Source organism: Stomoxys calcitrans, chromosome 1, assembly GCF_963082655.1.
Source record: "Stomoxys calcitrans chromosome 1, idStoCalc2.1, whole genome shotgun sequence".
Lineage (NCBI taxonomy): Eukaryota > Metazoa > Arthropoda > Insecta > Diptera > Muscidae > Stomoxys > Stomoxys calcitrans.
The window spans coordinates 264,606,976-264,751,154 of record NC_081552.1 but is presented as its reverse complement, the minus strand read 5'-3'; the positions used below and the strand labels follow the sequence as shown (position 1 = coordinate 264,751,154).

The 144,179-nt window shown below is 38.6% G+C and overlaps 8 protein-coding genes across 15 annotated transcripts in view; 5 read left to right on the top strand and 3 right to left on the bottom strand.

The window, feature by feature from the left end:
* LOC106091891 (bestrophin-2) overlaps window positions 1-19,249 on the top strand; it is a 61,322-nt gene extending 42,073 nt beyond the window's left edge. For 2 of the 4 annotated variants that reach the window (XM_059360228.1, XM_059360229.1), the window contains exons 9-13: window positions 6,542-6,781; window positions 8,616-8,913; window positions 13,086-13,187; window positions 13,339-13,602; window positions 18,191-19,249. In XM_059360228.1, coding sequence (XP_059216211.1) covers window positions 6,542-6,781; window positions 8,616-8,913; window positions 13,086-13,187; window positions 13,339-13,602; window positions 18,191-18,744 — 1,458 coding nt within the window. In that variant the 3' untranslated portion in view covers window positions 18,745-19,249. The remainder of the gene's footprint in view (window positions 1-6,541; window positions 6,782-8,615; window positions 8,914-13,085; window positions 13,188-13,338; window positions 13,603-18,190) is intronic. The other 2 variants (XM_059360230.1, XM_059360231.1) reach the window with 2 other exon arrangements.
* A 5,700-nt stretch (window positions 19,250-24,949) lies between these two features.
* LOC106091889 (multidrug resistance protein homolog 65) lies at window positions 24,950-47,762 on the top strand. The gene is made up of 12 exons (XM_059360372.1): window positions 24,950-25,103; window positions 30,059-30,355; window positions 30,422-30,667; window positions 34,925-35,096; window positions 35,159-35,473; window positions 35,540-35,996; window positions 36,057-36,157; window positions 36,220-36,604; window positions 43,276-43,990; window positions 44,051-44,347; window positions 44,412-44,778; window positions 47,113-47,762. Exons 2-12 carry the CDS (start codon window positions 30,066-30,068, stop codon window positions 47,665-47,667), a joined length of 3,900 nt encoding a protein of 1,299 aa, XP_059216355.1. The 5' UTR covers window positions 24,950-25,103; window positions 30,059-30,065; the 3' UTR covers window positions 47,668-47,762.
* An 8,086-nt stretch (window positions 47,763-55,848) lies between these two features.
* LOC106091890 (multidrug resistance protein homolog 65) lies at window positions 55,849-79,096 on the top strand. Its single transcript, XM_013258580.2, has 11 exons — window positions 55,849-56,954; window positions 63,900-64,145; window positions 64,216-64,387; window positions 64,440-64,760; window positions 67,591-68,047; window positions 68,110-68,210; window positions 68,267-69,126; window positions 76,840-77,103; window positions 77,466-77,762; window positions 77,820-78,195; window positions 78,259-79,096. The coding sequence occupies exons 1-11, from the start codon at window positions 56,683-56,685 to the stop codon at window positions 78,814-78,816; spliced, it is 3,924 nt and encodes a 1,307-aa protein (XP_013114034.2). The 5' UTR covers window positions 55,849-56,682; the 3' UTR covers window positions 78,817-79,096.
* Window positions 79,097-82,115: 3,019 nt separating this feature from the next.
* Window positions 82,116-88,234, bottom strand: LOC106091892 (transmembrane 9 superfamily member 3). The gene is made up of 9 exons (XM_013258583.2): window positions 87,798-88,234; window positions 87,512-87,707; window positions 87,364-87,451; window positions 87,032-87,302; window positions 86,832-86,963; window positions 83,817-83,983; window positions 83,318-83,752; window positions 83,009-83,239; window positions 82,116-82,932 (listed from the first exon to the last, which is right to left on the bottom strand). Exons 1-9 carry the CDS (start codon window positions 87,870-87,872, stop codon window positions 82,788-82,790), a joined length of 1,740 nt encoding a protein of 579 aa, XP_013114037.1. The 5' UTR covers window positions 87,873-88,234; the 3' UTR covers window positions 82,116-82,787.
* A 922-nt stretch (window positions 88,235-89,156) lies between these two features.
* LOC106091885 (RING finger protein vilya-like) lies at window positions 89,157-90,086 on the top strand. 2 transcript variants are annotated; one of them, XM_013258574.2, is made up of 4 exons: window positions 89,157-89,238; window positions 89,408-89,644; window positions 89,706-89,851; window positions 89,909-90,086. In XM_013258574.2, exons 2-4 carry the CDS (start codon window positions 89,522-89,524, stop codon window positions 89,970-89,972), a joined length of 333 nt encoding a protein of 110 aa, XP_013114028.2. In that variant the 5' UTR covers window positions 89,157-89,238; window positions 89,408-89,521; the 3' UTR covers window positions 89,973-90,086. The 2 variants fall into 2 exon arrangements, with proteins under 2 accessions (XP_013114028.2, XP_013114027.2); XM_013258573.2 differs by lacking the exon at window positions 89,157-89,238 and having other exon boundaries at window positions 89,245-89,644.
* Window positions 90,087-91,012: 926 nt separating this feature from the next.
* LOC106091887 (RING finger protein vilya-like) lies at window positions 91,013-102,471 on the top strand. Of its 4 annotated transcripts, XM_059369793.1 has the most exons (4): window positions 91,013-91,260; window positions 91,306-91,409; window positions 91,480-91,646; window positions 95,079-95,983. In XM_059369793.1, the coding sequence occupies exons 1-4, from the start codon at window positions 91,053-91,055 to the stop codon at window positions 95,212-95,214; spliced, it is 615 nt and encodes a 204-aa protein (XP_059225776.1). In that variant the 5' UTR covers window positions 91,013-91,052; the 3' UTR covers window positions 95,215-95,983. The 4 variants fall into 4 exon arrangements, with proteins under 4 accessions (XP_059225776.1, XP_013114031.2, XP_013114030.2 ...); XM_013258577.2 differs by lacking the exon at window positions 95,079-95,983 and adding an exon at window positions 102,406-102,471 and having other exon boundaries at window positions 91,013-91,409; XM_013258576.2 differs by having other exon boundaries at window positions 91,013-91,409.
* LOC106091886 (serine/arginine repetitive matrix protein 2) lies at window positions 95,955-105,897 on the bottom strand. Its single transcript, XM_013258575.2, has 4 exons — window positions 104,964-105,897; window positions 104,322-104,877; window positions 97,146-102,284; window positions 95,955-97,078 (listed from the first exon to the last, which is right to left on the bottom strand). Exons 1-4 carry the CDS (start codon window positions 105,460-105,462, stop codon window positions 95,980-95,982), a joined length of 7,293 nt encoding a protein of 2,430 aa, XP_013114029.2. The 5' UTR covers window positions 105,463-105,897; the 3' UTR covers window positions 95,955-95,979.
* A 1,438-nt stretch (window positions 105,898-107,335) lies between these two features.
* On the bottom strand, window positions 107,336-112,591 carry LOC131997778 (uncharacterized). Its single transcript, XM_059369367.1, has 2 exons — window positions 110,404-112,591; window positions 107,336-107,400 (listed from the first exon to the last, which is right to left on the bottom strand). Exons 1-2 carry the CDS (start codon window positions 112,589-112,591, stop codon window positions 107,336-107,338), a joined length of 2,253 nt encoding a protein of 750 aa, XP_059225350.1.
* Between the last annotated feature and the right edge of the window lie 31,588 nt (window positions 112,592-144,179).

Sequence of the window (144,179 nt, the reverse complement as noted above, 5' to 3'; positions counted from 1 at the left end):
TAGAGCGGGCAATTCTCATCCGATTAGGCTGAAATTTTGCATGAGGTGTTTTGTTATGACTTCCAGAAACTGTGCCAAGTATGATTCAAATCGTTTCATAATCTGGTATAGCTGTCATATAAACCGATCTTGGGTCTTGTCTTCTTGAGCCTCTAGAGGGCGCAATTCTCGTCAGATTTGACTTAAATTTTGCACGTAGTGTTTTGGTATCACTTCCAACAACTGCGCTAAGTATGATTCAAATCGGTTCACGTTTTGATATAGCTGCAATATAAACCGATCCGGGATCTCGACTTCTTGAGCCTCTAGAGGGCGCAATTCTCATCCGATTAGACAGAAATTTTGTACAACGGCTTCTCTCATGACTTTCAACATACGTGTTTAATATGGTCTGATTTGATCAATAGCTTGATGCAGCTCCCATATAAACGATTATCCCGATTTTGCTTCTTGAGCCCTTACAAGGTGCAAATCTTATCGGAATGAACGGAAATATTACACAATAACTTCAACAATGTTCAGCATTCATTTATGGTCCGAATCGGACTATAACTTGATATAGCTCCATTAGCATAATAGTTCATATTCAATATTCTTTGTTTGTCTAAGAAGAGATATGGCGTATAGAACTCGACAAATGTGATCCATGGTGGAGGGCATATAAGATTCGGCCCGGCCGAACTTAGCGCGCTCTTACTTGTTTTCAAATCATCTCTTCCTGGTATGAGCATCTTGATCAACAATAGTGGTTAAACTTTTTATTCTTTTTGCAAACGAAACAAGGAGATTTGTGTACCCTCCATCACATGGCAGTGAGTACAAAAAACTTTCATACAGATTTCTTAAAAATACTTCAATAACTATGCTTGATGGGCAATTTAACTGTCATAACGAAGAACAGGCTGGAAATTCCCAAACTTCAGTTTGCCAGAAAAAACCGCTTCTACCATTTTCGTTGAACTATAGACTTGTTCACGTAGAGGTATACGTTTCAAGTACAATGCATCCTAAAAGCTCAAACCGGCTTGTCTTAAAATTGTAACAATTTAATTAAATGTGCACTTTAAGTGTGCTTCGTTTTATGCACTTCATTGTGTGGTCATTTGTTATGATTTTTTTTCCTTCTTTTTCTTCTTTGCTTTTTTTTTGCATTACGAGTTTATCGGTCAAAATTGTTTGCTTGGCTGAAATCACGATTAAGAAACCAGTTTGGTTGGTCACTGGGCTGGTGGATGGGGTTGTATTGCTGATTTTAAATGTTTGCCTGGGTTTGATTCGATTTTAGCCAATTTGTTGTCGTCCCAGAGAAGGAGAGAGAGAGAAAAAAAGACAGATTCTTTGTTGTTGCTGGTCTTCACCATCACCAATTTCTGTGGTCTTAAAAATCAAAGTTTATTTTTAGCACGTGCCACTTAAAGCCACCGTCAAGCGAGTTAGTAGTGTCCAATGGTCGATCCTCTTGGGCAATCTTGGCCACAGTGACAGCAGTAACAATTTACGCGAGTGAATGCCTGCCTCCAGTTTTGAATTGGGGCTGAAATGGAATGCTCCAACCGCCACTCACCACTTGTATGTCTTTCACTATTCGGCAACAAAAAAAAGTTGCTGATATTGTTGTGCCGCTTACATCGTAGATAATCTGCAGAAGATGGTCAAATAAATTGAATTGTAGATTTGATTCTAAGATTGATGAAATCAGTATCATCCAGTCAATACCAAATTCCATCAAAACAAAAAGCTTGAACATAATCAATAGCAACGAGAGAAGAAAACATTTAGAATTTCATTTCATTATAAATTCCCATATTTAAATGAGGAAATATTTCGCAAAGCTCAAAAACGTGCTTTTAAAGAGTTTATGGGGTAAATACTCGATGAACATGAATGAAGACATACAAATTAATATTTTTAAACCTTTTATCTGCTGTTGGTACAAAGTGCAATTATATATTCAGAGAAAAAGAAATAGTTCATATTGAATTAATTGAATAGGTAGACATTTAAAATTTTGGATTTGTTATACATTTGACAACTAAATTCCTTCACACTAGAAATTTAAAACAAGTAAAAGCGTGCTAAGTTCGGCCGGGCCGAATCTTATATACCCTCCACCATGGATCGGATTTGTCGAGTTCTTTGCGTGGTATCTCTTTTTCGTCAAACAAAAAATATTGAATAAGAACTGTTATGCTATTGGAGCTATATCAAGTTATAGTCAGATTCGGACCATTAATGAATTGAATGCTGAACATTGTAGAAGTCATTGTGTAATATTTCAGTTCACTCGGATAAGATTTGCACCTTGTAAGGGTTCAAGAAGCAAAATCGGGATAAAGGTTTATATGGGAGCTGTATCAAGCTATTGATCGATTCAGACCATAATAGACACGTATGTTGAAGGTCATTAAAGAAGCCGTTGTTCAAAATTTGTTCCAAATCGGATCAGAATTACGCCCTCTAGAGGCTCAAGAAGTCAAGATCCCAGATCGGTTTATATGGCAGCTATATCAGGTTATTTACCGATTTGCGACATACTTAGCACAGTTATAGGAAGTCATAACAAAACACCTCATGCAAAATTTCAGCCTAATCGGATGAGAATTGCGCCTCTAGTGGCTCAAGAAGTCAAGATCCAAGATCGGTTTATATATCATAACATGGACCGATTTCAACCATACTTAGCACAGTTGTCGAAAGTGGCACCAAAACACTACGTGCAAAATGTCAGTCAAATCGGACAAGAATTGTGTTTCTAGAGGCTCAAGAAGTCAAGACCCAAGATCGGTTTATATAGCAGCTATATCAGGTTATGAACCGATTTGAATCATACTTAGAAAAGTTGTTTAAAGTGACGCCAAAACACCACGTGCAAAATTTTAGTAAAATCGCACGAGAATTGCGCCCTCTAGAGGCGTAAGAAGTCAAGACCCAAGATCAGTTTATATGTCAGCTATATCAGGTTATGAACCGATTTAAATCATACTTAGAACAGTTGTTAAAAGTGACACCAAAACACTACGTGCAAAATGTCAGTCCAATCGGACGAGAATTGCGCCATCTAGAGACTCAAGAAGTCAAGACCCAAGATCGGTTTATATGGCAGCTATATCAAAACATTGGCCGATTTGCAATCCCAATCGACATACACTAATAAGAAGTATTTGTGCAAAATTTCAAGTGGCTAGCTTTACTCCTTCGAAAGTTAGCATGCTTTCGACAAACAGACGGACGGACATGGCTAGATCGACTTAAAATGACATGAAAATCAAAAATATATATACTTTATGGGGTCTAAGACGCATATTTCGAGATGTTACAAACAAAATGACGAAATTAGTATACCCCCATCCTATGATGGAGGGTATAATAGAACAACTAAAAAGGCTTTAAGTTCAGCCGGGCCGAACTTAGGATACCCACCACCTCGGGTATATATGTAAGCCACCTTTCGTCAAAATCCGGTAAAAAATGCACACCTTATGGGCCCTACAGCAGCTATATCGAAATATGTTCCGATTTGGACCAAATATTAATAAGTACAAGTCATTATTCATTTGTGTATAAAAAAATATTAGTCTTTTTAGTAGCTATATTTAAAAATAAACCGATCTGAACCATATACGACGCAGATGTCGAAAAGCCTAACATAAGCCAATTATCAAATTTCAGTAAAATCAAATTATAAATGCGCCTTTTAAGGGGGCAAGACTTTAAATCGAGATATCGGTCTATATGACAGCTATATCCAAATCTGGATGGATTTGGGCCAAATTGAAGAAGAATGTCGAAGGGCCCAACACTACTGACTGTCCCAAATATCGGCGAAATCAGGTAATAAATGTGCGGATCCGTCTATATGGCACCCATATCTAAATCTGGGCCGATCTAAGCCAAATTGCAGAAATATATCGAAGGGCTTAATTTAGATATAGCTGCCATATAGACTGATCTCTCGATATGAGGTTTTGGGCCCATAAAATGCGCATTTATTGTCCAATGTCGCCGAAATTTGGCACAGTAAGTTGTGTTAGACCAGTCGATATCGTTTTTCAATTTGGCTCAGATCTCGTTCACTCGATTTGAGGTTTTACGCCCATAAAAAGAGCATTTATTTTCCGACACCGCCGAAATTTGGCACAGTGAGTTGTGTAAGGCCCCTCGACATATTTCTGCAATATGGCACAGATCTGATCAGATTTGGAAATAGCTGCCATATAGACCGATCTTTCGATTTAAGGTTTTAGGAACATAAAAGACGCATTTACTGTCCAGTTTCGCCGAAATTTGGAATAGTGAGTTTTGTTAGGCCCCTCGATATCTTTCTGCAATATGGCACAGATCGGTCCAGATTTGGATATAGCTTCCATATAGACCAACCTCTCGATTTAAGGTTATGAGCCCATAAAATGCGCATTTATTGTCCAATGGCGCCGAAATTTGAGACAGTGAGTTGTGTTAGGCCCTTCAACATTCTTCTTCAATTTGGCTCAGATCGATTCAGATTTGGATATAGCTGCCATATAGACCGATCTCTCGATTTAATGTCTTGGGCCAATAAAAGGAGCATTTATTATCCGATTTTACTGAAACTTCGGACAGTAAGTTGTGTTATGCCAGTCGATATCCTTCTTCAATTTGGCCTAGATCGGTCCAGATTTGGATATAGCTGCCATATAGACCGATTTCTCGATTTAAGGTTTTAGGCCCATAAAAGGCGCATTTATTGTCTAATGTCGCCAAAATTTGGGACAGTGAGTTGTGTTAGGTTCTTTGACAACTTTCTGCAATATGGCACAGATTGGTGCAGATTTGAATATAACTGCCATTTAGATCGATCCTCCGATTTAGGATCTTAGGCCCATAAAAACCACATTTATTATGCGATTTTGTTGAAATTGTGGACAGTGAGTATTGTTAGGCCCTTTGAAATTCTTCTTCAATTTGGCTCAGATCGGTCCAAATTTGGATATAGCTGCCATATAGACCGATCTCTCGATTTAAGGTTTGGGGCCCATAAAAGGAGTATTTATTGGCCAATGTCGACGAAATTTGGGACAGTGAGTTGTGTTAGGACCCTCAACATCTTTCTGCAATATGGCACAGATCGGTTAAGATTTGGATTTAGCTGCCATATAAACCGATCTCTCGATTTAAAGTCTTGGCCTCATAAAAGGCACATTTATTATCCAATTTCGCTGAAATTTTAGGGCTTTTTAATGTTGGACTTTTCGACATCCATGTCGAATATGGTTCAGATCGGTCTATATTTGAATTTGCTTACCAATAGACTAATATTTGTTCTACAAAATTTAACATTGACTTGTACTTAATAGACCACTCAATAACCGTGTTGAATTTGGTCCTAATCGGACCATATTTCGATAAAGCTGTTATGGGGGTATAAGTTATGGATTTTTTACCGGATTATGAGGAAAGGTGATTAACATATATACCCGAGGTTGTGGGTATCCAAAGTTCGTCCAGGTCGACTTTAATGCGTACTTACTTGTTTTTTTTTTATTACTCCCCAATGACGTTGTTCATTGGAATTTTTATATTTTACCCACTTAAAATATTTCCTCGACACACAAGGACATGCCCCAAATATATCATCATAACCTTTCAAGTGTTTTTGGTTTTTTTATTGTTTTTTTGCTTTTAACAAATCACACCTCTATTTTACAACGAATTTCTAAAGGTTGCTTTATCTCCACGCATTAGCACTTAAAAAAAAAAAACAGCATTCATCCATCAATAGCAAGTAAGCAAGCAGGTGAGCAAGTGAGCAACCAACCCATCAGCAGGAACAAAAATTACTTAATGTCAACTTTAAATAAGTCGTAAAATATTAAATTATTGATTGTGTCGAGCAACAAGCTATCGCCGAGCAACAATTAACACAGTTTTATGCCTCTGAAGGACAACTTCAGGCGTTCGTTTGCCTGCGAATCGTTCTATCGCATTTTGTGTGAGTGATGAAACGGCAGAAATCTATTTGCGACGAGACTCAAAATTGCAGGTTGTACGTTGTACGAGTTTCGGCGTCAGCGCCATCATTGTTTCATTTAATATTAGGCAGTACCTTCTCGGTTGCTGTATGGGTTTTTATTAATAATTTTTTTGAAGGTTTTTGTGTATTTTGGAATTTGCAAAAAACAAAACAGAGTCAAAATGGTCGAATAACAAAACGACCACAGCAAAGGCGAATTACGCGAATAACAATGCAAAAAAAAAAACAAAAGCTTTGCCAAATATTATCGTTATTAAAGTGACAACAACATGTCACCGCCGATATCAGTACCGGTTCCATAGGGGCGGACACAGTCACAAAAGCGCTGTATGCGACGGCGTGCCCGCATCAATTACCAACGTCTGTAAAAACACACACAAACACACGCAAAATAAAATGAAACTCTTGTCATTGTGCAGCAAAGGCAAGGCTATATCCACCAGTTGTTTATAACAAACATTAATAACTGTCAGATATGGAAGAACAAACATTTTCGATGATGATATTTTTATGATTTTATTCTCTTTGCAGGCTGCCTACATGATTGTCGATGAGATGCACGAAGAGCATCCGGAATTGTTACGCGATCAATACTGGGAGTGTGTGGTGCCCAAGGATTTGCCATACACAGTGGCCTCTGAGCACTATCGCAAGGATGAGCCCAAAGGTTCGGCCGAAAATTACAAAGTCAAAAAGGAAGATGCCATGTATGCCAACATTGTACCCGGTGGAGGAAAACGTACCATGTCCGATGATGTTTATGCAGATTATGTGAGTCGGAAAATGATGCAAGGGGAAAAATGATGTACGATGATTTCAAAATATTTACAATTACGCTTTGTTTGACGATCGAGTTAATGAGCTCAGCGATGTTATAACAAGTTAGAGCGTGCTAAATTCGGCCGGGCCGAATCTTTTATACCCTCCACCATGGATAGCATTCGCCAAGTTTTTTGTGCGGTATCTCTTTTTTACGGAAACAAAGAAAAATGGAACACAATTGTTATGCTATTGGAGATATATCCGATTCGCACCATAAGTAAATTGGATATAGAAGACCATTGTAGTAGTAGTAGAAGTCATTGGATAATATCAAGGCTCAAGAAGCATATTTGGGAGATTATATGAGAGCTGTATCAGGCTATAGATCAATTAAGATCATATTGGACTCGTTTGTTGAAGGCCGTTGTAGAAAATGTTAGCCGAATCAGATAAGAATTGCGCCCTCTAGAGGCTTAATAAGTTAAGATTCCAGATCGGTTTATATGACAGTTATATCAGGTTATGCATCGATTTAAACCATATTCATCGCAGTTGTTGAAAGTCATAACAAAACATTTCATGCAAAATTTCAGCCAAATCCGACGAGAATTGCGCCCTCTAGTGGCTCAAGAAGTCAAGACCCAAGATCGGTTTGCATGGCAGCTATATCAGGTTATTAACCGATTTGCGCCATACTCAACACATATGTTGGAAGTGATATCAAAACACTGTATGCAAAATTTCAGCCAAATCGGATTAGAATTGCGCCCTCTAGAGGCTCAAGAAGGAAAGACTCAGGATCGGTTTATATGGCAGCTATATCAGGTTATGGATCGATTCGAACCATATTTAGCACAGTTGTTGAAAGTCATAAGAAAACACGTCATGCTAAATTTTAGGCAAATCGGACGATAATTGCGCCCTCTAGATGCTCAAGAAGTTAAGACCCAAGATCGGTTTATATGACAGCTATGTCAAGTTATGGACCGATTTGAACCATACTCAGCACAGTTGTTGAAAACCGTAACAAAACACGTCATGCTAAATTTTAGTCAAACTGGATAAGATTTGCGCCCTCTAGAGGCTCAAGAAGTCAAGACCCAAGATCGGTTTATATGGCAGCTATATCAGGTTATGGACCGATTTAAACCTTACTTGCAACAATTATTGAAAGTCCTAACAAACAACTTCATGGAAAATTTCAGCCAAATCCGATGAGAATTGCGCTCTCTAGTGGCTCAAGAAGTCAAGACCCCAAATCGGTTTATATGGCAGCTATATCAAGTTATGGACCGATTTCAACCATACTTAGCATATATGTTGGAAGTCTTAACAAAACATTTCAGGCAAAATTTCAGCCAAATCGGATAAGAATTGCGCCCTCTAGAGGCCCAAGAAGTCAAGACCCAAGATCGGTTTATATGACAGTTATATCAAAATATGGACCGATTTGGCCCATTTACAATCCATACCGACCTACACTAATAAAAAGTATTTCTGCAAAATTTGAAGCTCTAAGCTTTACTCCTTCGAAAGTTAGCGTGCTTTCGACAGACAGACGGACGGACAGACAGTCGGACGGACATGGCTAGATCGACATAAAATGTCATGGTGATCAAGAATATGTATACTTTATGGGGTCTCACCGAAATATTTTGAGTACTTACAAACAGAATGACGAAATTAGTATACCCCCATCCTATGGTGGAGGGTATAAAAAAACTTCCAACTCAAAGGTGATACCTTTGATAAGATTTCATTAAGTTTTGAACAATTTTAAGTCATTTTTCTTCTTGTACTACTTGCTTCTTAGAATTGTATTGAATTATTTCTTTAATTTCAGGAAAGCGTTGATACTCCCATGGTGGAGAGGCGTAAAAACAATAACTGGCTTGTGCGGCAACTATCACGAATGGGTTCCATGCGCAGCCAATCAACGGCATATTCTTCCGGTGGCATGGCATTTAATCGCAATCGCTTAAATTCCGTCTACTCAAGCCCCGAATCTGGTCTCCCAATGACCATTGTCCAACAACAACAGCAGCAACATATACAGCAGCAGATGCAATCCAAGCCCAGCCTGTATGATAAATTTGTGCATCGTAAGTCCCTGCGGGCTCAGAGACAGCTCATCAAACAAAGTGAGTTAAACTGTTATTTGTTGTCAGTATGGGTTTTGGAAGGTGGAGGCATAAAACGGAGATGTTTGCACACAGGGTGGTTGGAATTTTTGTTTTGCACTGTTTCCTATGAATTGACATTTATTTATATGTATTCAAATTAATATCCGACTAACGGGAATTTAGATTGAGTTTTAAAGCAAATTGATGCAAAAACTAATTAAATTGAGACGCATGAAGTTAAGGCTCTATTACACGGCATGTAGTTGTCTTGGGACATGTCAGATTTAGCACATGTGGAGTGGTACATACCGTGTGATACAGACAAAACTAACATATGAAAATCACTTTTCAAAATAGCACATGTAATTATTTTCGATTAGAGCGTGCTCTATACCTTCTGACAAAAACATTAAGAAATCAGCTGTTTTAGTTGTCAGTCGAATGAAAGTAACCCCAAATTATGGTTTTCACAAATTTATGATTTAAACAGCTTTCGCACAACTTTAACAATTTTTATGCATAAAAAAATCAGATTTTGCTCAAAATTTTAGGTTATGTCATACGAAAATAACATACAGGTGTGAAGGCAAAAATGATGAGGCGTATGTAAATTGACAATTTTGACAAACATTTTCAATTCCATGTCATAAGACATCTACATACTGTGTAATAGCACCTTTAATAATATTCGTTTAAAATATAAAATACTACAGAGGTACTTCTCATAGTTTGTTTGTTGTGAATCCTAAAACCACTTCATGACTACTCACTGAACATCGACCATAGGAAATTTTTCACTAAAAAAAATTAAATTTTTAAACAACTACTGGCCCAGCAAAGGAGGCCATATATAAAGGGTGATTTTTTTTGAGGTTAGGATTTTCATGCATTAGTATTTGACAGATCACGTGGGATTTCAGACATGGTGTCAAAGAGAAAGATGCTCAGTATGCTTTGACATTTCATCATGAATAGACTTACTAACGAGCAACGCTTGCAAATCATTGAATTTTATTACCAAAATCAGTGTTCGGTTCGAAATGTGTTCATTCACCGTAACGTTGCGTCCAACAGCATCTTTGAAAAAATACGGTCCAATGATTCCACCAGCGTACAAACCACACCAAACAGTGCATTTTTCGGGATGCATGGGCAGTTCTTGAACGGCTTCTGGTTGCTCTTCACTCCAAATGCGGCAATTTTGCTTATTTACGTAGCCATTCAACCAGAAATGAGCCTCATCGCTGAACAAAATTTGTCAAAATTTGAACACATTTCGAACCGAACACTGATTTTGGTAATAAAATTCAATGATTTGCAAGCGTTGCTCGTTAGTAAGTCTATTCATGATGAAATGTCAAAGCATACTGAGCATCTTTCTCTTTGACACCATGTCTGAAATCCCACGTGATCTGTCAAATACTAATGCATGAAAATCCTAACCTCAAAAAAATCACCCTTTATGTTCGTCCGATTTGCAGTAATAATGCAATAAAATGGTCATTTGTTAACCGATTCTCTTGAAATTTGTTAGGAAGGATTTTCTCTTAACTCTCGACATTGCTGGTTAATTTCATAGAAATCGTTTCAGATTAAGATATAGCTCCCACATATATACATATCGCCCGATTTTCACTCCTAATCCCACTGCATGCGCATTCATTGACTTATTTTCCCAAAATTTTGCACAATGCTTTCCTCGACGGTTTCCACAATATGTGCGAAGTTTACTCAAAATCGGTTCAGATTTAGCTATAGCTCCCATATATATGTTCGTCCGATTTTGAGAAATAATGCATTAAAGTGCTCATTTGTTAACCGATTCTCTCGAAATTTAGCAGGGAGGATTTTCTTATGACTCTCGACATTACAAATGAATTTCATGGAAATCGGTCTAGATTTAGATATAGCTGATATGTATGTATATCACCCGATTTTCACTACAAGAGCCACTGCAAGCTCATTTATTGACAAATGTTGCCAAAACTTTGCGCAACGCTTTTCTCGACGACTAAGACAATATCTGAGTTTGCCTCCAAATATGCCGTATATATCCAAATAAAATCCGTTCTGGACCACACGCGGTGCAGATGTCAAGGATCTTAACATAGCTCGCTGAGTTTCGGTCGAATCGGGAAATAAATTCGCCCTTTATGAGCATAAGATCTTAAATCGAGAGATCGTCTATATGGGACCTATATAAGTGTTGCAAATGGAATGATAAAATGAATATACCTCCGTCCTTAGGTGGCGGGCATAAAAAGCAAAAATAACAATTAAAAAGGCATTAAGTTCGGCCGGGCCGAACTTTGGATAGCCACCACCTCGGGTATCTATGTAAACCACCTTTCGTCATAATGCTTTGAAAATTGCATACCTTATATCTCATAGCAGTTATATCGAAATATGTTCCGATTTGAACCAAATACTTATAAGTACAAGTTAATGTTCAATTGTGTACAACAAAATATTGGTCTCTTTAGTTAAAAATAAACCGATCTGAACCATATACGACACGGATGTCGAAAAGCCTAACATAAGTCACTGTGTCAGATTTCAGTGACATTGGATAATAAATGCGCCTTTTATGGGGCCAAGACTTTAAATCGAGATATCGGTCTATATGGCAGCTATATCCAAATCTGAACCGATCTGAGCCAAATTGACGAAGGACGTTGAAAGGCCTAACACAACTCACTGTCCCAAATTTCAGCAAAATCGGATAATAAATGTGGCTTTTATGGACCTAAGACCCTAAATCGGCTGAACGGTCTATATGGCAGCTATATCCAAATCTGCACCGATCTGAGCCAAATTAAAGATGGACGTCGAAGGGCCTAACACAACTCACTGTCCCAAATTTCGGCGATATCAGGCAATAAATGCGCCTTTTATGGGCCCATTGGTCTTTTGGTTGTCATATCCAAATATAGACCGATCTGAACCATATACGACACGGATGTCGAAAAGCCTAATATAAGTCACGGTGCCAAATTTCAGTGAAATCGGATTATAAATGCGCATTTTATGGGGCCAAGACTTTAAATGGAGATATCGGTCTATATGGCAGCTATATCAAATCTGGACCGATCGGGACCAAATTGAAGAAGGATGTCGAAGGGCTTAACACAACTCACTGTCCCAAATTTTCGGCGATATCGGACAATAAATGCGCCTTTAATGGGCCCAAAACCTTAAATCGAGAGATCGGTCTATATGGCAGCTACATCCAAATCTGGACCGATCTGGACCAAATTGAAGAAGGTTGTTGGAAGGCCTGTCACAACTCACTGTCCCAAATTTCAGCCAAATCGGACAATGAATGTGGCTTTTATAGGCCTAAGATCCCAAATCGGCGGATCGGTCTATATGGCAGCTATATCCAAATCTGGACCGATCTAGGCCAAATTGACGAAGGATGTCGAAGGGCCTAACATAACTCACTGTCCTATATTTCAACAAAGTCGGATGATAAATGTGGCTTTTATGGGCCTAAGATCACAATCGGAGGATCGGTCTATATGGGCGCTATATCAATATATAGTCCGATATAGCCCATCTTTTAACTTAACCTACTTATGGAAAAAAAAGTACCGGTGCAAAGTTTCAGCACAATATCACAATTTTTATAGACAGTAGCGTGATTTCAACAGACAGACGGACGGACAAATGGACATGGCTAGATCGTCTCAGATTTTTACTCTGATCAAGAATATATATTGTTAATAGTGTCGGAAATGTATATTTCGATGTGTTGCAAACGGAATGACAAAATGAATATACCCCCATCCTTCGGTGGTGGGTATAAAAATATGTTATGTTGTGAAGATCCTTTCGATCTCTGCACTCTTATTAACTAAAAATAATAACAATTAGAGGGGCACCTGCTTTAAATATTTTAATATTAGAAAATAAGCACTACTCAAATAATAATACAATAACAGTGCGCACTCTATTGTTTCCCATAAGAAAACCCCCTTAAAACTTAACAAGACCTCTAAAAGATAAAATCAAAAAAAAAAAAGAAAGTAATAATCATGTTGCTCTTTGTGTGAAAATCAATTAATAGGCTTTCTTTCCGTATCCTCTATTTATCGTAAATCCTATCTCTTACTACGTTTGGCATTTGAATAAAAATTTACTTTCCCCTTTTATTTTGTTCCTCCGATCTTCCCTCCATGTCTATGTAGACTCTCGTTTGAATGGTTTGAATGTAAATGCTTCCAAATCTCGACCTCGTATACCCACTCCCGATGTTACCAAGGAACCAAATATTGACAAAGAAATTAATGGTAATTTTTTCCAAAATTAGCAAAAAAAACAAAAACAAAAGCAAAAAAAGGCAAACAAAAAACATAAGCAAAGCACTCATTATATTTTCTTATTTTATTTATGGTATATTTTTTTTCTTACATACATAAATTCAATTGCACCCTTTTGTAGCCCCCATCAATACCACCAACACTACTACCACCACAAACAATGCAAATACCGCAGTTCTTATGACACCGCAATTGAGCACTCAAACCACCATGTATCCCTATGCAAGCACCACCAACAATAATCTCGACGGGCAAGTGTTGGGCACTCTCCTATTGTCACCCATCAAGGAAATGGACAGTTCGTCATCGAATAACACCCTAATTCCAGGACACCCACAAACAACGGCACTGGCACAGGCAGTACTGCCAACAAATTTGGCATCTTGTGAGTAGATAAATGGATGCGCATGCAATTATATTAGAAAAACTTTAGATTAAGCACCTAAGCTAAAAATAAGCAACGATTTTTTGAATTAAATCCCCTAAGGAGTGTTTGAAAACGGTCGGTACTGACTTACAACTTACAGCCTGGTTATGCTCTCGTAAATGTAGTGTAAATGTAGAACAAATGTATCGTAAATGTAAAGAGGCAATTATGCTTATTACAAAACGTAGCATTTGACATTTCAAACAAAACAACTTTTTTAACAAAATACCGTAAAAAGATCGGCCGGGCCGAACTTTCGATACCCATCACCTCGGGTATATATGTAAACCACCTTTCGTCAAAATCGGGTGAATATTGCATACCTTATGTTCCATAGCTGTGATATTGAAATATGTTCCGATTTGGACCAAATAATAATAAGTACAAGTCATTGTGTAAAATTTCAGTGAAATCGGATAATAAATGGGGCCAAGTCTTTAAATCGAGAAATCGGTCTACAAGGCAGCTATATCCAAATCTGGACCGATTTAGACCAAGTTGCAGAAAAATGTCGAAAAGCCTAATACAAAGCACTGTCCCAAATTTCGGCGAATTCGGACAATAAATGCGCCTTTTACGGGCCCAAAATCTTAAATCGAGAGATCGGTCTACAAGGCAGCTATGTTCAAATCTCACTGTCTCAAATTTCTCACTGTCTCAACTAAACTCACTGTCTCAAATTTCAGCGATATCGACCAATAAATGCGCCTTTTATGGGCCCAAAGCCTAAAACCGAAAGATCGCTCTATATGGCACCTATATTCAAATCTAGACCGATCTGTGCCATATTGCAGAAGTATTTCAAAGGGCTTAACCTAACTCACTATCCCAAATTTCGGCAACATCGGACAAAAAATGCGCCTTTTATGGGCCCAAAACCTTAAATCGAGAAATCGGTCTATATGGCAGCTATATCCAAATCTGAACCGATCAAAGCCAAAGTAAAGAAGAATGTCGAAGGGCCTAAGACAACTCACTGCCCCAAATTTCAGCAAAATCGGATAATAAATGTGGCTTTTATGGGCCTAAGACCCTAAATCGTAGGATCGGTATATATGGCAGCTATATCTAAATCTGGACCTATCTGAGCCAAAGTGGCGAAGTATGTAGAGGGGCCTAACACAACTCACTGTCCTCAATTTTAGCAAAATCGGATAATAAATATCGCTTTTATGGGCCTAAGACCCTAAATCAGAGGATCGGTCTATGTGGCAGCTATATCCAAATCTGGACCGATCTGAGCCAAATTGACTAAGAAAGTCGAAGGGCCTAGCACAACTCACTGTCCCAAATTTCAGCAAAATCGGATAATAAATGTGGCTTTTATGGGCCTAAGGCCCTAAATCGGAGGATCGGTCCATATGCCAGCTATATCCAAATCTGGACCGATCTGAGCCAAATTGACTAAGGAAGTCGAAGGGCCTAGCACAACTCACTGTCCCAAATTTCAGCAAAATCGGATAATAAATGTGGCTTTTATGGGCCTAAGGCCCTAAATCGGAGGATTGATCTATATGGCAGCTATATCCAAATCTGGACCGATCTGAGCCAAATTGACTCAGGAAGTCGAAGGGCCTAGCACAACTCTCTGTCCCAAATTTCAGCAAAATCGGATAATAAATGTGGCTTTTATGGGCCTAAGGCCCAAAATCGGAGGATCGGTCTATATGGCAGCTATATCCAAATCTGGACCGATCTGAGCCAAATTGACGGAGGATGTCGAAGGGCCTAACACAACTCACTGTCCCAAATTTCGGCAAAATCAGATAATAAATATCGCTTTTAAGGGCCTAAGACCCTAAATCGGAGGATAGGTCTATATGGCAGCTATATCCAAATCTGACTAAGGAAGTCGAAGGGCCGAACACAACTCACTGTCCCAAATTTTGGCAAAATCGGAAAATAAATGTGGCTTTAATGGGCCTAAGACCCTAAATCGGAAGATCGGTCTATGTGGCAGCTATATCCAAATCTGGACCGATTTGGGCCAAATTGACGAAGGATGTCGAGGGGCCTAACACAACTTACTGTCCCAAATTTCAGCAAAATCGGATAATAAATGTGGTTTTTATGGGCCTAAGACCCTAAATCGGAGACCGATCCTCCGATATCGGTCTATATGGGGGCTATACCAAGATACCCTATCCTACGGTGGTGGGTATAAAAAGACCTGACGTTGAGAGACGTTTTGACGTCGAAGAACTTCAGGCATAACTGAAGGGCAGGTGGGAGAAGACGGCCCTCCACGCAGTGATGCAAGAAATTGAGACGTCTCTCCAACTAAAGTAGTACGCGATGGCCGCCTTCTCGAATGTTGAGAGGGTATTAAACAACGAGGAGATGGGTCGACAGTCACCGCTCTGAGCCGCACGGGGAGACAGAATACGGCCAAGCTTCCCTTCTGCACACGATGGGTGCGATGGGCGGACTGTGTACAGTTTCAGGAAACAGGGACTGGGTTGGGGCTTTACTACAACACACACAAAATTTCAAGGAGAGCTATATGCCACACCGATAGACGCAAAAGAAATTCTGGGAAGGGATTTACAGTTTTCGAAATCAGTTGTTAATGCTGATGCTGTAGCCAGATTTGTATGTGGAGGTAGCGATTCTCTTCAAGCTCGTTCAGGTCATCGATCGCCGCGGGAACGTTATGGCCATTGGTTATAAAAAGACGCCAATAGATCGATCGCCTGGTCACATCGAGTATTAGAGGCACTCAGTATTTAAGCAAGAACCGTTGCCGCCCGGTCTCCCTCTACCTTCGATACCGCTGATTGTCCGCGACTGCAATTGCAGCTGTGGACTCGCCCGTTAGCTCTCAGCTGAACTTCTCGTAACGACTATGAACACCAAACTAATTTTACCTCAGAGTTTCAACTGATGTGGTACTTATAATCATCGCGTGCCGGTTCGAAATCAGTATGTATATATGGCGGCCCTCAAGGCCATGGTACAGTGAGGTCGAAGTGCGTGGAGGAGTGTGTGGAATCCCTGAATATACCCCAGTTTCACGACATAGTGCTAATATGCATTAGCGGATACGACAGCGCCTATTGTAATTTCTTGTTATCACATATGTCTCACTTTTTATACCCACCACCGTAGGATAGGGGTTATATTCATTTAGTCAATTCTTTTCCAACACATCGAAATATCAATTTCCGGCCCTACAAAGTATATATATTTCGGATCGTCGTACAATTCTAAGACGATTTAACGATGGCCGTGTGTCTATCCGACTGTCCGTCTATCCGTCTGTCCGTCCGTCTGTTGTAATCCCTCTACAGCCTTCAAAAATTGAGATATTGGGCTGAAATTTTGCACAGATACGACTTTTTGATGCACGCTGGTTGAGTTCTTGAACGGGCCAAATCGGACCATATTTGGATATAGCTGCTATATAGACCGATTTTCCGATAAAGGGTCTAAAACCTTAATTTTTCATCCGAATTCACTAAAATTTTTAACTGTGAGTAGTTTGAGACCTCCCGACGTCTGACCCAAATATGGTTCAGATCGGACTATATTTAGATACAGCGGCCATATAAACCGATCTCCCGATAAAGTGTTTGAAGGCCATAAAAACTTTATTTTTTATCCGATTTCGCTGAAATTTAAAATGGTGAGTTATTTGAAGCCTCCCGACATCTGACCTAAATATGGTTCAGATCGGACTATATTTAGATATAGCTGTCATATAGACCGATCTCCCGATAAATGGTCTGAAGCCCATAAAAGCTTTATTTATTACCCGATATCGCTGAAATTTAAAACTGTGGGTTACTTTAAGCCTCCTGACATCCGATCTAAATGTGATACAAATCGGACTATATTTAGATATAGCTGCCGTATAGACCGATCTCCAGATAAAGGGTCGGAATCTCATAAAATCTTTATTTTTTAACCGATTTCGCTGAAATTTGAAACAGTGAGTGGTTTTATGCCTCCCAACATAGGACTCAAGTATGGTTCAGATCGGACTCTATTTAGATATAGCTGCCATATAGACCGATCTGCCGATAAAGGGTCTGAAGCCCATAAAAACTCTATTTATTACCCGATTTCGTTGAAATTTGAAACAGGGGGTAGTTTTAGGTCTCCCGACATCCCTCCCGAATAGGTTTTGTATCGGATAATATTTAGATATAGCTTTCATACAGAGCGATCTGCCGATGAAGGGTCTGAAGCCCATAAAAGCTTTATTTTTTAACCGATTTCGCTAAAATTTGAAATACAAAATTCAACAGTGACTTATAATTTTTAGACCACTCAATGCTAGTGCCGAATTTGGTTGCACAAGTTATCCAATTTTCACCAGATTGTGGCGAAAGGGAGTTTACATATACACCCGAGGTGGTGGGTATCCAAAGTTCGGCCCGGCTGAACTTAATGCTTTTTTACTTATTGTTAAGGGATATTTTGAAGAATTTAATGCGTTTATACTTTTATTTCTTTCCTTCCTTTTCTCGAGAAATTGAAGTTGTCTTTTTGTATTTTTTCCATTTCATTTCATCACTTTATTTCTTCTCCACTTCTCTTACAGCCATGCCGGTAACAACGAATATCACCACACTGTCGTTCCCTTTCACTGTCACCACAAGTGCCACCGATACAGCGGCTACTCTTAATATTCTACCGATTACCTCGAATCAAATACCAACTATAACCACTACTTCGTCGGCTTTTGATAAAAATGAAGTTATAACCACCATACCGGTGTCTCTCTCCATACAACGTTCTCCCTCGTCCTTGTCTATTAGTGAATTGAATTTTAACGACAAGATGGATAACAACAATGCCACTGGCACAGCCATACTCTCCGTGAAACCTCTCAACGGCGGCACCAATATTTCCCGCAACAATAGTTTCAATGCCAACCTCAATCTGAATATCAGTGATTCCTATCTGCTAGAGCGTCGAAACTCTGTTCGTTCCGAAGGCCATCCGGAAATCAAGGATATCACGGACAGTGCCACCATCTCACATCACAAGAGCAATGCCATGGCCAAAGAGAAGAGTTCCTCAGCGGCGACATCGGCTCCTTCGACTTTAGCCAAACGTCCGCCGGAGCAAAAAACCGGCGAAGTTTATGTGTGAAACGATGCACAAGACCAGAGCGATTGCCAGCCTCTGTCCGTCCTGAATATTTCTTTAGCTATGACGATTTATTCCCAAACAAAGGTTGTGAAAATGGAATCTTAACTTATTTTACTGACATGTGTTATACTATGTTTCTTACTTCTCCCTAATAATATTAGTCAAAATGATCCTTAAAAAGGATTTGCTATATGCATATATATAAACAAATAAATAAAAGTCTAATTTAAGCAAGCATTAAGTGCTAGCAAATGTCTTGCACAAAAAATTATTGCCTATACTTAGAGAACAATACGATGTAGTAGGGCTTTAAAAGCAAAACACACCTAGATGTTTATGGTAGGAATCTCGTTATGATTACTTAAGATGTTTATAAATTGTATATGATCTTTAAAGTTATTATATATTGTAAACTATAATCCATATATGTGTATGTATGTGTGTAGCTATCGAATAAGATGAATTTTATATTTAAGAATAAATTTTGTTTTGCCTTCTAAACTAAGACATATTAAAGGCGTTTTTATATTCCAAAATAAAACCAGTAAGGAAAGGCAAAAGTCGGGCGGAGCCGACTATATAATACCCTACACCACCTGGTGTACGTAGTACTTTTTATGTGTAGAACTTATCTCGAAATCTAGTCAGACTTTAATTTGGATACCTATTGAAATATCAAATAGAACCCTGTAAGATTTTCGATTTACGATAGGACAACAAACTTGGATTTCCATCAGATATAAGATAACATCTTGTTAAGATCGGACTAAAATAGGGGATTCTACAGTTTTAAAAGACCATTTCGGAAAACAGACTTATATGGGAGCTATGTCTTTTTCTAGACCAATTTATATGAAACTTTGCACTCGCGTTGGGACTTTAAATAAAACAACTTGAAATTTTGTAGAAATCGGACCAAAATTGTGCCTACTACAGCCTTTAAAGTCCAAATCGGATGAAAGATGTGTATGGGAGGTATATCTAAATCTGAACTGATTTTTATGAAATTTTGCACACATATGAAGACGTCAAATAAAGCACCCCATGCCAAATTTGGTAAAGATTGGACCAAAATTGTCCAAGTTGTTCTTTTTAGCAGGAGATACAAGTTACCACAGATGGCGCCTCCATTTGTACGATTTGTGGGAGATCTGCAGTTTGGAGGCATGTACTGAGAGAATGCCAGCAGGCTTTAGAGATTAATTCGCGATAGGGATGAGCAAAACGGTGCGGAATTTCAGTGGGGCCCTTAAAGAGGAGACGATTGTTGTAAGGTTGACCACCTTTTCTCGGGATGTACTTAGTAGGAGACGAATGCGACTTGTATCCATGTATAGCTGCATTGGCGCTACCGAGTGATTTCCAACATGGGCAATACAGGTGCGAGGTCATATCATATTGGCACCTGCCTTGCCCACGTTCATGCTGCGGTTTTTGCCCTTCGTTGTTTTCCACTGTCTTTGTGGTTGTGTTTGGTCATCCTTGCAGCTGATATACGTTGTTTAGCCCGTAAGGGCTTCCGTGTCCTGTATGTGTTTGTGTATGTCGTCCATGTGTTTGTTACTTAGTGCATTCCCCTAGAGTGCCCTACAGTGGCTCAAATGGGAGCTAGTCAGATTTTCTTTACCGATTCAAGCCATGCTTGGAACGCATATTAGAGGTCATAGAAAAAGTCACTGCGCCAAATTTCAGATTCCCAGATCGACTTAAAGTTATGGCGATCAAGCATATATATACCTTGTTGAGCCTAAGACCCATAGTTCCATGTGTTGATGGTATATCCTCCTATGGTGGAGGTCATAAAAATAAATGGTAACAAGTTAAGCCTGCTCGGCAGGGCCGAATCTTATATACCCTCCACCATGGATCGCATTTGTCGAGATCTTTTCCCGGTATATCTTTTTAGGCAAACAAAGGATAAAAGAAGATCGGGAGCTGTATCAGGCTATATATATTGAAAGTCATGGTAGAAGCCGTTTTAAAAAATTTCAGCCAAATTGGATAATTATTGCGCCCTCTAAGGCTCAAGAAGTCAAATGAAGCACACCATGCCAAATTTGGTAAAGATTGGACCAAAATTGTGGCCGCTACAGTCTTAAAACTCCATATCGGATAAAAGATATATATGGGTGTTATATCTAAATTTGCACCGATTTTTATGAAATTTTGCACTCATATTGAAGAAAACACTTCATGCAAAATTTTGTAAAGATCGGACAAAGATTGTGGCTTCTACAGCCTTAAAAGGCCATATCGGATGAATGATATATATGGAAGCTATATCATGATCTGAACCGATTTTTATGAAAATTTGCACACATATGAGGACGTTGAATAAAACACTCCATGCCAAATTTTGTATAGATCTGACGAAAGGTATATCCGGCCGGCTTTAACTTTATCGAAATATGCTCCCATTTGGACCAAATTCGACATGGACGACATGCGCTAATAGAATTTACTGTTCAAAATGGCAAACAAAATATTGGTCTATATCAAAGGCATGCATAAGATCATTCATTGGTGACTATTTTTGCTGAACTCGTGAACGCTGAATCGACATGATTTTATACCCACCACCGTAGGATAGCGGGTATATTCATTTAGTCCTTCCGTTTGCAACACATCGAAATATCAATTTCCGACCCTACAAAGTATTGGGTTGCCCAAAAAGTAATTGCGGATTTTTCATATAGTCGGCGTTGACAGATTTTTTCACAGCTTGTGACTCTGTAATTGCATTCTTTCTTCTTCTTTCTTGCATTCTTAGCTTGCTTTAGAAAAAAAATGTAAAAAAAGTATATTTGATGTAAGTTCATTCTAAGTTTTATTAAAAATGCATTTACTTTCTTTTAAAAAATCCGAAATTACTTTTTGGGCAACCCAATATATATATCTCGGATCGTCGTAAAATTCTAAGACGATTTAACGATGGCCGTGTGTCTGTCCGTCTATCCGTTTGTCCTTCCATCTATTGTAATCACTCTACAGCCTTCAAAAATTGAGATATTGAGCTGAAATTTGGCACAGACACGTATTTATGATGTACGCTGGTTAAGTCCTTGAACGGGCCAAATCGGACCATATTTGGATATAGCTGCTATATAGACCGATTTTCCGATATAGGGTCTAATGCCCATAAATGCTTAATTTTTTTATCCGATTTTGCTGAAATTTGAAATAGTGAGTAGTTTAAGGATTCTCTATAACTGACCCAAATATGGTTCAGATCGAACTATATTTAGATATAGCTGCCACATAGACCGATCCTCCAATTTAGGGTCTTAGGCCCATAAAAGCCACATTTATTATCCGATTTTGTTGAAAATTGAGACAGTGAGTTGTATTAGGCCACTTGACATCCTTCTTCAATTTGGTCCAGATTTGGAATAGCTGCCATATAGACCGAGCCGCAGATTTAGGGTCTTAGGCCCATAAGAGCCACATTTATTATCCGATTTTGCTGAAATTTGGGACAGTGAGTAGTGTTAGGCCCTCCGACATCGTTCTTTAATATGGCCCAAATTGGTCCAGATATGGATATATCTGCCGTATAGACCGATCTCTCGATTTAAGGCTTTGGGCCCATAAAAGGCGCATTTATTGTCGGATGTCACTGAAATTTGGGACAGTGAGTAGTGTTAGGCCCTTCGACATCTTTCTTCAATATGGCCCAAATTGGTCCAGATTTGGATATATCTGCCGTATAGACCGATCTCTTGATTTAAGGCTTTGGGCCCATAAAAGGCGCATTTATTGTCTGATGTCGCTGAAATTTGGGACAGTGAGTAGTGTTAGGCCCTTCGACGTTCATCTTTAATTTGGCTCAGATCGGTCTAGAATTGGATATAGCTGCCATATAGACCAATCTCTCGTTTTAAGGTTTTGGGCCCATAAAAGGCGCATTTATGTCCGATTAAGTCGCAATTTGAGACAGTAAGTTGTGTTAGGCCCTTCAACATTCGTCTTCAATATGGCCAAAATTGGTCCAGATTTGGATATATCTGCCATATAGACCGATCGCTCGGTTTATCGGATCGGTCCTGATTTGGATATAGCTGCCATACAGACCGATCGCTCGGTTTAAAGTTTTGGGCCCATAAAAGGCGTATTTATTGTCCGATTTACCCAAAATTTGGGACAGTGAGTTGTGTTATGCCCTTTGATATCTCTCTGCAATATGGCACAGATCGGTCCAGATTTGGAGATGGCTGCCATATAGACCGATCTCTATATTTAAGGTCTTGGGTCCATAAAAGGCGCTTTTATTGTCCGCTTTCGCTGAAATTTGGAACAGTGAGTTGAGTTAGGCTCTTCGACAACTTTCTGCAACTTGGCCTAGATGGGTCCAGATTTGGATATAGCTGTCATATAGGCCGATCTCTCGCTTTAAGGTCTTGGGCCCATAAAAGCCATATTTTTAATCCCATTTCGGTAAAATATGACACATCCGTGTCGTATATGGTTCATATCGGTCTATATTTGGATATGGCTACCAAAAAGACCAATATTTTGTTCTACAAAATAGAACAATGACTTGTACTTATTAAACCACTCAATGTCCGTGTCGAATCGGACCATTTTTCGGTATAGCTGGTATGGGGGTATAAATTATACATTTTTCACCGGATTAAGACGAAAGGTGGTTTACATATGTACCCGAGGTGGTGGGTATCCAAAGTTCAGCTCGGCCGAACATAACGCCTTTTTACTTGTTAGTTGGTAAATAGTTGAATCTGCCATAAAGATTCCAAAAATACTTAAAAAATTGGTATATTGCATACTGTTTTGTTCCAGTTTTCTACAATTTGATTATATTTTAATGATTTGATATAACAGCAGACAAAATACTTTTTAAAAGCGTATTTATGCTATTAAACATAAAATGACCAAAAATGAGTAGACCCATATAGAAAAAGCTTTTTTTATGGTATTAAAATTCAATTTATCAATTTCAATTTATGAGTAGATTTCATTCAACAGTGAAAAATTGTGTTTTAAAATCAGCAGACATTGTTTGCTGATCTCAGCAAATGTAATTCTCTGAGTGGAAATTGCAAATTTTGCCCATGAACATTCCACTAAGGAACAGGGGCAAACTTCTCACATATCAATGGGCCTCCTTTTTATAGCCGAGTCCGAACAGCGTGCCGCAGTGCGACACCTCTTTGGAGAGAAGTTTTACATGGCATAGTGCCTCACAAATGTTGCTAGCATTAGGAGGAGAAAACCACCGCTGAAAATTTTTTCTGATGAACTCGCCAGGATTCGAACCCAGGCGTTCAGCGTCATAGGCGGACATGCTAACCTCTGCGCTACGATGGCCTCAAAATTCTCTGCGTGTATGCTGTAATTTTTCGAATCACAACTAAGAACGGCTGATCATGTTTTTTGCTTCTTAATTTCTTCCATAATTGCTGAACAATATTCAATCCATTTTGTAAAGTTTCAGAATTTTGATAATGTTAAATGTCTTTACTTTAGTGATGAAACAAATATTTGATATAGCAAACTTAGTGACACCTAACCAAATCCAACATCTGATTTCAACCTGATTCCGTGCCCCAATTTATGCTCATTTGGCCCATTAGACCTTTGACTACCTTTCGAGATTTTAAATTAATTTCGAAGGAGAAAACTCAATTACATATTTGAGAAAATGCTAATGTAAATTCTCGCACAATGAATGTATGCTAAATTTATTCAAAGAATTTCTTCTAACGTCGAGAAAATATTTTCACATTTTTATTGATTGATTATTACAAAATTTGTACAGGACAGCGATGCCGTTGCCACGGCTGATTCCTATGGCCCAAAACATCAACGACCAGAGAAGCAAAGGGTCAATTCGTCACTTGAACTATAATGTGAAAAATCAAAGTTAATCGAATGACACTCTGCAGCGGCTTCAATAAACGAGACGTTATGATAGCATAACGCCAGTGAACAGAGACCAACAAGCAAGAGGTAAGCGAGCGAGCGATACCGAAATGGAGCTCTTGGAAATTCTCTTAGATGGCCAACCAATGTTCTCTTTGATGTGACTTGGGTTCTTTAATTTAGAAATGAAAGCAAATCAATTGATATCGTTTCATGTATGGTGATGATGACGATGATGAAGATAGCAATGAAAAAGTCCAATCGAATCGCAAGTCAATTTTTATGTGTCGTCATTTAAAATGTGATCACTTCGAGATCTGCTCTCAGTTGCTGTTCAAGTGTCGAGTCGTGAAAATCTTAAAGCGAAACTTACAAATCGAGCGGGAATTGTGAAAAAAAGTGTCAAACACCAAGGAAGCAAGGACATGCAAAAGGAATAATTCAAAATCAAGTTTGTCCAAGCAAAAGAAATCCTTGAAGTAAATATTCCAATATTTTTATCAGTAGATATACAATGTGATAAGCTATAAAATATTATTTAACAATCCAAACACAGTTCACATATAACAAACGGATATTTAACGATGTTAATATGATGAATGAGTCCTGCAAAGTGATGAATAGTTGTTGCTTAACGCAAAATGTTACTCAAAAAAAAAAAATAATAATAATTCTGATATGTGTTGAGATTTCAAATGTACATTGCAAGTTGTGTGTCAAAATTTAATGAAGACCAGATGAAAATATTTTTCTAACGTTAAAGAATTGTGCACCTGAAAACAAGATGTGACAAAGAACAAAAATTTATCATAAAAAGGGTGAAGAAATGAAATCGAAAATTTAATAATAATCACAGTTAAATCAATACTACTCTGTGCAACACCGAAAGAAACACTTCCTAACTTTCAATTCAATAATGGTTTTTAATAAAGGAACTCGATTTTCAATTGGAAAAGTGAAAACTGAACTTAATCTTTACCATTTATGTTTTTGTGTTTATTATCCTCTAATAATTCATTGAGCTTAATGACTTCTTGAAAGATATAAGGAAGGAGACATTTTTTCCATGAGTTGATGTCCACCATTGGAAAATGTTTTACATGTACAGGTTTACTTATATATAACGAAACTAATAATCAAATTTTTTTCTATCAAACCGGCAGTTTAAAATATATCTTCTTGTAAAAGATTTAGCAGCGAGGGTTTATGGTTTTGGAGGGTATAACCACCGCTGAAAATCTTTTCTGATGTTCTCGCCAGGATTCGAACCCATGCGTTCAGCGTTAGTTTAAAATATAACAGTTTGAAATATAACAGTTTAAAATATAACAGTTTAAAATATAACAGTTTGAAATATAACAGTTTAAAATATAACAGTTTAAAATATAACAGTTTAAAATATAACTGTTTGAAATATAACAGTTTAAAATATAACAGTTTAAAATATAACTTCTTGTAAAATATTTAGCAGTGAAGAGCACCCTGGTTCGGAACCTGTTTAGAATTCCAGGTTTTGGAGGGGATAACCACCGCTGAAAAGTGTTCCTGATGTTCTCACCAGGATTCAAATCCATGCGTTCAGCGTTAGTTTAAAATATGACAGTTTACAATATAACAGTTTGAAATATAACAGTTTAAAATATAACAGTTTAAAATATAACAGTTTAAAATATATCAGTTTAAAATATATCAGTTTAAAATATAACTTCTTGTAAAATATTTAGCAGTGAGGAGCACTCTTGGTACGGAGCCTGTTTAGAATTCCTGGTTTTGGAGGGTATAACCACCGCTGAAAAGTGTTTCTGATGTTCTCGCCAGGATTCAAACCAATGCTTTCAGCGTCAGTTTAAAATATAACAGTTTAAAATATAACTTCTTGTAAAATATTTAGCAGTGAAGGGCACTCTTGGAACGGAGCCTGTTTAGAATTCCTGGTTTTGGAGGGGATAACCACCGCTGAAAAGTGTTTCTGATGTTCTCGCCAGGATTCAAACCCATGCGTTCAGCGTCAGTTTGAAATATAACTTCTTGTAAAATATTTAGCAGTGAGAGGCACTCTTGATACGGAGCCTGTTAAGAATTCCTGGTTTTGGAGGGTATAACCACCGCTAAAAATCTTTTCTGATGTTCTCGCCAGGATTCGAACCCAGGCGTTCAGCGTCATAGGCAGCATGTTGAATGTCCTACATGCTACGCTACGGTGGCCGAATCGAAACATCACGTCAAAAATCTCTGTAAATCCAAAAAATAAATAAAAACCAGTAAGGAAGGGCAAAAGTCGGGCGGTGCCGACTGTATAATACCCTACATCTATCCTATAAGTACAATGTGGGACCTAAATCCAATGCTAAACCAATTTTGATAGACCTGAGCGGGCAAATATGTTCAAACTGTAAAAACTACGGTTGACAAACGACAACATTATGGCAAATTACCCAAAATCTGACGAACGTATACATGGGTGCTATATCTAAATCTGAACCGATTTCGAGCAAACTTCTCAGATAATGTAGTAGTCGTCGAGGAAAGCGTTGTAGAAAATGTTGGCAAGATTGGTCAAACAATGCGCTCTTGTGTTGGCTCTTGGGCGATATACATATATGACAGCTATATCTTAATCTGGGCCGATTTCTATGAAATTCACCAGTAATATTGAGAGTCATAATAAAATCCTTTCTGGAAAATTTCGACAGAATCGGATAATAAATGATCACTTTATTCCAATATTTCTCAAAATCGGACGAACATATATATGAGAGCTATATCTAAATCTGAACCGATTTCGAACAAACTCCTCAGATACTATGGCAGTCGGCGAGGAAAGCGTTTTGCAAAATTTTGGCAAGATGGATCAATAAATGCGCTTGCTGTGACTAGAAGTTAAAATCGGGCGATATATATATATGAGACCTATATCTAAATCTGAACCGATATCCATGAAATTCACCAGTAATATTGAGAGTCAAGAGAAAAACCCTCCTACCAAATTCCAAGAAAATCGGTTAACAAAAGACCATTTTATTGCTATTTTATTGCAAATCGGACGAACATATATATGGGGGCTATATCTAAATCTGGGGGCTGTATCTAAACTCTATGTATAATCTGGTAGTCATCGAGAAAAGCGTTGTGCAATATTTTGGCAAGATTGGTCAATAAATGTACTTGCAGTGGCTCTAGGAGTGAAAATCGGGCGATATATATATATGAGAGCTATATCTAAATGCAATATATGTTCTTGATCAGCGTAAAAATCGATCTAGACATGTCCGTCCGTCTGTCTGTTGAAATCACTCTACAGTCTTTAAAAATGGAGATATTGAGCTGAAATTTTGCACAGATTCTTTTCTTGTCCATAAGCAGGTTAATTTCGAAGATGGGCTGTATCGGACTATATCTTGATATAGTTCCCATATAGACCGATCGGCCGATTTAGGGTCTTAGGTCCATAAAAGCCACATTTATTTTCCGATTTTGGTGAAATTTGAGACAGTGAGTTGTGTTGGGCCTTTCGACATCCTTCGTTATTTTGGCCCAGATTTGGAAATAGCTGCCATATAGATCGATCCTCAGATTTAAGGTCTTAGGCCCATAAAAGCCACATTTATTTTCCGATTTTGGTAAAATTTGAGACAATGAGTTGTGTTTAGCACTTAGACAAACTAAAACAAAACAAATTTTGCCCATTTTTCCACTAAGGAACAGGGGCAAATTTTGTTAATTTGGCCCAGGTTGGACCAGATTTGGTTATAGATGCCATATACACCGATCCTCCGATTTAGGGTCTTAGACGCATAAAAGCCACATTTATTATCCGATTTAGCTGAAATTTGGGACAGTGAGTTGTGTTGGGCCTTTCGACATCCTTCGTTAATTTGGCAAAGATTGGTCCAGATTTGGATATAAAGGGTGATTTTTTTGAGGTTAGGATTTTCATGCATTAGTATTTGACAGATCACGTGGGATTTCAGACATGGTGTCAAAGAGAAAGATGCTCAGTATGCTTTGACATTTCATCATGAATAGACTTACTAACGAGCAACGCTTGCAAATCATTGAATTTTATTACCAAAATCAGTGTTCGGTTCGAAATGTGTTCATTCATCGTATCGTTGCGTCCAACAGCATCTTTGAAAAAATACGGTCCAATGATTCCACCAGCGTACAAACCACACCAAACAGTGCATTTTTCGGGATGCATGGGCAGTTCTTGAACGGCTTCTGGTTGCTCTTCACTCCAAATGCGGCAATTTTGCTTATTTACGTAGCCATTCAACCAGAAATGAGCCTCATCGCTGAACAAAATTTGTCAAAATTTGAACACATTTCGAACCGAACACTGATTTTGGTAATAAAATTCAATGATTTGCAAGCGTTGCTCGTTAGTAAGTCTATTCATGATGAAATGTCAAAGCATACTGAGCATCTTTCTCTTTGACACCATGTCTGAAATCCCACGTGATCTGTCAAATACTAATGCATGAAAATCCTAACCTCAAAAAAATCACCCTTTAGCTGCCATATAGACCGATCCTCAGATTTAGGTTTTGGGGCCATAAAATGCGCAGTTATTGTGCGATGTCACCGAAATTTGGGGCAGTGAGTTAAGTTAAGCCCCTTGACATACTTCTGTAATTTGGCCTAGATCGGTCCAAATTTGAATATAGCTGCCATATAGACCGATCTCTCGATTTAAGGTTTTGGGCCCATAAAAAGCGCATTTACTCTCCGATTTCGCTGAAATTTGGAACAGTGCTTTGTGTTAGGCTCTTCGAAATTTTTCTGCAACTTGGCCCAAATTTGGTACATATTTTGATATAACTGCAATGGGACATAAGGTATGCAATTTTTACCGGATTTTGATGAAAGTGGTTTACATATATACCCGAGGTGGTGGGTGGGAGGTGGAAGTTTTTCTCTCAGAACAAAATTTCCAAAATTTTATCTGAGATCAAGAAATCTATAAATTTTTTTTAACTGTAAAATTAAAAAAAAAAGATCTGTTTAAAGTCACAGGCATCATTAAAATTCTAGGTCCCAGTTTTCACTTTTATATTGTGCTAAAACTTTTCTTTCCAACCATATCATCAATATTTACAAAAATACCGAATGAACACAAAATGAAATTTGTGACGACAACTATTCCATTGAACTCAAAGGTCAAGCGTGTATGAAGCGCCTTTAACTACTGCAAAAACCATATGAGACGGCATTCTGAGATGTGGTACAAAAACAAACAGTGTACTTTTTATTATTCATTTCGATGCGAACGATAAATTTAAAGCAATAAAAGTTTAATTTAATTAACCCCCATAAGATAGTTGGCTTTGGAGTGAATGCATGTGTGGACATTGCAAACTAATAATGCCAGTGAAATAATTCAAATGTTTAAATGTCGTGTTTTCTTTTGCGTTTAATCATCTCATCGAAACAGTCGCATCATGGATCGCGAGGATTCTACCGTGTCCAAATCCTCTTTAGACATGCCCATGGCTGAGGGCTTGGAACCAACGAAACCTGTGGGCTTTTTTACTCTCTTTCGTTTTTCCACTAAGTGCGAAATATTTCTTTTGTTCATCGGCTTCGTTATGTCGGCCATTAAAGCCCTGACCCTGCCGGCAGTGGTGATCATCTATAGTGAATTTACAGCCATGTTGGTGGATCGTACATATCGCATTGGTACCAGTTCTAAGACTTATGCCTTGCCCATATTCGGTGGCGGAAAAACACTGTAAGTTTGTTTGTGAAATGTGGTTTATGAATGGCGGCTTCATTTGCCTTTTTTTTCTTTTTCCAGCACAAATGCCTCGATAGAAATCAACAATGAGGAGCTGTATTACGATTCCATATCGTATGGCATTCTACTTACATTGGCTTCGTTGGTAATGTTTATATCGGGCATATTCTCGGTGGATATCTTCAATTTAGTTGCCTTGCGCCAGGTGACTCGTATGCGCATGCGTCTTTTCCAATCGGTGATGTGTCAGGATATTGGATGGCATGATTTGGCCACTAAACAGAATTTTGCCCAAAACATGACCGAGTGAGTAATAAATGTGAAAATTTTTCTGGCTTCGACGGTTTAAAGGTTGGGATAGGCTCATCGCTTTTGGTGTTGAATATCATTAAATTTTTTAAGATACTAGGTTTTGAAGCAAAAAACCTTCATTCTATGTGGCAGCTATATCCAAATCTGGACCAATCTGTGCCATATTGCAGAAGTATGTCAAGGGACTCAACTTTACTCACTGTCCCAAATTTTGGCGAAATCGGACAATAAAGGCGCCTTTTATGGGCCCAAAACCTTAAAGAGAGAAATCGGTCTATATGGCAGCTATAACCAAATCTGGACCGATCTGGACCAAATTGACGAAGGATATCGAAGGGCCCAACACAACTCACTGTACCAAATTTCAACAAAATCGGATAATAAATGTGGCTTTTATGGGCCTAAGATGCTAAATCGGCGGATTGGTCTATATGGGGGCTATATGAAGATATAGTCCGATATAGTCCATCTTCGAAATTAACCTGCTTATGGACAAGAAAAGAATCTTTGCAAAGTTTCAGCTCAATATCTCTATTTTTAAAGACTGTAGCGTGATTTCAACAGACAGACGGACGGACGCTGATCAAGAATATATTGGGTTGCCCAAAAAGTAATTGCGGATTTTTTAAAAGAAAGTAAATGCATTTTTAATGAAACTTAGAATCAATTTTAATCAAATATACTTTTTTTACACTTTTTTTCGAAAGCAAGCTAAAAGTAACAGCTGATAACTGACAGAAGAAAGAATGCAATTACAGAGTCACAAGCTGTGAAAAAACTTGTCAACGCCGACTATAAGAAAAATCCGCAATTACTTTTTGGGCAATCCAATATATACTTTATAGTGTCGGAAATGGATATTTCGATATGTTGCAAACGAAATGACAACATTAACATACCCCCATCCTTCGGTGGTGGGTATAAAAAAAAATTATATTAAATTTGAAAGTCTCAAAATTCCCAAAAATCAATTTTTTTATGATTTTGAAGTTTATTTTTGATTTTTATAGCCACCACCGTAGGATAGGGGGTATATTCATTTAGTCATTCCGTTTGCAACACATCGAGATATCGATATCCGAACCCTATAAAGTATATATATCTCGGATCGTCGTAAAATTCTAAGACGATTTAACGATGTCCACGTGGCTGTCCGTCCGTATGTTGTAATCACTCTACTGCCTTGAAGAATTGAGATATTGAGCTGAAATTTGGCACAGATACGTTTTTTTGCTGCACGCTCGTTTAATTCTTGAACGGGCCAAATCGGACAATATTTGGATATAGCTGCTATATAGACCGATCTGCCGATAAATGGTCTAATGCCCATAAATGCTTTATTTTTCATCCGATTTCGCTGAAATTTCAAACAATGAGTAGTTTTAGGCCTCCCGCTATCTGACCCATATGATATGGTCCATATCGGACTTTATTTATATATAGCTGCCATATATACCGATCTGCCGATAAGGGGTCTGAAGACCATAAAAGATTTATTTATTACCCGATTTCGTTGAAATTTGCAACAGTGGATTTTTTTAAGCCTCCCGACATCAATCCATTATCCCATCGCCTTAAGTCTCATAGCCATAGTGGCTGCCTCACATTTAATCTGTATGTCAATGGGTCGGATATCTAGAATAGTCTCCAATGCCCTAGTGGGCGTGGTCTTCATCGCTCCGCCTATGCCAAGACAATATGATCTCTAAACCTGTTGTATTGTCCTTATGTTGCACTTTTTCTCCATAAGAGTCCACCAAACTACTGAGGCATAAGTAAGTATTGGTCTAATCACGCTCCTGTAGAGCCAGTGGACTATCCTAGGATTCAGGCCCCATTTCAAGCCTACGGCCCGTCTACATAGTGCCCAACATGTGTAAGCCTTCTTAGAACGCTCCTGAATGTAACACTTCCAATTCAGTTTCCTGTCCAAGATCACACCTAAGTATTTGACCTTGTCAGATATCGAAATCGTCTTATTGAGGAAACGTGGTGCGTTAAATGGACCCACTTCGTTTTCCTCGTGAACAGCCATATTTTAGACTTCTCTAGGTTAACTTTGAGATCTCTGGGTCTAGCCCAGTCATATGCCATATGCAATACCCTTTCGGCCCTTCTGCATAGCGGGCTCGGATCCTTAGCCCTTAGAAGTATTATAACATCGTCGGGTTCAAATCCCTGCTTAGTCAGCATCCATAATAGGTCTTTTATGGTAGTCACCCATAGGAGTAGCGATAAAATGACCCCCTGTGGCGTGCCCTGTGCCACTTTCTACCTTATATTTATGCCATTGGACACATAATTTATCCACCTGTTCCTTAGCATATGGTTTATCCAGTCTCTAAGGACTGGGTCCACCCGGTACTGGTCTAAGGATTGTACCAGTGTGTCGCTCCGCACATTGTTAAAAGCCCCCTCGATGTCAATGCATACCGACTATGTGTACGTTTTGGCATCGAAGGATTCTTCTATTTTATGCGCAACCTAGTGCATGGCAGTCTCCACCGACCTTGACATAGGCATGCTGTTTGTATTTGAGCAGTTCGCTGGATGTCATACTCTTTAGCATGGTGACCACAATACGTTCCATGGTTTTGAGTAGAAAGGACGTAAAGCTTATGGGTCTATAGGCCTTTGGTGTCGCATAACTTGCCTTGCCGGGCTTAGGAATAAACACCACCCTTGCCTCCTGCCAGGCTTTCGGAGTATTTGAAAGTTCTAGGCACGCTGTGAAAATTTTGGTCACACGAGGCGCCAGATAGTCTGCCTCTTTCTGCAGTAACGCCGGAAATATCCCATCAGGTTCGAATGACTTAATTGGCTTGAAACTCCTAAACCTTGTATCAACATCATTATTCCAAGATTCCGGTATTTCCGTGAGTCCCGTCGTATCCTGTGGAAATTGGGTTTTCATCAAAAGCCTCAACATGTTCTACGTTGTCTCTGCTCTCACTCCCATATTCAGTTTGGACATGGGTTTTTTAGAGAAACTTTTTTATCTTGGCGGCGTAATTAACGCTATCGACCTGTTCGCAGAAAAGCTTCCAGGAAGCCAGTTTTGCAGCTCTGGTAATCCTTGAGCCGTGTGTAATACACTTCCCAATAAACTTTCGCTTTTTACGACTTTCTCTGTTAAAAAGTCTGCCGACCTCTTTCCCAATATTGCGAATCTACCCGGTCATCCAGGGGTTTTCTTGGGCTGATTTCCTTTCCCTACGAGGACAACTATCTTCGAAGGATCCCACCAGTGGAGTCATAATCCTGTTGACATTCTTGTCAATCGCTTCTATGCTTGGACAATCTTAATTATTTTGCCCAAGTGTTTCTTCTGAGTAACCTTCCGAATTTTGGAAGCATATCGGATTCGGCGCTGGCCGTGCTTTTCTAAACCTAACGTAGCGATGGTCAGAGAAAGAGTGTTCCATGGAGACCTTCCATTCCTGAACCTCATCGATCAGATTTTCGAAACATATCGTCACATCTAATACCTTCTCCCTAATGCTATTAACAAAGGTAGCGGTGTTACCAATATGAAGTGTTATTAGTATTCAAGAACTCTGCCAGGACTTGGCCCCGCTAATGGGGTGCGATGCGAAAGAGAATAAATTAAAACGACGAAAGTTTTGAATTTTTTGTTAACACATTGTCACACGTTTGCCACCGGTAAACGTGTGAATAAGTGCTTACTTCCTAGGAAATCGCGCGGTAAAAGCAATTGGGAGGTATGCCAAAAAATAAGTATTTGCTACCAGATCATTTAGAATGACATTTTCTGCAGTATGCTCAAACTGTTAACTAGACACAACCTATATATTTTAAAGACATGTTGGTTTGGTGAGCAGAACATAAGAATAGGATCTTTTCGAACCCTAACATTTGCGTATTACAATATATTCATCATATGGTTGCGCAAAAAGTAATTGCGGATTTTTCATATAGTCGGCGTTGACAAATTTTCTCACAGCTTGTGACTCTGTAATTGCATTCTTTCTTCTGTCAGTTATCAGCTGTTACTTTTAGCTTGCTTTAGAAAAAAAGTGTAAAAAAAGTATATTTGATTAAAGTTCATTCTAAGTTTTATTAAAAATGCATTTGCTTTCTTTTAAAAAAATCCGCAATTACTTTTTGGGCAACCCAATATTTTAATTATATCAAAGGATGATTAAAAAATAATTGAAACTTTCAATTGAATTCCAAAACCCCATATATCCTTGCCAAATCTAAAAAAATATATTTGAAATTCTCTTTCAGCGATGTGGAAAAGATTCGAGATGGCATATCGGAGAAGGTTGGCCACTTCTTGTATTTGATGATTGGTTTTGTCATTACGGTGGCCATATCATTTGCCTATGGTTGGAAGTTGACTTTGGCTGTTAGTGTCTATATACCCATTGTGATTGTACTGAACTACTTTGTGGCCAAGGTAAGGGCAGCAGAAAAATATCACACCAAAAGCAAATTCCATTTTCAGACTTTCCATTTCAGTTCCAAAGCAAACTCACCACCAAGGAACAGGAGTCGTATGGCAATGCTGGTAATCTTGTAGAGGAAATCTTGAGTGCCATACGCACTGTGGTGTCTTTTGGGGGCGAGGCTAAGGAATCCCAAAGATTTGACAATTTTTTGATTCCCGCTCGTAAGGCCAGTCAACGCAAAGGAGCCTTTTCGGGCTTCAGTGATGGTGTTCTAAAGAGTTTGTTGTTCCTCTCTTGTGCCGGAGCTTTTTGGTATGGTGTTAATTTGATTATAGATGATCGTGACAAAGAGGATAAGGATTATACTCCAGCCATTTTGATGATTGTAAATTATTGGGGAACCCCAGAAGTCGACATATTTACTGAACCCTTTTTATTTCATTATGACTAGGCATTCTTTGGTATTATTATCGGTGCGGATAACATAGCCAGAACATCTCCCTTCTTGGAATCATTTGCCATGGCTAGAGGTTGTGCCGCTACCATCTTCAAAGTAATAGATTCCGAATCCAAAATTGATCCCATGTCAACAGATGGTAAACTCCTCAATTATGGTCTAAGGGGTGATGTGGAATTTGCCGATGTCTTCTTCCGCTATCCCTCGAGGCCGGATGTTATAGTACATCGTGGCTTAAATATAAAAATAAAATCTGGCACCACAGTTGCCTTGGTGGGCAGTTCGGGTTGTGGCAAATCCACGTGCATTCAATTGCTTCAGAGATTCTATGATCCTGTTTTTGGCTCAATTCTGCTGGATGATTTGGATATACGCAAATACAACATTAAATGGTTGCGTTCCAATATAGCTGTAGTGGGCCAAGAGCCTGTGCTTTTCATGGGAACCATAGGTAACAATTTAATCCAACTTAACATTTACTATAATTCCAATTAACTTTTATAAATTTTAGCCGAAAACATTGGGCATGGCAAAGCAAAGGCTACGCAGAAAGAAATTGAAAATGCAGCCAAAGCAGCTGGAATTCATGAATTCATATCCCGATTGCCAGAGGTAATGCGATAAAATATGGAGTGGAAAGGTATATAATCGTAAGGGCTTTTTTTCCCCCATAGAGTTACAAGACCATGATCGGTGAACGAGGCTCCCAGCTTTCCGGCGGCCAGAAGCAGAGAATAGCCATTGCCCGTGCTCTCATACAAAATCCGAAAATTTTACTTTTGGATGAAGCTACCTCCGCCCTGGATTATCAATCAGAGAAATTGGTTCAAGAAGCTTTGGACTTGGTCTCGAAAGGTCGCACCACCATTGTGGTATCTCATCGTCTTTCTGCCATACGTGGTGCCGATAAAATTGTCTTCATTCATGAGGGTAAAGTAATTGAGGAGGGTTCCCACGACGACCTTATGGCATTGGAGGGGGCCTACTACCATATGGTCAAGGCAGGGGAGATAAATGTTCCAGAACCCGAAAACATGGAAGATGTGGATGAAGCCAAACGTAAGTACCTAAGCATAGGAGAGAAATGAGGGAAAAATGGTTTTTAATTTTCCCACTATGCAACTTCGGTGATTCTTATATTGACTCAACGTCCCAAATTTGATTAAAACGCAAAATCGATTTTATCTAAAAGTCTAACTATGCTCGTGTGTACCTTACATGGCACAGGTTAAGATATTGATGTTCGGTTCCTCAAGAAGTATTAAAAGTACAGTACGCATTCCAAAGTTCAACCAAACCTTAGAAAGTATACTTGGTCCTCTCCCCCGATCCGTAATGTCTAATTAGGTTAAAGAAGAAAGTTGGAGATTTAACCTGAGTTGGTTCAAATCCGGTATAGCATTTGATGTAAATGGTCGCTGCTATAGGTTAAACCTTTCACCTACTTTATGTAGGTTTTATTCTTTTGGACCGGCGTTGAAGCAGAAGTTCGTACTGATCTTCTAATTTTTCAGAATTTTGTCCCTGATTGTGTAGAATGGACCTTAGGTTTATGTGGCAGTCTGCCGTCAGACTCACTTAGACGTTTTCGTCCATTGTGACACAATGGGAACACGAGAAGATGCCTTCTAGTTCCTACCGTTGAACTATCAAGATCCCTTTAAAAAGCCTTGCGAGTGCTCCCATCCGCTTAACCTGCCAAGTTCCGGAGAAATGATAACCTAAAGTGGAACTCCTTCTTCATCAGATGTTGTATGGCCTCTTCTTCCTCGAAGTCCTCACAGCTTATGCAAAAGTCGTCATTTGCAACCTTCAGTCTGTCATCATGTTTGCCGATCCGAGAGTGACCTGTCATGACCGGACGACAGCAGAGCAGTAGACCTCTTCAAGTCTAGATTAGGCCAATTGTTTTGGAGTTTTAACAACTCCTTCTTTGTGAAGATCGTGCATTCGTTGCCCTTCTGCCCTGATCCTAAAGACCTATCTTACATGTCGCTTGAGACTCACCCACAGATTCGACTTACCCTGGAATGTGTTAGGTAGTTCCTAGCTTTTAATTTTTAACTGTTCAGTCACCTCGTTGAGAGATCTACGACAGTCGAACAGGGCTGCCAGATTAATTTGAAAAAAAAAATAGCACGTTTCAAGAAAAAACTGCCCTTTTTTGCACTTCAATTTAAAAAATCGGCTAAAAATCGGGACACTTGATTAAGGAACAGGGGCAAACTTTTCACATATCACTGAGTGCTATCCGTTTGAAGTTTAAGCTCAATGTATTTATGGGAATTATTTGTTTGCCCAAAGAGTAATTGCGGATTTTATATAGTCGCCATTGACAAATTTGTTCACAGCTTGTGACTCTGTAATTGCATTCTTTCTTCTGTCAGTTATTAGCTGTTACTTTTAGCTTGCTTTAGAAAAAAAGTGTAAAAAAGTATATTTGATTAAAGTTCATTCTAAGTTTTATTAAAAATGCATTTACTTTCTTTTAAAAAATCCAAAGCAATTACTTTTTGGGCAACCCAATATATAAAAATATTCACTTATAACGTTCTGTACCCAATTTTAGTCCAATCTGGTAAACAATAAGCCTTTTGTGAACTTAAGAAGTTACATCTGAAGAATGGTTAATATCAAAATATGGCCTATCTTCAAACTTTATCTGCCCAACATATAAATACCTCCTTAAAAAATCCCTTTTCCAAATTATTTAAAAACCGGCATTTTTAAAGAAAAGTCGGAATATTGGCACTTTGATATTTTTGAAGCTAAAAATCAGCTCGGTGCTGCCAGAACCGAGTCGAGGGTAGTTTTCGAGTCCTAAAACACGTTCTCTAAGGATTTAATAGCTGCCTGGCTATATTAATGAACAAACAAGTCGTCCTCAGAATCCGACTTTTTGAAGCGTCATCCACCAGACCAAAATACTACGTAGCATTAAAGGTCTGAAAACTGCAGTATATTTCCTATGCATAACACGCGGTTTAAACTCCCAACAAGAGTTGTCTTTCTTGCCCTTTCCAAAAATGTTTGAATTAAAGTTCAATTTCCTGTTCATTAAATCTTTGCTGTCTGGTGTGCTGGTGCATACCTTGAGTTCAATCCAATTTTTCGTTGTCTGAGGAGGGGGGTAGACTTGCCCTCTTAACTAAATTTGGAGAAGAGAGAAGGGAAATCATAAACCTGTTGTCCCAAAAATCCCCAAGCACAATAGAGAGTTCAAAGGTATATGATAATAGAGGAAGAATCTGATATATTGGGTTGCCCAAAAAGTAATTGCGGATTTTTCATATAGTCGGCGTTGACAAATTTGTTCACAGCTTGTGACTCTGTAATTTCATTCTCTCTTCTTTCAGTTATCAGCTGCTACTTTTGGCTTGATTTAGAAAAAAAGTGTAAAAAAAGTATATTGGATTAAAGTTCATTCTAAGTTTTATTAAAAATGCATTTACTTTCTTTTAAAAAATCCGCAATTTCTTTTTGGGCAACCCATACATAACACCTCTAGGTCGTACATGTAGACCAAAGATGGCAATATAGAAATTATAGATAGGTTTTTCAGAGTAGAGTCTAAAGATGGCAATGTAAACCAAAGATGGCAATATAGAACTTATAGATCGGTTTTTCAGAGTAGAGAACGAATCCGACATACCAAGTGTCTGTGGGTAGTTCCATGCGCCAAAACGCCTCTTGCGGACTTGTATATCAAACATGACCAATGGAAGGGATATGAGAGTTCAGTGTACGGCTAACATCCACTCTTATCGAACAAGTGTCTCGTTGGCCGCATCCTCCGGACATCCTCCAAATTTATACGCCAATACAGGGTTCAAATGATTGTAGAAAAATAATTCATATATGACACCCAAAAACAAAAACATGTAGAAGGATAATAGTAATATGGGAATCTAGTTGAAGGTATTTGCTGATAAAATACCTATATTTTTTTTTTCTTTTTATACCCACCACCGTAGGATAGGGGGTATATTCATTTACTCATTCCATTTGCAACACATCGACAGATCAATTTCCGATCCTACAAAGTGTATATATTTCGGATCGTCGTAAAATTCTAAGATGATTTTACTATGTCCGTGTGTCTGTCCGTCCGTCTGTTGTAATCACTCTACAGTTATCAAAAATTGAGATATTAAGCTGAAATTTAGCACAGATACGTCTTTTTAATGCACGCTGGTTAAGTTCTTGAATGGACCAAACCGGACCATATTTGGATATAGTTGCCATACAGACCTATCTGCCGATAAAGGGTCTGCAGCCCATAAAAACTTAATTTTTTATCCGAATTTGCTGAAATTTTAAACACTGAGTAGTTTTACGCCTCCCAACATCTGACTCAAATATGGTTCAGATCGGACTATATTTAGAAATAGCTGCCATATAATCCGATCTGCCGATAAAGAGTATAAAACCCATAAAAGCTTTATTTATTGCCCAATTTCGCTGAAATTTCAAACAGTGGGTTTTTTTAAGCTTCCCGACTTCGGACCTAAGTATGGTTCAGATCGGACTATATTTAGATATAGCTGCCATACAGACCGATCTGCCGACAAAGTGTCTGAAGCCCATTAAAGCTTTATTTATGGCTCAATTTCACTGAATTTAAGCTTCCCTACATCAAATGTAAATAAAGTTTAAATCGAACCATATGTAGATATAGCTGCCATATAGACTGATCTCCCGATAAAGGGCCTGAAGCCCATAAAAGCCCTATTTATTACCAGATTTCGCTGAAATTTTAAAGAGTGAGTAGTTTTAGGCCTCCCGACATCTGACTGAAATATGGTTCAGATCGGATTATATTTAGATATAGCTGGCATATAGACCGTTCTCCCGATAAAGGGTTATTTTTGATCGAATTTCACTGAAATTTGAAACAGTGAGTAGATTTAGGCCACCCGCCATCCGACCCAAATATGGTAAAAATAGGACTGTATTTAGATATAGGTGTCATATAGACCGATATGCCGATTTTGTTGAAATTTTAAATACAAAATCCAACAGTGACTTATATTTATAAGACCACTCAATGCCCGTGCCGAATTTGGGTGCATAAGTTATCCAATTTTCATCGGATTGTGACGAAAGGGGGTTTATATATATACCCGAGGTGGTGTTTCGGCCCGGCCGAACTAATGACGACTGAGTAGTAATTATACCCTGCACCACCACTGTGGTACAAGGTATTATAGATTTGTGCATTTGTTTGCAACGCTAAGAAGGAGAAGAGCTAGACCCATCGATAAGTATTTACGTATACCCGGTGGTGTTGGGTATAATATAGTCGGCTCCGCCCGACTTTTGCCTTTCCTTACTGGTTTTAAAATAACATATAGATATATAATACAAACTAGAAAATTTTGCCTAGTTCGAATTTATGTTGTGGAAATAGTTCAGTAACTGCATCCTAGTTTCTTCTCGGATTTATGGCCACTTAAGAGACTAGATCCATTGATATTTGGAGTCTTCTGGTGACTGGATAGTTTCGAACAATATGGTTTAAGTCAGAGTTAACGTGACTCTGTAGTTTGTTCGCATGTTTCAGGGCGTGGATGGATATTTCTTCCGATATTGTCCTCACTCCTAAGTCTCTGTGTAGGTCGGTATTTCGTATGTACCAAGGTGCATTAGCTATGGTACTAAGTATTAAATTTTGAGTTTTTTTGATCTTTTCTACTTCATTCTTGGCAGCGCAACGCCAAATCTGTATTCCGTAGATCCATATTGGTTTAATCATTTAATTATACAAAAGGAGTTTATTTTGAATCGATAATCTTTTGTCAACTAGCATCCAATACAATTCGGAGAATTTTATTTTTATTTCCTAATTTTTTTTTCTTTACGTGCTCTTTCCATTTGGCTGTGTTTGCGAATGGTATTGCTTTACCATTCATATACAATGGTAAATAACGAGCCTCCTTGTTTGTGAACAGTATGTGGATTGACTTATTTTCGTTTAGATTGATTCTCCATTTGTTTATCCAAAATGATATATTTGATTTATTTGTAGCTTCAGTTTCAGTATTGGCAGTCGTAAGAATTGCAGTGTCATCGGCAAATGATGCAATTGTTACATCAGGGGGCTTTGGGATATCTCAGGTGTAAAGAAGGTATAAAACAGGGCCTAGGACACTCCCCTGAGGTACTCTAGCCTGTATTGGTTTCAATTTAGAATACTTACTTTCTATTTTTACTCAAAAGTACTGGTTCGTTATGTATGACTCCGAAATTTCTTGGTATTTCTTTGGAAGATCGTTGGTTAAAAGCACTTGATGCCAAACTTTGTCCAATGCTTGTCCCACGTCTAAAAACACGGCAGAGCAGATGGTTTTATTTTCAATGGCTCTTTCGGCTACATGAACTATTCGGTGAACTTGTTGTATTGTTGAATGATTATTTCGGAATCCAAACTGGTGGTCTGGTATGAGAAGCCTGCTTGTTAATAAAGGACGCAGACTTTTGTAATAGCAATTTTTCAAAAATCTTTGACTTAACCGTTAGTAGCGATATCGGACGGTATGATGTTATTTCATGGTCAGGTTTTCCAAGTTTCTTGATTACGATAACTTCTGCAACTTTCCATTCTAATGGGACATGTCGTAGACGAAAACATGCATTTATTATAAACAAAAGTTTTTTTACAAATATAGTTGGAAGTTTTTTAAATATTGTGCCGGTTATTAAGTCATAACCTGGAGATTTCTTAGCACTCAGATCTCTGGCGATGAGATTTTGTAGGTCTTTAAATGTCGCTGGCTTGATGACATTTTTTTGTAATTTTTTTCTAATTTATAAATTTCGTCATTGTCAGAACTGGAGTCATATGTTTTAAATATGTTTCCGAAATGATTTGCAAACAATTTTACTTTTACTGGGCTTTTTTTATCCATGATCCATCTTCATTTTTAAGCGGTGGAATTATTGGGGTAGCCTGATTTAATTGCCGCGTGGCCTTCCATAGGTTGTAGTTGGTTTCTTTGGTTGCTGTTAGGTTTTCTAAGTATCTAGACATAGCCTTATTTTTTTGACTGTTGTTTGATATGTTTAAGTTCGTCAACCTATATGACATTCAAATGTAAGAGCAAGAGTCGTATATTGTAAAAGAAGATACAGTAAAACTAAGCAAACTTGGATTTGGCCCTGAATATAGACCGTTCTTTCGATAGAATAGTTAGAAGCTCTTAAAAGGCGTATTCTTTACCCGATGTCGCTGAAATATTGAGTTCTATTAAACGCCTTATACAATATATGTGCGATGAATATCGTTCAAACTGGGGATTATAATTTGCGACGGTAGTATAGAACTTCTTAACGGAGTGGGTTCGTTAAGCGGACTCAGACTCGCTATTTGGACTTGGCAAAAAAGGAGGCACTCATTGATTTTAGAAAGTGTTTCCCGGTTTCTGAATGGAATATTAATGGGATCGATCTCATTAATGAACTTCTCAACCTTATCTGCTACATAGATGTTTCTTATTATACAGCTTTATAGACTCCTAGATGACAAATTTTTGTATCAAACCGGTTGATGTGGATAAAGTAGAAATAACTGTATACAATTAGAATTATAGCCAAAGTGTTGAAGATATTTCTTGTCTGCTGAACCTAAAGCGTTTCGCTTATCTGCTTTGTATTATGTTTCTGCTATCACTTTATACTCGGCCATATACATTTTAAAAATTCATCTTCAATTTTCTTTTTTCTTTTCCTAGGAAAAAGCTTAGCCATCTATGAGAAATCTTTCGAGACGAACCCCGTCAATTTAGAGAAAAATCATAAAAATAGTTTTCAACTAGAGGAAATCGATTTAAAAGGTAATGCACCCATAACTGCCCCAAAAAGCAACGCTGATCCAGAGCCGGAAGTGAGGCCCAATTTCTTTCAAACATTTGGCCGCATTCTAAAGATTGCACGTCCCGAATGGTGCTACTTGGTTATGGGCAGTATATGTGCCATTGGTTTTGGTTTCACCTATCCAGGTTTCTCAATAGCATTCGGTGAATTCTATGCCGCCTTGGCCGAGGAAGATCCGCAAAAAGCCCTAGACCGAACAGCCATTTTGTCTATTTGCTGTCTAGTCATAGGTATTTTAACTGGGCTGGCTTGTTTCCTGCAAACTTATCTCTTCAACTATGCTGGCGTTTGGTTAACCACTCGCGTGCGTTCTATGACGTTCAAGTCAATTATGCGCCAAGAAATGGCCTGGTTTGATAATGAGTCGAATTCGGTGGGAGCTTTATCAGCTCGTCTCTCAGGTGATGCTGCCGGAGTTCAAGGAGCCATTGGATATCCCTTGAGTGGTTTGATTCAAGCATTCTCAAATTTCGTGGTAAGTTTGTCCGTATCCTTCTTTTACTCCTGGAAATTGGCCTTGGTGTGTGTATGTGCCTGTCCCGTAATAGTGGGATCTGTGATATTTGAAGCCAAGTGAGTAGGCCTTAATTCGTTTTCGAATTAAACACTCAAGTTTTCGATTTGTCATTTCAGGTTTATGACCACATCCATGATACGAGAAAAAATGGTGCTGGAAGAGGCCTGTCGCATTGCTACTGAGGCCATAACCAACATCAGAACCGTAGCTGGACTGCGAAGGGAGCAGCAAGTCATTGATAAATACAACAAGGAAATAAAGAATGTGGAAAAACTTATACGGCATAAACTTAAATATAGAGGTCTTATAAATTCCTCGGGACAGGCGTTCTTATTCTTTGCCTATGCTGCAGCCCTGTGCTATGGTGGTGTTTTGGTATCCCGAAGTGATGTGGAATTCCAGGACATTATCAAGTATGGTCATTCACTTTTTTTTTTTTTGCGGAATTATATTTTTCAATATTTTTCTTACCTCTAGAGTTTCAGAAACATTGTTGTATGGTTCCATGATGTTGGCCCAATCATTGGCCTTTGCTCCGGCCTTCACTGCTGCCTTAGTGGCTAGCTATAGAATATTCCAGATACTTGATCGAAAGCCCAAGATCACCAACTCAGTTATGCCGGCTAAGAATACCTTCGCAAAACAGTTGAATCTATTCGAAGGCGTTCGTTATAGAGATATTGAATTCAGATATCCCTCACGTCTGGATGTTAAGGTTTTAAATGGCTTGAATTTAGAGGTGCTATTTGGAAAAACTGTGGCCTTAGTGGGTAATTCGGGATGTGGCAAATCGACGTGCATCCAACTACTGCAACGATTTTATGATCCTGACAACGGTTCAATTGTGAGTATTATTTGTTTCTTTCAGCCGGGCGGAATCTTAATAACCCACCACCATGAATTCTTCTAAAAATTTACACAAAATGAACTTAGTTGAAGAGCATAGTTGTACCTTATGTACCAAATTTCTACCAAACCAGACAAAAATTGTAGCTTCTAGAGACTGTAAAAGGCTATTTGAGACCCAAATATATATTCATTTACAGCCAGGGGCAGTTGCCCAACGGCAAAAAATTGAATGCACTATCTGTCAAAATCAGTAACTAGTACAACTCTAATTTTAAGTATGTTACTAGTTTGCGCCATTTTTCTTTGTTTATGTGTGTTATGGTTCTTAACTATAATGCACACACACACAACACAAAATCGTTGACAGATTGTTCGCGAGAAAAAATTTTACTCAGCTGTTTGCTGTACACTACCTGTGTTAATATGTCTTGTGTAGACCGATTTGGACAATACTTACCATGAATGTTGGTCATAACAAAGCACTAAAACCCCGATTTGTCATCTTCATCCTTAGAAGCCGCAATTGTAATACGATTTGGTTGAAATTTTGCACTTAAACCTCGTTTATACTGCTCTTTAAATCCGGATTTAATGGCTCGATCATCTATTTTCCATTCAACAATTAGCTGACGATAGCCTTAAATTCGAATTTAAAGAGCGGTATAACGAAGTTTAAGTGCAAATTTTCAACCAAATCGGATTACGATTGCGGCTTCTTAGGCTAAAAATGACTAAACGGGTGACCGGCTCATATGTCAGCTACAACTGGTTATGCACCGATATAGACCATACTTGGCATGTTTGTTGGAAATCATAACAGAAACTACTTGCTGAATTTCAGCACATTCGGATAATAAATGCGGATTCTAGGGGCTCAAGAAGTCAATTCGAAGAATCACTTTATATGGGAGCTATATATAAATCTGAACCGATATGGGCCATTCGCAATCCCCAAACGCCTTACATTAATAAGAAGTAGCTGTGCATTCAACCTTGCGGGAGTTTTTCCGCCTCGTTGTAAGGTTGCGAACGTTCAGCCAAAAAATGTGGGACGAGCACCCCTCCGAATTACGGGCCAAATTCGATATGCTCCACGCTCTCCAAAGTTATGGAGAGTATGGTTAACCATCATCTTGTCAGATACTTAGAGTCCAATGCCCTTCTTAGCGACAGACAGTATGAGTTTCGCTGAAATCGCTCTTAGGGAGACCTAATAATCTGTGTCATTCATATTCATTCGACCATAGGCCCAGTCCTCAAGAAATTGTGGACAGGAGGCGCATTGTGGTTGAGACGCTCTCCCAGGATTTCTTGGCCATTTCCGAGTGGGGTTAAATGAACAGTGTAGACTTTAACGCACAGAAGACGCAGTGCTGTTTCTTGTGTCACACGCGATTCACTGACCCACTACAATCGTCGATATCTATCGATGGTATAGATATTGAACAGTCAATTGTTCTTGATGTTCTGGGCATGAAGATACAATGTGATGTTCGTGGGTCAAAACACGTATTCGAAGTGTCGAAAGAAGCATTCAAGTGTTTGGGCTTTCTTAAGCGGTGCAAGAAATAGTTCACCTCTTCTGATCTTCTCAATATCCATACTACCTACATCAGGTTGAGGATGGAATATAACTCTCTTATACGGGCTGGAGATCCAAAATCATCCTTGGAGCTACTTGACCGGGTTACACGGAGAGCGATAGTGTTAATTGGGGACAGTAGGGTATCCAACTCTATTGCTTCTCTTGAACATCGTTGGAATGTGGGTAGCGTTGTATTGCTCTATCGTCATTTTCATGGCGTGTGTTCCAGGGATATTCGTCTTCTTATCCCTGACGTTAGGATGTTCACCAGGAATACAAGACTTGCCAGGAACTCACACCCGTTTGTTATTGATGGGCCAGTCGACCGAACCATGCATTACGGAGAAAATTTATTTTTCGCCCGAACCATTCGTATGTGGAATCGACTTCCGGCTAATGTCTTTCCCAGCGACATTGACATTCAGAAATTTAAGACGAATATCAATAAACACTACTCCCCCTTTCCCTCCTCCAACCCTTAACTTTCCTAATTGCCAACGCAATGCACTGCATATATAGAGTCAATATGGTCATATAGGCCCCCCTTACTACTGATATCCCGATATGAGTTCTTTAGACCAAAATAATTCAAATACAAACTCAGTAAACAAGGGTACATTTTAAGCGGTATCCAATGGTGGTGGGTACCCAAGATGCGGCCCGGCCGAACTTAGCACGCTTTTACTTATATTCCTTAGAGTTTCCAATAAACTAACTAATATCTCCTCTACCTTTTCGTTGCAGCACATTAACAACGATGACATTCAAGCCGATCTTAGTCTGGATAATCTACGCAGCAAAATAGGTACTGTGTCACAGGAACCTTCGTTATTCGAACGTAGCATAGCGGAAAATATCGCCTATGGCGACAATTCTAGAGATGTAACAATGTCCGAAATTATTGCTGCCGCTAAAAGTGCCAACGCCCACTCATTTATTATGGGACTCCCCAATGGTTATGATACAAAAATGGGTGGTCGCGGCACACAACTGTCGGGTGGACAGAAGCAAAGAATTGCCATTGCCCGAGCACTGGTGCGCAATCCCAAAGTGTTGCTACTCGACGAAGCTACCTCAGCCTTGGACTTACAAAGCGAACAACTAGTGCAACAAGCTCTGGATGTGGCATGCGCTGGCCGAACTTGCATAATCATCGCCCATAGATTGTCCACCGTACAAAATGCCGATTTAATATGCGTGGTCCAAAACGGGCGCATTATTGAGCACGGCACACATCATCAGTTGATGGCCAAGGATGGTCATTATGCCAAATTGCACAAGACTCAGAAGGATCATTAGAATATTGTTGCATTGATATCTCTTGTTTCCTCTCCATACTAATTTACCTTTTTATTATCATTATTATATAAGAACAGCCATATTCTACTACTGAAGACTAAGTCGTTTTAATAAATTATGCACTTTCCTTGGATATAAGAACAAAAAAAAATTATATATTTGCTATTTTATTTCTGTTTGAAGAAAGGGGGAAAACATTTTCTCAGTCCCGCATTATGGTTGCAGCAATGCAAATGCAAATTTCCCTATTAACATTCCACTGAGGAACTGGGGTAAAACTTCTTCTACCAAATTTGTCTGAAATTTTACATGATGACATCTATTAAGAGTCTCAAAAACTACAAATCGGTCTATAAGCTGATAAAGCTCCCATAATAACTGATCTCCCGATTTAACATCTGGAGGCTCCAGAGGGTGCAATCATTATCCGATTTTGCTGAAAATGAAATGAACAATGACTTCTGCTACTGCTCTCAAAAACTCCGCCTAGTATGGTCAAAATTGGTTTATAACCTGACATAGCTCCCATACAGAAGCCTTTAACTAACGACTTTACTTTAACTAACGGAATTGTGTTTTCCGTTTTACTGGTTTCCGATGTTTATATTAAGATTTGGTGTATTAAGGGACTTAGTAGAATTTTCCGGCAAACATTTTTGTAGAATATTTTTACATGCTAGAATCCCAATTTGAAGGAGTTTTTAACCATAGTTCCAAAAACGGCCAAAAAGTCATTTATTACAAAAAATCCAAACCAGATTGAATTTGTTTTTGCTGTAGCAGTTTGTTGTGTTCTATCTTTCCTCCGCTTGATTCTCGCCAGAAATCTGCAACTAAGTTGGGATGCGTCCACAGGGATCTGGGTCTGAGTCGAGTGGGTCTTGCTGGCAGTTAAACAGGTGACGTGTATCGTGTGGTCCCTGCTTATAATCGGGACATACATCTTGCACGTCGGCATCAATCCTTGCTCTGTAGGAGTTGAGGCGGCTGCATCTGCCTGAAAGTAATTGAGCCAGAACTACTCTGGTTTGCCGGGGAAGGTCGATTTCTTTATGTACGGTGGTCGTTCTCCAAGGACTACATTCACCCGGTAGATATTTACCGCATCTGCTACCGTGGCTGCTTGAATTTTGCCTGGACCTGCTTGATATGACGCTTGATCTAGAGGTTCTCTCTTGTAGCGCTGGACCTCACGCTCTAGATCGTGTAGATCTACCTTAAGGCATCTGGGCGCTGGATATCTATCCACAAGATGATGATTTGGATGGTCTCTGCGATAACAGCCCAAAAGGTATTGCTTAGACAGCAATTGAATTGGCGCAAGTGGAGTGAAGTGAAACTAAGCTTTTTGATTCAGGACACTTCAATGAAGAACACTGAAAAAAAATTATGGCGGCCCAAGTCGGCGGCTAATTTGTCGTTGACAAATTAAACGTGCGACTATCACCAAATCCAAAATTTCATGGTTGTAGCTTTGGCCGTTTGGGCTGGGCGATGATCAGTCATTCAGGCAGCAACATTGATAAATTATATATAAATAATGAATTTGAAGTTTAAATGGGAGAACATGCCGCAAGCAGAATTCTTCTGTCAATGGCGTGCAGTTTGCGTCGATTAAATTTGCTAAATATCCATTATTGCCTTTCCCGTGAAGAAAACTATGGCGTAATGCAAGTACATGGGGTTTCGGCAGTCGCAGCTTCCAATATGTAAGATACACATACTCATTTTTTTATTTTTACTGTACAAATAATTTTTTTAATTTTTTCGGCAGAGCTGCTTGCTTTGTATTTTTATTAATTTCCGACACCTATAAGCTTGACATTTGTTGTAAAATTTTGAGAGCACAAAAATTTCTCTGTTATTTCAATCCCCATTGTCAGCAATCAGTCAGTCACGCAACTCTTTTGTAAATCGTATCTTCGTTTTCACTTAGACGGATTGTCACCACCAGGCAGTCTGGAGTGTAGGAAATTTTCAAGTCAGAGTGTTGCAATTAGGTCGGTAGAACAAACCCCCAAAAGGGTTTATAATTCGCTGGCCAAACTTTTTTCTGGGGCCTTTTTAGTATGGCCTAAGACAAATAAGTCCAACCGGTCCGAATCTTGGGAACCCACCACCATAGATTTCGCAAAAAAGTTATACAAAATAAATTTAGTTGAAGGGCATAATTTTATTCTACATACCAAACTTCATTCAAACCAGAGACCGCTTAACATGGGTGCTATATCAGGTTATAGACTGATTTGGACCGTATTTTGCAGAGTATTTGGAAGTCAAAACAGAACATTTCGTGTAAAATTTCAGTCAAATCAGAAAAAATTGCGGCTTTTTAGGGCTTAAGAAGTCAAATCGGGAGATCGGTTTATATGGGAGCTACATCTAAATCTGAACCGATATGGCCCGTTTGCAATCCCCAACGCTCTACATCAATATTAAGTAGCTGTGCAAACTTTCAAGCGGCTAGCTTTACGCGTTTAATCGCTATCGTGATTTCGACAGACTGACAGTCGGACCGACATGGCTAGATCAACCCAGAGCGTCGAGACGATCAAGAATATGTATACGTTATGGGCGAATATTTGGAGATGTTACAAACGGAATGATTACATTAGTATACCCCCATCCTATGGTGGTGGGTATAGTAAAGCGCCCCCGTATTTTGCGACATATCCGACATATCTCAGGAATGGGTTTATGCTTTAACACAAATCACATACTTAAATATGGTGTTGAGTATCTAGGGGACAAGCCCCTTACCAAAATCCCCCTTAACGGGCATAAAGACCAACCGTTTCAATATGGGACTTAAAGGAAAGCTGGTAAAGAGTAGAGTACGAATCTGATATAAAAATTTAGGTTTAAATGTCAGGAGGGCCGCCCCATCACCAAAACCCCCCGAAACGGAAATACAGACCGATAACACAGTGGGACGACATTGAAAAGAGGTAGTAAACAAGTTAAAAGGCGTAAAGTTAGGCCGGGCCGAACTTGGATACCCAGCACCTCAGATATATATGTAAACCACCTTTCTGATTATACATTCGCCTTTTATGGGGCCAAGACCTTAAATCGAGATATCGGTCTATATGGCAGCTATATCCAAAACTGGACCGATTTGGACCAAAATGTAGAAAAATTTCAAAGAGCCTTACACAACTCACTGTCCCAAATTTCGGCGCCATCGGACAATAAATGCTCCTTTTATGGGCGCAAAACCTTAAATCGAGAGATCGGTCAATATAGCAGCTATGTCCAAATCTGGACCGATCTGGGCCATGTTGTGACGAAGGCCCTAACACAATTCACTCTCCCAAATTTTGGCAAAATCCGACAACAAATGCTCCTGTTATGGGCGCAAAACCTTAAATCGAGAGATCGATATATATGGCAGCTATATCCAAACCTGGACCGATGTCGACCGATGAAGAATGTCGAAGGGCCTAACACAACTCACTGTCCCAAATTTCAGCAAAATCGGGTGATAAATGTGGCTTTTATGGGCCTAAGACACTAAATCGGCGGATCGGTCTACATTGGGGCTATATCAAGATATAGTCCGATATAGCCCATCTTCGAACTTAACCTGCTTGTGGCCAAACAAGTAAAAGCGTGCTAAGTTCGGGCGGGCCGAATCTTATATACCCTCTAGCATTGATCGCATTTGTCGAGTTCTTTCCCGGTATCTCAAAGGATAAAAGAAATGAATTGCTATGCTAATTGAATTGAGTGTTGTGACCACAGTGGAATTTCAGCGAAATCGAATAAGAATTGGGCCTTTTGGAGGCTCAAAAAGTAAAATCGGGAGATCGGTTTATGGGGGAGCTGTATCTGGCTGAAGACCGATTCAGACCATATTTGACACGTATATTGGAGGTCATAGGAGAAGCCGTTGTACAAAATTTCAGCCAAATCGGATAGGAATTGCGCCCTCTATGAAGAATTTCAAGGCCCTAGGTGGTCCGGGGCCTATTGGTAACTATACACCCTCACCCCCGAATTTTGAAGTCATTTCTTGGCTTTCATTGTATACAGCAATTTAATTATTCTGCTGCAATACATGTGTTTTGACCAATAGATCTCGCTCAATTGTAGTTCTTCAGAAGCCTACGAGATATTGCATTGAACCATGTACCCATATTTGCACCTTACTGTATGAGAATTTCAAAAATTTTAGCAGTTCCTCGGCAAAGCATGACCCCACACTTTTTAAATTATCGCATTTTTCTAATCTTTTGCTCATAAATTTTTATGATCTTACCTGTGCCATTGACAATTACTGTTATCAAAATCGTTAATAGGTATAGACAAGCTATTTCACCCACATACTTGGATTGCTCTCCTAATCGCACTGTGGGCACAATAATAGCAAAATTTTAAGTTTATTCCACATATCGTATGAAGATAAATCACAAGTTGCCCTATCACCCTTAAATATGAGTTCATGTATTCCGATGCGTTGCCAACCGAATATGCGTTACCAACCGAATTCTGTTAAAACGAATTTTCTTCGCTTGCTGCATATGCGATGTAATGCCTCTTTTGCCGATCATTGGACCCATGGTGCATCGTTGCTAACTTTGCGTTTCTCAGTTTAACCGATAACAGTTTGAATTTGAACCTTTTATTGGTTTATGAAGACATTTATGTTATCAAGCAGGCGATACATATTCAACGAAATGATTTGTTTTATTAAATTAGAGCAGCTAAGGTGTTGAATTCCAAATGCCTTCTTTCTTAGTTGTGTGTGATCAAGGTCGTTCATTTGTTACTTTTTTTCTTTTCTTTGTAATGCCAAATCTAAAATCGTTTATTTGCTTCAATTGTGCAAAAGAATAATTTTTGCTGTGTCATGAGAAAACTTGCCTCAAATGGGGGCCATAATGTCAATATGAATACATTTTTGAACATTTCTAAGGTCATTTTTAAGTTGCCTCAAGCAAAGAAATATTTCAAATGAAAATGTCTTCCTTGTTTCTCTTTACGGACTTTCTATTGCAAATTCAAATACCTAAATCGAAATCAATTAATGGTATTAAAATCAATTCAGTATTCATGGTTGGACTCCTTATCACACTGAGAGAAATTTCAGTGAAAATATTAAAACAATTTATGAATTGAAAACAAGTAAGAATGCATTAAGTTCGGCCGGGCCGAACTTTGGATACCCACCACCTCGGGTACATATGAAAGCCCCCTTTCGTCACAATCCGGTGAAAATTGGATAACTTATGCACCCAAATTCGACACTGACGTTGAGTGGTCTTATAAATATAAGTCACTGTTGAATTTTGTATTTCAAATTTCAACAAAATCGGGTAATAAATAAAGCTTTTATGAGCTGCAGAACTATAGAGCACATCGGTCTATATGACAGCTATATCTAAATACAGTCCAATCTTTACCATATTAGGGTCAGAAACGGGTGGCTTAAAACTACATACTGTGCAAACCGAACCATATTTCGGACGGATGTCGGGAAAACTAAGACTACCCACTGTTTCAAATTTCCGGGAAATCAGGTAATAAATAGAGCTTTATGAGCTTCAGACCCTTTATCGTCCGATCGGTCTATATTGCAGCTATATCTAAATATAGTCCGATATGAACCACATTTGAATCCTATGTTTGGAAGCATAAAACTACTCAACTTTTCAAATTTCAGCGAAATTGGTTAAAAAATAAAGCTTTTTTGGGTTTTAGACCCTTTATCTGGAGATCGGTCTATATGGCAGCTTACCTAAATATAATCCGATTTGATCCGTATTTAGGTCAGATATCAGGAGGCTTAAGATAACCCTCTGTTCCAAATTTCAGCAAAATCGGATAATAAATAAAGCTTTTATGGGCTTCAGACCCTCAATCGGGAGATCGGTTTATATGACAGCTATATCTAAATACAGTCCAATCTCAACCATATTTGGGTCCTATATAAGGAGGCGTAAAACTACTCAATGTTTCAAATTTCAGCGAAATTGGTAAAAAAAATAAAGCTTTTATGTGCTTTAGACCCCTTATCTGGAGATCGGTCTATATGGCAGCTATACATAAATTAAGTCCGATTTGACATATTTGAGTCAGATATCAGGAGGCATAAGATAACCTTCTGTTTCAAATTTCAGCGAAATCGGGTAATAAATAAAGCTTTTATGGGCTTCAGACCCTTTATCAGCAGATCGGTATATGTGACAGCTATATATAAATATAGTCCGATATAGACCATATTAGGGTCAGATATCGGGAGGCCTAAAACTACTCACTGCTTAAAATTTTAGCGAAATCGGATGAAAAATAAAGCATTTATGGGCATTAGACCCTTTATCGCAAAATCGGTCTATATAGCAGCTATATCCAAATATGGTGTGATTGGGCCCGTTCAAAAACTTAACCAGCGTGCATAAAAAAGACGTATCTGTGCCAAATTTCAGCTTAATATCTCAATTTTTGAAGGCTCTAGAGTGATTACAACAGACGATGTCGCCAAAATTTGGGAAAGTGCGTTAAGTTAAGCCTCTCGACATACTTCCGCAATATGGCACAGATAAGTCCAGATTTCGATATAGCTGCCATATAGACCGATCCGCCGATTGAGGGTCTTAGGTGCATAAAAGCCACATTTATTATCCGATTCTGCCAAAATTTGGGACAGCGAGTTGTGTTAGGCCCTTCAACATCTTTCTTCAATTTGGCCCAGATCGGTCCAGATTTGGATATAGCTACCTTATAGACCGATCCCTCGATTTAAGGCTTTGGACCCATAAAAGGCGCATTTATTGTCCGATGTGGCCGAAATTTGGGAGAGAGAGTTAAGTTAAGCCTCTCGACATACTTCCGCAATATGGCACAGATAAGTCCAGATTTGGATATAGCTGCCATATAGACCGATCTCTCGATTTTAGGTTTTGAGCCAGTAAAAGGCGCATTTATTGTCCGATGTCGACGAAATTTGGAATGTGAGTTGTGTTGGGCCATTCGACATTCTTTTTCAATTTGGATCTGATCGGTCCAGATTTGGATATGGTTGCCACATAGACAGATCACTCGATTAAAGGCTTTGGGGCCACAAAAGGCGCATTTATTGTCCGATGTCGCCAAAATTTGGGACAATGAGTTTTGTTAGGACCTTAGGCATCCTTCTTCAATTTGGCCCAGATCGGTCCAGATTTAAATACAGCTGCCATATAGACCGATTTCTCGATTATAGGTCTTGGGCCATAAAAGACGCACTTATTGTCCGAAGTCGCCAAAATTTGGGACTGTGAGTTGTGTTGGGCCCCTCGACATTCTTCTTCAATTTGGCTTAGATCGGCCCACATCTGGATATAGTTGCTATAAAGAACGATCTCTCGATTTAAGGTTTTGGGGCCATAAAAGGCGTATTTATTGTCCGATTTCGCCGAAATGTTGGACAGTGAATTGTGTTAGGCTCTTCGATATTTTTCTGCAACATGGCTCAAATTGGTTCAGATTTGGATATAGTTGCCATATAGACCGATATCTCGATTTAAGGTCTTGGCACTAATAAAGGCATATTTATTGTCCGAATTTGCTGAAATTTGGGACAGTGAGTTGTGTTGGGCCCTTCGACATTCTTATTCAATTTGGCTCAGATCGGTCTAGATTTGGATATAGTTACCATAAAGACCGATCTCTCGATTTAAGGTTCTGGAGCTATAAAAGCCGCATTTATTGTCCGATTTCGCCGAAATTTGGGACAGTGAATTATGTTAGGCTCTTCGATATTTTTCTGCAACATGGCTCAAATTGGTTCAGATTTGGATATAGTTGCCATATAGACCGATATCTTCATTTAAAGTCTTGGCACCATAAAAGACGCATTTGTAATCCGATTTCACTTACTTATGTTAGGCTTTTCGACATCCGTGTCGTATATTGCTCAGATCGGTTCAGATTTCGATATAGCTGCTATGGGGCATAAGGTATGCATTGTTCACCGGATTTTGACGAAAGGTGGTTTACATATATACCCGAGGTGGAGGGTATCCAAAGTTCGGCCCGGCCGAACTGAACTCCTTTTTACTTGAGTAAATAGAAATTTTCAAATTTGTTCTCAGAGTCACCGCATTTTTTTCCAGTGTATGAAAACAGCCACAACTAATGTTCATTGAAATTTTAATGCAAGATAGTTAAGTGCACCATGCATAGCAAACAACTACAGGCCACGGTGATGTCGAGCTGTCGTGAGAAAATTGCATTTCGCACCATCATAACTGACTTTTTACCACTTGGCCGGAATATCCTTTGAAATGTGAATACCGAGTATTATGCAGTAAAGATGTAACATGTTATTACATGTCTGGTCTAGTTAATCAGTAAAAATAAATATTTAAAAAAAAAACCGTTACAGATAGTCGACTATGTTTACCACCCACGAAGACTTTTGCAATAAACATTCTTTTATTGATGGCCCATTAAATACTTAACTGATAAGAGAAAAATTAGGCGTGAAAAAAAGAGACCGCGAACAAACAAAAAATTACAATAATTGTGAAAATAGCTGAGAACCTACACAACGATATTTGGCTAATAAAGGTTCTAGATAGGGAAAGAAAGAAACCAAACAAATTCAAGTGATTTAGCTGCGATAATGGCACACTGAAAGTCTATCACTTGCGGATATAAATTTGGCAGAAAAACCTACAACTCATTCCATTATCGCCATCCCAAACGAACGTTAAACAAATCGTCTGTCCCGGGACAATTACTCTAACCAAATTGCCTTCAATTGACCTATAACCGTGAAATGAATCGGCATAGATCGTCCAAGTCATTAGAAGAACATTGCGTTTGAATTAACCAAGACGAGAGTGAGAGCGCGCACAAAAGAAGAAAAGTCTATGTTTGAGTGCTGGGGTCTACCAAAAAAAAAAAAAAAATCGCGAAATCAATTACTTTCTTTGGCCTCGAATCACAATTTTAATTGATTGATTCCATCAAACGGTTTGAGAAACTATTTCGCCGTAGTCTGAATCGGGTTTTCGTTAAGCGAACAACATGGGTGCAGAGCCACGGAAAAAAACTGAAAAGCCCAAAAATCCTGGTGAACAACAAAGAAATGTGGGATTTTTTGAACTCTTCTCCTTTGCCACCAAATGGGAATATGTGCTGCTGGTGATTGCATTTATTGCGGCATTTCTAAAATCCTTGGTGTTCCCCATTATCATTGTGGTCTACAGTGAACTGGTGGCCATGTTTGTGGATAGAAATTTGTGTCTGCCAACAACAAAAACTTATTTTTTACCTCTATTTGGCGGTGGAAATTATTTGTAAGTTAAAAATCAAAGCAATGGACTATGAATTTTGTGGAACAAAAAACAATAAAAGTGACCAAAAATCTTAATAGGATAACAGTGCAACATCAAATTAAATCGTTTATAATCGAAATTAATGTGATGTAAAAGTGTGCTCGGCCGGGCCGAATCTTATATACTCTCCAGCATGGATCGCATTTGTCAAGCTCTTTGAATGATTTTTTCAATATACATATATGAGCTACATCAAGTTATTGACCGATATGGACCGTACTTGTCATGGTGTTAAATTAGGTTGAAAAGAGGGTGCAGATATTAATCCGCCCCATGCCACTATGCACATACACCTAATACCAGAATTCGGCTTGTTGTGAGCTCTAAAAACTATAAAGTAGCCGCTAAAAGGAAAATTTTAAGTTAGGAATTCCGTGCTACTTACAATATCCTTATATGTTTTCAATACCACTCCCCTAAGTTGGTTCATGTCTGATGTTGTGTCTCCACCTAAGTGCCGGTATCTTTTAAACGCGAAAGCCGGGCAAGCCGCATGCCCTACACATGCTATCACTTGCCGCGCCGATTTTACATAAGTGAGCTCGTAGTTCTATGTGTCCCGTTATGATACCAATAGCTATACCGACCTCCTTCTTGCTTCCTTTCAGTAATAGCCTCGTCTTCTCACGATCTGGATCACCTCCCATAGGATTTTCGCCGTTCTTCCGACCGTTTCGCTGTTCCACAATGTTGCATGCGCATTCTTCGCCCACTCCCTTAACTCTGACTGCGTCAACCCGAATGGCTTCGGGTTACCAAGTTTATTGACGGCAGTCCTCTGGCCTTCATCGCCAAATCGTCTGCCCTTTCTTTTCCCCTTACTCCATTATCGGATTTTCCCATCCTCAGAGAAGGCATTAATCTCCTTTTTACACTGCAAGACTGTTCGTCACATTACCGTCCTGGTTGTTATTGCCCTTATGGCGATTTTATTGTCGGTAAAGTTGTTCACACTCGACGTCCTTGCGTTAGCACCACACCATTTCACGCATTCTGTGATCGCCCGGATTTCCGCCTGCAGGATCGTATTCTGATCAGGCAGTCTAAAGCAGATCTAGGTTATGAACTGATAGACCATACTTAAAAGTCATTCCTCAACGATTTGTGCAAATTTTCAGCCAAATCGGATAAGAATTGCGCCTTCTAGAAGCTCAAGAAGTCTAATCGGGAGATCGGTTTATACCAAGTAAAGTGATACCGAAACACCACGCACTAAATTTCAGTCAAATTGGATAAATATTGCGCCCTCTAGAAGCTCGAGAAGTCAAGACCCAATATCGGTTTATAAGGCAGCTATATCAAAACCTGGACTGATGTGGCCTATATACGATACCTACCGACCTGCACTAATAAGAAGTATTTGTGCAAAATTTCAAGCACCTAGCCTTACTCCTTCCAAAGTTAGCATGCCTTCGACGGACAAACGAACAGACATGGCTTAATTGAATTAAAATGTCACGACGATCAATAGTATATATACACTATGGGTTCTTAGACACATATTTCAAGATGTTACAAACGGAATGACGAAATTGGTACATCCCCATCCTATGGTGGAGGGTATAAGAAGAGTAGTCTAATCGACATGTTAGTGCTTATTGACATTTGTCTTAAATCTTTGGATGTCAAAGTGGGTCGGAAAAACATTAGCCGGAAGTCGACACCACATACGAACGGTTCGTGCGAAATAAGAATTCTCTCTATAATGCATTGCGCGGTCCGCTGGCCAATCTATTACAAACGAGTGTGAGTTCCTGGAATGTCTAGTATCCCTGACATACATCGTTACATCAGGAATAAGAAGACGAACACACACCATGAAAGTACCGATAGAACAGCGTCAAACAACCCACATTTCGACGATGATGATCCAATATAGTTGGATACCCCACTGTCCCCAATCAACGCAATCGCTCTCCTCTGTACACAGTCCAGTAGCTCCAGGGATGATTTTGAAGCTCCAGCCGATACATGTCAGTTGTACTCAATTTCTGGCCTTAAGAAAGTGTTATGTTAAGAAGATCAGATGGATTGAAGTAATTCTTACACCGTTTAAGGAAGCCTAAACACTTGAATACTTCTTTCGACACTTCAAATACATGTTTAGCCCAACGGACATCACTTTGTATTTTCATGCCCAGAACATCATTATTTTCATGCCCAAAACATCAAGAGCTTCTGATTGTTCAGCACCTACACCGGTGATAGACAAAGATGATCGTAATGGGTCAGCAAATCGTTTGTGTGACAACAAGCAGCACTGAGTCTTCCGTGCATTAAAGTCTACTCGATTCAATCGGCCCCATTCAGAAATGGCCAACAAATCCTGGCAGAGTGTATCATCCATAACCCGCCTCTTGTTCTCAATCTCTCGAAGACTTGGCCTATGGTCGAATGAGTACGAATGACAGAGATTACTGTCATCCGTAAATGAGTAGATCGGATTCGATGTCTGACCCAACAGATCGTTGATGAAAATTCGAAAAAGAGAAGGAGAAAGAACAGGGCCCTGGGGTACACTTGCGGTCAATTTGCGCTCATTGGCTGAGAACCCATCTATAACGACTCGAATAGTGCGATCTCTGAGAAAGCTCGAAATAAATCGAACGAAGCCGTTACCGACACCAAATGCTGCAAGCTTTGATAGTAGTGCACCGAGCCAGACCCTATCAAATGCCTTGGAGATATCCAGTACCACAACCTTACCCTCACCAAACTGGTGGATTGAGCGACTTCAACGTTCCGACAGAAGTGCCATGAGGTCAGCCGTGGAGCAATTTCTGCGGAACAGAGCCCTGGGGTACACCTGCGATCAATTTGCACTCATTGGCTGAGAACCCATCTATAACGACTCGAATAGTGCGATCTCTGAGAAAGCTCGATATAAATCTAACGAAGCCATTACCGACACCAAATGCGACAAGCTTTGATAGTAGTGCACCGTGCCAGACTCTAACAAATGCTTTGGAGATATCCAGAGCCACAACTTTACTCTCATCAAACTGATGGATTGAGCGACTCCAACGTTCCGACAGAAGTGCCATCAGGTCAGCCGTAGACCGATTTCTGCGGAACCCATACTGTTGGTCGCTAAGAAGGCCATTAGACTGTAAATACCTCACAAGATGGTCATTAACCATGCTCTCCATGACCTTGGAGAGAGCGGAGCATATCGCAATTGGCCGATAATTCTCAGGATTGTTTGCCTCACACTTCTTGGGTATTGGCTGAACGTTCGCAATCTTCCAACGCGCCGGGAAGACTCCCGCACGGTAGGCAAGGTTGTAAAGGTTCCATAATGGACTAGCAAGCCTCGAAGAACACATGAGTAAGACAAGTGTTTATATGCCATCCGCGCCCTGGGATTTATTTATGTCTAGATTCTCAAGAACCCTTTTAACTCCGCGAGTTTGAAAAAATATTTGGGGCATGGCGCCAGATACAGGGAAGAGTTCACTGCAAATATATCAGCCAACAGGTTAGCCTTATCAACCGTTTGATCATCCTTAACAAGAGTTAGAATAGATGAAGAACTACCCTTTACCCTATTCACGAACGACCAAAAGCTCTTACTTTCTCGTGTAGAAGCAAGAACCTTAGTACACAGACGCTGTTCATAAAGAAATTTTTCGCGCCTAAGCACATTGGCACACGAAAATCTTGCCTGTTTGCGCAGTAGTTCAGTATCGGCATTTTATCCAAGCGCCAGTTCCGGAATGCCACCTCTTTCGATCTAACAGCATCTCTGCATGCCTGGTTAAACCAACTTTTGTCGTCCGATTTTGCCATTATAGTCTTAACTGGAATAAATGTCCTCCATTCTATTAAAATTATCTTCTCAATCATTTCAGCAATAGCATTTATATCGTCATCTAGAAAACATAGTTTCCAATTGAAATGCTGAAAGAATCCATTGAGCAATGTGTACGTAATAAGCAAAATTGTCGATTTTGTAGTGAAGATCAGCCAGATCAACATTGCAAGAGCTACCAATCCATCCAGAAAAGGTCACAGTTTGGTGCGGTTTATGGGCTGATGGCATCATTGGGCCGTACTTCTTCAAAAATGATGCGAATCGTAACGTAAATGTGAATGGTGAGCGCTATCGTGAGATGATATCCAACTTTTTTTTCGCCCAAAATGCAAGAGTTTGACTTGCATGACATGTGGTTTCAACAGCACGGTGCCCATGCCCCACACGCGTAACAATGGGCTTATTGAGAGGCGAGTTCCGTGAACATTTTGTTTCACGTTAGGAACTGGTCAATTGGTCGCGATTTAACGCCTTTGTTTTTGAAAAACTTTCCTATAGCTCTTAAGAAATCACTCAAATGCGAAATATTATGACGATCGGTTAACGATAACACTTATCGCCACGGCGTCCAAAATGAGAAAAGTGCATTTTTGGGATCCATTGAAGGATTTTACGTCCTTAAATTTAATTTGGCATAAAGCTGACATTTATTGTTAATTAAACACAAGTTACACCTAGAACCACTACTTTGGCAGTTAATAGTGTACCAATCGACTCAGAATTACTCCCTAGTTCGATCTATCCAATTTTGGACGCCTGTGGCGGCACGAATTATCGTTAACCAATCGACATAATATTTCACAATTCGCTTATTGGGATCAAAAGATGAAAAATGGAGGGAATGCCTTAAAAAAAACAGGTAAGAGCGTGCTGAGTTCTTGGGAACCCACAACCATGGATTCTGCTAAAATATGGGGGCTATATCTAGTTATAGACCGAATTGGACCGTACTTGACGCAGTTGCTGAGAGTCATGACAGAACACTATATGCAAAATTTCAGTCAAATCGGATAAACTTGGTGACTTGTAAGGGGTCAAGAAGTCATATCGGGAGATCCGTTTATATGGGAGCTATATCGTATTCTTGGACGATTTGAACCTTTCTTAGCACAGTTGTTGGGAGTCATAACAGAAAACCATGTACCAAATTTCAGCCAAATCGGACAAAAATTGCGGCTTCCAAGGGCTCAGGAAATCAAATCGATAGATCGGTTAATATGGGAGCTATATCAGGTTATAGACCGATTTGGACCGTACTTGGCTCCATTATTGGGAGTCATAATAGAATACTATGTGCAAAATTTCAGCCAAATCGGAAGAACATTGAGGCTTCCAGGGGCTCAAGCAGTCAAATCGGGAGATCGGTTTATATGGGAGCTATAACGAGTTCTTGACCGATTTGAGCCACACTTAAGAAAGTTGTTGGGAGTCATAACAGAACACCATGTACAAAATTTCAGCCAAATCGGATGAAAATTGTGGCTTTCATGGGCTCAAGAAGTCTAATCGGGAGATCCATTTATATGGGAGCTATATCAGGTTATAGACCGATTTGAACCGTACTTGGCTCCATTGTTGGTAGTCATAATAGAATACTATATGCAAAATTTCAGCCAAATCGGATGAAAATTGAGGCTTCCAGGGGCTCAAGTAGTCAAATCCGGAGATCGGTTTATATGGGAGCTATATCAGGTTCTTGACCGATTTGGACCGTACTTGACACAGTTGTTGAAAGTTTTAACAGAACATTTATGTGACAAATTTAAACCGTATTTGGCGCAGTTGTTGAAAGTTATAACAGAACACTATGTGTAAAATTTCAGCCAAATCGGACAAAAATTTTTACTTCCATGGGCTCAATAAGTAAAATCGGGAGATTGGTTTATATGGGAGCTATATCAGGTTCTTGACAGATTTGTACCATACTTAGTACAGTTGTTGGAGGTCAAATACGGAACACTATGTGCAAAATTTCAGCCAAATCGGACAAAAATTGTGGCTTCCAGGGGCTCAAAAATTCAAATCGGGAGATCGGTTTATATAGGAGCTATATCGAAATCTGAACCGATATGGTCCATTTGCAATCCCCAATGACCTACATCGATATTAAGTATTTGTGCAAAATTTCAAGCGGTAGCGTTAGACCGATGTCGTGATTTCGACAGACGGACGGACAAGACTGGATCGCATCAGAATGTCGGATCAATAAGGATCAATAAGATATATATTTTATGGGATCTTAGACGAATATTTCGAGATGTTGCAGACGTAATGACTAGATTAGTATACTCCCATCCCATGGTGGTGGGTATAAAAACACATTTTCAGGAGACTCTAGTGAACATTGGCTAAGCTATGACGATCTTCTATTGTATAAATGCCCAACCATAAAGCCATATTGCACAAAAAGCTTTAATGCTGTCGGCCATATCCAATGCATCTGCCTAGACGATAGACTCTTATCTACAACCTATCAGCAAAGCTTTTCTATTTCCCAACACCACGAAATTAATTTGTAGAAATGCTTTATTACTAAAGCTTATAGAATTAGGAAAAAAAATTTCGTCATGTTGAAACAGAACCACCACAGCTTTCTCACACACTACGTCTACAGTTCAATGCCCTAGAAACACTTTAACAGAGTTCAAAAATAAATTATCATTTGCCAAAAATATCGTCCCTGTTAATGCAAATATTGGCGCTTATTGCCTTTAAATAGATCAGAATGTAGCACCTTCTTAAACACTGAGCCACAACTTTTGCAGAGAAATCTTTGTAGATACACAACCAAGAATGGACCTGATTTCTGACTTCTCTACTCAATGAACTTTAAATTAAATCATTCTCTACAGAAGTTCATAATTTCGGTTTTAGTACACTGTAAAAATTTTCGTTCTAACTGTAAAACACAAAAATGAAATATGCGTTGCACTTTTTAAGAAAAAACTTCCTTCTGTGAATTATTTTTACTTGCTATCAAGGATTTTTTTCTTAAACGATAGTATAATAGTTCTTTAGCGTTGCTTCATTTGTATAGAGGCTCAATTTGAATTGTTATAAGGTTCTTCAACCCCCCCATTTCACTTTTTCAGAATCAATGGAACATTCGAAGAGAATATGGAAGAGCTGAAAAATGACTCCATGTCATTCGGTATAATTTGTGCGCTCGATTCACTACTCATGTTCATTTCGGGCATAATTTATGTGGATCTCTTCAATCATGTCGCTCTAAATATTGTGGTACGAATGCGACGCGATTTCTTTGAGGCCACAATACGTCAAGACATTGGTTGGCATGATATAGCCAAAAATCAAAACTTTGCCGTTAGAATAACAGAGTGAGTTGGTCATTGGCATTACCAAAAAGAAGAAAAAAATAAAATAAAATAATTCAAATCATTTAATTAGCAACATGGAAAAAATACGAAATGGTATTTCGGAAACTATTGGGCACTTTGTAATGATGTTCTTTGATATTGTGATTAGCATTCTAATCTCGTTCATATATGGGTGGCGTTTGACCTTGGCCATTTGTGCCTATATACCACTAACCATGGTCATCAATTACATTGTGTCAAAGGTAAGAGTGGATGTTTCTTTTTATTGATTTAATCTAAGCTCTAGTATTTCAGTACCAAAGTAAACTCACCACAAAGGAACAAAATGTCTATGCCAAGGCTGGCTCCATTGTTGAAGAGATCATTAGTTCAATACGCACTGTAGTGGCTTTCGGCGGTGAAAAGTCGGAAAGAGATCGTTATGATAGTCTTTTGAAACCTGGTGTGAATGCAGGCAAAATTAGAGGCATATTCACCGGTTTGGGTGATTCTGTTTTAAAATCCATGTTATTCATTAGCAGTGCCGGTGCTTTTTGGTATGGAGCTCACTTGATTCTAGACGATCGTTATAAGGATCCCGAGGATCAGGAATATACACCGGCCATATTGATGATTGTAAGTACACATGAAAACCCTTTATGATATACAACATACACAATTAAGGAAGGAAAGAGTTTTCGTTCAAAAAAAAAAAAACAAAAAATCTAAGTGACTTTTTAAAAGTGAAAGAAACTTTTAGGACAACAAATTAAGAGATGCCGCAGGTGAAATCATATCCCGTATAGCTGGTTTGGAATTCTATGTATAGTCGATCAAACAGTCTTTGTTTAGATATAGATCCCATATAAACCACGTCTGTCAATTTGGATGTCTTGAGCTCCTTGAGGGTGCAATTTTTATTCGACTTGACTCAAATTATTGTATTGGGTTGCCCAAAAAGTAATTGCGGATTTTTCATATAGTCGGCGTTGACAAATTTTTTCACAGCTTGTGACTCTGTAATTGCATTCTTTCTTCTGTCAGTTATCAGCTGTTACTTTTAGCTTGCTTTAGAAAAAAAGTGTAAAAAAAGTATATTTGATTAAAGTTCATTCTAAGTTCTATTAAAAATGCATTTACTTTCTTTTAAAAAATCCGCAATTACTTTTTGGGCAACCCAATATGATGACTTCTATGATAACTACCAACTATATAACTTTCACTTTAATCGAACCCCCAAAAATCTGAGTTCATGTCAAAGTCAAGTTGTTTATTCGATGTTTCAAGCCAAAGAGCTTTGCATCCGAAGAGGTTTCCGATTGGATACCTGAGATGAACGAGGCACTGCTGCTTTTTGCTGAAGATCATGTTACACTGATGGATCAAAGCTAGAGAAGAGAATGGGCCTAGGGGTATACATTGAGAACCCAGGGACTGAGATCTGTTTTAGACTGCCTGACCATAATGCGATACTGCAGGCGGAGTTGAATTTCACACTGATTGCCAACACAGTGCAAAAATCTCTTGGAAGTTGAATAGTGACTTCAAAAGAAAAAATTTCTCAAAATTCTTTGAAGTAAGTTTTCTAGAATCCGTTTTAATGTCTTGCTGCATTCAGGTTTCTATAAAAAAAAAATAAATTTATGGCAATAATCGTACTTCTTTTGACAGCAGGTTCTATTTTATGCCAAAATCATTCAATCCCGCTTTCTTCGCTAAATTGTCATAAAAATTTTAAGAAAATGATTTTTTTTTTGTTGTAGGGGATTACGAAATAAAAAGATTTTTTTCAAAAATTTTTAAAATTCATTATATTACAAAAAATTGCTACGTCAATACAAATTCTCTAAATTATGAATATACTAGCATATGCCCGGTCGCTTCGATGCCCACGATTGAAGACCCAATATCAAGATGTAACTGCATCGCAATTTTATTAGATTTACAATTATCCGTAAAAAAAAGAACATTTTGAAAGTTTTAGTGTTTAAATGTACGAATTAAAAAAAAAAAAACTCTAGTCGGCCTTATCGGCCGTCGCAATGTACCGCAATTTTGAGATCTTTAGCCCAATCCCTAAATGAAGTACCATTTTGTATGTTTTAGTACCTAAACAATCTTCTAGTCATCCGTTACATACTGCCTAAATGTATCTGTATCTCTAATGTCACATATGTAGCTTAGTCTTTAAATAAAGTTCCACTTTGTACGTTTTAGTACCAAAAAATTAACGAATATCTACAAAATCTTCTAGTCGCTCGCTACATAATGCCTAGATGCAACTGCATTCAAAATGTCAAAGCTGTAACTCAATCTATAAAGAAAGTACTAAATAGTACCAATTACAGCACTTAGATAATTTTTTTATTCTACTCCTTGTACGATTGCAACAATTCATCTGGGGTACAATTTATCGTATATTTGTCAAGACATCGGTCATTTTTAGCAATTTTTCTAATTTTACCCTTTTTGGTTCACTGCAAAAGTAAATTAGCTATTTCGTACTTTTTGGTACTAAAACGTAAAAGTATGAAATTGTACCAAATACGGTACGATACTTCTTCCCTTTTCATTACTATTTTTCATATTTTTTACATCTACCGCCTTTATTTCGCAACAACAATCCTTTAAGCCAAATTTCGAAGTTCTATCCCTACCCGTTCGCCCTATGCAAAGTTCGCCTAATTCGTACCATTTTTGGTACTTTTTTGTTTCTTAATGTTAAAAAACTCTTTTGGCATACCAATATAGGTTGTCATAGTGTACCTAAATTCCAAAATTCAAAGCTCTAGCTTAATAAACAAACATGGTACCAATTGTGGTACTAAACGTACCATTTTTCCCACTTCTGGTACTATTTTGGGAAATTTTTGTCACCAAATCCTTATTTTTTTTTTATGAAAATGTTGTCTGGGACATATAAGCATAATAAAAAGTTTTTAAAAATTTTTGTGCAAAATTTAAATTTTGGTTTTAAAAAATAAGTTCGAGCTTAGATTGTCTTTACTGAAAGTTTTGGACTGAAAGTTAGTCTTTAAGCTCGGGCCCAAGGCCCTACCTATCTGTCATATATACTGATCTTCCGTTTTATATTATTGGGCCCATAAAAGGTTCATTTATTAACCAAATTCAATGAAATGAGAATGAGTTCTTTTAAACCCTTTCATATACTTCCCGAGTGTGGTCAAGATCGGGCTATATTTGGATATAGCTGGCATATGCAACGGTTTCCCATTTAAGTCCTTGGCGTATTTATTAACAAATTTTGTCCATGTCAATTTGTGTACAAAGCAGGGCTGTGTTTTATAATCCATCTGAAAACCCCCACAGAGGTCCCTCAAATTCGATTCAGAACTAGATACAGTTCTCAATTTCCACTTACAGGTTAGGTGTAGGTTATTATTTAGTCGGCACCGTCCGTCTTTTCCTTTCCTTACTTTTTTTATTTTGTTTCAATACTCGTCAGGTCATTTGCGGCATTGTGGTGGGAGCCGATCACATAGCACGTACCTCCCCATTTCTAGAAGCTTTTGCAAATGCTCGTGGTTCAGCTGTGGCCATTTATGAAGTTCTGGAAAATGAGTCAAAAATCGATCCCTTATCCAAGGAGGGCAAAGTTGTCAACTATGGTCTCAAGTGCAACATAGAATTTCAGGACATTTTCTTTTCATACCCCTCTCGCCCAGATACCATTGTCTTAAGTGGTTTCAATCTGCAAATTAAAGAAGGCGAAACAGTGGCCTTAGTTGGCTATTCGGGATCAGGAAAGTCCACTTGCGTTCAATTGTTACAAAGATTCTATGATCCACTTTTTGGAAAAATTATGCTCGACAATAAAGATATACGCGAGTTCAATGTCAACTGGCTGAGATCGAATATGGCTGTGGTGGGTCAGGAGCCGGTATTGTTCTATGGAACCATAGGTAAGGGTAACAAAGCTTCAACTAGTTTGCCAGTATTCACTAATGAAACTATTTTTTGACAGAGGAAAATATACGTCACGGCAAAATGGATGCCACACAAAAGGAAATTGAAGATGCCGCAAAAGCTGGAGGCGCTCATGATTTTATCATAGGCCTACCGGATGTAATTATCCTTTGTAATCCTTAATAGTCCTTAGTCCTCATCTTTTAAATTTACAGGGCTACAGTACTTTGATCAGCGAGAAGGGAGTCCAATTATCAGGAGGTCAACGTCAACGTATAGCCATAGCTCGAGCACTTATACAAAACCCAAAGATTCTACTACTGGACGAAGCAACGTCCGCTTTAGATTATCATTCCGAGAAATTGGTGCAAGCCGCCTTAGATGGTGCCAGCAAAGGACGCACGACTCTAGTCGTATCCCATCGTTTATCGGCCATTTGTCATGCAGATCGTATCGTTTACCTGGACAAGGGCAAATTGATTGAGGAGGGCAACCATGAGAGTCTAATGAAACTAAAGGGACGTTATTATGACATGGTCACAGCGCATGAATATGAAAGTCTGCTGAGTGCCAATCTCGAAACGGAAGACCTCGCTCAAGAGAAGGAAATAGAAAAAGAAAAGGAGGCAATTGTTATCAGTGAAAAGAATGCCAATGCCAATGGAGTAGTAAATGTTCCCCGTTTCTCTGAGGCTTCTTTGGATAAGAACATGATCCAAGCTTTTGCAGGTCGCTGCTCTCTAACAGACCCCTCCCTAAACGAATTCACCTCGATAGAAAAGACTCAATATATAAAAACCTTCAAGCGGGTAATTCAATGCGCCAAACCAGAGTGGGGCTTTTTGATAATTGCTGCAGTGTGTGCCCTCTTGTATGGATGTGCCCAACCTGCCTTTGCATTTGTGTTTGCCGATCTCTTTGGTTCACTAAATGAAATCGAAGAGGATGATGTTCTTAGAAAAACCGGAAGATCAGCAATTATAGCAACTGTTGTGGGTATTTTGGCGGGAGTGACATGCTTCACCCAAACCTATTTCTTCAATTTAGCTGGTCTTTGGTTCACATCGAGACTGAGGTAATTTGTGGTCAAACTATTTGTAACTCGAAACTTCTTACCATAATCATTAAAAATTCGATAAATCGGAGATCGTCGGATCCATCTACGCAAATTTTTGTTTGTACGAATACTATGTGCAAACTTGGGTTCAAGTAACTGAGGGAAATGGGCCAAACGTACACATAAACCGACCGAATTTGTTATAAAAATGTAGTGTTTTGTGTGTCCACGAAATTTTCTCCAAAGTCAAAAACTCAAATAGATTTCTCTCTGGTTTGCGATCTGTTTCACTCTCACAAGAAAACAAAAATTACTCATGGCTGACTTTTTTTAATGTCTACTCACGTTAACGCACGCTTACGAGACTAAAATTTTACTCACCCACGACTCAAGAGAAAAATCACATTTTTCCATGAAACGAAAAAAAAATCGATATATTTAAACTGTTAGTCGTGATTTTCTCGAGAGTCGTGAGCGTCTCGTGAGACGTGAGTGTCTCATGAGTCGTGAGTGTCTCATGAGTCGTGAGTGTCTCATGAGTCGTGAGTGTCTCATGAGTCGTAAGTGTCCAATGAGTCGTGAGTGTCTCATGAGTCGGGAGTATCTCATGAGTTGTGAGTGTCTCGTGATTCATGAGTGTCTCGTGAGTCATGAGTGTCTCGTGAGTCATGAGTGTCTCGTGAGTCATGAGTGTCTCGTGAGTGTCTCATGAGTCGTGAGTGCCTTGTGACTCGTGATTTTCTCGTGAGTTCGATTTCACACACTCACGCTGACGCACGAAGAATTTTAACTCAATCACGGTTACGCACGATCACTTCATTGGATTTAGATCCCACTCACGAATCGCGTGACACGACAATTCACGTGCGCACCTATACTTCTACCTCCTTTCCAAGCACACCGCACAGTGGGCCAAATGGCAAAAAAATTGGAAATAAGTCTACAACTTTTTATCTGTTGATTTTAGCCATACAAAATGTTCTAGACATTTGTAGAGGAGGACATAGGCTTTCAGAAAAGTGCTGTTGTTGGTCCATATCTTTAATACAGGGTGAGCTACAGGGTGTCAAAGTTGACCACTTTTGACTTCTCCAAGCTTCTGGGGGCCATAACTTTTGATCTACTCAACCGATTTACATGATTTAGGACTCTAGAGAAAGAGCTTGACAAGATCTAAAAAACTTATGCATAAAGTACCATGCCATCGTGTACTGTTAAGGAGTTATGAATTGTTTAATTTTAAAATATGAAAATTTGGCCTTGGTTTTTTTCAGTGTTTTTTTAATAACTCCGTCAATTTTAAAGCTATAAACTTCATACTTCACACAAATTATGCCAGCATATGTGTGCATAAAATACAAAAGGAATCACGTGAATATCTTTAGCGGTTTAAAAATGGCATCGTTTTCAATATGAAAAATATTTTTTTTGTCAAAAAATTGCAAAATTTTTCAAAAAAGATACTCCCATTTCCTTTAAGTTTTCGCAAACTTTGGCCATCAAAGCATTATCATTTCTTTCCATTTTCACAAAGTCGAGGTATTAAGAAAAGTTTTAAGTGCTAATTTGGCTAATTTCGATATCAAACAACACCGTTATCTTAAGACCAAAATGGCCAATTTTTTTACTAAACTTCAAAAGTTTCTCACTGGAAAAAAAGTTCCACGGGGATTTTTTCGCTTTTTTTGAACTTAAATGAAAGCTTAAAATGTTCCCAACATTTTAAGGTATGTCTCGCCATATCCTAGCCATAAATGAGATCGTAGCGATCAAAATACTGAAAAAAGTCAATTTTCAAGTAGTGCTATATTCATTGCTAAAAAACAAGTATTACGTCACATTTTATTGCAAAGATGTTAAATAAACTTTTATTTGGTAACACTTCTTCTACAAAACACAAAAAGAATCATGGAAATATCTCTATTCTATTCCATTTTATGGAACCGGCAATAAAAAAGTCAATTTTTCAAAAAAGTCGAATTTCCCAAATTTTGTTTTTGTTGTCCTAATTGCACATGACACACTATAGCCATATTTACGCAACATACCTTATCGTAAAGGAAATTTTCATACCTTTCCAACGATGTATAAAACATTTCTCAACTCGGATTCTATCTACTCTAAAATTCATTTACACTTCATTAAACTCTATATAAAAATGTCTATTTGTGAAATGGAACCTTATATGGGGCCTACACTAAAACATTGATAGATTTGCCCAGGGTTTACAATACAAATGTGTTCGAATAAAAAAAGGTCTCCTGCCAAAGTTTAAAAAAATTGGAATAAAAATATGTGTTTTAGAGCGAAAACACTTCGCATCGGCGTGCGTTTGTATAGTACCTACATCTATTTTTAATGTAAGCTGATGATTTTTGAATAAAAAGTAACCTAGAAATATACCTGCATATATATATATATTTGTGTTAAGATTTGATGCAGACAAATGTTACCTGTTTCGCTATGTCGAATTCCCAGGAAATCCACCGTATCAATGAATGTGAAAAAACCTACCCATAAAAAATTCATTGTCATTTTTTTTAACCAAATTCGAGTCCAGGTAAATAATTATAGAAGAGTAAGTAAAAAGAGGCACTTTGGACCCCTTTTTACGATTGCGTCTGATACCTGAAATGGGTCATTAATTGTGAATATATTGCATAAATATTTGAACAAAATCCAAATTTTCTTCATTATATTTTGTAGAGGCGTAAAGGACATTTATAAGTTATGGAAGTCATACTGAAGTATTCCACTCTTTCGAAAATTGTATGGGACATCAAAAATGATTCCAAATCATACACGGAGTCATTTAAGGAACTTGTTTACACTTTGGACCACATATATGGAATAAGGCTAAATAAAGACGCTTTAGACAAACTTGAAAAATTCTACAAATCATTTGAGAGAAGGTTGCCAGAATGTTCATTCGCAAAAATCAAGTTTTTCAAAATGTATGAGAAGTGGCTGAAATCGGATCTACTTATTGAAATTAAACCGCTGATTCCCGGCCGGCCTAGCAAAGCATACGACGAAGTTACGGAGAAAACCAAAAAGAAAAAACAAGAGGAACTATTGGCGGCACATCCGCCAAATTTAATAAAAGATACGTTCAAAACAGCATTGTTAAAAACACAACCAAAAAATGTTGGACGAATTGTCGATGTTTTACCATTAGCATCTCCGAAAAGGGTAAAGAGAATGGTAGAAAGTATTCCAACTCCAAAATCGACTACAGAATTCACGGAGGAAGATGCACTGGCCCTGATTTTGAACCTAGGCCTCTCAAGAAACAAATACTCAACAATGAGGAAGGCTCTTCGTGAAAAAGGATGGGGTTGTTTACCCTCAAAACATAAATTGTACAACACCAGGACGAAAATGGTGCCATCAAATATATACGTGGACGAATTAAAAGCAAGAGTGAAACTTGCTGATCTTGTTGAAAATACAGCTGTTAGAATTATTTCTAATTTTACTGAAGAACAGTTGAACACATGTAATAATTCCGAAGTGGTTTTGATCAGCAAATGGGGTTGTGATGGATCATCTGGATTTTCCGAATATAAGCAACAAACAGAAATAGATACCAACTTCGCATCAATTTTCATGGCATCATTAGTACCATTGAGAATGAGATTGTACAAGGACCAATCTTCATCATCGAAAGAAAATGCATTTCAAGATATATGGATAAATAGAACACCTGGGTCAAAATATTTATGTCGCCCAATTCGGTTTGAGTATACAAAGGAAGACCGGAACACAACACGATCTTTGGTGAACGAAATAAAGGAAGAAATTGCTGCATTACCCATGATTGTTATAAACCAATTGGGAAGAAATATAAAAGTTTCGTTTCAACTACAACTCACTATGATCGATGGAAAGGTGGCAAACGCATTAACTGGCGTTATGTCCAATTGGAGATGCAATATTTGTGGCAAGAAGAATGGGCAATTCGAGGACAAGTCTGATGAAAATTTAGTAAACGAAAATGCGCTCAATTTCGGTATTTCGCCCCTGCACTGTAGAATTCGATTCATGGAGTATTGTTTGCATTTATCGTATGACCTTAAATATCGGACTAGCCCTGGAAACCGCGATGTCTCTGCTAGAAACAACCAAGATCTTCACAAAATGAGGCAGGAAGAGAAGAATCGAATCCAGTTGGAGTTTAAACAAAAGGGACTTATAATAGATAAACCTCTTTACGGATACGGAAGCACAAATGATGGCAACTCGGCAAGGCGGTTTTTTGAGGACCCCGTATCGACATCTAAAATAACCGGTCTTGATGAACACTTGCTAAGACGATTCAAAGTGATTTTGGCTGTAATCAATAGCAAAAAGATGATAAATTCAACCAAATTTGAAGCTTATAGTAATGACACAAAAAACATTTTATCTGATTTATATTCGTGGAAAGCTTTAACACCGACAGTACATAAAGTCTTACATCATGGCAAGGAAATTGTGGAATACAACATACTTCCGTTAGGAGAACTTACAGAAGAAGCTCAGGAATCCCGTAATAGAGATGTTAAACAGTTCCGGCTTTTCAATACCCGAAAGAGCACCAAATTTAACCAAAATTATGATTTACTTCAATATTTATTGTTATCGTCTGATCCGGTACTATACAGCATCAGAACTAAATGGCTACCAAAAATATGTGACGATATAGATAAGGACGATCCCGATGCCATTCAAATTAAAGAGCTTTTAAATTTTGATACCTTAGATTATTTGGTAGAGAATAAAATCAAATAATACAAAACTAAAATGCTTTTTTATTTTGGGAGTAGCTAATATACATATAAACGCACGCCGATGCGAAGTGTTTTCGCTCTAAAACACATATTTTTATTCCAATTTTTTTAAACTTTGGCAGGAGACCTTTTTTTATTCTAACACATTTGTATTGTAAACCCTGGGCAAATCTATCAATGTTTTAGTGTAGGCCCCATATAAGGTTCCATTTCACAAATAGACATTTTTATATAGAGTTTAATGAAGTGTAAATGAATTTTAGAGTAGATAGAATCCGAGTTGAGAAATGTTTTATACATTGTTGGAAAGGTATGAAAATTTCCTTTACGATAAGGTATGTTGCGTAAATATGGCTATAGTGTGTCATGTGCAATTAGGACAACAAAAACAAAATTTGGGAAATTCGACTTTTTTGAAAAATTGACTTTTTTATTGCCGGTTCCATAAAATGGAATAGAATAGAGATATTTCCATGATTCTTTTTGTGTTTTGTAGAAGAAGTGTTACCAAATAAAAGTTTATTTAACATCTTTGCAATAAAATGTGACGTAATACTTGTTTTTTAGCAATGAATATAGCACTACTTGAAAATTGACTTTTTTCAGTATTTTGATCGCTACGATCTCATTTATGGCTAGGATATGGCGAGACATACCTTAAAATGTTGGGAACATTTTAAGCTTTCATTTAAGTTCAAAAAAAGCGAAAAAATCCCCGTGGAACTTTTTTTCCAGTGAGAAACTTTTGAAGTTTAGTAAAAAAATTGGCCATTTTGGTCTTAAGATAACGGTGTTGTTTGATATCGAAATTAGCCAAATTAGCACTTAAAACTTTTCTTAATACCTCGACTTTGTGAAAATGGAAAGAAATGATAATGCTTTGATGGCCAAAGTTTGCGAAAACTTAAAGGAAATGGGAGTATCTTTTTTGAAAAATTTTGCAATTTTTTGACAAAAAAAATATTTTTCATATTGAAAACGATGCCATTTTTAAACCGCTAAAGATATTCACGTGATTCCTTTTGTATTTTATGCACACATATGCTGGCATAATTTGTGTGAAGTATGAAGTTTATAGCTTTAAAATTGACGGAGTTATTAAAAAAACACTGAAAAAAACCAAGGCCAAATTTTCATATTTTAAAATTAAACAATTCATAACTCCTTAACAGTACACGATGGCATGGTACTTTATGCATAAGTTTTTTAGATCTTGTCAAGCTCTTTCTCTAGAGTCCTAAATCATGTAAATCGGTTGAGTAGATCAAAAGTTATGGCCCCCAGAAGCTTGGAGAAGTCAAAAGTGGTCAACTTTGACACCCTGTAGCTCACCCTGTATTAAAGATATGGACCAACAACAGCACTTTTCTGAAAGCCTATGTCCTCCTCTACAAATGTCTAGAACATTTTGTATGGCTAAAATCAACAGATAAAAAGTTGTAGACTTATTTCCAATTTTTTTGCCATTTGGCCCACTGTGCACCGTTTAATTCTTAAAAAAAAAAAAACAAGTAAGAGAGTGTTAAGTTCGGCTGGACCGAATCTTATATACCCTCCACCATGGATCGCATTTGTCGAGTTCTTTGCGCGGTATCTCTTTTTAAGCAAACAAAGAATATTAAATAAGAACTATTATGCTATTGGAGCTACATCAAGTTATAGTTCGATTCTACCCATAAATGAATGTTAAACATTGTAGAATTGTGTAATATTTCAGTTCATTAGGATAAGAAGTGCGCCTTGTAGGGGCTTAAGAATCAAAATCGGGAGATAGGTTTATATGGGAGCTGCATCAAGCTATTGATCGATTCAGACCATATTAGACAAGTATGTTGATGGTCATGAGAGAAGCCGTTGTACAAAATTTCTGCAAAATCGGATGAGAATTGCGCCCTCTAGAGGCTCAAGAAGTCAGGGTCCCAGACCGTTTTATATGGCAGATATATCAGGTTATGTACCGATTTGCGCCATACTTAGCACAGTTATTGGAGGTGATAACAAAACACCTCATGCAAAATTTCAGCCAAATCGTATGAGAATTACGCCCCCAAGCAGCTCAAGAAGTCAAGATCCAAGATCGGTTTATATGACAGATATACTTGATTATGAACCAATTTGAATCATACTTAGTAGAGTTTAGTTGAAAGTGATACCAAAACACTATGTGCAAAATGTTAGTCAAATCGGATGAGAATTGCGCCCTCTAGAGGCTCAAGAAGTCAAGATCCTAGATCGATTTATATGACAGCTATATCAGGTTATATACCGTTTTGCGCCGTATTTAGCACAGATATTGAAAGTCATAACAAAACACCTCATGCAACATTTCAGTCAAATCGGACGAAAATTGCGCCCTCTAGAGGCTCAAGAAGTCAAAACCCAAGATCGGTTTATATGGCAGCTATATCAAAACATGGGCCGATTTCAACTATACTTAACGCATTTGTTGCAAGTGATACAAAAACAACATGTGTAAAATTTCAGTCAAATCGGATGAGAATTGCGCCCTCTAGAGGCTCAAGAAGTCAAGACCCAAGATCGGTTTATATGGCAGCTATATCAAAACATAGACCGATTTCAATCATACTTAGCGCAGTTGTTGGAAGTGATACAAGAACACCATATGCAAAATTTCAGCCAAATCCAAGCAAATTTGGCCCATTTACAATCCCAACCGACCTACACTTATAAAAAGTATTTGTGCAAAATTTGAAGCGCCTAGCTTTACTCCTTCGAAAGTTAGCGTGCTTTCGACAAACAGACGGACAGACGCACGGACGGTCATGGCTAGATCGAGTTAAAATGCGTCATGTCATTTTAAGTCGATCTAGCATATATATACTTTATGGGGTCTGAGAAGCATATTTCGAGGTGTTACAAACGGAATGACGAAATTAGCGTACCCCCATCCTATAGTGGAGAGTATAAAAACAAACTTCCAATCTTAATTTTTTTTTAGATCAATAACAATCGGCAGTATGCTTCGACAAGAAATGGCCTGGTTTGATCACAAGGAAAACAGTGTGGGCGCATTATCTGCTCGTCTAGCCGGAGATGCCGCAGGAGTTCAGGGAGCTATTGGATTTCCCCTAAGCAACATGTTGCAGGCTTTCTCTAATTTTATTTGCAGTTTTTCCATAGCATTTTCCTATTCCTGGGAATTGGCCTTGATATGTTTGACAACAGCGCCATTTATGGTGGCATCTGTGGTCTTTGAAGCCAGGTAAATGTACACATACAGAAATAGGTCAGTTCGCGTACTTTTCCAGTCAAAATTTGCAGGAGAGTAGAGAGAGCGAGAGCGGCCGTTAAAATTTTTTTCTATTTGAATTTTGAACTAAGCAGCTGGTTTTCATAAAACAGCTGTTCAATGCTGGGAAAATACCTCCAGTAGAAATTTGCAAGCTCTCAATTACCAAACTCTCAAAATTTCGCTCCCTCTCACACTCGCACTCTCCCGCCCTCTTCTGCTGGCAAAAAAAGTACGCGAACGACAGTTACAATTTGTGCAAACTTGCACAAATTTTTGAGTTCCCGAACACAATGTATTCTAGGTTTCGAAATTAATCACCCTGTTATTTCCAGATACACCAATAAAAGTGCGGTCAAGGAAAAGGAAATATTGGAGGAGACCAGCCGCATAGCTACCGAAACCATAGCTCAAATACGTACAGTGGCTGCTCTGCGCAGAGAGGCGGATCTAATAAAAATCTACGATCTGGAAGTCGAGCGATATCGCCAAGAGATCAGAAGGAAACTTCGTTATAGAGGTATTATCAATTCATTGGGCATGGCGATTATGTTTTTGGGTTATGCCATTACCCTGACCTATGGTGGTTACATGTGTGCCGATGGAAAAATTCAGTTCGAAAACATAATGAAGTAGGTGACATTAGGTTATAAGGTTTCCACTGGCGCTTAACACCTACCTATTTATAGAATCTCCAATTCAATGCTTTATGGTCTGTTTATTTTGGCACAATCTCTGGCATTTACTCCCATGTTCAATGCCGCCTTGGTTTCGGCGGATCGTATATTTGCCATAGTGGATCGAGAACCGGAAATACAATCACCGGATCTTAGCTTGTCAAGGCCTTTCTCACAATTTCCTTTGAAAAATAATGTGGTACAAGGTGTCAATTTCCGAGACCTGCACTTCCGTTACCCCACACGAAGAGATCAAAAAGTTTTGAATGGGCTCAATCTGGATGTGATGCAGGGCAAAACTGTAGCATTGGTGGGTGCCTCGGGATGCGGCAAATCAACATGTGTCCAATTACTTCTGCGGTATTACGATCCAGATATGGGTAAAATTGTAAGTAACACTGCTCTGCTTTAAAGTCAGCTTAGAATTATTGTTTCGATTTTTCTTGTGCAGTTCATCGACCAGGAGGATATACATCACGATATGACATTGACAGGTCTGCGCAGGCGTATTGGTATTGTCTCACAGGAACCCTCACTTTTTGAGAAGACAATAGCAGAGAATATAGCATATGGTGATACCACGCGCACCATTCCCATGGGGGAGATAATAGCTGCAGCGAAAATGGCCAATGCCCACGATTTCATATCGGCTCTACCCTCGGGTTATGAGACGTGTCTTGGCGCACGTGGCACCCAGTTGTCCGGTGGCCAGAAACAACGCATCGCAATTGCCCGAGCATTGGTGAGGAATCCCAATATCCTACTACTCGACGAGGCTACCTCAGCTTTAGATTTACAGAGCGAACGTATCGTTCAAACAGCCCTGGACGAGGCTTGTTCGGGTCGCACTTGCCTGGTGATAGCCCATCGTTTGGCCACCGTACAAAATGCAGATGTGATATGTGTTATACAGGGTGGCCGTGTAATCGAGCAAGGCAATCACCCCACCTTGTTGGCCAAGAATGGCATTTATGCCAAATTGTATCTCAGTCAGCCAAATACACGCTAGAAATGCTAAGAATATTTGTAAGTTTAGATTATGTAAGGCAATATTTATGTGGGATTTTTTAGCTCACAATGACTAAAGCCATAGAATATGGAGTAAGATAATTGTTTCTAAGAAAGTCCTGAAAAACAAATGCGAAAATTAAGCATATACCCCTCGAACATAGACAAATATGAATGACCCATCTCACAACTGAAAAGTTTTATAAATGTAAATGATATTCAGAAAATAAATTTTCCCCCCAACAGCAAACATTGTTTGCTAGATTTTTTTGTAATAATAAGACTCTATGAACCTTCATTGTAAAAAAATATTTTTAGACCCTCCACCATTGGATGGGGGTATACTAATTTCGTCATTCTGTTTGTAACACCTCGAAATATGCGTCTGAGACCTCATAAAGCATATATAAGTCGATCTAGCCATGGCCGTCTGTCCGCCTGTCTGTCGAAAGCAGGAGTAAGCTAGGCGCTTGAAATTTTGCACAAATACTTTTTATTAGTGTAGGTCGGTTGGGATTGTAAATGGGCCAAATCGGTCGATGTTTTGATATAGCTTCCATATAAACCGATCTTGGGTCTTGACTTCTTGAGCCTCTAGAGGGCGCAATTCTCGACCGATTGGACTGAAATTTTGCACGTAGTGTTTTGGTGTCACTTCCAACAACTGTGCTAAGTATGGTCAAATCGGTCCATGTTTTGATATACCTGTCATATAAACCGATCTTGAGTCTTGACTTCTTGAGCTTCTAGAGGGCGCAATTCTCGACCGATTTGACTGAAATTTTGCACGTAGTATTTTGGTATAACTTCCAAGAACCGTATTAACTACGATTCAAATCGGTTTATAATCTGGTATAGCTGTTATATAAACCGATCTTGGATCTTGACTTCTTGAGCTGCTGGAGAGCGCAATTCTCATGCGATTTGACTGAAATTTTGCACGTAGAGTTTTGGTATCACTTCCAACAACTGTGTTTAGTATGATTCAAATGGGTTTATAATCTGATACAGCTGCCATATAAACCGATCTGGGATCTTGATTTCTTGAACCGCTAGAGGACGCAACTCTCATCCGATTTGGAAAAAATTTTGTACAACGGCTTCTCTCATGCCCTTCAACATACGTGTCTAATATGGTCTGAATCGATCAATAGCTTGATACTGCTCTCATATAAACTGATCTCCCGATTTTGCTTCTTGAGCCCCTACAAGCCGCAATTCTTATCCGAATGAACTGAAATATTACACAATGACTTCTACAATGTTCAGCATTCATTTATGGTCCGAATCGGACTATAACTTGATATAGCTCCAAAAGCATAGCAGTTCTTATTCAATATTCTTTGTTTGCCTAAAAAGAGATACCGCGCAAAGAATTCGACAAATGCGATCCATGGTGGAAGGTATATAAGATTCGGCCCGGCCAAACTAAGCACTCTCTTTCTTATTTGTCCATAAGCAGGTTAAGTTCGAAGATGGGCTATATCGGAATATATCTTGATATAGCCCCCATATAACCCGATCCGCCGCTTAAGGGTCTTAGACTCATAAATCCAAATTTATTATCCGATTTTGCTAAAATTTGGGACAGTGAGTTGTGTAAGGCCAGTCGACATCCCACTTTAATTTGGCCCAGATCGGTATAGATTTGGATATAGCTGTCATATAGACCGATCCGCCGATTCAGGGTCTTAGGCCCATAAATCCAAAATTTTTTATCCGATTTTGCTGAAATTTGGGACAGTGAGTTGTTTTAGGCCCTTTGACCCTGATCGGTTCAGATTTGGATATAGCTGCCACATAGACCGATCCTCCGATTTAGGCACTTTGGCCCATAAAAGCCACATTTATTGTCCGATTTCGCCGAAATTTGGGACAGTGCGTTGTGTTAGGCCCTTCGACTTCCTTAGTCAGATTTGGATATAGCTGCCATATAGACCTATCCTCCGATTTAGGGTCTTAGGCCCATAAAAGCCACATTTATTATCTGATTTTGCTGAAATTTGGGACAGTGAGTTGTCTTAGGCCCTTTGACATCTTTTTTCAATTTGGCCCAGATCGGTATAGATTTGGATATAGCTGTCATATAGACCGATCCGCCGATTTAGGGTCTTAGGCCCATAAAACCTAAATTTTTTATCCGATTTTGCTGAAATTTGGGACAGTGAGTTGTCTTAGGCCCGTTGACATATTTTTTCAATTTGGCCCTGATCGGTTCAGATTTGGATATAGCTGGCATATAGACCGATCTCTCGATTTAAGGTTTTGGGCTCATAAAAGGCGCATTTATTGTCCGATTTCGCCGAAATTTGGGACAGTGAGTTGTCTTAGGCCCTTTGACCCTGATCGGTTCAGATTTGGATATAGCTGCCCATAGACCGATCCTCCGATTTAGGCACTTTGGCCCATAAAAGCCACATTTATTGTCCGATTTCGCCGAAATTTGGGACAGTGCGTTGTGTTAGGCTCTTCGACATTTTTCTGCATATTGGCCCAGATTTGGATATAGCTGCCATGTAGACCGATATCTCGATTTAAAGTCTTGGCCCCATAAAAGGCGCATTTATAATCCGATTTCACTGAAATTTGACACATTGACTTATGTTAGGCTTTTCGACATCCGTGTCGTATATGGTTTAGTTCGGTTTATTTTTAGATATAGCTACTAAAAAGGCCAATATTTTGTTATACACAATTGAACAATGTCATGTACTTATTAGTATTTGGTCCTAATCGGAACATATTTCGACATAACTGCTATGACACATAAGGTATATCAAGCCGGTCTAAACAACATTCATGCAGACACGGTAGCAGATGGGGTAATTGGCTACCGGGTGATTATAGTCCTTGGAGAATGAACGCCTCCCATTGCACCTGAAGTAATCGACCTCCCCCGGCAAACCAGAGTAGTTCTGGCTCAATTACGTTCCGGCAGATGCAGCCGCCTCAATTCCTACAGAGCTAAGATTGATGCCGACGTGCAAAATGTATGTCCCGATTGTATCCAGGGACCGCACGATACACGTCAGCTGTTTAAGTGCCCGGCCAGACCCAGTGCCCGACTCAGACCCAGATCCCTGTGGACGCACCCCATCTTAGTCGCAAAGATCAAGTGGTGGGAGACACCTCGAAACTTGGTGTCAGAGAATTTAGAATGAGCGCAGAAGATCGAGGCGCTTGGAACACTGTTCTACGTTCATAGCCAATTAAAGTAAAGTAAGAGGGAACCTTAAACATTTATTTCCATTGGTATTACAGTTTAAAACCTATCTTTACAGATCAACAAACACAATCACATTTAAAAGTGTATAGCAGAGATTTATTTAATAAACTTGTTTGTTCTATTTTTTACATCATTTTGTTTTTCTCGTTTTTTTTTTTTAAATTAGTATAGAATAATTTTGTTTTTTTAAATAAGTGTAGAATTTGGAAAGCGAAAATACTGAGACCACACAAGGGTAAGAACTAAATTAAAAGTTTTATTCCTTTTTACAAAGTCAGAAGAAGTGGTGGGTGTTAAGGCAAATGGAAGAAAAGAAATTACAACAATAATTAGGATTTTCACGACGTGAGCACAAACGTCGTGGTGAACATGATCCTGAATACCCCTAAGTCCTAGTTACACACAAATAAAAATAGTGTTGCTGTTCAAATAAAACAAGCATAAATAAATGTACATAAACTAACATTAAGATTACGGCATGTTTAATGAATGGTTTATCTTCGTTTTTTGTTTGTTAATAACTTTACATACTAATTATTATTATTTTTATAATTAATTTTGGATGAGAGACAGAGATAAATTATAATTATAAAAAAGGGACATCATTAGACTATATATATATAGGAGTCTGTGTTTTGTAGAGCAGCAAGAACGTTGTGTTGTTTGGTTTTTGTTTTTGTTTATTTTTCGGTTGTGGGGGGAAAAGACAGTACTAGTTGCAGTTGGGAATAGCTAATAAAACGTGTCTAGTCTATTTTAACATTCGAATATATTTTCCGTACAAAAACACTTGTGCCAATATAGCCCACTGTTCCACATATTATACCTAAAGCACCACTAAATAAGGCCATGTATCCAAAATAGAATGAGGTTTGGAAAAGGCCATACATTCTGGAAAGTAAACAAATTGTATAGGTTAGAGCAAACACTGTCCCAAAATATGCGCCATCAATGACCATCGACTTACTTTGTTTTAAAGAAAAAGTAATAAAATGAATATGCATACACATATATGGAGGTTGAGGCAGCAGACATGAAACTGGTCCACTGCCATCGGTAGTCTTCCGCATTCAGCAGGAAATAGGTGCAAACTATAGTCACACACACAGTGACAATGGTCAGAATGGTAAAGACCAGCAGCATAAAGCCATACACATAATAGATTTTATAGGCCCAAAATGAGGTGAATATGAAATACCTAAAATGCAAAAAAAATATATTTAAATAAATGTGTTTAACTACAGCGCCACTGCAATCAAAAAGTGTGCCCACTTACATTTCGATGAATATTGAACCAAATGGTAATATACCACCCAGCAGAATTATAATCGCCGGCTCCATGAACCACTTCTTTTCGGGAATGGGTCTGGGCACAGCATTCACGCGGCAAGGATAATCTGGTTGACCATCCAAATTTCGTCCCACCACCGTGCCCACCAACGTCAGCGGCAAGATCACAAAGAAGCATATGCAGGTGACAGCGACCATGGTGCCAAATGGTATGGCTCTCGACGCATGATAGCCAATGGCAATAAAGTTGATGAAGAAAGCAGTGCCGCAAACAAATACGGGAACCATGAAGGCAGAAACCAGCATCTGACGAATCCACATGCGACCACCTAAGCGGGAATATAAGGATCCGCCAAAGTAACCATTGATAGGAGATGTGGCAGCATAAACGAATATGGCGGTTGAAAGCATCGAACCACGCCTGCAAGTGACACGTTTACAACAAAAATCAAGCCATACGATTTCACTGCAATGCAACAACTCACTCTGTGTAAAGCTCCCCAACAATAGCGAAAATTATCACACAAAAGACAACGGAAATCAATTGATAGCCAGCACCAATCATAGCCGAGAATAATAAAGTGTGAGGGGGTGAACGGAATACATCGCCATGTACTTGTTTCCAGCCATATTCATCTCCTAGATCACGCTCCTGGATAGACAAAAAAGGACAATGAACAAAAAATTAATGCATTTTCAAAACTAACCCAACACATAATTAAAGGAGAAAATGTGCCAACACGTATTTTATAAAAATTAAGAAGGCGTTAAGTTCGGCCGGGCCGAACTTTGGATACCCACCACCTGGGGTATATAAGTAAACCACCTTTCGTCGAAATCCGGTGAAAAATGTATACCCTATGCCCCATGCTAGAGATGGACAATGGCTAAATACCCGGGTTTTCCCATTCCTGTCAAATGTGGTCCAGATCGGACCATATTTGAATATAGCTGCCATATAGACCGATCTCCCGATATAGTGTAATGGGCCTATAAAAGGAGCATTTTTCATTCGATTTTGATGAAATTTGGCACAGCGAGTTCTGGTACCCCTCTTAACCTTTTTGTTAAATATCGTCAAGTTCAGACCATATTTGGATATAACTGCTATATAGACCAATCTCCCGATATAGAGTATTGAGGCTATAAAAGGAGCATTTTTCATCCGATTTCAATGAAATTTGGCACAGCGAGTTCTGGTACCCCTCTTAACTTTTTTGTTAAATATCGTCAAGTTCAGACCATATTTGGATATAACTGCCATATAGACCGATCTCCCGATATGGAGTATTGAGCTCATGAAAGGAGCATTTTTCATTCGATTTTGATGAAATTTGAAACAGTGCGTTTTGATAGCCTTCTTAACCTTTTAGTTGCATATCAAAACTCACTGTTTCAAAATTCATCCAAATCCGATGAAAAATGCTGCTTTTATAGGCTCAATACTCAGAACACCAAATTTCATCGAATTCGGTTAAAAAATTGATCTTTTATTGCCTCAATACCATATATTAAGGGAGGCCACCGTAGCGCAAAGGTTAGCTTGTCCGCCTATTACGCTGAACGCCTGGGTTCAAATCCTGGCGAGACCATCAGAAAAAATTTTCAGTGGTGGTTTTCCCCTCCTAATGCTGGCAACTTTGTGAGGTACTATGCCATGTAAAACTTCTCTCCAAAGAGGTGTCGCACACCGGCACGCCATTCGGACTCGGCTATAAAAAGGACTCCCCTTATCATTGAGTTTAAACTTGAATCGGACTGCACTCATTGATATGTGAGAAGTTTGCCCCAGTTCCTTAGTGGAATGTTCATGGGCGGTCGGTCTAAGGGCAACTATATATTAATATAGTTCGATCTCAACCGCACTTCACAGAAATGGGTAGGGGTTAACAAGAACACACTGTGCTTCGACGAAATCGGACAATAAATTCGCCTTTTATGGGCCCAAAACCTTAAATCGAGAGATCAGTCTATATGACAGCTATATCGAAATCTGGACCGATCTGGGCCAAATTGAAGAAAGATGTCAAGTGGCCTAACACAACTCACTGTCCCAAAGTTCAGCAAAATCGGATAATAAATGTGGCTTTTATGGGCCTAAGACCCTAAAACGGCGGATCGGTCTATATGGGGGCTAGATCAAGATATAGTACGATATAGCCCATCTTCGAACTTAATCTGTTTATGGATAAAAAAGGATTCTGTGCAAAGTTTCAGATAAATATCTCTATTTTTAAAGACTTTAGCGTGAGTTCAACAGACAGTCGGACGGACATGGCTAGATCGTCTTAGATTTTTACGCTGATCAAGAATGTGTATACTTTATAGGGTCGGAAATGGATATTTCGATGTGTTGCAATCGGAATGAATATACCGGTGGTGGGTATAAAAAATGCATGTTTATATTCTTTCACAAAGGATTTCGAAGGCCATCATTAATGCTGCAGCCGCTCGCTTTATACCAGTCGGTCGCCGGTCCAGGCGCAGACAGCGGTACTCGCAGACGAGTGTGTTGGGATTCGTTACGCGGACCATACTAGCCCCAAAATCTTGGTTTAGTTTACTTAATTGACTATGACAGAATATTTGTTTCACTAGCGGAACGTAGAATAGCGTTCCAAGAGCCTCGATCTTCTGCGCTCATTATAAAATCTCTGACACCAAGTTTCGAGGTGTCTCTCACCACTTGATCTTTCCATCGGGCTTTTGGTCTTTGTTGGAGCTTCTTCATCCACTCTGACACACACGGACAGACAGAGAGGCGAATTCGCAATAACACACTGTGTGGCCTTTTCACCCTCCATAATATCGGATAAGAAAATTGAATTTAAGGCATACACCAAGTCATCATTGCTTCAATATATGGATATATAAACTTAGTATCTTATCTTTTGCCAATAACTTCTTCGAACTGTTTGCTTGTGTGATATCTTTTGCCAGTTCCTATTCCATATTAATTATATGATAACAAAAACGGAGTAAGTAATCAAAATCAAAGACACATTTCGATAAAACAGACATAACAATGAAATACTGCCAGTGATGTTAGTAGTTCAGCCTAGTAAATACTTGGCAACTTCAACAAAATCTGATTTATGGCCAGATTAATAAATACAAAGTGATTAAGTACGGAAATTGCTTTAGTTTTAATTGTCGTGGCCATGTTCGACGATGGCCTAAAAGAGGCCCTGACAATTATTAGTTGCAAAAATTGAGGGGAATTATATTCCATGTTGTTGTTGTAGCAGTGTGTTATACACTGAGGCGGCAGCCCTCCATCGGGTCAAACCGGTACGTACAACCGGCTGCCATGGGATCGTTTTGTTCTTTTTCGGTATGTAAATCCGTAAGCCCAAAGATGGAGTTATAACTAAATGCGTTAATTTGACATTAAATATGTAAAGGCACTATTCCTTAAAACGAGGTCAACATAAATATTCCAACCTTGGATAAAAAAATACCAAATTTTGGTTACACAAGGTATTGCAAGCAAAGCTTACCATATCATCCATTTCTTCATCTTTGCTATAGCGAGCATAATCTTTGCGTAGGGTTCGCATAAGAATCATTGAGACCAATCCCACCAGGAAAATGACCATCATAAAACTATTGAATATACTAAACCAATGGATCTGAAAGCAGAGAGCAATATTTAAACAATGCAATAATACTTCGCAACAAACATGGAGTTTCTACTTACTCTATGCTGGAAGAAATTTGGGTCCAAATATTTATCAAAACGATTTTTGAATTCCACTACGCTTGGTTTCCAGTTCACTTCATATGAAAACTTGATTTTGGCTCCTTCAATCAGTAGCTCCCTTTTTTCTGTATTCAAACTTATGTCAACTATCTGTTGGCCATTACGACCAATGTCGAACTTCTTATGTGTGTAGATGAAGAATCTTCCTTGTTCATCCTTCTCACCTACTTTTCCCCAAATGGGGAGACCATCAATATACATTTGATACCTGAATGTAGAGTAGAAGATGTGAAATTTTCTCCACCACAGTGGGTTTTAATTGCACCTACCAGTATTCATTCATAACAGCATAGGTAAAGGCTTTCACCTTCTCCTCGGTCAAGTCAACCATGCAAATAACGGTGGATGGAACATCTCCTGCAAAGAAAACAAAATCATTTTGTCTATCCCACGTTGGAGTTTTGTCCATCTACTTACTATTGAATTCAATCTCATAACCACTGAATTCCAATTCCACACCCTGCAAAGCTTCGCTCAGGGTTTCATGGTAATGGGATATGCTGGACTTGGACCCACTACAAAATGGAAGGCTAAAATAGGCATATGTCTCCTGACGGTTGTGATAGGGGCCCACAGTGTTCATCCATAAAACTACCTCTTCTCCATCGTTGTACTAAAAATGCAACGAGTATTATAGCAAGCAAAAAAAATCCAGCGAAACGATGAGATAAGCATAACAAAACTAATCTAACGACAATCATACTTTATGGTTGTGTTCATCACCCCGGGCTAGGAGCAACATCAGCGCAAAAACATATATTCTAGCCGCCAGACCCATTGCGCGGCTCTTTGCCCTTCACCGTTTCTTGTTGGTGTGCTTGCTGCTTATTTGTTTAGTGCAGATGTAAAATCTTGTTTATCTCTAACCAATTTCCCAGATAATTATTACTTCTACGTGGCTTTTGTTGGAAATGATCTAAATGTATGTTTAGAATGTCGGCCGGTACGAAGAAGTATTGAATATGGAAAAATAAATAGAAGCGACCAAACGATGTGTCGTTTTCCTTATTGATAAGTTAAATGATTTGCAACATGGTATACTCTTTAAATACAATTTAATTAATTTATTCCTTTTTTTTGCGAAATGTTCTGAAAAATACAGAATGGAAAATCTGACTCGTATATATGCTTGTTCTTGTTTACTATGTTGCCATACTGCGCATTGAACAATTTGTTTGAACAGCTGATGCGTTCTAACGGCTGGTGGCAATAGTGATGGGCAACCTAGCATACAGTTTGACCTTTATTGTAAAGCTGGCGACATTTCTGAGGTACTTTGCCATGTAAAAACTTCTACCCAAAGAGGTGCCGCTCTGCGGAACGCCGTTCGGACTCGGCTATTAAAAGGAGGTCGCTTATCACTGAGCCTAGAATTGAATCGGACAGCACTCATTGATTTGTATGAAGTTCGCCACAGTTCCTTAATGGAATGTCCATGGGCAAATTTGCATTTGCTTTTACTAGTTCGCGCTATTTTTCATTGTTTGTGTTTTATGTTTCTTATCTATAATATAATACTATAATACACACATATGCACACAAAACTCGTTGAAAGATAGTGCATTTCATGAGAAAAAATTGTATTCAGCTGTTTACGGTACACTACCTGGTAATTATGTCATGCATTGCAACCAAGATATATTCATTTACAAGTAGTGGCAGTTGCTCAACAACAAAATATTGTGTGCACTATCTGTCAAAATTAATGATTGATACAACTATGATTTTGTGTATGTAACTAGTTCGCGCCACTTTTCGATGCCTGTGTGTTTTGTGGTTCTAAACTATAACACACACACACAACCAAAACTCGTTGACAGATAGTGCACTTCGTGAGAAAAAATTGTACTCAGCTGTTTACGGTACACTACCTGATAATTATGTCATGCGCACATTGCAACAGTCGGCGGCGGAGGCATGGCCAAACTCTTGTTCGGCGACGGCTCGTCGGCTGAGTCAATTCAAATCGGCGGCTGTATATATTGGCATTTTGTGATGATTTATCGTTAACTTTTGTTGGACGAAAAATATTGAAAGAAGCAATCGAGTAGGCTTTGTTCACTGAGTATGTTTGCGACGTTCACAACAAGTTTATCCATTCACAATAAAAATGCCATGCCATTGCTTTCTCAAGAAATATAACGGTAAAGTTCATATTATTACTTTCTTCATCAATGATAGCAGCACAATAAATTTGAGCAATAATAAATAATTATGAATTCAACCGAACCCTATGTTCACTGGATTCACTGCAATAAGTGTTACCAATTGTATATTAAAAAAGAAGTTTCTTTCTATTTACTTGCCTGCAAGCATGTCATTTGTAGTTTATGCGCAATTGAGCTGCCTCAATCGATTAATGGTCCACGAGCTTATAAATGTCCAGTGTGCAGTCAGACAACTAGGGCATGCGTAATTGGAAATACAATGCCAAAAAATCTAAAAGATCTATTTCATCCCCAGCCATATTTAGATGGTTTGGATAACTACAAAATTATGAGTTTTCAACAGGAACAACGTAAAAAATTTTTCGAACACATGTATAAATTGGTAAGTATCCTAGCAAAACATTCTTTCGTGGTCGTCAATCGATTTTCGCTACATATTTCAGGAAACGCGAAGAACAAACCTCCTTCAGGAAATAGAACTTGCAAAACAAAAAACGCGTCAATTATTCCAAAACTTTGAGGAAACAAAGGCTGAGCGTAGACAACTGCAATATGTTTGTCAAGGACTACGTTTAAACAAAGATTCCTGGTAAGATAATCAAGAAAAAATATTTTAAAATCAATGCATAATTTTTTTTTCTTTTAGTGCCTCTTCGACTTCCTCAGGATATTCATCTGCAGCGAACGATAGAAATCTAAATGAGTTATAGATTAGTATTTACTTTTTTCCCTTGAATTTATGTTTTATTTGTCAATAATGTTGTTACATCTTAGTTTAACTATGAACAATTAAATTTTTGATCTTCTTGTTTTTTAAAATCGAAGCCAAAAAGTTGCCATTCGAGAATCAGCTATGACATGGCTAATTTCAACAAGTAAAAGCGTGCTCACTTCGTCCGGGCCGAATTTTGGAAACCCACCACCATGGATTCTGGTAAAAGTTTATACATAATAAATTTTGTTGAAGGGCATAATTTTATTCTACATACCAAACTTCTGTCACACCAGCAAAAATTAAAGCTTCTAGGAACCGAACAAGTATATCGAGGGACTTGTTTATATGGGAGCTATATAAGATTCAAGACCGATTTGGATGGTACTTGGCGCAGTTGTTGGAAGACGTGAGAGAACTTCACGTGTAAAATTTTAGCTAAATCGGACAAAAATTTTGGTATCCAGGGGATCCAGACGTGAAATCGAGAGATCGGTTTATATGGGAGCAATATCAGGTTATAGGCATAGTTATTGAAAGTCCTAACAGAACACTACATGCAAAATTTCAGCCCTATACGATAACCATCGCGGCTTCTTGACTCTATATATATTAAATCGGGAGATCGGTTTATATGGGTGCTATATCCAAACTGAACCGATATGGCCCATATGCGATGGGCTGTATCTGTGCAAAATTTCAAGAGGCTAGCTTTATGCGTTCGACCGCTATCGTGATTTCGACAGACGGGCATGGTTAGATCGATTCAAAATGTCCAGACGATCCAGAATATATGTACTTTATGTGGTCGCAGATCAATATTTCGAGGTGTTACAAATGGAATGATAATTTAATATATTACATTGAAAATAAATAAAGTTATGAAAATCATGCAATAAATTCGCATCATGCGTTCCCTGCTGGTCTCTAAAATTCATAATAGCATGTTGTTTATTTTCTTCAATTTTACCGTTACATTTCATGAAAAAACTGTCATTGGCTATTGTGAATGAACATCTGTTTATAAATAAGGTTATTTTGTGGCCAGGCAATTTTTTCAATTCTAATTTAAATAAAAATGGCTTCCAATCAAGTGGCTAAAAAGACTGAACAACAAATTCATTGGATACATTGTAATGTTTGTTTCATAATGTATATGAGAAAGGAACGCAGTTTATATCTACTGGCCTGTCATCACATTGTCTGTGAAAATTGTAAACAAGATTACGTTCCAAAATCTTCCCCCAAACTTCAAATTTGCACATGCCCCCTCTGTTTTAAGCTAAGTAAGTTCAGTGAAATAAACAATTCAATGCCAAAAATCCTTAAAGATCTCTTCCATCCCGAGCCGTGGAAAGATGGTTTAAATAATTTCCAAATAATGATGTTTCAAAGCAAACATCGCCAACGATATTTGGACTATCTTGATGCAAAAGTGAGTGAATCATTGAAGGAAAAACATTTAGCTCTTATCTTTGAATCATCCGTTTTCCATTTATTTTAAGTTTGCGAAAATACAAGAGCATCGGAAGCATATTACAAAACTGAAAAGACAAGCCGAAGCAACAGGCCGCTTGGCGGAAGAAATCAAGGACGAGCGTCGGCATTTAGAGAATCGTGTTAGGCTGATACAGGAGCAGAGACGAATGAGTGATGATAATAATAAAAATTGGTATGCAATAAATATTTCACACTTAGGTACTTCTATGATTTATGGTATTACCGACATTACCGATCGGTTCAAATTTATATATATGTAGCTCCCATATATAAGTATATATCAGCTGATTTTTATCTATAGAGTTCGTCCTATCAGACGCGTTTATGAACTGGTCATCCCATACTTTTCCTCGTGTCGTTTGGAGCATCTAAAATGGGCTGATATAACGTTTATATATCTTTATATATATCCCACCCGAATGAATTTTTGGAGCCATAAAACCAAAATGCACTAAGCGATCTCATCATTTTCTATTATTTTTTCTCAGAGTTATTGATTAGTGTTCCGGGTGGGGCTTAAGGGCTCAGCACCCAACCTCATGGGTTATCCCTTGATATCGCCGCTTGCTTCAAGTTCCGACGCCGGCTTTCAGCCACTCCTAGCCAGGGAACAGACGCCGATGTTGGCCATTGATGTCAGCGATTAGAAAAGGAGCGCAGAAGATCGAGGGGCTTGGAAATCTATTCTGAGTTCGGCTAATGGGACATATGTTCTGTCATAGCCAATTAAAGTAAAGCAAAACACACAATCGGCCTATTAATTTGGGGCTTATGAACGGGTTTGGGCAACCAGACCTTATTATAGCGTTCGATTTGTCTTTTTAACATTTTCGAACCTGTGTTTGGACATTCTAACATTATTTGGGTATTAACAAATTAGTTGTGCTCGGCCAAATGAAATTTGTGTTTACTTATTGATACATGTTTCGCCTGCTTTTGTATAATAGACTTACTGAACCGGGCCCGCTTCGCAACGCCTTCTTTTACTTTATATGGAACAAAATTATCCCTTGAATATTTATTTTTGACAATAAAAGTGCTTTTAATGAAATACCCTGCTACGAAAATAGTATGTGTATATCGCTCGAGCAACAGTAGAACAATATAAATGCCTTATCTGAATCCCATATGATCTATACTGGTGTCTGAATTCACTCAGAGGGTTTAAGGTCAGTTTGGATGTTAGATGTACCCCATTCTTAAAAGACTTCTATATGGGTACTGAGAAGGGCGCCAAGGTGGTGGTTGGTGGGTTAAGGGGTAGGGGCCCTAAAAACTATGAATATCGAGCTCCACTGTCTTGAAGACCCAAATTGTCTTGGTGAGCAAATGCGTCTTATTTGGGGGTTTGGTGGGATGTCTCCTAGACAGTTGGTCCCTAATGTTGATATTAGACTCTACTCCCAAACACCTTTCTTTTGAGTCCCATTTTTCCATAGTCGGCAAAATTGACCGGTGGGGAAGGTCTCTCAGACACCAAGGAAAAAAGTTTTATGTCAGATTTGTAATCTACTTTTAAATACCTTTCCTACCCAAAGTGGTTGTTGTTGTAGCTGTTTATTGTGTTCTATCTTTCGTCTGCTTGATTCTATTGAGTGTCAAGACCCAGGAACTCTGCGACTAAGATGGGGATCCACAGGGATCTGGGTCTGGCCGGGCAGTTAAACGGGTGACGTGTATCGTGCGGTCCCTGGTTACACGCTCTAGATCGTGTAGATCTACCTTAAGGCTTCTGGGCGGTGGGTATCTATCCACAAGATGATGATTTGGATGATTTCTGCGATAACAACCCAAAAGGTATTGCTTAGACAGCATGTAGTTATGTCTTCGCACTGGTAGGATCTTTGTCTCCTGATGAAGGTGGTCCACATGAGAACTGAGGAGACAGCCCGTCGCAGTTCGGAGGGCGGCATTCTGACAGATCTGAATATTATTCCACTGCGTGTCACAAAGTTGACGAGACCACACTGGCGCTGCATAACTTACCACAGACCAGCCAATTGCAATTTTCAACAAGGTTTTCGTTGTCTGCACCCCAAGTACTGCCAGCAAGTGACTTGAGAACCTTGTTTCTACTTTTGACTTTATCGCAGATTGCTGTGGCATGTAGGGAGAATGTGTAAGAGCTGTCAAATGTCACCCAAAGTGGTGAAAGAGTCCTGTTGTGGTGTTTTTTTGGGGGTGGGGGACCCACGAAAGCTGTTGGCGAAATTTGTATATCTAGTTCGTACTCTACTCTTAAATACCTTTCGTTTGGGTATCCATTATGTCCCAATCGGTAAACATGTCCGTTCGGGGAGGGTTTTGGGGGTGAGGCGTCAGACCAGGTTATATGACCCAAAAATTTTATAAAAATTTCGTGTTTTTGGGAGGTACCATGCAAAATTTCGCTTAAATCGGGGCACGCATCGCGGATTGGTATTCTACTTTTAAATACCTTTTATTTGTCACCCATATTGTCCAAAGCGATGGAAGAGTCCAGTTGGGGGGTTTTTGTGGGGTGGGGGACCCCGCCGAACACTTTGGGCGAAATTTGTATATAAAATTCGTACTCTACTCTTAAATACCTTTCATTTGATACCCATATTGTCCCAATCGGTAACGGGTGGGACAAAACCCTCCCCGTTCGGGGAGGGTTTTGGGGGTGAGGCGTCAGACCAGGTTATTGGACCCAAAAATTTTATAAAAATTTCGTGTTTTTGGGAGGTACCATGCAAAATTTCGCTTAAATCGGGGCACGCATCGCGGATTGGTATTCTACTTTTAAATACCTTTTATTTGTCACCCATATTGTCCAAAGCGATGGAAGAGTCCAGTTGGGGGGTTTTTGTGGGGTGGGGGACCCCGCCGAACACTTTGGGCGAAATTTGTATATAAAATTCGTACTCTACTCTTAAATACGTTTCATTTGATACCCATATTGTGCCAATCGGTAACGGGCGGGACAAAACCCTCCCCGTTCGGGGAGGGTTTTGGGGGTGAGGCGTCAGACCAGGTTATTGGACCCAAAAATTTTATAAAAATTTCGTGTTTTTGGGAGGTAGCATACAAAATTTCGCTTAAATCGGGGCACGCATCGCGGGTTGGTATTCTACTTTTAAATACCTTTTATTTGTCACCCATAATGTCCAAAGCGATGGAAGAGTCCAGTTGGGGGGTTTTTGTGGGGTGGGGGACCCCGCCGAACACTTTGGGCGAAATTTGTATATCAAATTCGTACTCTACTCTTAAATACCTTTCATTTGATACCCATATTGTCCCAATTGGTAACGGGTGGGTTTTGGGATGGGGAGTCCCCCCAGGTTATTAGACCCCAACATTTTATAAAAATTTGGTGTTTTTGGGAGGTAGCATACAAAATTTCGCTTAATCGGTGCACGCATCTCCGAGACACCGGCGTTTTTGAAAATTGGTGTATGGGGGAGGGTCCGTCCCCCTTCGGAAATTTTCTAACATCTGTGAAAATTTCATGAAAATCGCCCGTTTTTTGAGTCTATACGGACCAGACAAACAATTTCATTTTTATATAATAGAAGATAATACCACATAAACTCATACACTATCAATCACAAATGATTAACGCACACCTTCTTATCTTCGACAGCTTGAGCAATTCAATTTCATCATCATCCTCGGATCGGTCATCACATTTAGGACGTAGAGTAAGACCGACACCAACTAGAGAAGTCACTATTACCTCATTCACAAATTTAACGCCGACCCACTCGTTTGAGCTATAAAACCACTTTTCATTTTTTACAATGTACTTTTTTTTATTATTAAATACATTTTGTTTCTGTTTTTTGTTTCATTTAAATTTCATTACATTGTTTTTTTTTGTGTTGTTTGATTTTTAAACTACTTAAAACTTTTTGAAAGTATTTATAATATTATTTTAATAATATAGATTTAGACGTTAATAGTAGGTAGTTGTAAATAGTACTTTAGTTAAAGAAATGAACAAAGTATGTGGATGAAGTGCCGACTTAGATTAATACAAAAAAAAGAAGAGGAAAACTAAACAACCACTATGTAAAAGAAGATTTAAATTCAGTGAACACTCGTGTTTTTTGGGAGTTTTTTCTTTTTGTTTCACAAAAATTTAACTAAATAAGGACTAATTCAGTGGATATCCAAAAAACAAACTCATGGGGATAAAATGATGAAACTTAAAAGAAAATGAGCAATGGAAAAATTCAATGAGCAGAAAAAAATGTTGTAGTCACTTTGAAATAACGATAGCAAAAAAAAAGGAAAAACTTGTTTGTAGTTGTAAAAGATAAATGTCAAAGATTATTCATGAGTCTGAACACTTGTACCGGTTTGCTTTATCTTAGTAGTAATTAAGATAATGAATTCTATATATATATATCGAATATTGCGTGCATGTTATAAAAGAATATCTATTTCTTAGTTTGTTTGTTTGTATTTTCTGCTGTGAAACTACATATATGGCTGCTTAAAATAAACGAAATCCATGACTGGTGTTGCTCTTTACCTTAATTTCAATTAACAGTCTTTTTTACATTATACGGCGCAATCATGGCCTGCGGACTTACAACTCTTGCATGCGAATTATTGTCCATGTCTGTGTGTGGCAGCGGGGGAGGCGGATGATGCATTGAAGGGGATCCCATAAAGTATCCCGGATTAGGAGGAGGTCGCTGCTGCATATTCATGAAGCCTGGTGGCGGAGGTTTTGGCGAGGGAGGAAATGTGTGTGGAATTTGAAAGTTGGTGTCGGGCGGCATGGCCGGTGGCGGCATATTGAATTGCGGATGCCTTGCACCCATGCCATGCATTACCGGCATATTCGATGGAATGAACGGGGGCATCGAACCACGCGCTAAAGGCGACGGCGGTAGTCGCGTAAAATTATTAATTCGCATGCCACCGAAACCCATGGGTGGCGATGCATGACGAATTGGCTGGGGGATTTGCATCTGTGGAGATCCTGGTGGCCCAGCTTGAAAATGAGTGTTATTCTTGCTTAAATGGCGCTCAGGTGCACCGTGGCCTGGACTGTCTCGTTTTTGTTCGTTTGCTGCCAACTTGGGCGAGTGTATATTTTGGCCTTCATGGCGATTGGTTCTGTTCAGAATTGCCATTGAATTCAAATCTTTTTTGACGGTCATGGGGTTGTTGTTGTTGGTGGGTGAGTTTACACTGGGCGATCTTTGGGAAGGTGGCGGCGGTGGTGGTCCCGGCGGTGGCACACACTTTGGATTCAACAGTCGTGGTGGTATTGGTTTTTCCAGTTGCGATACATACATTGAGTGCACCATTGAATCAAAGTGGAAATAGACGAGTGGAACTGGCGTCGGTGGCCTCAAGTATATCGGTTGTTCTAGATTTGCAGGTAACGGTGTCGTGGGTGGTGGTGGCGGGGGCAATTTCTCCATTTCAGGATCAATTTTAATTTCATGCTTCGTCTGCATTTCGCCCAAAACTTCACGCGATGCAGCCACATCAATGCCGCGTTTCTTGCGCAGCCTTTTCACCTTGCGCCGTATCTTATCTTCGATCAATTTGCGATCCTCGTCGTCACTATCCCGGCTTGGATAAATACCATCTTCAAAGTAGACCTTCTTCTTTTCAATTTTTCTGAAAATAATCGAAAGACAAACATAAATCGCAGCACATTTATTTACAAGGATATACAATTACTTACAGAGTTTTGGCGGATTCCAAGGAAGGTTTGAGAATGCTTCGCATGCTGTTTTCACTTTCTCGATTAAGACGCATAACGGCAGCCTTAACATGTCGACTGTTTACCTCGTCCTTCCATGAAATTACCGGAGATTTTGACTTTTTGGCCACCGCTGTGTCCGGTTCAGGGATAACCGTTTTAACTGCCACTGGCGTCGCTAAGCAGGGCGACGACGACACAGTAGGCATATTGTGAACATTCGACGGCACTATCTCCAACACATTGCCTTTTTGCACGGCCACAGATGCAACTTTTGGTAGTTCTTTCAGTACTGGATTTGCTGGCTGTTGGCTCATATTAAAGTCATTGTAGTAGTAGGGGTGCGGTGGTCCTGAAGGGTGACCACTGGTGTTGATGGTGGGTATGGCGGAATATGTTGGATGATGTGCAGCCGAATGATGTTGATGATGAGGTGGCATCGGCGTATGGTGGGAAGCTTGCATATGGGGCGGAGGTGGCTGCAACGGTAATTGGTGACCTTCTGCATTGGTTTGGTGAGGCAGCATTGAAACGTATGGATTTGGATAATAGCCACCGGCGGACATGTTCGGCTCTGCCATCGATTGTGGTGGTATTGTCATGTAAGCTGCACCTCCATATTGTGCGTAATTTGAGTAATCCTCATAGCCCGTTGGTGGCGTTTCGTGACCAGGACCATTTAGAACAATATTAATACGGGCATCCAAGGATATACGGTTTGGAGACATATTGTACGAATAGTACGACGGATTGTTTGAAGCAGCATTGCCGCCGCTTGCTATTGACTCTCCACCTCCATAGTATTGCCCTTGTGGAGAAACTGATGAGTGTCTTTCGAAGCTAGACCCTCGTCGACGCATGTGATCGTCATAGCGGCTACCATGGGGTGGTGAAACTGGCGACCTTGGTGATCTGGGCGACCTAGGAGATCTTGGCGAGCGGGGAGACCTCGGTCTTCGGGGAGGCGAATGGGGTGAACGGGACCTTCTTGATTGCGAGTGTGGAGAACTCAATGGTGACATGCTTCGACGCATAGGCGGTGATGGTGGTTTGAATGGCAAAGGAGAATAGCGATCTGCACTAAACGACCGTCTTCTCGGAGGAGGAGGAGTTCGTGGAGATCTGGGCCTTTGAGGAGAACGCGGTGATCTGGAGCGTGAGCCTCTTATCCTACTGAATTTTTTGTAATGTAGCTGATTGCCGCCCTGATCTCTTTTCCGGACTCTCAATGGACTAATGTCTTTGCCACGTCTACTTGCAAACTGTCGTATTGGACTGCGACTACGAGATCTCGAACGAGATCTTCTGCTCGAAAGACGGAATCTTGGGCCAGTTCCTCCACCTCTTCTTGGTGGTGTTATGTGTCGTGCATTTCTTCGAGGCGGACTTATGGATAATGACCTGCCTCTGGCAACTCTACGTTGTGGACTAAATCTTGTGCGAGAGGTTGATCTTCGATTGCGATCCCTGTAGTTCGACGGGGACCTTGGTCGATCTCGGCTGCCCGTGTAAGCCGGTGAACGATGGTGTCTATGTGATTCTCTAGTTCGTGACTCCTGCGATTCTTTGGTCTCCATCATAGGCTTAACGATAGCCACTTCTTTGATGGGCTTCACTAGTTTCTCGGTGAAGTCTACTTCTTCTTTTTCATCTCCAGCTTTCTTTTCTGAGTCATCAGCCAACGATGATTGGAATATGGCTGGCTTTGAAGGCAGTTTCATTGGCGAAATAGTCAGTTTGATGGCCTCTCGATTTGCATCAAAGATTTTGTTAGGTTCCAACTTTATTTCCGGCTCAGCCGGCGGAGGCAGTGGGGGTGGCTGTGAATCATTGCTCAAGGCTGAAATATCTGTTGGCGGATTGGGAACAAAACATTGGCCAGAAGATTCATCTCTCACATTCTGTTTATCTGCTTGCACATTTTTCGCATATTTCTGTAAAATCAATTTCTTCTCCTGCAAGAAGAGCATCTCCATTTTATGCAGTTCCTCACTGATCTCATCTTTAGAATCGTAGTTGGCTCGCATCAGTTGAATACGCAAAAGATTTGCTTCGAGGCTCTTTAATTTTTTAAAATCTTTGGCCACCTCGGTCTTGGCAGTTTTCAAATTTTGAGTTCCAGATGTTGGTGTGGTTTGGCTAAGAATCATTGACTTCTGTAGAGGCGTAGGAGAAGGAGTACGCGGTTCTCTTTCCACCGCCACCACTTTTTCCGGGCTTCCTTTTGAAGACTGTTGTTCAAAGAGAAGCGCCTGCCCTTTGTCTTCTATTGGCAAAGTCTTCTCTGCACATGGGATTCCTTCCACTGACTCTTCCGTTTTAATTTTCTTGGGAGGATTTTCAATGGATTTTGTAAAACTTTCGGCATCGTTGCTCTCATCGGATGATGTGGCGCTGGATGTGCAGGAAGAAGAAGAGGATGAATTATCCTCCGAAGACGAGGAACTGGACGAAGAAGTTGACGAAGTTGATGTTGATGAAGTGGACAAAAGTTCTTCACTTGATTTGGAATTTGCCGAATGCTCATCGCATATATCATCTGCCGTCTGTTGCTCGCCTTTATTCTCATTGGAGGCATTTTTAATATCGACGCCAGTAGCTTCGACGCTCTTTATAAACTGATCGTATAGCTCTTGCATACCAAACAGTTGGGGTTGTTTTTCAACGGGTTTTTCACTATCTTGCTCTTTAGGCTTTACTTGATTTGGCAGTGCATTTAGCAATTCTAAAGGAGGTGTTGCAGGATGCAAGCCTGCTGATTGTTCAGTGGTTTCTTTTACATGTTCTTCCGGACCATGATTAGTGGGTGGCGAAGGATTAACAAATTTTGTTACAAACGATTCTTCAGCAGCCACCTCGGGTGACATACGACGTGGCGTTGAACTATCTTCCGGAGCATTCAAGTCCAAATCAACATACTCATCATTCTCCCAGTTGTCCATATAATCGTCGGTATCAGGGCTATCTTCTTTATCACTAGGGGATATTGTTGGACATGAACCATCCTGGGAGTCTACATTTAAATCGGAATCAGCACCATCCTTGGGGGAGAGAAATTCATCTCTCGAAAACGACAGTGGTCGCATTTTGGTTTCTGCTTTCTTTGAAGTCTTGGACTTTTCTTGTGGTTTTACTTCAGAATGAACTTTGGACTTTTCAGGCGGAGGGGGCGTCGTTGACCTACCCAAATTTGTATCCTCTTTAGATTTCATTCTGTTTTCCGATGATTTATCCACTTTCCGGATGGGCGACTTAGATTTTTTGCCTGCTTTAGTTTCTGGAGAGGAATATCTTTCATTGCGAGTTGTCTTGTCTCGCCCCGAGGAACTGCTGGAAAACTTACCGTCCTTGTCTCGTGATTTAGAACGGTTTGAAATAAAACAGGTTGTTACTACACCACTGCCACTGTTACGGCGCTTTGATGACAACTTAGCATTACTCTCGTCCCTTTTGCGATCGCTAGAGTACCTGCGTTTCGTCGAAACTTCCCTTTGGCTTGAGCGCGAACGTCGACGACTATCGCCTTTTTTGTTGGATCGATCGCGTGAGTTGGATCGTTTAAAAGGATTTCTTGATTTAGAACTGGTGGCCTTGCGATATCTATCTTTCTCATTGTCGTCTCGAAACCTATCCTTAGAATGTCTTGCATCTCTGTCTCTTGAATAACGTTGTTTTTCTCTATTGGAGGATGAAGAAGGTTTTTCTTTTGTTTTCAATTCTTTATCGTCCTTATTTTTTGAGTGGTCTCGACGTTTATCAACATCCTTATGCTCCGATGTTCGGTCCTCAAGTTTCTCTTTGTGGCACCCTCTGTTATCCTTGTCTGAGTGTTCAAGTTTTTGTTGTGGTTTGTGTTCACTCAACTCCATCTTTTCTTCTTTCAACTCGCGATGCTCTTTCTGCGAGGAGTCATGCTTTGCCTTGGGGGATGTCGTGGAAGGTTGGCAGTTCTTGTCCTTTGCACTTTGATGTTTCTGTGTTTTTTGTATAAGCATTTCCTTGGCGGCCTCAATTGCTTCCAATTTGATATCATCTTGCTGCAAAATCTTATCAATACGCTTCTGAATTTCTCTGGCGTCGTGTAACGTTGATGATTTCTGTATAGTGGGCCCCGCCTTTATGGGTAGAGGAGGTGTAATGCTGCCCACATACTGGGAGGATACTACTTCTTCGGACGAAACACTTGACAATGGTTTAGAAGTATCATCTTTTTCTGGATCAGCTAGTGTTGAATTTTTGTGTTTTCGAATGTCAACAACAGATGCCAAATCGTTTGTTCCTTTGGAAATGGGTTCGTTTTCCAATTTTTTTCCCACTTTTGGGCTTTCGGCAACAGTTTTTATGCTTCCCTCACCAAGTTGGCCGAGGCGATGTGGTGGAGAATCGGCAAACATATCATACAATTTTTCCTTTTCTTGTTCGGACACTTCCTCCCTCTTTTTATCATCGTTATCATCGTCGAGTGGTTCTTTTTTGACAATTATCAGAGGTTTGACTTTCAAAGTGATATCCTCAATCTTAAGTTCTGTAACTGTTTCAATTTTTTCTACCTTCATATTTTGAACTTTGTTGCGAATTTCTTCCTCGTCAGGAATGTACTCCTCCTTCTCCTCAGAGTCTGGCTGGTGGTCCGTTGACGTTTCTGTATCCTCCGAAGACTTTCGGGACTTGCCATAGGACTTACGAATCTTTTCAATTTTACGTCTACTTGCCTTTTTCGACTTTTTCTTTTTGGATGACTTTGAAGACGCACTCATCAGTGGAAGTGATGGAGATTTCCTTTTGCTTTTCTTGGTGTCTCGTTCCTTTTGTTTTTCTTTGTCTTTCACTTTGTCCTTCTCCTTATCCTTGTCTTTATCTCTTTGCTTCTTTTTCTTTTTTTCCTTTGAAGAGGATTTCTTTTTGGTTTCTTTGCTGCGTTTCTTAGTCTTTTCATTTTGATCGCGAACTTCTTCTGCATCCCAGTCCTCTTCGTCAGCTTCGGCTTCGGTGCATACTGATTTCGATGTTGCAGTCGAATGGTACTTTGCTTCGGTATGAGTTTGGGGAGTTGCATCGCGAGATCTAAATTCTTTAGATGATTTAAATGCATATGAAATCGAAGGTTTACACTTTGTCCATCTAAAAAAAAAAAGAAAAAGACAAAAATACACATGACATGACACAGATATTAGTATTAAGGAGTTGCTGTTACAAAAAAAGTAACGTTTGGTTTAAACATGTCAATTGCTTTCTTTTACAGCTCTTATTAAAAAATTATCCTACAACGCCTTAAAGTTACAAATTCAACTGAACAGAACGCAGCCTCTCATTACAGAAACCTTTCAACCAGTCTATGTAGTATTAGGTGAAGAGGTAAGGCCACCGTGGCGCAGAGGTTAGCATGTCCGCCTATGACGCCGAACGCCTGGGTTCAAATCCCGTGGTTATCCCCTTACTAATATTGCTTACATGCCCTGCTAAAACTTCTCTACCAAGTGGTGCCGCAATGAGGCTCAACGTTGGAACTCGGCATAAAAAAGGAGGCCCCTTATCATTGAACCTAAACATTAATTGGACTGCACTCAATGATATGAGAGAAGTTTCCACTATTCCTGAATGGAATGGGAAATTAAGTTGGAAGAGGTAAACGGCTACCGCATGGCGCATGAGGTTATTGGCGACTACCCGAGATAAACCCAGTTTTTGAATCCATAGCCACAGAATTTATCCGGAGTCGGAGTCTGGTTCCAAGTTGAGTAAGCTTGTTCTGAAACGAACTTCGATTCCAACTCACATCCGAGGATCGGACCCTGCAGCCCCGAATATATCCGAATTGTTTCTTTCATGAAGAGACCCCATGCGTAGACTGACATCTGTGGGTGAGCCAAGCTCCCATGATTACGTTAGGCCTTCCATACACGGTACAGAAAGCACTAAAACCTTAAATTCCGCTATTCTGGAAGAGTGCTTTGAGTCGTTAACTTAGTCACTTAAGGCTATTTTTTACTCGGCAAATCGAAGCATTTTATCCCCAAAGTTATCCTTGTGATCCACAACACACATTTTGACCCTAAACTAGAAAATGAGATACGGACCAGATACAGAAAAACACCCATAAATCATCAACCAGACCCCACAATGTTTCACATCCGTCTACTGGTACTTAGGATTATATTCTTTGATTCTGGGTCGACGGACGTTTTCCCGTTTGATAAAAGAAGCAAATTAATACCAGAACCAAAGAATATAATGCTGTGAAACATGGTGGCGTCTCATGGTCTGTATTCCATTTTCTGGACTAAGGACAAAATGTGCGTTGTGGATCACAAAGATATCATAGGGAATAAAATGCTTCCTTTTGCCGAGTAAAAAATGGCCATAAGTGACAGTTCAAGTAAGTGAACGACTCAAAGCGCACTTGGAGAATATCGGAATACTAGTTTGCTAGTTCTTAGAGCTTGCTGTGCCGAGTTTGGAAGACCTATGGCAATCATGAGACCTAAACCTTATTGATATTCTCTGGGGTATAAAAATACAGTGATTTGAAACTTCCCTTATGGTTTATATATACATATATATAATCATAAGTAATCATATATCATCATAAGCAATTACAACGTTTTGATAAGTGCCCCTTTTTCCCAAGTAAAATAACAATTTCTGCAATTGAAAAAATGCTATTTTGAGTTACCTATAGCATCCACTTGAATTGACATACACCTAAAACGCATCTACAAGATGACCATTCAACGTTCACAACACGGGATAGCTGTGAGCCCCACACAGGCTGGAACATTGAGGTCCGATCTGTGTGGTATTCATTGCTGTCACGAGAAGCTTAGCTGCGAGCTACCGGGCGCGGATAGTGGAATGCTCCATACGGAGTAGCTGCAACACCATACACCATGGCAGCCGGTTGTGCATACCGGATTGACCCGACAACCGTATTTTTCAAAATTCTATCTTAATCTTATGATCGACCTATAATCTTTATAACTTAACATTTCCTATCAAAATGGAGTTTCCGTTCAGTTTCCATTACTCATCTTTTTTAAAAATGCCTTTGACCTCATTGAAACATCATACTAATACTACAACTTATTTTCTACTTGCAACTATGTTGTGGTTAAAACAATTACCATTATTTGGTGATAATTAATTTGCAATAATACTTACATTAAATTTGTAGAAGGCGGCAGTATCGGTGAGTGACCACGATTTGGTGGTGGTGTATGATGCTGACGATGTTGAGGACCATGATGCCTAGGCGGAGGGCCTACAACGCCAGTGTTGCCACCAACCGAAAAGAATGGCGGCCTAAAACCTGAAAAAGGCATACGACCACCACGTATGCCTCCTCTTCCGCGTGGTATGAAACCCCCTCGACCATGTGGAAAATCCATGCGGCCGCCGCGCATAAATGGATTCATACCACGATAACCTCCAATAAATGCATCTGGCGGCAAATGAGGTGGAGGATGAGGCAAATGTGGCATGTGCGGGGGAAAACGTGAGGCGGGCGCGCTAGAAGCAGCAACTACTACAGACGAGACTTTTTCCATATATTTCTGTGAATCATCTTTAATATCATCATCATCGTCTGCCGAAGAGCATAGACCCTCACTTTCATCGCTTTCGGAGCGAGTGGACACCTTGCGTTTTTTTGCCACTGACTTATCTTCGTCCTCTTCTCGGTCAATGTCTTTCAACGCCTTTTTTGCGGCTTTTTGGGCTTAAAATATATAGAAAAGAAATGTTGAAAGTATAAATTATTTACAACCATATCTATTTGACTGCCCACTGCATTTATACACGTACCTTTTTTCAGTTTTTTCAATTTTTTACGTTCTTCCTTTGATTTTCGTTCCGTCTCAACCATTTTGCTACTATCTTCCTCTAACTGTCGACGTTTCTCACTTTGTAGTTTTTCCTCCTTCCGTCGTTTGGCGTCTAATTCCAAAATCAAACGTACTTTTTCTTCGCAAGCTTCGGCTTCCATTTGGGACACGGTTTTTAGGGCCTTGGCCAGGGCTTCTCTAGCTAGATGCTTGGCTGGCGGCTCGGGTTTAATTGTTCTCATTGGGGTCGAGTCTTTTGTAGAGGCTGGACTGGAGCCTGGAGGCGGGGTTTTTACTTCGCCCGGCTCAAGGCTACTATCGCCCTGCATATCGTCGAGAAAACCAAATGTTAGCTTAGCAACACCCTCCTCCGAGACCTTGATGTCGTTTTTTCCATAATTTATCATGCTGCCCGAGTTGGACACCCCCGCCGACTTTGCCGTCGCTATAGACACCACCTCTTCAGACGTTCCATCCATTGTTCACGTACGCACTGCGATACGATTACTGTATTTATGTAATATTCGAAGATTTATGACTTTTTACACTGTGATCATCAGCACTCTGTGGCTTCCATACACTTGAAAGTCATTGCATCAAAATAAATGGTCTCTGTGTTCTTCATTTAGATCACCGCACCACAAATGAAAAAAAAGAAAAATTTGTAATTGTAGTTGCCTCTGCTGCTGCCGTCCGCCTTGTGAGTACGCTATGTGTGCTTGCTGTAATTCAGAGAAAAACGAAGCGATTTTTCCTTGATAGTATTGCCCCGAAATACGCTGAAAACTCGGCTATATTGATATCACACACGTGTACTACTACTATGTATGCTTTATGTACATTTTACATTTTTAGAAACACTTTTTTTTATCAATTTATTTGCTATTAGGGATCTATAAGTCTATAAGTCGACATTCAACTAATCGACTTTAATTGAAAAAATCAAAGTCGATTTCCAACAGTCAAGAAAATCGAATAATCGATTCAAGGATGAAATTATCGAGTCTTGCCGCATACTTTTTTGCCGATGTATTCGGAGGTGCCATTTTGAAGTTTAAAAATAGCTGCAGTAGTGTAAAGCTACGTTTACATTTCATCGTTGCTCTACTACAGTGCAAGTCAGATATTCTGAATAGAATCACAACAATGATTGAATATTTGTTGTTGTTGTAGCAGAATATTGTACACTAAGGCGGCAGCCCTTGCCGATGAAGTAATCCATAGGGTCAATCCGGCACGTAGAAATGGCAGACATGGGATTGATGATTGAATACATCGTTGAATTAAGAAGGTTGGCTCACTTGCCCAGTTGATGGAATTGTTCAACTCCAGAGTTGTTTTCAAATCCCACTAGAACGTCAAATGCATGGTTGAATTAAGAAGGTTGGTTCACTTGCCCAGCTGATGGAATTGTCCAACTCCAGAGTTGTTTCCAAATCCCACTAGAACGTCAAATGCCAAGGCGGATTTAAAAAGGTGGTCTGACACAAACAACTGTTAACTGTGTTTTGCATTCACTTTGTTGTTATCTTCTTTCTCGCATATTCTCTACTCATGTACGCACACGTATCCACACACGCACACAAATTTCTTTGTGTGTGTTGGCAAAGCGTCGATGAGCTTGATGGCGGATTCCGCCATCAATGAGCCACCTTTAATTGTTTCGCCATGGTCAAATGCTTGGTTTGGATTTTAATTTTTTTTCACATTTTGTTCCCTTTATCACATTTTAAATTTTTTAATTTATAATTTGCAAGTTTTTAATCATAAATCTCTTGATCTTGTGGCTGCTACACATGATCATGGAAATAAAAACTATGATCATGGAAATAAAAACAGTCAATTAGGAAGTGTCCAGAATTTAACAGCCTAGTGGGAATTTGCGCCACTATCACCACAGGGTTGTATAGTTGATTTCGTTATTGTTGGGCAAGTGAGCCTACCTTGTTAATTTAACCATGATTGAATAGTAGATAATTAAGCGACTCTTTAACACTTTGAGTGCCAAGCGGTTTTGACGAAACCCTTCCCAGGAGGCCACATATTTTTTGTTGTTAAATGATAAAAAAAAGAGTTCTGAGATATCCCTAGCCCATTGTGACCCCTTACTTTTTATTTTATATAGGATTTTTGTGTCGTAGATTTCTGTACGACATGACACTGCGCGACGGGTATGTATTTGTAAAGGTCGCTGTCGTACAAAAACGTAGTACTTTTTTTCTTGTTTTTTATTTTTGTTTGATTTCTTTTTTTTTCTTTATACTTAAAATAAATAAAAGCAAATACCTACAATGCCGAAACGATCGTTGAGAGAAATATTGGAAGTCTTGACGGGGAGTGATGAAGATTTTTCTAGTGATGATCATTGTGATTGGATACCGGAGGTTTCGGATTCTGACTCAGAGCCTGACATAGATCTTGTGAGAACACCCAGAGAAAAGTTGATTTCAAACCAAGATATATTCATTTACAGGTAGTGAGAGTTCCCCAACAACAAAATATTAAGTGCACTATCTGTCAATATCAGTGATTAGTGCAACTCTGATTTTGTGTATGTAACTAGTTCGCGCCATTTCTCGTTGTTTTTTGTGTGTGTATGGTTCTTAACTATAATACACACACATAACCAAAACTCCTTGACAGTAAGTGCACTTCGCGAGAAAAAATTGTACTCAGCTGTTTACGGTACACTACCTGGTAATTATGTCATGGTTCCAAACGTGCTCAATTCAAGGTGTATGCAAGGCGGATTTAAAAAGGTGGTTACACGCAAACAGCTGTTAACAGTCGGCCAGGTTTGACAGCATTAAGATGACAGATTTCTGTTTGCATTCTCTTTGTTGTTATCTTCTTTCTCCCATATTCTCAGCTCATGTATACACGCGTATACACACACGCACATAAATTTCTTTGTGTGTATTGGCAAAAGGTCGATCAGCTTGATGACAAGATGGCAGATTGCACCATATGATTTGTGGTTGTTGTACAAATGAGACCACCTTTAATTGTTTCGCCATGGCAGTGTCGTATATCACTGTCGTATGGAAACGTACGACGTGGCACTTCACGACGGGTAAGGTGTCGTATGAAAACGTACGACGTGGCATTCAATGTGTTAAAGGACCGATGATAAATTAAAATAGACTAATCATCCCTCCCCTTGAAAAAAAAAACACAAGTAAATTAACAAAAAGAAGCTAACAAGGAGTGATAAAGTGTCTCCCTCATCTCTTAAAGCCTAATATTGACTTCGACTTTTGACACCAAGATATAGTCATTTATAGATAGTGGCAGTTGCCCAACAACAAAATGTTTTGTGCACTATCTGTCAAAATCAGTGATTAGTGCAACTCTTATTTTGTGTTTGTTACTAGTTCGCGCCATTTTTTGTTGTTTGTGTGTGTTATTGTTCTTAACTATAATACGCACACACAACCAAAACTCGTTGACAGTACACTTCGTGAGAAAAAATTGTACTCAGCTGTTTAGGGTACACTCCCTGGTAATTATGTCATGTTTAAATTACAGACCAAACTGAAGATGTATGACAGTGAAACAAAACACGAAATGTGTGTGAGCTGTTTAAACCAGTGTTGCTAACAGCTTAAAAAAATCACCCTTTAGTTTCGTTCGGTCTTGCCAGGAACCCTGGCGTTCAGCGTCATAGGCGGACATGCTAACCTCTGCTCGAAATGGTCAGTAGTAGGATGGCAAAAATCCTATGGGGAGATCCAGATTGTGAGAGGACGAGGCTATTACTGAAAGGAAGTAAGAAGGAGGCCAGTATAGCTTTCGGTATCATAACGGGAGTGAGTGCGGCAAGTGATAGCATGTGTAGTCCATGTGGGAAAGATGATGAGACGTTGGAGCATTTCCCGGCTTTTGCGGCTAACAGACATCGGTACTTAGATGCGAATACAATACCAGACACAAATCAGACACAAAGGGGCGTGGCATAGAAAACAATTAAGGATTTTGTAAGTAGCACGGAATTCCTAACCTAACCTTACCTAATGTAAAACATGCATCTAGGAATGCGTGTGTGTGATTTTTTCATTCTTTCTTTTGCACACAACTAAAGCATGTGAGCAAAAATGGGCAACAAACAAACGAGAAATAATGAGAAAATGCTGAACGTCTGCTAAGTGTATATAACGTAGTTTACTTGGAATTGACTTGGAAGAGTCATTCCCCCATCAAATCTTCATAATGAGACAATTTTCATTGTATACCTACGTGGACATTTTACAGTAAAATAAATTTTATGTTTATGATAAAAATTATTAATATTATGAACATTTTCTTTACATGCATGAAACATACATTTTTATACCCACCCCCGAAGGATGTGGGTATATTCATTATACACGGCACCACCACTGTGGTACAGGGTATTATAGATTTGTGCATTTGTTTGCAACACTAAGAAGGAGAAGAGCTAGACCCATTGATAAGTATATCGATCGACTCAGTATCACTTTCTGATTCGATTTAGCCATGTCCGTCTGTGCGTCCATGTATTATTGTAATCAAAGAGCAGGTCGTATTTGTTGTCCGATTGTCACGAAATTTTGCACATGCCACTTTTTTGGCTCAAGGACAAACGCTATTTATTTTGAAAAAAAACGGTTCAGATTTAGATATAGCTTCCATATAACTTTCATCCAATATGGGTTTTAAGGCTGTATAAGCCAGAATTTTCGTCCGATCTTCACATAATTTGTCATTGGGTATTTTATTTGAGGTCTACATATTTTTTTTTTTGTTTGTTTGTTTGTTTATTGATACCAGACATCACAAGATAAAAATCTTATAAGTGACGATGCCGGTTTAAGGAATGGATTACATCGAATATGTGTTAAGAAAAATATAAATAAAAAAGTAATTATATTATAAAATTTATCATAAGAGAATTTTTTTAGGAATTATACTTTAAATATAGTGTTTGAAGATTGTTTTCTTGAAAAGAGTAGCATTACTTATGGTTTGGATGTTGGATGGCAAATTGTTCCAAAGACGAATACTGTTGATTAAAAATTGTTTTTCAGAGTTTGAGGTTCGGAAGCGTGGTAGAATGATTTTTAGTCCTCTGCCAGATCGAGCAAAATGGAGATGATCATAAAGATATTTTGGCTGCTTAAGATAGATTATTTTTTGTAGTAAAATAACGCATTTCGCTTTGAGGAGGTTTTCGAAACTAATGTCGAATATTTTGTGGGCGAATTGAGAAATTCGGTCTCTCCTTTTCTTATTAAATATGTAGCGAGCAATGTTATTGTAGCTTACTTTTAGTTTGTTGAAGTCTCTCGAATCACAATTTGCGAAAATTTCACATCCATAAAGTAGAGTAGGTATAAGGTAAGATTTCGCTAAAAGCATACGTACTTGAAAAGGTGTAGAAGTCCGCACAGACCACAAACTTCGCAGCATTCCTTGAACTTTACCAACAGCTTTGTTTATATGATTAGTCCAAGTCAGTTTGGAATTGAATATTACACCAAGGTTGCAGGATGTATCAACAGTTTCTATTACCGAGTTGTTCAAAGTAGCTCTTACAGGAGGAATCTGGGTGGTTGATCGTTTTAAAATTTTCATCAGTTTAGTTTTTGACGGATTTAGACAGAGACTATTTTTACTCGCCCAGTTCTGGATTTCATTCAGATCGCAATTAATATTATTTATACATGATTGTACGCAATTTGGTTTAGCGCTGGAGAAAAGCTGAACATCGTCAGCGTACATTTGCACATTACAATGCATTGGAATATCAGGTAGATCATTTATGTATACAGAAAAAAGTAAGGGACCAAGGATAGAGCCCTGCGGAACACCTCTAGGTACATCAAGTGCCGCAGATGTTGTATCACCGACATTGACGGATTGACGGCGTCCGGTAATGTATGATGAAATCAGTTTACAGGCCGGTTTGGAGAAAAAGAAAAGTCTGTCAAGCTTCGAGATAAGAATATCATGGTTCACTGTGTCAAAGGCTTTACTGTGGTCCAGTAAAACCAGAAATGATACCATATTATTATCCATATTTTGTCTCAATTCTTCCACAACGTCAATTAATACAGTAGAGCAGTTTCTTTTTGTTCGAAAACCAGATTGTCTATCATTCAAAAGACCTCTGAAACTCAGGAAGGCATCTATTTGAGTATTTATAATACGTTCCAAAGCTTTAGAGAAAAACGGCAGGATAGCAATCGGACGGAACTCTGAATTCTGTTTGGGTATCGGTATAGTTTTTGCCAATTTCCAGTCTGTTGGGAACGTTGACTTTGTAAGAATGTTGTTATAAATGTGTGTGACAAATGGAAGTATTTTCGGCAGTACCAATTTGGCAAATCTAGGATGTATGCCATCAGATCCCATTGCGTCAGACTTTATGGTTGCAAAACTTTGTAAGACTTCTTCGGGACTAACACATCTAAACGAGAATGTGTCTTCAATCTGTGCTGTAGAAATATTAGAATAAGTGTTTGTGCCAGGGTCCACAGTATTTATTTTCAAAAAGTTTTCATTTATCTCATCTAGGTCAGAGATAGAAAGACAATCAGTGTTGGTATTGGATTTCGATCCAATTCCGATGTTCCTTATTTCTTTCCATTTTCGCTTACTATCAATTGCATTTTCGAATTTCCTTTTATAGTACTGCTTTTTGGACTCGTTAGTCTTTTTGAGCACATCTCTTCTAGCGGATTTAAACGTGTCATACAGTGTAGGCAGTCTATAACGTTTCCATCTTTTATATGCCAAATTTCGAACGCTGATCAAGTGCTTGATTTCAGGAGTAAACCATGGCTGTTGTTTTCTGTTAGTATAAATGACTTTGACAGGAACGCATGTGTCGTAAATTGAGCAAAGGTTATGATTTAGGAAGGAAACTTGTTCGTCAACACCTTCCATATAGAAAATCTCTTCCCAAGGTACTTCATCTAAACTTTGATGCAGAAGTGGCCAGTCAATGTTTTTGAAGTCGCGATATGTCGATGTACAAACAGTGGGATTAATTTCGAAGTGGTATGTGACGAAAAGCAAATCATGCTTGGAGAATGCGGGGGCATCTAGCTGATTGTAGAGAGATATTTTGGACAAATGGCTGACAAAGAACATATCTAGCAGACTCGCGTTACTTCTTGTGAAGTGAGTTGGTGCGGAATCATTCACAGGAAGTAGCCCTAGGGTTTGCATTGAGTCGGCAAGACAGCGCTCAACAAGCAAGTTGCTATTAAAATCACCAGCTACGATTATATTGTCGTACTCGATGGAAATTATATCAATAGTTTCTATTAATTCTTCAAAATCTATTGATGAATTTGGTCTGTAGACGCAACCCAGCAGTAATCTTTTCTTGTCATCAGATAAAAGTTCCAGAAATAAGTATTCAATGCGGGAATAGCGGTTTGACATACATTTGAGAGAGCAGCTTATACCATGTTTGATATATATAGCTACCCCGCCGCCATGAGTATGACGATCCGCTCTAAACAGTTTGTATCCCGTAACATGAAAAATGCTGCTATCGATTTCAGGATGAAACCACGTTTCAGATATACAAATGGCGTCGATGTCGGAGTTAATAAATGTATCGCGAAACTCATCCATTTTGTTATTAAGACTTTGGGCATTTATGTGCACCAGTTTTAGGCCTGTTTTTTGTTTTGATAGTATTCGTATCATGCATTTTAAGTTGTCTTTGGAACATTGTTTTGCTCTATCTAATATTATAAGAAAAATAAGTAATGCTACAAAGGTTTGTATAGTTACTTAGGACTACAATGTGAAATTTACTTAAAGTAAGTGGTGTAACATTTATTTTTTCTATGCAGGAAATCAGTGAGTAACAATTTATGTAAATAATAATAAAAAGTTCGAATAATTTATATATTGAGTCATGAAATATTTTAATTTTGATCATTATTATTGCTGGAATATTCTGCTGGCATGTTGATTGGTTCAGGACCGCCGCGAAAAAGATTGATTAATTTGCTGGTACTATCAACCATGATAGGTGGCTCATCTTTTGTTCTTTTGACATATACGAGGCCACGGAGACTAAATGTTGACTCGATGCATTTTTGCCGTTTTAGTTTAAGTGCATTTTGAAGTATTTTGTAGTTATAACTGGTAAGATTTTCGTTTACATAGATATGTTTATCGGAATCATATCCCACATGTTGTAGTTGCAATGCAGTTTTATGACTTTTTTTGAACTGCGATATATTTTTTAAAATAAAGTTTTTATCAGAGGGTGATGTTAGATTCACCATGATTGTTTCTGGAGTGTCTCTATTTTTATTAACATTGCAGACTCGATAAATTGCTCTGATGGTTGGAGTAGCAATGTTTAGATTGTTGCAAAGAGTGTCAAAAATTTGAAATAGATTTTCGTTATTTGTATAAGGGATACCGTTTATCCGAAGGTCACTCGCAACGTGTAAATTTTCGTGTTTTTGTTGTTGAACTTTTAGTTTTTCGATTTCATGTTTTAATACACCTATATCCTGGTTCATGTTTTCAATTTTGTCTGCCACTGTTTCAATTTTCTCAACACGATTGGTTATATTAGAAAGCTTTTCTGATAGCTTACCAATGTCTTTTCTAAATTCATCCATGCTCTTATCTATAACACTTAAGAGTCTAGATTCACTCTCGAGTATCAATGCTTTGATAAGCTCAGATTGTTTCTCGAACCGTTTATCTATGAGTTGAACAATACGTTGAGGAGAGTCATAATTAGACAAGCGAGGAGTTTTGCATACGTTCTCATCAGAGTAAGATCCACGGCCTTCTCTCCACCTTTTTGGCGCCATAACCAACTTATCTGTGGTGAGCGTGTTTTCACTGTTTATTGTTGTTATTTCAATTACTGGTACTTGCTCAGAGTGTGCCATGCTAAGAGATATTTATTTATTTTTTCGGTTTGTGTTTTTTTTTTTTTTTTTTTTTTTTTTTTGTTTTTGTTTTTTTTTTTGTTTTTGTTTTGTTGTCACTTAAGAATTTGCACTGAATGTTAATTGGTTCTTTATATTTTCAAGCGCAGACACTCACGGGAATTTAGATAAAGAGCACAGAGAGATGTTCAAATTTATCTAGTTTGATGTATATGTACTTGTAGCAAACAAGTTGTTTTGTTTATTTTATTTTGTTTTGTTTATTTGTATCGACGGTGTTTGACTGTTTTTCTGTTATTTTAGGTATCACAGTGAATTTGTTATGGCAATCTTTGGTTGTCGGTAGATTGAAATGGGTTTAAACTGATGTTTCTATTAAAATAAAATTAGGAAATTTTGCCCAAGGACAAACGCTATTTATTTTGAAAAAAAACGGTTCAGATTTAGATATAGCTTCCATATAACTTTCATCCAATATGGGTTTTAAGGCTGTATAAGCCAGAATTTTCGTCCGATCTTCACATAATTTGTCATTGGGTATTTTATTTGAGGTCTACATATGTGTGCAAAATTTCATAAAAATCGGTTCAGATTTAGATATTTAGAAAATTTGCACAGATTCTTTCTTTGTTAAGTTCGAAGATGGGCTACATCGGACTGTAACTTAATATAGCCCCCATATTGACCGATCCGCCGATTTAGGGTCTTAGGGCCATAAAAGCCACATTTATTATCCGATTTTGCTGAAATTTGGGACAGTGAGTTGTGTTAGGGCTTTCGACATCTTTCTTCAATTTGGCCCTTTAATTGTTAAATTAAGCCCCTCGACATACTTCTGAAATATGGCACAGATCGGTCCAGATTTGGATATAGCTGGCATATAGACTGACAACTCGATTTAAGGTTTTGGGGTCATAAATTTGGGGGCGCATTTATAATACGATTTTACTGAAATTTTACACAGTGACTTATGTTAGGTTTTTCGACATCCGTGTTGTATATGGTTCGGGTCGGCTCATTTAAAAATCCCAACCGACCTAATAAATAGTATTTGTGCGAGATTTCTTTCTTAGCGTGCTTTCAACAGACGGACGAACATGGCTAGTTCGACTTAAAATGTCATGTCAAGATCCAGTATATATATATATGTATATACTTTACGGGGTCTTAGACCAATATTTCGAGGTGGAACAAACGGAATGGCGAAGTTAGTATACCCCATCCTTGGGTGAAGCGTATTAAAACCAAAATATTAACTTTTTCTATTGTTTTCTTTTTGCTTGTGAAAAATTGATCGGCGGATTACTACCGGGTGATGAATGCCTCTCAACATCAACAATAAATGCTTTTATTTTCAAACAAAAAAACTGTTTGCTCCAGTTTTCTTATTGATAATTATAAATTTAAAACGTGACTTTCAAGGCTTTCTTCCTATGCAAAGAGGGACATTTGATTTATTCATTGCAGATGCAGGCGTAAAATATTTGTAACACAAAAAACGGGGAACAAGTAAAAAGGCATTAAGTTCGGCCGGGCCGAACTTTGGATACCCACCACCTCGGGTATATATGTTAAACCCCTTTCGTCACAATCCGATGAATATTGGATAACTTATGCACCCAAATTCGGCACGGACATTGAGTGGTCTAATAAACATAAGTCACTGTTGAATTTTGTATTTTAAATTTCAACTAAATCGGGTAATAAATAAAGCTTTTATGAGCTTCAGACCCGGCCGAATCTTATAAACCCTCCACCATGGATCGCATTTGTCGAGTTCTATGCGCGGCATCTCTTTTTAGGCAAACAAAGAATATTGAATAAGAACTGTTATGCTATTGGAGCTATATCAAGTTATAGTCCGATTCGGACCATAAATGAATGGTGAAGATTGTAGAAGTCATTGTGGAATATTTCAGTTCATTCCGATAAGAATTGCGCCCTGTAGGGCCTCAAGAAGCAAAATCGGGAGATCGGTTTATATGAGAGCTGTATCAAAATATTGATCGATTCAGACCATATTAGATACGTATGTTGAAAGTCATGAGAGAAGCCGTTGTACAAAATTTCTTCCAAATCGGAAGAGAATTGCGCTCTCTAGAGGCTCAAGATGTCAAGATCCCAGATCGGTTTATATGGCAGCTATATCAGCTTATGTACCGATTCGCGCCATATTTTGCACAGTTATTGAAAATCATAACAAAACAACTCGAGCAAAATTTCAGTCAAATCGGACGAGAATTGCGCCCTCTAGAGGCTCAAGAAGTCATGACCCAAGATCGGTTTATATGACAGCAATACCAGATTATGAACCGATAAACCGAGAATTGCGCCCTCTAGAGGCTCAAGAAGTCATGACCCAAGATCGGTTTATATGGAAGTTATATCAAAACATGGGCCGATTTGGCCCAACAAAAAGTATTTGTGCAAAATTTCAAGCGGCTAGCTTTACTCCTTCGAAAGTTAGCGTGCTTCCGATAGACAGACGGACGGACATGGCTAGATCGGCTTAAAATGACATGACGATCAAGAATATATATATATTTTCTGGAGTCTCAGACGCATATTTCGAGGTGTTACAAACAGAATGGCGAAATAAGTGTACCCCCATTCAATGGTGGAGGGTATAATAAAGCTTTTATGGGCTTCAGACCCTTTATCGGGAGATCGGTCTATATGGCTGCTATATCTAAATAAAGTCCGATTTGAACCATATTTGGGTCAGATGTCGGGAGGCCTAAAACTACTCACTGTTTAAAATTTCAGCAAAATTGGTTGAAAAATAAAGCTTTTATAATAAATTTTTTTAAATAAAGTCCGATCTGAACCATATTTGGATCAGATGTCGGGAGATCGGTCTATATGGCAGCTATATTTAAATATAGTTCGGTCTGATCCATATTTGGCTCAGATATCGGGAGGCCTGAAACTACTCACTGTTTCAGCAAAATCGGATGAAAAATAAAGTTTTTATGGACATTAGACCCTTTATCGGCAGATCGATCTATTGTATATAGCAGCTATAATCAAATATGGTCCGATCTGAACCATATTTAGGTTCGAAATTGAAAGGCCTGAAACTATTCGCAGTTTCAATCAATCGAAATCGGGTACTAAATAGAGTTTTATGGGCTTCAGACCCTTTATCGGCAGATCGGTCTACATGGCAGCTATATCTAAATATAGTCCGATCTGAACCATATTTTGGTTCGAAGTTGAAAGACCTGAAACTACTCACTGTTTAAAATTTCAGCGAAATCGGTTAAAAAATAAAGCTTTTATGGGCTTCAGACCCTTTATCGGTTTGGTCCGTTGGTTCGATTTGGTCCGTTCGAGAACTTAACAAGCGTGCATCAAAAGGACGTATCTGTGCCAAACTTCAGCTCAATATCTCAATTTTTGAAGCCTGTAGAGTGATGAGAACAGACGGACGGACAGACACACGGACATCGTTAAATCGTCTTTGAATTTAATGACGATCCGAAATATATATACTTTGTAGGGTGGGAAATTGATATTTTGATGTGTTGCAAACGGAAAGACTAAATGAATATACCCCCTATTGTACGGTGGTGGGTAATAAAATAGGCAATAGTTGAAATATTTGTGTATGTTGTATGTGCATGCCTTATCAAAATGGCAACAGTGGAGTTTATATAAAGTATCTGATTATGACATAGTCTATCAATCCAAACCATTTTACATAGCACTTAGTAGCCATAGCAAGCCAGCCAGCTTGTCAGTCATGCATCCACCCATTCAGTCATTCATCTATCGATCATCATTAGCTAGCCATAATTATAGCTACCTTTGGGTGGAAATCGAAAATAAAACAACTGACTTGAACTGAACTGAAAATGATTTAAAATTTTACGCTTCACCACATCCTAGCGAAAAGAAACACATACACATGCCAATACACATGCTGTCTGTGTTCATGTGTAGGTCTTATAAAACAATAGACTGCTGACATGTTTCTATTGATGTTGGTTGTACGTTTTGTGATGTCTTTCTGCATACATGTTTCAATGTAAGTCTGTATATCACCTATAGTGGTAGTTTGTAGTTTTCTCGCTGCATTTTGCATGATGGTTTATTAATACATCACGTTTGTGACTATTTGATTTGTTTTGCATTCGCTTTTTGGTATCGTCTTTAAAGAAATTTTTTTACATGTCGTCTTCAAGGGGTTTCTGGGTCACTCTCATTTCTTCATCAATTTTAGCAGAACAATATGAGATGATGTGTGATGCTTTTAAGGAAAAGTGTTTGCATTGATGGCTACGTTTAATGAAGTTTCTTTTTTAATATTGAAAGCAATTTTCATCAATACTAACGAGTTTTTCTGCGTATTTGCCCATTGAACACATAAATTAAGTTACTGTCTTAAGTCTTTCGTTTTTAGTGCTGAGCTTGTATAGCCTTTGGCACATTCAAAAGACCAAGAGGGTGAACAATTGAGATTGTTCAAAAAAAAACGTTTGATCATGTCTTGACAAACATTTTCGTAGAATAGGATCATCTAACCTATTTTAATGGGTCTTTTCTGCAGGAAAGCCTAGTTTATACGATGTCACTCGGCTGTGCAGGGACTGTCGAAATCATTTTGCTCTTCTCAAACGTTCCAGTACCTTCCTCTGCTGCGTATTAAGATTTTGTGTGCTGGTGACAATTGAACCTGTGTTCCATCAAAAGCCAGACTTAAAAACCTCTGTGCTACGATGGCCTACACGAACGTTTGACAACATGATGATAGAGAATATTATGTATGGGAGCTATATGTGAATTGGGGCCAATTTTGACTCAATTTAGTATACATACACAGAAAAAATATATCACAAAAGTTGTTTCAATTAACAAATTAATGGGAAATAATAATGTTTTAAATTAAAAAAACAGAAGGGCAAAAGTCGGGCGGTGCCGACTGTATAATACCCTACACCTACTCTATAGGTACAATGTGGGAGCTATGTCCAATTTTGATGGACCTCGGCGAGCAAACATGTTCAAACAGTAATAACTACGGTTGACAAATGACAACATTATTGCAAATTACCCAAAATCTGACGAACATATATATGGGAGTTATATCTAATTCTGAACCGATTTTGAGCAAACTTCTCAGATAACGTGGTTGTCGCTGAGTAAAGCTTTGTGCAAAATTTAGGCCAGATTGGTAAAACAATGCGCTTGCAGTGGCTCTTGGTGGCTCTTTATTCATATATGAAAGCTATATCTAAATCAGGGCCGATTTCTATGAAATTCACCAGTAATATCGAGAGTCATAAGAAAATCCTTTCGAGAAAATCGGTTAAAAAATTAACACTTTCTTGCAATATTTCTCAAAATCGGACGAACATATATATGGGAGCTATACCAAAATCTGAACCGATTTCAGCAAACTTCTCATATACTGTGGCAGTCGTCAAGAAAAACGTTTTGCAAAATTTTCGGCTAGATGGGTCAATAAATGAGCTTGCTGTGACTCTAGGAGTGAAAATCGGGCGATATATATACGTGAGAGCTATATCTAAATCTGAACTGATATCACGAAAATCACCAGTAATGTTGAGAGTCATTAGAAAATCCTTCCTGCCCAATTTTGAGAAAATTGGTTAACAAATGACCATTTTATTGCAGTGTTACTGCAAATCGGACGAACATATATATGGGAGCTATATCCAAATCTGAACTGATTTCAATGAAATTCACCTGTAATTACGGGAGTCATAAGAAAATCCTTCCTGCCAATTTTTGAGAAAATCGGTTAACAAATGACCATTTTATTGCAGTATTACTGCAAATCGGACGAACATATATATATGGAAGCTATATCTAAATCTGAACTGATATTAACGAAATTCACCTGTAATGACGAGAGTTATAAGAAAATCCTTCCTGCCAAATTTCAAGAAAATCGGTTAACAAATGACCATTTTATTGCAGTATTATTGCAAATCGGACGAACATATATGTGGGAGCTATATCCAAACCTGAACCGATTTTAATGAAATTCACCCGTAATGACGAGAGTCATAATAAAATCCATCCTGCCAAATTTCGAGAAAATCGATTAACAAATGACCATTTTATTGCATTATTACTGCAAATTGGACGAACATATATATGGGAGCTATATCCAAATCTGAACTGATTTTAATGAAATTCACCTGTAATGACGGGAGTCAGAGGAAAATCCTTCCTCCCAAATTTCGAGAGAATCGGGTAACAAATGACCATTTTATTGCATTATTACTGCAAATCGGACGAACATATATACGGGAGCTATATCCAAATCTAAACCGATTTTAATGAAATTCACCCGTAATGACGAGAGTCATAAGAAAATCCTTCCAGGCAAATTTCGAGAAAATCGGTTAACAAATGGCCATTTTATTGCAGTATTACTGCAAATCGGACGAACATATATACGGGAGCTATATCCAAATCTGAACCGATTTTAATGAAATTCACCCATAATGACGAAAGTCATAAGAAAATCCTTCCAGACAAATTTCGAGAAAATCGGTTAACAAATGTCCATTTTATTGCAGTATTACTGCAAATCGGACGAACATATATACGGGAGCTATATCCAAATCTGAACCGATTTTTTCCAATTTCAATAAGCTTCGTCTCTAGGCCGACAAAGAAGCCCATACAAAATTTGAAGACGATCGCATGAAAATTGCGACCTGTAATTTGTTCACAAGTTAACATAGACAGACAGACGGACAAATAGACAGACGAACATAGCTAAATCTAATCAGAAAGTGATTCTGAGTCGATCGGTATACTTATCAATGGGTCTATCTCTCTTCTTTTTGGGTGTTAGAAACTAGTAGTGGTGTAGGATATAGTTAATTGAATCCGGAATCAATTTTTATGAAATTCACCAGTAATGGCAAGAATCAAGGGAAAATCCTTCCTGCCAAATTTCGATAGAATCGTGTAACAAATTACCATATTATTGAAATATTAGTACAGATCGGACGAACATATATATGGGAGCTATATCCAAATCTGAACCGATTTTTTTTACCCTCCACCCTCGTCATTCTGTTTGTAACACATCGAAATATTCACCACAGACCCCATAAAGTATATATATTCTTGATCGTCGTGATATTTTATGTCGATCGAGCCATGTCCGTCCGTATGTCCGTCTGTCCGTTCGTCTGTCCGTCCGTCTGTCTGTCGAAAGCACTCTTGCACAAATACTTCTTATTAATGTAGGTCGGTTGGTATTGTAAATGGGCCAAATCGGTCCATGTTTTGATATAGCTGCCATATAAACCGATCTGGGGTCTTGACTTTTTGAGCCACTAGAGAGCGCAATTTCTATCCGATTTGGCCGAAATTTAGCACGACGTGTTTTATTATGATTTTCAACAACTTTGCCAAGTAAGGTTCAAATCGGTTCATAACCTGATATAGCTGCCATATAAACTGATCTGGGATCTTGATTTCGTGAGCCTCTAGAGGGCGCAATTCTTATCCGATTGGAGTGAAATTTTGCACGACATGTTTAGTTATTGTATCCCACAAATGTTCTAAGTATAGTTCAAATTGGTCCATAACCTGATATAGCTGCCATATAAACCGATCTTGGGTCTTGACTTCTTGAACCTCTAGAGGGCGCAATTCTTAACTGATTGGAATGGAATTTTGCACGACTTGTTTTGTTATGGTATCCCACAATTGTGCCATGTATGATTCCAATCGGTCCATAAACTGATATAGATGTCATATAAACCGATCTTGTGTCTTGATTTCTTGAGCCTCTAGAGGGCGGAATTATTATCCGATTGGAATGAAATTTTGCACGACGTGTTTTATTATGATTTTCAACAACTGTGCCATGTAAGGTTCAAATCGGTTCATAACCTGATATAGCTGCCATATAAACTGATCTGGGATCTTGATTTCGTGAGCCTCTAGAGGGCGCAATTCTTATCCGATTGGAGTGAAATTTTGCACGACATGTTTAGTTATGGTATCCCACAAATGTTTTAAGTATAGTTCAAATTGGTCCATAACCTGATATAGCTGCCATATAAACCGATCTTGGGTCTTGACTTCTTGAACCTCTAGAGGGCGCAATTCTTAACTGATTGGAATGATATTTTGCACGACTTGTTTTGTTATGGTATCCCACAACTGTGCCATGTATGGTTCCAATCGGTCCATAAACTGATATAGATGTCATATGAAGCGATCTTGTGTCTTGATTTCTTGAGCCTCTAGAGGGCGGAATTATTATCCGATTGGAATGAAATTTTGCACGACGTGTTTTATTATGATTTTCAACAACTGTGCCATGTATGGTTTAGATCGGTCCATAACCTGATATAGCTGTCATATAAACCGATCTGGGGACTTGACTTCTTGAGCCTCTAGAGGGCGCAATTCCTATCCGATTTGGCTGAAATTTTGCATGACGAATTTTATTATGACTTTCAACAACTGTGCGAAATAAGGTTCAAATCGGTTTATAACCTGATATAGCTGTCATATAAACCGATCTGGGGTCTTGACTTCTTGAGGCTGAAATTTTGTACGACGGATCCTCTCATGACCATCAACATACGTGTTTAATATGGTCTGAATCGGTCTATAGCCTGATACAGCTCCCATATAAATCGGTCTCTCTATTTTACTTCTTAACCCCCCAAAGGGCGCAATTCTTATTCGAATTGGCTGACATTTTACACAGGTCTCCAACATATAATTTAATGAAGGTCCGGACCGGACTATATCTTGATATCGCTATAATAGCAGAGCAAATCTTTTCTTTTATCCTTTTTTGCCTAAGAAGAGATGGCGGGAAAGAACTCGACAAATGCGATCCATGGTGGAGGGTATATAAGATTCGGCCAGGCCGAACGTAGCACGCTGTTACTTGTTTCGAATTATAATAGACTTTGTCTCTAGCCCGAAAAACATGCCTAAGCCAAATTTTAAGACGATCGGCCGAAAATTGCGGTCTGCACTTTGTACACAAAATTTACATGGACAGACAGAAAGACGGACGGATACACTCTGAAAGCGATTCTGAGTCGATGGGTACACCTATCAACGGGTCTATCTCTCTGGTTTCTGGGTGTTACCACAGTAGTGGTGGAGGGTGTAAAAATATCAAAAAAGTACTACAAATTTTAAAAATTTCACTATGACGACGTTTCCAAGTACCACAAGGCTTCTTTTTTAAAAACAAAATCGCTTCTAAAGATAGATCATTGCGCATTCCTTTGAAATTTACATTAATCTTATGCGGAGTTTCCCATGAAAAACTATTTTTGTAAAATAAATGCAATTCATTATCTTGTATAGCTGCATCAAGGTTTCCGTCAATATGATGATGGCGTTTCATCGGCGATTTTCCAAAGTTCGAGCAAAAGGTCATTCATACCACAGCTGGTGGGTGGGTGGATGGATGGATGGATCTTAGCTTAATCTGAGAAATTTGTGCGGTCTTATGATTTTTTCATTAAGTTCGTTAACATGATTGTGTTGCAGCCACTACTGCTGATGCATCGCATCATCGCAGCTCTTCCACCTTTTTGGGGGGCCTTGTCTTTTTTCCCCAAGTTTTATTATTTTATTATTTATTGTGCAACGTAAATCTCTTCCTCGTGGCTTGGTTTTGTGTTTTTCGCAGCAACGACTGCATGGCGGTCTCTCATTACGTATTTCTTGAGCTCTAATGTCTATCATTGGTTAGGGTAAACAGGCCCCTACCAGTGTTTTAGATAATCCCCCAGCAGTGATCACTTATAAGTGATTAAGCAGGAGGAGGAGGAGGAGGAGGGGAACTAGAGATGCCAATTGAATAAATGTTATGAAATTTTAAATGAAATCTTCATGCAAATGATTCTCTCTCAGAAGAAATTTATTGTTGTCGTGTCATAGTAAAAATGGTTTTAAATTCATCGTTCCACCATTACCCAAGAGGCCTATTTTCCCCCCATTCGGCTATGGTAATCTCTAAGCCCATTTGCCATTGTGTGACTGCGTGTGCTGCGCTTTATTATTATTTTTTTTTTTAATATGCATAAGTTTGCAATAAAATAATGCTTTTAATGAAATTATTACAAGTCATGTCAAAGGGCCATTTTGTATGGGTTTTATGTAAGACTATGAAGATATACCAACATTTAAACAACACAAATGAATGCTGTACAATTATGACCACACCAAACTAGGTTTCATTGGTTTCGGAAATGGAAAAGCCAGTGAAATGAGAAAAATGAAATCAAAGTGTCCGAAGCGTTCACATTGTAATCACGGCCGTTATCAGTGCAGATGATCGCTTGTCTTGTCACAAGTTCACATGATTAGATGTGGGAAACCAACGAAAATAATACCGTGCAATGAATAAATTAAATCCAAAATTAGCAATAAGATGGCATTTTAAAGTATTGGGTTGCCCAAAAAGTAATTGCGGATTTTTTAAAAGAAAGTAAATGCATTTTTAATAAAACTTAGAATGAACTTTAATCAAATATACTTTTTTTACACTTTTTTTCTAAAGCAAGCTAAAAGTAACAGCTGATAACTGACGGAAGAAAGAATGCAATTACAGAGTCACAAGCTGTGAATAAATTTGTCAACACCGACTATATGAAAAATCCGCAATTACTTTTTGGACAATCAATAATTTGGAAATATTTTGACTATTTGAGAATATATAACAGGTTTGTTCAATAGAAAAAGTTAAAACGGCCGGGCCGAATCTTATATACCCTCCACCATGGATCGCATTTGTCGAGTTTTTTTTCCCAGTATCTCTTTTAAGTCAGAAAAAGGATAAAAGATAAAAATTACTTTGCAATTGAAGCTATATCAAGTTATGGTCCGATTCGGACCATAATTGAATTGAAGTTAAATAGGGAGATCGGTTTATATGGGTGCTGTTTCAGGCTATAGACCGATTCAGACCATATTAGACACACATGTTGAAAGTCATGGAAGAAACCGTTGTACTAATCGTTGTAAAAATGTCAGCCAAATCGGATAAGAACTGCGCCCTCTAGAGGCTCACGAAGTCAAGACCCCAGATCGATTTATATGACAGCTGTATCAGGTTATGTACCGATTTCCACCACACTTAGCACAGTTGTTGAAAGTCATAACGAAACATGTCGTGCCAAATTTCAGCCAAATCGGATAGGAATTACGCCCTCTAGAGGCTCAAGAAGTAAAATAGAGAGATCGGTTTATATGGGAGCTGTATCAGGCCATAGTCCAATTCGGACCATATTTGACGCGTATGTTGAAGATTATGGGAGAAGCCGTTGTTCAAAATTTCAGCCGAATTGGATAATAATTACGCCCTCTAGAGACTTAAGAATTCAAGACCCCCCAGATCGGTTTATATGACAGCTATATCAGGTTATAAACCGATTTGAACCATACTTAGCAAAATTTTTGGAAGTCGTAACGAAACACGTCGTGCCAAATTTCAGTCAAATCGGATAAGAATTTCGCCATCTAGAGGCTCACGAAGTCAAGACCCCAGATCGATTTATATGACAGCTGTATCAGGTTATGTACCGATTTCCACTACACTTAGCACAGTTGTTGAAAGTCATAATGAAACACTTCATGCTAAATTTCAGCCAAATCATATAGGGATTGCGCCCTCTAGAGGCTAAAGAAGTAAAATAGGGAGATCGGTTTATATGGGAGCTGTATCAGGCCACAGTCTAATTCGGACCATATTTTACGCGTATGTTGAAGATTATGGGAGAAGCCGTTGTTCAAAATTTCAGCCGAATTGGATAATAATTACGCCCTCTATAGGCTCAAGAAGTCAAGATCCCAGATCGGTTTATATGACAGCTATATCAGGTTATGGACCGATTTAAACCATGTTTAGTACAGTTGTTGGAAGTCATAACGAAACAAGTCATGCCAAATTTCAATCTAATCGGATAGGAATTGCGCCCTCTTGAGGCTCAAAATGTAAAATAGTATGATCGGTGTATATGGGAGCTGTATCAGACTATAGTATAAATCAGCACCGCAGCGCAGAGGATAGCATGTCCGTCTATGACGCTGAACGCCTGGGTTCGAATGCTGGCGATATTTGTGAGGGACAATGTCATAAAAATGTTTCTCCCTAAAGAGATGTTGCACTGTGGCACGCGGTTTGGACTCGGCTATTCGGAGTTTATGTCCGTCCGTGGCTGTTGAATTGATATTGAGCTGAAACTTTGCACAAATTCTTTTTTCTCCATAATCAGGCTAAGTTCGAAGATTAGCTATATCGGACTATATCTTGATATAGGCTTCATATAGACCGATCCACCGATTTAGGGTCATAGACCCATAAAAGCCACATTTATTATCTGAGTTCTCTGAAATTTGGGACAGTGAGTTGTGTTAGGCCCTTCGACATCCTTCTTCAATTTGGCCCAGATCAGTCCAGATTTGGATATGGCTGCCATATAGATCGATCTCTCGATTTAAGGTCTTACGCCCATAAAAGGCGCATTAATTGTCCAATTTTGCCAAAATTTGGGACAGTGAGTTCTGTGAGGCCCTTCGAAATCCTTCTTCAATTTGGCCCATGTCGGTTCAGATTTGGATATAGCTGTCATATAGGCTGATCTCTCGATATAAGGTTTTGGGGCCATAAAAGACGCAATTATTGTTCGATTTCGCCGAAATTTGGGACAGTGAGTTGTGTTAGGCTCTTCGACATTTTGCTGAAACTTGGCCCAAATCGGTCCAGATTTGGATATAGCTGCTATATAGACTTGGCCCATAAAAGGCGCCTTTATAATCCGATTTCACTTAAATTTGACACAGTGCCTTATGTTAGGCTTTTCGACATCCGTGTTATATAAGGTTCAGATCGGTTTATTTTAAGATATATCTACTAAAAAGACCAATATTTTGTTAGTCCAAATCAGTCCAATCTGACCAATATTTTGTTAGTCCAAATCGGAACAACTTTCGATATAGCTGCTATGGGGCATAAGGTAAGCATTTTTCACCGAATTTTGATGAAATGTGGTTTACACATACACATATACCCGAGGTGGTGGGTATCCAAAGTTCGGCCCGGCCGAACTTAACGCCTTTTTACTTGTATGTTAACCAACTTCATACTAAATTTTTTACCCTCCACCATAGGACCCCCCATAATAATTTCGTTATTCTGTTTGTAACACCTCAAAATATGCGTCTAATACCCCATGAGGTATATATATTCTTGAACGACATGACATTTTAAGCCGATCTGGCCATGTCCGTTTGTCTGTCGAAAACTTTCGAAGGAGATCTGGGGTCTTGACTTCTTGAGGCTTTAGAGGGCGCAAATCTTAAGCGATTTGGCTTAAATTTTCCATGAGGTGTTTTGCTATGGCAACAACTGTGCCAAGTATGGTTCAAATCGGTCCATAACTTGATATAGCTGTCATATAAACAGATCTGGGATCTTGACTTCTTGAGCCTCTATGGGGGGCAATTATTATCTCATTTAGGTGAAATTTTGTACAACGGCTTCTCCCACGACCTTCAACATACGTATCAAATATGGTCTGAATCGGTCTATAGCCAGATACAGCTCCCCTATAAAACGATCTCCTATTTTACCTTTTGAGCCCCTAAATGACGAAATCCTTATTCGATTTGGCTGAAATTTTACACAATGACTTCTACTGTGGTCTCAAACATTCATTCCTTTATGGCCGGATCGGACCTTAACTTGATATAGCTCCAATAGCATAACAAGTCTTCTCTTTTATTCTTTTCTTTCCTTTGTTTGTCTAAAAAGAGACACCGGGAAAAGAACTCGACAAATGCGATCCATGGTGGAGGGTATGAAAAATTCGGCTCGGCCGAACTTAGCACCCTTTTACTTGTTAATATTTTAACGAACAAGGTTCTAAATTGATTGGGCGGCTAGAAACGTAGTGTAGGCAAAGAGTCCTTGTTGAATACTTATTAGGGTGATGGATTTTATACAAATTAGTTTCCCTGTATCATATTTTGATAAGCTTTTATTTATGATTAGAGAATATCTTAAATAAAGGGTGATTTTTTTGAGGTTAGGATTTTTATGCATTAGTATTTGACAGATCACGTGGGATTTCAGACATGGTGTCAAAGAGAAAGATGCACAGTATGCTTTGACATTTCATCATGAATAGACTTACTAACGAGCAACGCTTGCAAATCATTGAATTTTATTACCAAAATCAGTGTTCGGTTCGAAATGTGTTCAAATTTTGACAAATTTTGTTCAGCGATGAGGCTCATTTCTGGTTGAATGGCTACGTAAATAAGCAAAATTGCCGCATTTGGAGTGAAGAGCAACCAGAAGCCGTTCAAGAACTGCCCATGCATCCCGAAAAATGCACTGTTTGGTGTGGTTTGTACGCTGGTGGAATCATTGGACCGTATTTTTTCAAAGATGCTGTTGGACGCAACGTTACGGTGAATGAACACATTTCGAACCGAACACTGATTTTGGTAATAAAATTCAATGATTTGCAAGCGTTGCTCGTTAGTAAGTCTATTCATGATGAAATGTCAAAGCATACTGAGCATCTTTCTCTTTGACACCATGTCTGAAATCCCACGTGATCTGTCAAATACTAATGCATGAAAATCCTAACCTCAAAAAAATCACACTTTATAAAGCAATACAATAAACAAGACCTCAAGAACAGAGCCATTAAAAAAATTTCACAAAATTTCAAATTTGAAAGCGGTTTTGACCACGACCTTTTTCCAATATTTAAATGGAATAAATTGTGTTTTAGTCATTAATAGGCAAAAGTTCATTCATTCGTTCAACAGTAAATAATTTTTGATTAAAAAAACTCAAAAAGTCATCACCCTAATGTGTACTCATATATCAATAAGAGCCATAAATCGATAAAGAGATTAGTTTATACTTGCTGATGTACTTTTGGATCGCATCTAAATTTATTCCACCAATTAACTCATTTATATAAAAATGCCTTTTATATATCGATATCAATTTATATATATAATACTTATAGCTCATGCTGTATTGCTAATTACATCCACTCATGACATTATCTAAATGAGAAAATCTTAAAACTCAGTATTTTCTATACAACAATTTAAAATGTAATTAAAATAAAGTGAATATGACCGAAACACAAAAAGCTTGTCAAAATTTCAATTGCAGTAATTACAAACTTTAATTATTTAATGAAAAAAAAAAAAATAAAAATAGCAACAAATGTTTAAGTTATTATCCTGAAATGTTCACTCCTTAATGTGTCGTCAAACCCTTAAAAAAGTTAATTATAAAACAATTTTTTCCACATGAAGTTGAGTTTAAACTAAATTTATGTGTAATTTAGGCTTGTCATTCTTTATTAGTTTATCTCCAAAGTGTAAAACGTTGGACATAAAAAAAGATGGGCATCACTCAATGTGCAAATTATTTACGTTTTTAGCTTAGACTTTTTCCGACTAGGCAATTGATTTTTTTTTTTTTTTCAATTTTGTGTGAATTTTTACAACCACAACTCACAATCTATTACTCACACAGCCATGTATACATTAGCATATAGATGATGGCGTGCTTTTAGTATCATTTGGAATCTTGCATCTTATACGATTAGATGGGAGTCATCAGTACCAGTTCGAACATGGCACAAAATAACAACATTTTTTGCAAAGTTCCAACAAAACGACAAGTATATATGAGAATTGCTTTCAAGTGGCCACAAAGAAAATGGGAAAATATTTAAAGCGTATTGTACATCTATACGGGTGTATAAAAAACAAGTAAAACAAGGCGTTAAGTTCGGCCAGGCCGAACTTTGAATACCCACTACCTTGGGTATATATGTAAACCACCTTTCGCCAAAATTCAGTGAATTTTTATAGAAAAATGTTCCCATTTGGACCAAATACTAATAAGTACAAGTCATTGTTTAATTGTGTGTAATATTGGGTTGCCCAAAAAGTAATTGCGGATTTTTCATATAGTCGGTGTTGACAAATTTTTTCACAGCTTGTGATTCTGTAATTGCATTCTTTCTTCTGTCAGTTATCAGCTGTTACTTTTAGCTTGCTTTAGAAAAAAGTGTAAAAAAAGTATATTTGATTAAAGTTCATTCTAAGTTTTATTAAAAATACATTTACTTTCTTTTAAAAAATCCGCAATTACTTTTTGGCAACCCAATACAATATTGGTCTTTTTAGTAGCTATATCTAAACATAAACCGATCTGAACCAAATAAGAAGCGGATGTCGAAAAGCCTAACCTAAGTGACTGTGTCAAATTTCAGTGAAATCGGATAATAAATGCGCCTTTTATGGGGCCAAGACTTTAAATCGAGATATCGGTCTATATGGCAGCTATATCCAAATCTGGACCGATCTGAGCCAAATTGAAGAAGAATGTCGAGGGGTTTAACTTAACTCACTGTCCCAAATTTTGGCAAAATTGGACAATAAATGTGGCTTTTATGGGCCCAAAATCTTAAATCGAGATATCGCTCTATATGGCAGCTATATTCAAATCTGAACCGATCTGGGCCAAATTGAAGAAGGATGTCGAAGGGCCGAACACAACTCACTGTCCCAAATTTTAGCAAAATCAGACAATAAATGCGCCTTTTACGCGCCCAAGCCCTTAAATCGAGATATCGATCTATATGGCAGCTATATCCAAATCTTACTTAGTTCACTGTCCGAAATTTCGGCGACATCGGACAGGAAATGCGCTTGATATGGGCCTAAAGCCTTAAATCGAGAGATCAGTCTATACGGCAGCTGTATCCAAATCTGGACCGATCTATGCCATATTAAAGAAGAATGTCGAAGGAGCTGACAAAACTCACTGTCCCAAATTTTGACAAAATCGGGCAATAAATGCGCCTTTATGGGCCCAAAATCTTCAATCGAGGGATCGGTCCATATATGGCATATGGCAGCTATATCCAAATCTGGACCGATCTGAGCCAAATTGAAGAAGGATGTTGAAAAGCCTAACACAACTTACTGAACCAAATTTTGGCAAAATCGAACAATAAATGTGGCTTTTATGGGCCTATAACCCTAAATCGAGAAGATCGGTCTATATGACAGCTATATCCAAATCTGGACCGATCTGGGCCAAATTGAAGAAGGATGTCCCAAATTTTGACAAAATCGGGCAACAAATGCGTCTTTTAACGACCCAAAACCTTAAATCGAGAGATCGTTCCATATGACAGCTATATCCAAATCTGAAAAGATCTGGGTCAAATTTAAGAAAGATGTCGAACAGCCTAACACAACTCACTGTCCCCAATTTCAGCAAAATCGGATAATAAGTGTGGCTTTTATATGTCCAAAACCTTAAATCGAGAGATCAGTCTATATGGCAGCTATATCCAAATCTGGACCGATCTGAGCCAAATTGAAGAAGAATGTTGAAAAGCCTAATACAACTCTGTGTCCCAAATTTCAGCAAAATCTGATAATAAATGTGGCTTTTATGGGCCTAAGACCCTAAATCGAGAGATCAGTCTATATGGCAGCTATATCCAAGTCTGGACCAATCTGGGCCAAATCGAAAGGCCTAACACAACTCACTGTCCCAAATTTCATCAAACTCGGAAAATAAATGTGTCTTTTATGGGCCTAAGACCCTAAATCGGCGGATCGGTCTGTATGGGGGCTATATAAAGATAGAGTCGAGATAGCCTATCTTCGAACTTAACCTGCTTATGGACTTAAAAAAGAATCTGTGCAAAGTTTCAGCTCAATATCTTTATTTTTAAAGACTGTAGCGTGATTTCAACAGACGGACGGACATGGCTGGATCGTCTTAGATTGTTAAGCTGATCCAGAATATATATACTTTATAAGGTCGGAAATGGATATTTCGAAGTGTTGGAAACGGAATGACAAAATGAATATATCCACATGCTTCGGTGGTTGGTATACATTGTTGTAACATTCCCAACATTTCCTTTGGTGAAAGACTTTTTACTTGATTTTAGAGAATTCTTATCCTAAATAGAAGTTTAATAAATTCTTCACTTTTTGTTTTACTTTTGTTGAATCAGGAAATTAACTTTGTGATAGGAACAACGTCGTACTATAATTACGACGCTGACAACTCTTACAAATTGCAGCATTTTTAGATTTTTATCTTTTAAAAGGAAAAAATAATTTTTTAAAAAACATGAAATTAAGAGTCATCTGTGAAATAAAATGAGAATCTGTTGTCGAGCGATTTAAATTTAAAGGTAGCATCTTAATTTTTAATATTCAGTTCCTTGGCTCGCAATCATTACAAAACTCCTTCGATTAAGGAAAAATCCTTAGCATTGAGAAATCTTGTTTTTTTCGCTTATACTTATTTTTTATTTTCGCAATTCGCGGTTTCATTCAGTTGGATATTTCCTCATTACTTATGAAAAAGGTTAATAAAAGCGTTATGTTGTCACTGAGATGTTTGTAGTGTTTCAAAAAAGTAACCGCGAAAAACATGTGTTTTCAACTGTGGAAAATGAACATAGTACCGACCTTATGTGCGGAGCCGGTGGCGAGTTAGAAGTCTATACTCTGATGCTAGGACTCTCGGTCCTGCCATCGACTGAAAGAGGGCGGAGTAGTACACGGCTGTTGAAAAGAGGTCGCTGAGCACTATAACACAAATCACACAGTGTGCGAAAGGTTATATGGCGTGTGAACATATCCCTTAAAACAGGAGCTTACATCGGGTATAACGACTGATGATGTAGTTATGTGTAAGTCAGTGATTATAATACATAGGTTGAGTGGTGGTTCTGTAATAGTAATTATGTTTATAGCACCTCAACATGTTGTTTGAATGCGTTTATATTAAAATCATCTAGCTGTGCCCCTCGCGCATCTATCAAAATCGAAGTAGAATTCGGATAAATCCTCGGGTTGCGCCTATACTTTTTGATGATGTAGCTTCTTAGGGAATGAAAATATACCATATCGGTTCACATTTGAATATATCTCCAATCGAAATTAATCTTCCCAATCCCCTAGACGCATAAATTTGATTTGGAAGTACACCAATATCCATACAAATCGATCCACAAATTTTAACTTTTCGTTTTGATTTAATTTTTTCAAAATAGGGTTTATTAATTGTTGTTACTTTGGTCCACTTTTTGCAGTTGTTCCGTTTACAGCGAAGCAAAATGTTGATGTGGTCTCATACATATTCTTCGTCATGAGTAGACTTTATGTATGCTTTGATGGGTCATATGTATGATTAATTGCCATAACTGAATTAGACTGACATATTGTGTTTATCCTGTATTTATAGAATTTTTTATACCCTCTACCATAGGATGGGGGTATACTAATTTCGTCATTCTGTTTGTAACACCTCGAAATATGCGTCTAATATATTCTTGAACGTCGTGACATTTTAAGTCGAACTAGCTATGTCCGTCCGTCTGTCTGCAGAAAGCACGCTAACTTTCGAAGGAGTAAAGGTAGCCACTCGAAATTTTGCACAAATACTTGTTATTAGTGTAGGTCGGTTGTAAATGGGCCAAACCGGTCCATAACCTGATATAGCTGCCATATAAACCGATCTAGGGTCTTGACTTCTTGAGCCTCTAGAGGGCGCAATTGGTATCCAATTTGGCTGAAATTTCGCACATAGTGTTTTGAGCCTCTAGAGAGCGCCATTCTCGTCCGATTTGGCACAAATTTTGTACAACGGCTCCTCCCATGGCCTTCAATATACGTGTGCAATATGGTCAGAATCGATCTATAGCTTGATACAGCTCCCATATAAACCGATCTCCCGATTTCGCTTCTTCAGCCCCGAATCGGACTATAACTTGATATAGCTGCTCCTCCGTCCTTATTCATTATACTATGTTTAAAACAGATACTACGCAATGAACTCGACAGATGCGACCATGGTGGAGGGTATATAAGATTCGGCCCGGCCGAACTTAGCACGCTTTTACTTGTTTACCGACCAACGATGAAGTGTATTATTTATTAAATACACCTTTAATGGTTGCAAAGGTAACAATTGTTTTGTCAAATTGCGCTTAGAGTCGTGTTGTTATTTATGAGTGTGATAATAGGTCTCTTCGCGTACTTTTCCAGTAAAAATTTGCCAGTAAAAATTTCCAGGAGAGTAAGAGCCATTTTACTCTCTTTAAAAAATTTGCAAGCAAAAGTACGCGAACGACTTTCAGTGAAAGTTTGCAGAAAATTAACAGAAACAGCTGATTTTTGTTTTGGTTTTTTATTTGCTTGTATGAAAAACAATTTTTTAAATAAAAAATGATGGCAAGTATTTTCCTTAGATAAACGTCAATTTATTGACCCGAGAGTGAAAAGGCTAGAAGGGGAGCCATTCGTATATTCGTGATCTCCGTGCCGCTGGACAGCCATCACAAATTCCCGTGCAATCGCATGACAGCCGGTTGCACGTACCGCATTGGCACGATGGAGTCTTTCATTGGCCCGATGGAGTCTTTCATTGGCCCGATGGAGTCTTTCACACACTGCTACAACAACAAATGTGCACGAAGCTACGAATGTCTTCCGTAGCGCCAAGTCGCGCAAGACACTGGTTCCAGAGAGAATCTCTACACTGATGCTGAAGAATCTGGATCTGCCTGTAGTCGATTACCCTACAACTGTCCTCAGCCAATCTGAATACTATTATAGTACGCGATGTTTGGAAGATGGGCAGTCTGATCCCGCTACTGAAACTTGAAAAGGACATGAGCAAGTTGGAGTCGTACAGACCGATCTCCCTTCACTCATCAGTAGCCAAGACGTATAAGGGACTACTCCTTCCGCTCCTCTCATTGCACAATTTTCATTTGACGATATCATCATGCAATTCGAAGGCTGCATAGGACTACAACTGCTTTACATGCCATCACCATATACAAAAGTACACTTGTTGTGCTGACAATAAAATAATCCCACTGTGTGTCACTTGTTTAACTGCCCAGCTAGACCCACTCAATCCCATGGCAGCATCTTCCCTCTTTAGCAAATTCAATAAATTGAATTTAATTTCATCGCAGCTGTCCGATGAGTATGATTCCATCAAAACCGATTAAGAAACCGATAATTGCTGTTTTCTTGGTGTCTGAAAGGATGTAGAATACCCGACTTGAGGTAAAATTACAACTTCGTTTGTCGAGTTTTCTGTACCTGAACACTAGCTACTGACATGAATCTTCATTGAGTGTAAATAAAAATGAAACAAATTTAATAATTACCAATAAACAATTATACTGTTTTCTTTACTTGTTGATCCATTTTTGATCCATTTTGGCGTTAGCTTGTGTTACGGCTGCTTTTCATGTAAACAGCTGACCTTTACAAAACATCTGTTCAATGTTGCAAATTTCTGCTGGCAAAAAAAGTCCCAGTAGAAATTTGCAGGTTCTCTATTTTCGAACTGTCAAAATTTGCTCTCTCTCTCTCGCTCTCTCTTCTGCTGGCAAATAAAGTATGCGAACGACTTCCAGTAAACACAAATTGCACACATTTTTGAGTTCCCGAACTGTAACTTTGTTTTTCCATACAATCAGTTATAAATAGCAATCACTGTAAATTATAATCTACGATTGTAGAACGTTAAAAGCTTAAGTAAATAATTCATCATCTAATTCGGAGCTTAGCTACTGTTATGAGGTATTTTAGCATTGAAGTGTAAAAAATGTGATTTGCAATTTGCAACTGACAATGTTTTCAAATGACGGCGGTAACGGCGTTGATATTCAAATGCCTCCCCACACACTCACACACAAGGCAAGCAAAAAGGTAACAATTTGTGAAGGTTGTTTCAATTTTAATTTGAACTCAAGGGGATATTTTTCATGGGTGCTTGGCCAGATCCCTAATGATAATGACGAGACATCATGCCACCAGACGACTTCTTGTATCTGTCTGTTCACGAAGTGTCGTGTACTTGGCTACTTCCCTTTTGGAAAATTGACGTCTGCGGCAGAGTCGTCTGCTACTTATGGATGAGGCGAAGCTCGATAAGACTATCTACAATTACATGTTGGTTACGGAACTAAATGCACACAACAAACACCGTAAGAGATTTCTTGTTTGTTGGGGTATCTCATGAATAGACACGCAAAAGCATACATGTATGTATTTTAGTCATCATGCATTAAAAAAAAGGCAGCAGCTTTACCTCATATGAGGTATATCGGATATTGAGTAAAAACAAAAATACCCTGCAGCGGGTATTTATAAATGAGTTGGATAATTTACAAGACACCAAAGCACTAAGGCACTAATTGGAAGAATTATAGGAGATTTTACAATATAAGCCTTTGTGTAACCATTAAGATTCCTTAATTAATCTTTAAAGCTCAAACATGCCTCACTAAGACTTATAGAAGGTCTGTAATCAACACGAATGTTTCGGAAGTACTTTTTATACCCACCACCATAGGATAGGGGGTATATTCATTTAGTCATTCCGTTTGCAACACATCGAAATATTAATTTTCTGAACCTACAAAGTATATAGATTTCGCATCGTCGTAAAATTCTAAGACGTTTTAACGATGTCCGTGTGTCTGTCTGTCCGTCTGCTGTAATCAGCCTTTAAAAATTGAGATATTGAGCTGAAAGTTGGCACAGATACGTCTTTTTGATGCACGCTGGTTCAGTTCATGAACGGGCCAAATTGGAGCATATTTGGATATAGCTGCTATATAGACCGATCTGCCGGTAAAGGGTCTAAAGCCCACAAAAGCTTTATTTTTATCCGATTTCGCTAAAATTTGCCCAAAAAAGCTTTATTTTTTAACCGATTTCGCCGAAATTTAATAGAGTGAGTGGTCGTAGGCCTCCTAATATAGCACCCGAATATAGTTTAGATCGGACTATATTTGGATATAGTTATTATAAGCCTCCCGACATCTGACCTAAGCATGGAGTAACTCGGACCATATTTACATATAGCTGCCATATAGACCGATCTGCCGATTAAGGGTTTGAAGCCCATAAAAGCTTTATTTTTTAACCGATTTCGCTGAAATTTTAAACAGTGAGTAGTTTTTTAGGCCTTCCAACATAGAACCCAAATATGTTATGGATCGGACCATATTTAGATATAGATGCCATATAGACCGATGTACCGATAAGGGGCCTATAAAAGCGTTATTGTTTAACCGATTGCGCTGAAATTTGAAAAGTGAGTAGGTTTAGGCCTCCCAACATAGCACCCGAATATGGTTCTGATCGGAATATATTTGGATATAGCTGCTATATAGACCGATCTCCAGATAAAGGGTCTGAAGGCGATAAAAGCTGTATTTTTTAACCGATTGCGCTGAAATTTGAAACAGTGAAACAGACCGAAGGGTCTATATGGCAGGTCTGAAGCCTATAAAATCCCTATTTATTACTGATTTCGCTGAAATTTGAGTAGTTTTAGGCCTCCCAATATAGGACCCAAATATGGTTCAGATCGGACTATATTTAGATATAGCTGCCATATAGACCGATCTCCTGATAATGGGTCTGAAGCCCATAAAAGCTTAATTTCTTATCCGATTTCACTAAAATTTTAAACAGTGGGTAGTTTTAGGTCTCCCGATATCCATCCCAAATATGGTTTGGATCCGACTATATTTAGATATAGCTGCCATACAGACCGATCTCCAGATAAAGGGTGTGAAGCCCATAAAAGCTTTATTATACCCACCACCGTAGGATTGGGGTATATTCATTGTGTCATTCCGTTTGCAACACATCGAAATATCCATTTCCGACCCTATAAAGTATATATATTCTTGATCAGCATAAAAATCTAAGACGATCTAGACATGTCCGTCCGTCTGTCAGTTTAAATCACACTACAGTCTTTAAAAATAGAGATATTGAACCGAAATTTTGCACAGAATCTTGTTTTGTCCATAAGCAGGTTAAGTTCGAAGATGGGCTATATCGGACCATATCTTGATATAGCCCCCATATAGACCGATCCGCCGATTTAGGGTTTCAGACCCATAAAAGCCACATTTATTATCCCATTTTGTTGATATTTGAGACAGTGAGTTGCGTTGGGCCTTTTAACATCCTTCGTCAATTTGGCCCAGATCGGTTCGGATTTGGATATAGCTGCCATATATACCGATCCTCCGATTTGGGGTCTTAGGCCTATAAAAGCCACATTTATTATCCGATTTTGCTGAAATTTAAGACAGTGAGTTGTGTTAGACCTTTCGACATCCTTCGTCAATTTGGCCCAGATCGGTTCAGATTTGGATATAGCTGCCATATAGACCGATCCTCCGATTTAGGGTCTTAGGCCCATAAAAGCCACATGTATTATCCGATTTTGTTAAAATTTGGGACAGTGAGTTGTGTTAGGCTATTCAACGTCCTTTTTTAATTTGGCCCAGATCGGTCTAGATTTGAATATAGCTGCCATATAGACCGATCTCTCGATTTAAGGCTTTGGGCCCATAAAAGGCGCACTTATTGTCCGATGTCGCCGAAATTTGGGACAGTGAGTTAGGCTAAGCCCCCAGCAATATGACACAAATCGGTCCAGATATAGCTGCCATATATACCGATCTCTCGGTTTAAGGTTTTGGGTGCTATAAATGGCGCATTTATTGTCCGATATCGCTGAATTTTGAGACAGTGAGTTGTGTTAAGCTCTTCGACATTTTTCTGCAACTTGGGCCAAATCGGTCCAGATTTGGATATAGCTGCCATGTATACCGATATCTCGATTTAAAGTCTTGACCCCATAAAAGGCGTATGTATAATCCGATTTCACTGAAATTTGACACAGTGACTTATGTTAGGTTTTGCGACATCCGTAGATATCGGTCTATAGCTACTGTACTTATTAGTATTTGGTCCAAATTGGAACATATTTTGAAATAACTGCTATGGGACATAAAGTATGAAATCTTTACCGAATTTTGATGAAAGGTCGTTTACATATATACCCGAGGTGGTGGGTATCCAAAGTTCGACCCCGCCGAACTTAACGCCCTTTTACTTGTTTTTCATCCGATTTCGATGAAATTTTAAACAGTAAGTAGTTTTAGGCCACCCATCATCTGACCCAAATATGGTAAAGATCGACTGTATTTAGATATGGCTGTCATATAGACCGATATGCCGGTTAAGGGTCTAAAGCTCATAAAAGCTTTATTTATTACCCGGATTTTGTTGAAATTTGAGATACAAAATTCAACCGTGACTTATATCTATTAGAACACTCAATGTAGATGCCGTATTTTGGTGCATAAGTTATCCAAATTTCACCGGATTGTAACAAAAGTGGGTTTACATATATACCCGAGGTGGTGGTGGGTATCCAAAGTTCGGCCCGGCCGAACTTAATGCCTTTTTCCTTGTTCGAACAGACAGCATCTCTTCATGTCTGGTTAAATCAAACTTTGTCGTCTCATTTAACCGTTATAGTCTTAACCGGAATAAGGGTTTTCATTCCATTTTACCATTTTTTACGGTTCTATTTCACTGTTACATTACCAAATAAATCAAATTTCGAACGAGTGAGTGAATCAATTGGCATATCCCATTTTGTGTAGCACAACATATAAACAAAAATTAACTTTTTATTGTTATATTTAACGCTGCAACGACTACAATAGAAAGAAAAAATAACAAAAGATGGCACAATACAAGCTGCAACTGCAAAGTGCATTGAAGATGCAAACGAAAACACTTATTATGTATCGCTTATTTATCACAATTTTCTTAGACTATTTGTATGAGCGTACAAACATTTTCTGAGGTGACGAGGAAATATTTGTGCACTTTTCTTTGGGTTTTCGTGAGTGAGTGTGAAAAGCGTGTTTTATAAGTGAAATTAACTCGAATGAGTTGCTTATTCGCTTCGCTTTGATGATTTAAAGGTATTTTCAGCCGATGTAAGTATAACAGTCATTGACCTTAAATATATTTTATATATATACATATTTTGTTTTTAAAAATTTCTACTCATCATAACAAAAAAAAAACAAAAACTGATGGCATAAATATTTAAACAGCTGACTATTAGTATGACCAAAAAAATAAAAGCTTTTAGTGAGGGTATATATGCTTCAATATGGAGGTGGCATACATTCATTATTCTTGTAACGTAATGGGATTTTATTTAAAAAAAAAAACAAACTTTTGTTAATGAAAATATCATAAATATACGAAATAAACTCACCATGGGATTCAAGAGGTTGTGGTGAAGCTCAAGAAGTTACATAGACCATATATTTGTGAGAAATATGGATTTAATGGGCTAAAGATTGATTAGCAAAAAGGCGTTAAATTCGGCCGGGCCGAACTTTGCATACCCACCATCTTGAGTATATATGTAAAACACCTTTCGTCAAAATCCGGTGAAAAATGCATACCTTATGCCCCAAAGCAGCTATATCGAAATATGTTCCGATTTGGACCAAATACTAATAAGTACAGGTCATTATTCAATTGTATATAAAAAAATATTGGTCTTTTTAGTAGCTATATCTAACAAGTAAGAGCGTGCTAAACTCGCCCGGGCCGAATCTTATATACCCTCCACCATGGATCGCATTCGCCGAGTTTTATGAATATTGAGTAAGAACAGTTATGATATTGGAGCTATAGCAAGTAATAGTCCAACTTAAATGAATGCTGAACATTTTCGAAGTCATTGTGTAATATTTCAGTTCATGCGGATAAGAATTGCGCCTTGTAGGGGCTCAAGAAGCAAAATCGGAAGATAGGTTTAAATGCGAGCTGTATCAAGCTATTGATCCATATTATACACGTATGTTGAAGGTCATGAGAAAAGCCGTCGAACAAAATTTCTGCCAAATCGAATGACAATTGCGCCCTCTAGCGGATCAAGAAGTCGAGATCTCAGATCGGTGTATATGGCAGCTATATCAGCTTATGAACAGACTTGAGCCATACTTAGCACAGATGTTGGAAGTGATACCAAAACACCACGTGCAAAATTTCAGTCAAATCGGACGAGAATTGCGCCCTCTAGAGACTCAAGAAGTCAAAACCCAAGATCGGTTTATATGGCAGCTATATTAAAACATAGACCTACTTAAATCATACTTAACATAATTATTGGAAGTGATATCAAAAAACTATGTGCAAAATTTCGGTAAAATCGGACAATAAATACGCTTTTTATGGACCCAAAACCTTAAATCGAGAGATCGGTCTACATGGCAACTATATTCAAATCTGAACCGATCTGGGCCAAATTGACGAAGGATATCGAGGGGCCTAACACAACTCACTGTCCCAAATTTTATCAAAATCGGATAATAAATGTGGCTTTTTTTGGCCTAAGACCCTAAATTGGAGGATCGGTCTATATGGCAGCTATGTCCAAATGTTGACCGATCTGGGCCAAATTGACGAAGGATGTCTCAAATTTTAGCAAAATCGGATAATAAATGTGTCTTTTATGGACCTAAGACCCTAAATCGGAGAATCGGTCTATATGGCAGCTATATTCAATTCTGAACTAACCTGTGCCAAATTGACAAAGGACGTCGAAAGGCCTTACACAACTCACTATCCCAAATTTCAGCAAAATCGGATAATAAATGTGACTTTTATAGACCTAAGATCCTAAATCGGAGAATAGGTCTATATGGCAGCTATATCCAAATCTTGACCGATCTGGGCCAAATTGAAGAAGGATGTCGAAGGGACTAACACAACTCACTGTCCCAAATTTTATCAAAATCGGATAATAAATGTGGCTTTTATGGGCCTAAGACCCTAAAATGGAGGATCGGTCTATATGGCAGCAATATCCAAATTAGGACCGCTCTGGGCCAAATCAACGAAGGATATCGAGGGGCCTTAGACAACTCACAGTCCCAAATGTCAGCAAAATTTGATAATAAATGTGACTTTTATGGGCCTAAGACCCTAAATCGGAGGATCGGTCTATATGGCAGCTATGTCCAAATCTGGGCCAAATTGACGAAAGGGCCTGACATAACTCACTGTCCCAAATTTTAGCAAATTTGGATAATAAATGTGACTTTTATGGGCCTAAGATACTAAATCGGAGGATCGGTCTCTATGGCAGCTATATTCAAATCTGGACCGATCTGGGTAAAGTCGACGAAGCATATCGAAGGGCCTAAGAAAACTCACTGTCCCAAATTTCAGCAAAATCGGATAATAAATGTGGATTTTATGGGTCTTCGACCCTAAATCGGCCGATCGGTCTATATGGGGGCTATATCAAGATATAGTCCGATATAGCCCATCTTCGAACTTAACCTGCTTATGGACCAAAAAAAGAATCTGTGCAAAAATTTCTGCTCAATATCTCTATTTTGAAAGACTGTTGTGTGATTTCAACAGACAGACGGACGGACATGTCTAGGTTGTCTTAGATTTTTACGCTGATCAAGATTATATATACTTTATAGGGTCGGAAATGGATATTTCGATTTGTTGCAAACGGAATGACAAAAAGAATATACCCCCATCCTTCGGTGGTGGAATTAGGATCTCTCCGGCTTGATTTACGGTTTAGATCAATGATAAGGAACCTTTTCTTTATCATCGATAAGAAGAGTTTTCCTTTGAGAAAGAGAGTTTTTTGTTAGGTTGGCTTATTTGTGGAACAACCTCTTATAAGACAAATAACTTTATAATCGAGTCAGTATGACGTTCTTCTTCTTTGAGAAGAAGAGTTTTTTGTTCGGTTGGCTAATTTGCGGACCAACCTTATATCAAAGACAAATAACTGTATAATCCGACATGCGAAGACCTATTTGATCATAGCTAATGTCCAACTAATTTTTACACAGATGTATTGCCATTACAGTTAGGTATTATTATAAATATCTCTGCTTAAGGTTTACAACCTTTTCATTTCAATGTTTTCCCAAAATAATAAAGATGTAAGAGTCATTTCAACAATTTTTCAAATTGAGAAAGACGAATGTGCAAAATGTCGTGATCAGTTTCTCTTCCTTTGTCTTGACTTGAAAACGCCGCAAAATGTTACATAAATTGCGGTTGGTTCAGTCACTTTTTTTATTGTCTTAATGACGCCGTTGACCTTATGCTAGAGGCACTTTAGGTTTTTTTTTTTTGTTTTTCGATCAAAAAGAAAAAATAATGCTCGAAACACAGCGTCACAAAACCAAGCAACTGATAGTCGCTCACAGCAGCACCGCATTAAATCAGTATACCCAAATGCAGCTGTGCAGTTGTAGAAAATCAAAGCAAATAACAAAAAAATATACCCAAACATAAGCAGCATATAATGGAGACTAGACCTAGGTCACAACCATTCATACCGTAATTCTTACAAAAGATTCTGCATAGAGTAAGAAATTGTTCTTAATGAGAAAAATTCAGAGAATTTTTTAAATTTATATTTCGATTAGTGCGAATTTTAAAGAACCATAAGAAAAATAACATAAACAAGTCAAAAGGCGTTAAGTTCGGCCAGGCCGAACTTTGGATACCCACCACCTCAGATATATATGGGTATATCGAGAGATCGGTCTATATGACAGCTATATCCAAACCTGGATCGATCTGTGCCTTATTGCAGAAGTGTGTTGAGGGACTTAACTTAACTCACAGTCCCAAATTTCGGCAACATCGGGCAATAAATGCGCCTTTTATGGGCCCAAAATCTTAAATCGAGAGATCGTTCTATTTGACAGCTATATTCAAATCTGGACCGATCTGAGCCAAATTGAAGAAGGATGTCGAAGGCCCAATATAACTCAATGTAACAAATTTCGATGACATCGGCCAATAAATGCGCCTTTTATGGGCTCAAAACCTTAAATCGAGAGATAGGTCTATATGGCAGCTATATTCAAATCTGGACCGATCTGTGCCATATTGCAAAAGTATGTTGAGGGGCTTAACACAACTCACTGTCCCCAAATTTTGACAAAATCGGACAATAAATGCGCCTTTTATGGGCCCAAAGCCTTAAATCGAGAGATCGGTCTGTATGGTAGCTATATTCAAATCTGAACCGATCTCAGCCAAATTGAGGAAGGATGTAAAAGGTCCCAACACAACTCACCGCCCCAAATTTCGGCGACATCGAAAAATAAACGCGTCTTTTATGGGCTGAAAACCTTAAATCGAGAGATTGGTCTATATGGCAGCTATATTCAAATCTGGACCGATCTGTGCCATATTGCAAAAGTATGTTGAGGGGCTTAACACAACTCACTGTCCCAAATTTTGGCAAAAATCGGACATTGAATGCGTCTTTTATGGGCCCAAGACATTAAATCGAGAGATCGGTCTATATGGCAGCTATTGGGTTGCCCAAA

What these genes read in the sequence shown, in the direction of transcription:
- LOC106091889 (XM_059360372.1), top strand. Translation starts at nt 30,066, where the DNA reads ATGGATCGCGAGGATTCTACCGTGTCCAAATCCTCTTTAGACATGCCC. An exon ending in TTTGCCCAAAACATGACCGA is followed by an intron (nt 30,668 to 34,924) that starts GTGAGTAATAAA and finishes ATTCTCTTTCAG; the next exon opens with CGATGTGGAAAAGATTCGAG. An exon ending in TCTGTGATATTTGAAGCCAA is followed by an intron (nt 43,991 to 44,050) that starts GTGAGTAGGCCT and finishes TTGTCATTTCAG; the next exon opens with GTTTATGACCACATCCATGA.
- LOC106091890 (XM_013258580.2), top strand. Translation starts at nt 56,683, where the DNA reads ATGGGTGCAGAGCCACGGAAAAAAACTGAAAAGCCCAAAAATCCTGGT. An exon ending in TCTGTGGTCTTTGAAGCCAG is followed by an intron (nt 77,104 to 77,465) that starts GTAAATGTACAC and finishes TGTTATTTCCAG; the next exon opens with ATACACCAATAAAAGTGCGG. An exon ending in CAGTTCGAAAACATAATGAA is followed by an intron (nt 77,763 to 77,819) that starts GTAGGTGACATT and finishes ACCTATTTATAG; the next exon opens with AATCTCCAATTCAATGCTTT.
- LOC106091892 (XM_013258583.2), bottom strand. Translation starts at nt 87,872, where the DNA reads ATGGGTCTGGCGGCTAGAATATATGTTTTTGCGCTGATGTTGCTCCTA. An exon ending in ATGAAGAAATGGATGATATG is followed by an intron (nt 83,984 to 86,831) that starts GTAAGCTTTGCT and finishes TTGTCTATCCAG; the next exon opens with GAGCGTGATCTAGGAGATGA. An exon ending in GGTTCAATATTCATCGAAAT is followed by an intron (nt 83,240 to 83,317) that starts GTAAGTGGGCAC and finishes TTTGCATTTTAG; the next exon opens with GTATTTCATATTCACCTCAT.
- LOC106091885 (XM_013258573.2), top strand. Translation starts at nt 89,309, where the DNA reads ATGAATTCAACCGAACCCTATGTTCACTGGATTCACTGCAATAAGTGT. An exon ending in TCGAACACATGTATAAATTG is followed by an intron (nt 89,645 to 89,705) that starts GTAAGTATCCTA and finishes TACATATTTCAG; the next exon opens with GAAACGCGAAGAACAAACCT. An exon ending in CGTTTAAACAAAGATTCCTG is followed by an intron (nt 89,852 to 89,908) that starts GTAAGATAATCA and finishes TTTTTCTTTTAG; the next exon opens with TGCCTCTTCGACTTCCTCAG.
- LOC106091887 (XM_013258576.2), top strand. Translation starts at nt 91,053, where the DNA reads ATGGCTTCCAATCAAGTGGCTAAAAAGACTGAACAACAAATTCATTGG. An exon ending in TGGACTATCTTGATGCAAAA is followed by an intron (nt 91,410 to 91,479) that starts GTGAGTGAATCA and finishes ATTTATTTTAAG; the next exon opens with TTTGCGAAAATACAAGAGCA. An exon ending in GATGATAATAATAAAAATTG is followed by an intron (nt 91,647 to 95,078) that starts GTATGCAATAAA and finishes TATCTTCGACAG; the next exon opens with CTTGAGCAATTCAATTTCAT.
- LOC106091886 (XM_013258575.2), bottom strand. Translation starts at nt 105,462, where the DNA reads ATGGATGGAACGTCTGAAGAGGTGGTGTCTATAGCGACGGCAAAGTCG. An exon ending in CCGCCTTCTACAAATTTAAT is followed by an intron (nt 102,285 to 104,321) that starts GTAAGTATTATT and finishes TTTTTTTTTTAG; the next exon opens with ATGGACAAAGTGTAAACCTT. An exon ending in TTGGAATCCGCCAAAACTCT is followed by an intron (nt 97,079 to 97,145) that starts GTAAGTAATTGT and finishes GATTATTTTCAG; the next exon opens with AAAAATTGAAAAGAAGAAGG.
- LOC131997778 (XM_059369367.1), bottom strand. Translation starts at nt 112,591, where the DNA reads ATGGATGAGTTTCGCGATACATTTATTAACTCCGACATCGACGCCATT. An exon ending in AGTTCAAGGAATGCTGCGAA is followed by an intron (nt 107,401 to 110,403) that starts GTTTGTGGTCTG and finishes TGTTCTCACAAG; the next exon opens with ATCTATGTCAGGCTCTGAGT.